General features: G+C 35.8%; 5 protein-coding genes and 1 pseudogene across 14 annotated transcripts; 1 reads left to right on the top strand and 5 right to left on the bottom strand.

Annotated features, from left to right (window-relative positions):
* Nucleotides 1–28,079: 28,079 nt before the first annotated feature.
* On the bottom strand, nt 28,080–41,715 carry micall2b (mical-like 2b). Of its 2 annotated transcripts, XM_026204589.1 has the most exons (18): nt 41,620–41,715; nt 41,349–41,522; nt 40,343–40,391; nt 38,313–38,454; nt 37,815–37,963; nt 37,451–37,578; nt 36,203–36,637; nt 34,983–35,306; nt 34,583–34,758; nt 34,168–34,216; nt 33,518–33,708; nt 32,937–33,004; nt 32,534–32,651; nt 32,098–32,200; nt 31,923–31,996; nt 31,560–31,674; nt 30,246–30,292; nt 29,025–29,119 (listed from the first exon to the last, which is right to left on the bottom strand). In XM_026204589.1, the coding sequence occupies exons 2-18, from the start codon at nt 41,489–41,491 to the stop codon at nt 29,031–29,033; spliced, it is 2,400 nt and encodes a 799-aa protein (XP_026060374.1). In that variant the 5' UTR covers nt 41,492–41,522; nt 41,620–41,715; the 3' UTR covers nt 29,025–29,030. The 2 variants fall into 2 exon arrangements, with proteins under 2 accessions (XP_026060373.1, XP_026060374.1); XM_026204588.1 differs by lacking the exon at nt 41,620–41,715 and having other exon boundaries at nt 28,080–29,119; nt 41,349–41,491.
* Nucleotides 41,716–45,358: 3,643 nt separating this feature from the next.
* LOC113044520 (lysosomal alpha-glucosidase-like) lies at nt 45,359–58,869 on the bottom strand. Of its 3 annotated transcripts, none has more exons than XM_026204587.1 (21): nt 58,551–58,869; nt 57,455–57,531; nt 55,902–56,528; nt 55,467–55,612; nt 55,187–55,352; nt 54,200–54,296; nt 53,368–53,487; nt 53,153–53,271; nt 52,565–52,696; nt 51,902–52,012; nt 51,186–51,299; nt 51,004–51,088; nt 50,804–50,921; nt 50,029–50,162; nt 49,780–49,931; nt 48,440–48,588; nt 48,123–48,264; nt 47,938–48,036; nt 47,495–47,659; nt 47,068–47,214; nt 45,359–46,618 (listed from the first exon to the last, which is right to left on the bottom strand). In XM_026204587.1, exons 3-21 carry the CDS (start codon nt 56,520–56,522, stop codon nt 46,556–46,558), a joined length of 2,880 nt encoding a protein of 959 aa, XP_026060372.1. In that variant the 5' UTR covers nt 56,523–56,528; nt 57,455–57,531; nt 58,551–58,869; the 3' UTR covers nt 45,359–46,555. The 3 variants fall into 3 exon arrangements, with proteins under 3 accessions (XP_026060372.1, XP_026060371.1, XP_026060370.1); XM_026204586.1 differs by having other exon boundaries at nt 57,455–57,518; XM_026204585.1 differs by lacking the exon at nt 57,455–57,531 and having other exon boundaries at nt 58,551–58,867.
* A 14,059-nt stretch (nt 58,870–72,928) lies between these two features.
* LOC113044515 (protein ELFN1-like) lies at nt 72,929–143,478 on the top strand. The gene is made up of 3 exons (XM_026204575.1): nt 72,929–73,241; nt 122,585–122,656; nt 138,568–143,478. The coding sequence occupies exon 3, from the start codon at nt 138,922–138,924 to the stop codon at nt 141,352–141,354; it is 2,433 nt and encodes an 810-aa protein (XP_026060360.1). The 5' UTR covers nt 72,929–73,241; nt 122,585–122,656; nt 138,568–138,921; the 3' UTR covers nt 141,355–143,478.
* On the bottom strand, nt 101,518–115,988 carry LOC113044518 (UDP-glucuronosyltransferase 2C1-like). Of its 3 annotated transcripts, none has more exons than XM_026204581.1 (3): nt 115,885–115,988; nt 108,816–108,846; nt 101,518–104,120 (listed from the first exon to the last, which is right to left on the bottom strand). In XM_026204581.1, exons 2-3 carry the CDS (start codon nt 108,838–108,840, stop codon nt 102,520–102,522), a joined length of 1,626 nt encoding a protein of 541 aa, XP_026060366.1. In that variant the 5' UTR covers nt 108,841–108,846; nt 115,885–115,988; the 3' UTR covers nt 101,518–102,519. The 3 variants fall into 3 exon arrangements, with proteins under 3 accessions (XP_026060366.1, XP_026060369.1, XP_026060368.1); XM_026204584.1 differs by lacking the exon at nt 108,816–108,846 and adding an exon at nt 108,440–108,470 and having other exon boundaries at nt 115,885–115,895; XM_026204583.1 differs by lacking the exon at nt 115,885–115,988 and adding an exon at nt 109,033–109,082.
* On the bottom strand, nt 106,024–115,984 carry LOC113044516 (UDP-glucuronosyltransferase 2C1-like). Of its 5 annotated transcripts, none has more exons than XM_026204579.1 (3): nt 115,885–115,982; nt 108,816–108,846; nt 106,024–107,708 (listed from the first exon to the last, which is right to left on the bottom strand). In XM_026204579.1, exons 2-3 carry the CDS (start codon nt 108,838–108,840, stop codon nt 106,105–106,107), a joined length of 1,629 nt encoding a protein of 542 aa, XP_026060364.1. In that variant the 5' UTR covers nt 108,841–108,846; nt 115,885–115,982; the 3' UTR covers nt 106,024–106,104. The 5 variants fall into 5 exon arrangements, with proteins under 5 accessions (XP_026060364.1, XP_026060363.1, XP_026060365.1 ...); XM_026204578.1 differs by lacking the exon at nt 108,816–108,846 and adding an exon at nt 108,440–108,470 and having other exon boundaries at nt 106,024–107,711; nt 115,885–115,895; XM_026204580.1 differs by lacking the exon at nt 115,885–115,982 and adding an exon at nt 109,033–109,072.
* LOC113044519 (UDP-glucuronosyltransferase 2A3 pseudogene) lies at nt 111,804–116,014 on the bottom strand (annotated as a pseudogene).
* Nucleotides 143,479–144,179: the final 701 nt, after the last annotated feature.

Below are 144,179 nucleotides of genomic sequence, written 5' to 3'. Positions count from 1 at the left end.
AAAAAATTCAGTGAATATATATATATATATATATATATATATATATATATATATATATATATATATACATACAATTTTGTATATAAATACAATTATTTTATAATAATAATGACATTCAAAATGATTATAGAATATATTGTTTTGGATATGTTCAGTATATAGTTCAGTATATTACACTGATGAAATTGCATGCCAGCTGCGCATAAAAAAATCAAATAAATAAATAAAAAATAAGCATGACGAAGTATTGCATTGACATTTTTGTAACACAGCCACCCTGAAATGAAGGATTTCTACAACCTCTTTGAAGAACTTTGACAACATCAGCACCATCATCAGTAATATGGCGACAAATGGCATAGTAATGTAGCATGACAAATGAGTGTGATAGTATAGCACTCTACTGTCAGTAAGAGTTAATATGAGATTGTCTGATAATGCCTGCAGCAGTGAATGAGCATATTAGGAGATGTAATTAACCATGAGACGGTGCGGTGCACAACTGGAAGCACAGAGACAGATGGACAGAGAGGTCATTTGCAATAAATAAAGATGGCCAGCAGAGCTAAAGAAAATGAGATGCAAGAAAAAAAAATTGGAGGAAAGAGAAAGAAACAAATAAGAGAAAAGAGAAATGAGAGAGAGAGAAAGAGAAAGAGGGAGGCACCAGCCAACACTTAATTAGCTGTCATCAGCTCAGCACCACAGAGAAAAGAGAGTGACTAATAATTAATGATAAAAATGAGAAGGGAATGGGAGGGAAACACACAAAAGAAGGGGGAGAGGGGTTAAAGTGTAGAGGAGAGATGGGGGGAGGGAGAAAGTGAGAGTAAGAAAGGGAGAACTGATTTGAAACGAGAACTAGCAAAGCCCCGGGGTCATTAAAGTCAATGAGACAAGCGTGCGTGTGAGAAACGAGAGACTGAGCCTTTAAAATCAAACGGTAGGTAATTGCCTGGCTTAACCTAGCCTGAAGCTCCAGGCCATATGATGTCATGAAGAGAAATGAAGGAGAGCGACGCAGGAACCAATCCTGAAGGGCCCCAAATTTGTGAAGTCATCTTCACAAACACAAAATATTAGTCTGCAAAAGCATACTTTTTTTTCATTGGCTATTGTCATAATTAACAAGAAAAAATATATATATTATGAGAACAAATTACCATTCAGATAAGAAGCATTATTTTTAGTTCAATACATTATTTTGGAATTTTTTATATAATTTAAATGATTTTTAATACAATTTTCCCAATGATGGAATTTCAAATAATTAAAATCATATTCAAATATGCAGTTCAATTCAAACTATTTAACTATGCATATTTGTATATTTCATTTACATATAGTAATATATATATATATATATATATATATATATATATATATATATATATATATATATATATATAGTAACAGGAAAGTGATTTTATAGTTTTGAAAAATTTGCTGTGTAAATCATAGATTATCTGATTTAAAAATACAACAGAACAACAATTTTAATTTAATTTATGTAAATGTACTTTTAAATTAAATTAAAAAGCTTTTTATATAGTTGTAATTCAATAGTTTTTAATTAGTTTTAATTATAATGTTTTTTTTAAGTATTTTATTTCTTGGGAAAAACAAACAGACAAATATTGCTTGTATGTCGTTTTAAACTATTACAGTTTTACCCTTCTCAATACTCAATAATTTTATGTAATAAAAAGTATTATTTACAAATGCAGCGATGGTAACTAGAGTGACTGGTTAATTGTTTTGCCGTGTAATTATTTTAATTAGCTACAGTATGTTTGCAGCATGCCAAAGGGTATAACGAGAAAAACATGACACGTTATGCATGAGGAAAAGATACACAGGATTTGACTATCCTACAGAGGAGAGACTGAAAGACCCTGTTTATTTAGCCGTATGTGTGTGTGTGTGTGTGTGTGTTCCTGTGAAGGAGAATATTATAAAATCAATGTGTTTGTCTATGGATGCAAGGCTAATTGGAGGTGTGTGGACTGCACTGAAGCACATATGCCACACAGAGCGGTGCTGAGCCAATAAATCAGCAGGAAATAGAACTGACAGATGAGCACAGAGAGAGAGAGAGAGAGAGAAACAAAAAGAGATTGAAATTTTAGATACCCTACATCTATTTCAGGATATAGACATTTACTTAATGAGTTACAAGATTAGTTATAACTGTGATACCAATAACAGAATTTCAGTTTGGTGATTTTCTAGAACGCATGACCCGAAGTCATACTTCATCATCTATAAAGATGCTATTTCGAAGACTCAATAAAATCAACTTTTTTGTTTTTCATGCCATATATTTGCTACAGAGTACTTCTAAAAGCTGACAAAATAATGTTTTAGCAGATATGGAAATTACAACAGTACTCTTTATCCTTTGGGACTGTGAAGCAAAACAAGTAAGGATCTTGCAGTGGCTCAAAGTGAATTTTCTGACAACAACACACTCTAGAATGTTAGTTATAAAACCTCACGGTCTCAGCTACATCTCCCAGTTCACTTCAGCTTTTCTCACAAAGAAGGCAATACAGTAGGCCTGCTACAGTATCAGATGTCAATACCAGACAAATGGTCCAAAACATTGTATAGCTGTCCACCGTACATGTACATTTAGCTAAAAATGTCTTTACCTGTAGTAGAATGTTTCAGAAGCTGAATACACCGTTGTTAAAGCTAAAAGACAATTTCTTCATCTCTGACGTAGGACGCGTTTGCAGATTTGTTTCAGTGAACTGTAGGTAAATGTCCACTTCGTCTAGAGCTCTTTTGATTTTCTATGCTGTGTGCACTACAATGTCGCGTTACTTTTGTTTAGTGAGTGAGAAACAGTTCCGAACGCTTCACTTCGCAAATGATTCAGACAATTACTAACTGTATGGAGAGGGAACCTACTGACAAATTCAATAAATAAACAAACAAACAAGCAAATGTACAAATCCGGATTTGAACCCAAGTACCAGCATGCTTGCATGCTTTACAATCAACTGAATTAATTATTTAATTACTCACTCACTTGTTAGTTCATGAAAGAGTCAATGTTTTGAACAAATCGGTTGAATGAATGATTCCGAGACTCACTTATGAAGACTGCCACCTACTGGCGAAACTATGTAACCTGCAATGTCACAATTTATTCCTCACCCCTAATGAACAAATTGTCAGTCTGTCCAGAATGTGAAAACAAATCAGTGAAAAAAAAACATAGTAATTAACTAAATACTTTATTATTACTGTGCAAATACTTCTAAAGTTCAAAGGTATAAGGTAGACCAAAAACCTCCAAAGACTGCCATTTGGTGGCCTATCAAAAAATAGATACACATTAATGTCCATACCTCTGTGTATCAAATTATCCCAATTAATGAATGTGAATGAACCCCAAAAATTCAGACTGTAATGTTCATGTCCATACCACAGTGTCCCATCAGTGTGACTGTGAATGAACTCATCTTTTAACAAATTTACAGAAGATATCCGCACTGCCAGAACATCTCAGCATGACATGGTACACTCATCTGTGAGAATGGGACGATCTGCTGATTTCAAATCGTGGGTAAAAGCTCGTAGAGTAATAGAACAGACATGCTTGAGGATTCCGCTCTGCATTTTGGCAGTAGCCATCAGTGGTTCATTTGGGTTGGCATGAATCTAACAGGGATATTTCAGTCTGAGGTCTCCCCACACATCCATCTCCATTTCTCGCTCTCTCTCTTTCTGGCCAGTGTTTATTTTCATTTGGCTTTCCACTATGCAATATGGAAATCAGACAAAATTAGCAACACTGGAAACCCACAACTTATGATGTATGTGTTTTTAGTGAAGCATGGAGTGATTGGGCTTGTTTTATCTAAAAAAAAAAAAAAAAACAGTTGTCTATATTTCAAATGTAGCAGATAATACACTGGAAAGCTGTGAAGGATAATATGCTAATATATCACAAAGCCAGTGTCACATACATAAAAGAGTGTAATTATAATTCCAAACAGAAGGAGCTCTGATATGACTGATGATATGGTTTTATGGTCACTTTAGGAGTATTTCAAAACAAATTGCTTATGGTTTTGAGGGGTTTGCACCCAAGTTTTTCAATTACGTAGTGTCTATTCAGCAATAAAACGATTGTAAGGATGAGTGTTTTAAACAAGGTATTTTCTAATGATCATGCTTCCCATAAGCACACCTCTAGACATCACAATCTGCTATGACCCCTGTGCCGCTACCATGGAAGCCGTGTGTGGTAACATTATTACCCATGGGCCTTTGAGTCAAAGGTTTGCCAGTGGGATTTAGAGCAATCTCACAAAACAGCTCATGTACAAATGCAAAACAAAAACGGCAGCGCTTTGCTTGTCACATACACACAAGCAAATAAAAAATATGAACATAAATGGAACATGTATATATATATATTCAACCCATTCAAAGTCTTACTTTTCTGCACATTATTCACATACATTATTTAAAACAGATATGAAAAGGTTTAATATGCAAAATATGTGAAGACAAATAATTCTGCAATATATTTTTCAGTATGGTTTCATTTAATAATTCATGGCTACACTTTAGTGAAATAATTTGAATAGTTTTATATATTTTCAATTCACTAACATTTATGATTTATATTTAGACCTAGATGATTTTGTGTAGACATTAAATTCATTGTGCCTGGCATTCATAAACTTACATGAACAATACATAAATGCATTTCAGTAGGTGCATCCCCTCTTTTAAATATATATTAAGCAGCACAACAGCTTTTAGCATTAGTAATAATAAGAAATGTTTCTTGAGCAGCAAATCAGTATTTTAGAATGATTTCTAAAGGATCGCGTGACACTGAAGACTGAATAATGATGCTGAATATTCAGCATTTCATCACAGGAATAATTTATATTCAAAAACATTAAAATAGAAAACACTTCTTTTCAGATTTCAATATTTTTACTGTATTTTTCATCAAATAAATGAAGTCTAGGTGCGCATATAAGACATAACATAAAAAAATCTTACTGACCCAAACTTTTGAGCTGAAGTGTATATGGTCAGTGTATATTAATCATGTTCGCTGTATTATGTTGGTGACACATCCAACTCACCACAATGTTTCAGACATATGCAGGAATATGCATCAAGCCCTGTGTTCATAATAAAGTATGCACACACATTTCATCTCATATCACACGCTAGGAAGAAATCAAAGAGAATTAAACTACTGTAATAAAGTAAATGTATTTATGTCAGTGCATTCATTTCAAACCAATGACTTAAATAAAAACATAAAGTTTATAAATAGCTTAGAACAGTCTTGAAAAGTAGTCTTATGCATTTACTATAAAATAATCACTTAAGACTTTATTTCTTTGCTGTAACTTTTCACACATATGTTATTTAGTTCAATTATTTCTGAAAAAGAATCAAGAAGTGTCATAAAAGTGCTCAGAGACAGATCAAGACCATTTCCTTGGAGAAATTCTAATCATGAAAACATTTACAGGTTCCTCCAGATGCAGCGGTGAGCGGAGTTTGTTAGATTTGTTGCTGTTTGTATCCAGGCACCCAAATACACAAGTGAAAACAAGCTCATTAGTCTAAATGGTTTTCTGAGTCTCAGAGCGCCGTTTTGGACTTCAAATCCTCTCTGTGGATCAGACCTGTATTTTAAACCACATTTAATTGCTTAATACCTGGGAAAAGAAATTATTCAAATTGCCAATGTTTTCTTTGCACATCATTTGCGCCCCTTTGAGTATTTGTCAGCACTCCAAGTTGACTTACCATAATAGATACAGCACTGGTATACAATTTGCTGAAAGGTTTTAAAATGCAAAAATGGACCTGAAAAGTTAAAAAAGCTAAGATCTAGCTGTATTTGATTGCTGGGCCAAATTCTTGAATATTAGACTGAAATTACTGAAATCCTCTCAGTGGGTTTCTGGAATAATTTTGACCCTCTTGTGTGGTAACTGGGTTACTTTTTATCTAATCATAATTAAGATCCTGACATTAATAACAGCCACAAAGTACAGATATTTGGAATTAGATAATTGGAGTTAAACGTGTAACACTCTTTAACCAGATATTGTGTGTCTTGGCTTTTTATTCGTCTCCTCATTTTAGATGCTAAAAGGATCACAACCACGACCGGCCTCTAATGAAACAGAGGGAGAAACTATGGAACACAAATCAGATCAGTGAGCATCAAAGTGGGAATTTCCAAACCCGTCACGACATTTGCTTGGATAAGGCAGAGAGACAGACAGAGATGTTGATTCAGTGTATGTCTGATTTAATTGCTGCCATATGCAGCTTTAACAGGAGCTTCTTTCCACTAATGAGACCCAAGAGGGAGAGGGGTTAATTACTACAGCTGCAGTGTGTGAGAGACAACGAGAGAGTGAGTGAAAGAGAGAGAGAGAGAGATGTTCCCCGGAGTCTTCATGTCTCTTTGAAGGAGATGTTTAATGAAGTGCTAAACAGGCAGAACAGTCTGAACATACACATACTGTATTATATATACACACACACTAGCGTTCACACCTTTTTTGTTCATTATTATTTGTTCTTTGGTCACGGCACCACCGAAACCACAGATCAAGGGTCTGTTTTTCAGCCGCTGTTTGTTTACACTAGCTGAAGCTGTACTATACATTTGCATTTATACTAATACAGTAGACAAAATTAGATGCATGGTCAACATTGGATTTTACTGTCACATTCACAAATTGTAGAGTGAACATGGTGCTCTCAATGAATCTATATTCATGCACAATTATATTTAGATTGTAGTGTACTGTACTTCAAAGATGACAATGATATGCTTTTTACTTTTGTTGTTAGTGTAACTCCATCTGCAGATATTTAGTAACATAGAAAGAATGGAATAGCATTTTTGTGAAACATCCTCCAAGCAATAAGCTCTACTTACAACTTTGAAAAATAATTTTTACTGTGTAAAAGTAGGCAGTTCTTGGCCAAAATAGATAATTCAAGACATTATTGTGAAAATCAAAGTCTGCCTAGGTGCATATAAATATAAAAATATGACCTATTTAAGTATAAAATGCAAAGATAAATATTGTGAATGTAAGTTGTGGTGTTGCGTTCAGATATGAAAGGAAGTCAAACATTTAAAAAGAGTGCTGAAAACTTACTTTGTGGAGTCTAAACATACACTGGAACAATAAGCTTGGGTGGTGTTTTGTCAATTTGCACATTTTACTTTGTGTTCAACACACCCAATTTACATAATTGACACATCTCGGCCCAGATATGTTTAATAAAACATTTGGAAAGTTGATTTGCAGTTTTTTATTGCATGTTTAAAAACAATTTGGCACCTATTAGTCAAAGCTTTGTTTTTGAGGATTCAGACAGATGTTTGAGAAACGCACGGTGTTGAAAATCCCGTCTTGCAAACAGCTAAAGCTGGTACGAGTGAGAGCTGAGAATGAGATGAGGTGAATGTGAGAACACATCCACGAATCGCACGAGACATTATTAATGTCTTATCAGGATGATGTCATTATCATGCTAATATCAAATTATATGATAGATGACACAGAGCCAAATTATGCCGTTATCACACAAAGCAATTAACAGATGATATTTACACAATATGCATAAATAAATCAGATAATTATCTATGAAATAAAGTAACAGGAAAGAAAAGGCAGATCTCCAATGTTTTTCCTAGATAGCAATGAAATTAAATGCAGACAAACAGACCTTTTTTGTGGCTAAAAACATACTCTAAACAAGCACATACTGGAAATGTTTCTGGCTAGTCAAGATTGATTATGCATTTTCATTTGGATTTTTGTACTTGAGTAAACCTACAAAAGTGCTAAAAGTGCTACATTTGCTACTTAAATATTATAAACACATATCATATATTTTTTAACTTTGTTACTTGAAATAAAATACTTACAACAAAAAATCAGATAAGGCAATAATTCTCTTTTTTGTTTAACTTGATGTACTAACACTAAAACAAAAATTAATAAAACATTACAACAACAAAAAAGTAAATTTTGAACTAAAATGTAAATAAAAAGGGAAAATACCAATAAAACTAATTTAGAATATTAATAAAAACAAAGGCAGAATCTCAGTGACACTAAAACAAAACTGACACATCAACAATACACACACACACACACACACACACAAACACACACACACACACACACAATATTTATATTAACCAGAATTTTGGATCAAATACATGTTCTAATGCTTTTAATGTTCAATGTTTTAAAGAAGTCTCTTATTCTCACCAATACTTATTTGATAAAAAATATATATATATATATATAAATAAAAATACAGTAGGCTAAACACTGTAATAATAGGAAGTTTTATTAAAATGTACAATACATTTTCTGTAATTTATATATCTGTTACGTTTCTGTAATTCTGTCATAAGTCACATGAAGCTTCAGAAATCATTCTAAAATGCTGATTTGCTGCTTAAGAAACATTTCTCCTTATTATGAATGAAGAAAACACCTAATTTGCCGCTTAATATTTTGGTGAAAACAGTGAAAAAGTCACTGTTTTTTCTCAAAGGAATATTTGCAGAAACTCAAATGAAACATATATCAATGCTGAGCCTCCTGAGCTGAGAAAGACCTTCATAAAAAACTGAAAACACAGCTGCACCCAGTAAGATTTTGGCACTCACACACACAGGGCAGAACGGTATCACAGTCACACTGAACAAGGACACGGTAGCTATAGTGATGTGCACTGATATCGCCATGGTGACATCCTGCTATCACTATGGTAGATACCCACGGTGCCAGAGAGCAGCAGATACACACACACACACACACATTCACTTCCTACAGATGCTTCTCTGTGAGTGACACCTGTTCCCCAAGTGTGTGAGCTTCCTGCCAGTACAGGAAGTTAATCCAGTTAAACATGGTTCTCGGTGTGTGAACTGTGTAGTGATGCAAATGTCCACCAATAACAAACTGACGTGTATACAGTGAGGAAAAAAATCTAATTACTAAACAAATAGACATGAAATATTGTTATTATTAGTAAGTGTTTCTACTTCATATTAATGACAGAAAATTAGATTCATCAATGACATTTTTCATCTCCTCCTCACTCTCCATATTTTGCCACCTGATCTGTCATTTTAACCTCTTCTGCCAAGCGTCAGGCAGACACACACACACACACACACACACACACAGTACACAGACGAACACACCAGATGCCAATTTCAAAAGAGACATCTTAATAGTGCTGTCAATGAATTAATTAGACGTGTTAATGAGCTAATGGCAGCTCACTCTAAATTAAATTAATGCCGTAATGGGTTCAGACAGAGAGAATTAGCTTCAACTTCTCAAAATGATTCTTGAGTGTGTGTGTATGTGTGTGTGTCATCTGCTGTAAATGGATCTAAAATATACACAAAACCCAGGGATGTCTCCATCCCCCAAAGCTAATCAAGAGGCACTTTGCAATTAAAAGCTTAATTATTGAAAGAGAGAGAGAGAGAGAGAGTGAATGAGTAAGTGAGAGAGAGAGAGAGAGAGAGAGAGAGAGAGAGAGAGAGAGAGATCAAAAAGATGTTGCTGTGAATATAAGAAATCTCTATCTCTGCATCCCAGTATACACTGCCACTATTCAAAGTATGTACTTCCTAGCGAATGGACAAATACTACTACTTGGGCATGTAGTAAGACAATCCCAAACTGCATACGTCCCTACTATCAGGCCAAAATGAGTATATGAACAGAGTTCACACAGTCAAAATAAAGTACTGTACAGGCAAAGTGACATTATGAATGTAGTACACTACATCTGGACTACATTCATATTACATAACTTCTTTTTCCTATTTTTAATCGTCAATAAGTAATTACTTATAAAAAAAAAGTACCTACACAGAGAGTAGGTGATTTTCATGTGTATATCAGTGCAAAAATTATGGGACCTAACTAGGGGTCAACGTTTAGCTGGTTAGCATGTTTGCTAACAGCAGTGAGTAGATGAGTTCACCTGTTTGGCGTGATGAGATTTAATGTCCCTGACAACCTCTGACATCCATGAGAGCCTGTTTCTGCTACAGGATAAAAAATAAAAAAGAATTTTGTGAAAAAAGTAAAAAAAATGTAAGATATATTTGCAATTTTTTATCCCATAGTGAAAATGCTTTCATATGTTCCAGATGTAAAAGAGGAATCAACTGTCTGCGCTGTCATACGCTGTCTGAAACACGTCTTTGTGCATGGGAGCACTTTTGTGGTGTTATTATTGTTTACTTTGCGCACAAAAAGTATTCTCATAGCTTTGTAAAATTATGGTGGAACCACTGATAAATATCAATGTCATAGCAATACACATTTTTCCTAGAATGTTCTTTCGACCCAGTAGCAACTCTTCCATTTCCCAGGCTGTGATCGTTGGTTGGGGACCTCTGCCATAAAAATCACATATGGGGTATTACATATGCATTTAATGTCATAGAATAAGATATGAAAATATCTTGAGCTTATGTAAACCACAGACTGTGTTTCAGGCATTTTACTAAAAAGCCCATTGATTTTGGAACGATGGAACCAGAAGAACTTATTTCCAGTATTTAGCACTCATTCCTTCTGTACTCTAATCGAATCCTGCATAATATTTTAAACAAATTAAATGTGAACACAGCCAATGAATTAGAAAAAAATAAATAAATAAAAAAACTTGGACTGAGATGGAGGGTAAAGGAGGATAGAATAAAAATGTATCTTTGCAGAGATTGCTTTGGGATACAGGCAAATTATTTTTATGCTTTCCATCATTCCAAAGTGTTCTTTCCCATTGAATTGACTTCATTGTTTTTCCATTTTAATCATAAAATCTGCCAGCCACTTCTGTTGCACATCTCTTTTACCTTCTCAATTCATGGAGGGACAAAGTCACGGACTAATTGTGTGTGTGTTCGTGGTGTCTCTCTCTGTTGGGAGCTAGCATTAGTTACAAACACCATCTGCTTACTACAGGATCACCTGCTAGCAAACATTTAACCAAAACACACACACACAATACCTGCCTGTCATTGAGTACCAAAGTCGTAACTGTAAGAACAAAGTTTAAGAGAAGAAATGTCAAAAAACTTCCACTAATAATGTTGACAAATAATGTTTTATTACCTAATGCTTAATTAGAAATGTCATTCAAATTTGATTAATTACTTTACTTAAAGATGGGGTGTGTAGTCTGTAGTAGTCTAGTAATTCTTTAAGCTGTGGTTGTTTGTACTGTATACTGTAAAACCAACTTTCTATAGTCATGAAAGTTGGTATGGAAAAAGGAAGCTGGACTTATCTAATGAAAGTGATGAATGTGAAGTATAATGGTATAAACATAAAAAAAATGTTGTCTTGTGAAATGTTTTTGCCAATGTAATCAGCTGCTATTTACGTTATCAACTACAAACTGTCTTGTAAGTTGTCTAGTTTGTTTGATACCTGTTCTGTGGCTCTTCATCTTTACTAGCATCATTCAGCGACATTTATTCAACACAAACACTTTAACGCTGTGAAAGGCTTGACTGCATGAAAATTTGTTTAAATACAAAAAGCTTTTTGAACGGCTGCTATAAAACTGGAACGTTTAGAAGAACAATGCGAAGAACATGGAAATTTAACTCACGCTCATCTTGCAATATTCATACAGAAAATCCCCGTAAATAGCCAACCTACAATAGCAAGCTTACGCTTCTCCCTGGCCAGGAGTTTGTCTCTTATTGCTTGTTAATTACTTCATCCTGTTTTTTGGCCAAGAAAGAAATAAATCATGCTAATCTTCTGAAAAACTAAATAACACTCCCTTGTGGATCCTATAAAAGAACCTCTCAAAGTGCAAAAGAAAGAACTGCGAGTCACATGGCCCTCCATTTCCAAGCCGAAGCAAGGATTTCCAAACAATTGCGCTTTGTTTCTGTGCAACAGGAGTGATATAGGCACCCTAATTCTGATGCTTTTGAATCCAGAATGCATTGAGAGGATGTATTAAACAGATATAATGAGGTTATTCAACAAGATGTTTCATGTTCAACAAAAGTGTCTTGTGCAAACACGCACACAAGAGCAACAGCCAAGAAGCTCATCATTAGCATACAATTGCTGTACTGGGAGCATTGTTTCTGAATCTCTTTAAAAGGGGACTTAAATTAAATCAGTCTGATGACAGCTTTTCTTTTCATTCTTCACGTCTTCAAGCACTCTTTTGTCGTCCTGTAATCCCCTCGGCCCAAACTTTAATCCGTTTCAGAAAGATACAAACACAGCGTAAAACTTTCAGATACATAAAATGCCTTCCAGGGCCTGAAAATCTCCTTTATGGATATAATTTGCTCCATTGAATTTTGCTGTAAAACATTTTGCACAAAAAAAGTACCTGCACATTTCCGCCACTCTGGTGTAGCACCCTTATCAAATCGAGGATGTCCGAGTCTGATCCGCTTGTAAACACACAGAAAATGTGTTTGGTGGAAAGCGTGAAAAGCTTTGTGCGTGTCAAACCTAAAACGAGTAAAAGTCATTTTTCTGTTGCTTTGAGATCCAGTGTGTGTATGAATACACAAACTCACTCACACACATAGCATAATTGTAAATAAAATCGACACAGTTGCATTTTAGGATCACAAGAAAACCAGACACACCAGATTATTTTGCACATGCGACAAACACACACAATTGATTCTCTCCGAACATACGCTCAGGATTTTTTGGAGCAGGCCTTACCCATAAAGGATGTTTGAATGGTGTGTTTCACACATTTCCCCTGCAGTGAAAGGCATGGAATAGAAAGAACTTGGGATGATTGGCTTACAGGCCCCTCACTGCGGGACCCGATTCCTCTGCAGACTGTGACAGACAGAAAAGTGGAGGGTGAAACTCTTTCAGATAGACACGGTGCAGCTTCAGATTAGGTCCTGAAGGACTATAAAGGAGCACTGACTGATAGAAATGGTTAGCAATGGTGTTTTAACAACCAAAATGTACTACATAAAAAGTACCATGTTGCCATTATCTTTTATAGAATTAATTTTTACCATTATTCATTTTTTCATGGTAATAATGTTTTTTTTTTGACAACACTATGATTACATTATACTAGTATACCATGACATTCTTTGAATTAATGTGGCTTATTCATCATATATACTACCATTTTAAAAGTTAAAATATATATATTTTTATATTATATAAAATAATAATATAATATAATTTTAAATCTTAGGATTTTTTATGCTTATAAGAAGTATCTTATGCTAATCAAGGCTGAATTTATTTGATTAAAATAGCTAATGACAAATGACAAATGTCATTTTTTGGAGTCACTTTTGCATCTTAATGCATCATTGCTGAATACAACTCTTAATGTCTTAAAAAACTAATTCTCACTGAACCCAAATTTTTAAACCGTAGTGTAAATACCACTGTATATGTAAATTCTGTTATTAAAAAAGTATTGGGACCCACTTTATATTAAGTGGCCTTAACTACTATGTACTTACATTTTAATTAATAATTTAGTACAATGTACTTATTCTGTACATACATGTTTTTACATTGTACTTATATATATAAAAAAACTACATGTAATTACATCTGTATTTAATTTCTGTAATTACATTTATAATTACACTTTTGACCCATACTTTACACCTTAACCCACCCTTAAACTTACCCAGACCTCCAACCCTCTCCCTAACCTTACCCCATCCCACCTCAATAGCAGCAAAAGTTTTTACAATACAATATGAACACAATAAGTACATTGTACTTATTTTTTTATGTAAGTACATAGTAGTTAAGGCCACCTAATATAAAGTGGGACCAAGTATTGTAATGGCAGTACCATTGTATGGTGAAGGTTTACCATTATATTTGTTCTCTTTTTACTTTTTTTGCACTCTAATGTACTTACAAGAATACCATGGTACTACCATGTAGCACTTTATTTTACAGTCCTGTTCCTCATGTACATACTATGTACTTATTATAGTAATTACAATAACTAGGTAATAACTAGGTACTAACCCTGAACCTACCCCTAAACCTAACCCTACCCCATGTAGTTACCTTGTGTCACCAGAACTTTTTTAGATAAATACTATGTAAGTACACTATAAGTACATGTTAGTACACGTACTGTAAAATAAAGTGCAACCAAAATATATATATATATATATATATATTACCTATACAATATGGCCTGTGGTAATACCCTTTTATATACCATATAATATGGTACTAAAATTCATGGTATTCCATTTACTAACATTACAGCACCAAGGTACAGCACTATGTAGACCTCAGTATTACCATCAGATGCCATGACTGCACCATGGTACTGCCAATTGAAATGGTACAAAACAACCATGGTAGTACTATGGTACCATTATATTATTTTTTCTACTTTATCATAAACCAAGTACTGTGGTTGTAACATGGTAAATTATGTTTGGATATCACTTTTGTTTTAATAATACATTTATTGCATGAAGTGAAATGTTAAAGTGAGACCCTTGAGGTAAGATGCCCCAGCTCCTAGCTCAGCTGGTCTTGTGATCTTAACCATGAGCCCCATGAGACGACCATTCCCATGCTTATTTTAAAAAAAGAAAGAAAAAAAAAACAAAACACTTCCTTTATCAGGCTATGAACACAAAAACAACACACTGAAGCAAACTGAGTGATAAGAATGCAAACCACAGACTTGCATGCAGCAGTGCAAATGCGTACACACATGTGCACATGCATACTCAAAATGCTAATTACGGCGAAGAGTGTGAAAGCTCATTCGCCGGCCAGACTAATTAAACAGCATCATCTCATCTATATTCGTAATTAAACACTTGAGCATAATCACACAACGCGCCAGGACTCCAAACGAATCAATTAAAAGCGTCTGATTAATTAATTTATTCTGACTACATTTGTCCCACTTTCTAATAAATGGATACTTTGTAGTCATTTCACTTTAGCCTCATTTATCTTTTTTTTTCTAACCTCTTTGTTGTTCTTCATAAGGTTGACCACAGGGCAAATCCATGTCATTTCCATTTTTCGCTGTTGCACTATTTTCTCTTTTAAGTTGCGTTAAATTGAGCCTGCTTGAGGCAAGTGCTTTAAAGAGAAAGAGAGAGAGGCTGCAAATACATACCCATGCTTTGATACCATTTAACATGCTTAACATACACAGAATAAAAAGGTCACCCAAAACAAACAACAATAAATCAATCAAATCTGTTATTATTTATGCATGATTTTCTTTCTTATGTGGAAGACAAATGAGAAATTTTAAACTACAGTTATTGGCAAGTAAAGCTTTCATGCCTTAAAGAGAGGGAATAACACATTTCTGATGATCTATCTATTCAGTGAGCTATTCCAACAGAAAGGTTGATCTGATCCAGTTCTTCATTTCATGAGTGAACTATTCAGACTGGTTTCACATGATTCTTTGAAAAGATCTGACTAAAAAAAATCATGAATCACTTACTTCGTAAACTCTCATGAATGCACCAACTTAAATGTCAATTTGTTTCTTACAGATTATTACACATTATTATAGTAACTGTATGACTTTAAAAAAAAGCCTGAAATATAGTTATATGGACAACTTTTATGATGCTTTTTTTTCTGTCTTTTCTTGTCAGTAAAACTGGATAATCAAATGTATAAAAGCAATCAGTGTCAAATATCTCCTTTTGTGTTCCACAGAACAATGAAGGGTGAACTATACCTTTAAAACACAAGCATTGCATTCATAATGTCAGACACACAGAAATCAACAAAGCCTTTTAAGTTGATCAGCTTTATCGTTTCTATGTACTGTGCAGGGAAAGAATGAAAAATGTATGTTGACAGACAAGTGTGTGTGTGTGTGTGTGTGTGTGTGTGTGTGTGTGCTCCATCGACGGCTCACCGCCCCAGCGGTCCCATTTACCTAGTACAGTGTTCAGGTCTGCGATATTAATTAAGATAAATTCGCCTCCATATTCTGCTGCTGTGCTATCACCCCATTTATCAAAATTAGGTTCATTATTTCTGTGCGCCGGCAGAATTATTACCTTTTTCATGTCTGATTTTTATTAATATTCATAATTTAATAACACAGCATTTGAAGCTGTCCGCAGAGGGAGCATTTATGAGATAAAGAACTGTGACATTCACAGACAGGGCAGGCAGAAACACACACACACAGACACACGCGCGGTCTGTTCACACAAGGCCTGTGTTGATAATTTATTTCAAAAATCATGCATTATATTTACATAAAACTGTTGTTTACATTTTAAGTGGCAAAGTATATTCATAAGTGTGCCTACCCTTATGAAACATGCATAAAATTATGATTTACTGTAGCAAGACCATTTAAAGGTGCAATAAAGATACTGTGACATAGACTTGGACATATGTTTTTGCACTTAAAGATTACCATATATTTATGTACAGATATTAATTGTAATATCTTGGTATATTTTAAAGTACCATAATATTACAATGTGATACTATCATTATAACATGGCACTGCCACAGTATATGATTTGGTAAGGGTTTTAAATGTACTGAAAACCCTTACAAAGAAATATATGGTAATCATTTCCATATGAACGTACCTTGGGGTTCCTGAATGCCTGAATTATCCTGTTCCATCGATGTACCATGTTGTTTGGTTCTGAAATTTGTATGGTACGTTTCGGTGCATGTCTCTTTAAATGATAATGAGCTACTGCTCATCTAACCCCTCTTTTCAAATTTTTTTTTTTTTTTTTTTTTTGGTATTCTGTGGCACATTACCATCATAAAACAAAACTAATGTACATGTCAAAATTACCATAGTACAAATAAATAAATACATGAATAAATAAACAAGACAGATTATGTCTTTTAAGTGTAACTGTAGCACAAAAAAACAAAAAAAAAAGATAATACCATAGTACTGTTTTAGATTTGACTATTTTTAATAGAGAATATCAGGATTAAATTACATATATTTTTAAATCAGCTCCACCCGCCATATTGGATACAATTTTTCACAATGCATTCTAGTGATGTGATAGAGTGATAGAGTGATGCTGCCAAAAAAAAAAGGCAAATTATATTAAAATAAATATTTATGTGCTGAAGGTAAGTGTGTAACGAGGGGAAAATGTACAACCGTGACGTATTTGAGAAAAGATGAAATTTTTGAGTTTTTTAAGTTTTGAAATTTTGCAATATCTGTTCCTGTATTTAAAATCACGTTACTATGCCAACATTTCCTTTCCTCACACTCGCCTCCCCTCACCTCCCATCCATCTCACGTTCACCCTGCAGGTGAGCTGAGCTGAATTGACATTTTCCTCCCTCGTTTTCTCTCACCCTCCACCTCTCCAGTGCTGTAATTTGGCATAATTAATGCTAACATTACTGCTGATAATTTAGCTACTTAATTAAACTCAGAGGACTTCATTAAGGCCGGGATGGCACTGTGACTTGTCTGTGTGTGTGTGTGTGTGTGTACACATCATCAGTGTCAGCAAATGTGTGTCAGAGACTGGGTGTGTGTGTGACATAATTTGCTTGTGAACAGCGACTTGGTGGGTAATTGTTTTTGTCATTAGATCTGTGGCGGCGATAAAGATGGGCACAGATAAGGGGCTTACTATGCATGCGTTGATATTGTCATGTTTTTGTGACGCAAAATAAAAAACCTTTGACCGCATGGTGTGAACCAAGAGGGCACTTTCTGCTAAGATTGCATTTTTAACATTCTTTATTTGATCTTCAACTAAGCTTTTGATTAAACTATTAATTAGAAGTCAGTATGTATACTCAGCATATTAATTCCATTTTTCTGTATACTGTCAAAATGTACAAACACTGTGTGCAATACTGTATACCATAATGCAATAGGCTCAACTTGTTTTCTATATAGGCAGCATCTTGTAATGCAGAATTCAAACAGAAACACATCTGATTTCAAGTGTTTTGCATAGCATATTGCTAACCACACACACACACACACACACACACATATACACACACACACTGTGTGTTTGCGTGTGTGTGTGTGTGTGTGTGTGTGTGTGTGTGATCAAATAAATGCAACCTCTGTGAGCCTAAGAGACTTCTTTCAAAAACATTACAAAATGAAGTGAACATGTCAGGGTAATTTTGTTTACGGTAGCATGCCTAAAAATACTGCCTAGGCAGCTCACTACATTTTGGAACACACGACACAGCTACAGTCTGTGCTCAATGAAAACTCTAACAGTGAGAGAGGACTAAAAGATCCATTTAAAAGAGGATGCTGTTTTAGCTAAAACAGTTAAGTCTATCTGCTATAATAATCACTGTCCAAACAGTGGAATGAATTATGCCTCATTCATTCATTATGCATGCGAATCACTGTGTGTAACTTGGCCAGTGAGTTTGAAAGGTCCTATAATTCACTGCTGTTTTCTTATTCTGCTCTGACCTCTCTCTGCTCACTCTCTACCATCCTGCCACGTCTTATTAAAGTCATCATGAAGACAAAATTGACCCAATGTACTCTCTCAATACATCCTGGTCTTATTGTGCATGATTCATCTGTATCTGTATATCTGTATATATATATATATATATATATATATATATATATATATATATATATATATATATATATAAAACTGTTGTCTTGTAAGCTAAATACAATGACTCTCTCTGCCTCTAAATACCAAATATACTGTTAACCAATAGACAAATAGCTATCCAGGCATACTTTTAGGTTGCTGTTGAAAGTAATGCTGCTTTTATATAAAGTCTGTGTGAACTGGCATATTGTGTGTACATGTGTGTTTAAGGTGTGTACCTGTGTGTATTTGTGTGCTTGTAGTGACAGGCTCCAAATCAGTCTGTTCACATGCTGAGTGGGTTTTGGATTATCTGTGTACTAATTAACACCCGGCCCGAGGCGAGGACAGAGGGTCTGTCTCAACCCCATGAAATACACACATGCATGCACATGCAGGTACACGCAAAATTCACACCACATTACACACCCCGGTCACTGATGAGTTCATGACCATACATACACACACATGAAGGTAAAGCCTTCCAAAAGCGATGAACTAGATTTTCACATTTTCTGGAGAAAAAGTGAATGTTTTACCAATGCAAAGCAGTGCTAAATGCTAGGTATGATGCTATTCATTTGCTAGGGTGTTCTAGGCGGTATGTAATAAACTAAAGTCAAAAAGCCCTCAAAGGTTTGTCCGTCAATGAAAGTCTATGTGATTTTTATTGTATTTTTGTTGCTGTTGTTGTTGTTGTTGTTGTTCATTTTATCTTCAGTCAGGTAAAACTCCTAAATTTGATTGTATAGAAAAAGAATAAAATATCTATTCTCAGTACCTTTGCACCAATATTTCAGCAACCTAAAATATCCAACCTTTTTTTAGCAAACAAAAATGGATTTTCAGTTGCTGAAAGTTTGGTGCATAATTGCCTCATATTGTGAGACTTATTGAGGAAAGCATTAGAAAATGTGTCATTTTTCGAAATTTGAAAAAATATAAAATTTCTGCTGAGGCATATGTTGCCAAAGGAGTTCTGACTGAGCCTTTCAGATATAAAGAGTAGAATATTAATGGAAGGCCAAAACTATCGACTAAAACAGTGATGTTCACTCTTAAAAACCATTTCATTTATTTTCCTTATTGTGAAGAACATTTGAATAAACAGAAGAACCTCTTTCCACTTCCTCCACTTATAAAGAACCAATGCAACGGTGAGGTTACGCGGATGTTAGAAGTTCTTCATGGAACCACAAGCTTAGTTTTTTGGAGGATAAAAAAAAAAGATGGTGAATTGATTTTTACCATTGTAGGGTGGTTGTGTCCACACACTGCTAAGACACAAATGCAAACACCTACTAAAAGGGAATTTTGCTTCCGATGTCCCTTTTAACTGTTTCTATTCCTGTGGGGCATGGTGGGGTTCATTACTGAAGAACTTTATTACAGTATGAGGAGTTCTAATACCCAGTTATCCCCAAATGTATTTTCAGTTTTAGGGAAAACTACATTTTCGGTGCATCACTAATATCATGTCCTGCCATATCCTGTAGCCAAAACCATGCAGTACAAGTTATGCACTTATGTTTTATATTGTTTAATAATTCTAAGCTAGCTTTACCAATGTATGAAACTCTCATTATCAAATAATCAACATGACTATCCGAGAGTTGTTAGAAAGTGGTCCTACATGAGATATGCAGTATCTTAAGATTCAATCTCCAATCATAACTATAGCCAATTCATAACTCTCGGTTACAAGGTAACTCTTTTAGACGAGAGGATACAAGCTATCCATTGCTATCAGAGTCTCTCGCACAGACCATGAAAAATAGGTCCGAAACACGCCTGGAAGGCATTAAAAAGATGCGAAATTACTTGTGAAGAAAGGGGAGAGAGTGTGAGACGTATGGAGAGCAGGCCTATCAAACGACTCCAGGCAAGATGATACGATAAGGGCATAATCAATCAGGAGCGTGCAGAAATCCTTAAGTGGTTGGTGTAGCCTCCCTCAAATTCAATCAGCCAGCCTTAGAGGAAGCTTACATGCCATGAAGACATGCTGGAATGGGAAGCTCAGATATCAGCTAATTCTATCATAGGGCCATGATGAAGTTCTACACGCCCGTTGGAAAGGCAAAACTAAAAGGTCGGGGGCTTTTTTAATATTGAAAACTGAGGAATATTATATCATTCAATTTGTAATAGAGGGAGGGGAGATCTGATTAGGCCGTCTAATGTGCTTTGGCTGAGAGAGGTGTCTCTTCTTCAATGGCAAGCCAACAGAGAGATTGTAATATACTGTGATTAACTATATAATCCACTAAACGGAGTAGGATCTGTCTTTATCTGTGCAGACTACATGAGCTGAAATCAGGTTAGCTAAAAAACAAGACGACTGAACGCAAGAGGAGAAAGAGGAGAGGATGTGTAATGAGAGGAGAAAAATAAAGGGGAAGAAATGAGAGAGGAGATAATGGGGGAAATAGTGTAATGAAGAGGATAAATGGGACATACGAGAAATGAATGGGCAGATGTCGGTATGTGTAGCCTATGTCTGTAAATCTTTTTCTGGCCCACTTTTATTGACAACAGTATCAAAGGTGTAGTTCACTTAGAATCAATCACTCCATTAATTCGAAATCTTTTAACATATAGGCCGATTCACACAGTGTTTTTGTGGTACACTGCAGTGCTTTTCAATTGTTTATGTGAACAATCGTAAGACGGATTGACTTTTACTCAGCGTTAGGCTACTCGCGACGTTTTGTCCCTAAGGGTAAACTGCCATCTGCGACTCCCAAATGTTTCCCAAAATAAAACGTCCTATAACATATACAAATTAAAAGAAGGCCAGTGTATTATATCATAAAATAAAATTCAACTCACATTGGTCAATATGGAGTAAGGCGTCGCTCCTACCATCATGAACACTGACTTGATCGATATGTCAGAACATATCTTGTTGCAATTTTCAAGCGATCTGCTCGTGAGACCAGTTAAATAATTTGACCTCGGTTCACCCTAAATGGAGCGTCTGTAGCATTTAATGTCCAAAAAGTGAATTGGTTTATTGGGACGTTTCTTGTAAATTAAGAGGATACAAAAAGATTTACAGATTTGATTGCCTACATATCATAATGTCTTCTTAATAGCTAAATGTTTAGTTCATTACTGAGTTTTGGACTCATTTATAAATGTATGTCGCAAGGGTGCAAATTTCATTGTATAGTTGGGGGAACGTTCGGTATAGGTTCACTACACATGCTGTTGAAAAAAAAACAGCATAGGCTGGTTAGGTATGTTTTGAAGCTGGGATGCTAATCTGGTTTAAGATGGTCCTTAGCTGGTTTAAACTGGACCCGCATAAACCAGTAAAGGACCAGCTTAAACCAGCTCAAACCAGCATCCCTGCTTCAAAACATACCTAACCAGCATATGCTGTTTTTTTTAACAGGCATAACCTATTATAATTATTAGCCTAAATTTTTTTGTCCTCCACATTTTAGGTTTCTTCTGGGAATGAAGACGTCTCTTATTTAGATATTCAACCGCAGGAAGCTCACTGATCTGCCACTTAAATCGTATTGAGCAAAACCCAACACATAGTTAGGTCAATATTAGCATAATATCAGTTCACACCCAGACTTATCGCCATGTTTGTTGTAGTGGGTGACTTACTATCCAACAAGCTACGGTATTAAACAAACTAAGCTAGTATGCTTATAATCGCTCATTGAAAAATACATCGGAAATCATTATTTTTTGTCATGACTAATTTATTAATGATAGAGCATCATCTGTATTAAAGAGAAAGAATCACTAAATACGATGTTTAAAGTGAATGCAATAGCCAGCCTACTTACACATAACTATTGAAGAAATGTGTTATCTCCCAGAAGTCTTGTATGTGTGTATTGGTGAGGTAAAGAGGGAAATTTAAATTTGCCTTTACATTTGTCCAAATCAAGTTCTTAGCAATGCATATTACTAAGCAAAAATTAAGTTTTGATATATTTACAGTGGGATGAGCCATACAATTATATTTTTTTAGGGCCTTAGACAGCGGGGTTGTGCCCCTAATACAAACCCCCAGGATATGTTTGTTTGTTAGCTTATTTATTTTGGTTTTAATGTTTTTGTTTATGTTTGTTCAAAATATTGCATTTTTATGTTTCGCATAGAAAGTCATGGAGGTTTAGAATGAGAGGGTGAGTTTTTATTTTTGTTTGAATGATCTCTTCAGTGTAGCTACTTTTTCAAGCTTGTAGTGTAGAGTAAAAAAAGTAACTTTCTTCCATTCATTGACATACACTGCTGTGAATTTTAAATCTTCCACCAACAAGACAATCGACTTCATTTTGCTGAATTAATATGCCTGCTGGAAAAACCCTGACGCACATTTTCATTTCTTTTTAATATTTAGCAGACATATGGGACAATACATCATAAACTGGAATAATACAGGATGGAATAACTCTTGAATACGTTGTCACATTTTGGGCCAGGCCTTGTTGGTGTGGTGACGCCAATGTGTGTTTTTGGGAGATGTTTAGTCATAAAGTAATAAACGTCAACAGAGAATGATAGTCACGATGATGGACAGGGCCAAAATCAGACCTGGCTTCACATGTCAGCAGCATTTTCCTGTGTTCAGACAGACAGACTGCAAAGTGCTGGATGAAACCGCACATGAACCATAACATTCAATCACACACACAACAAAAATACCAAGAGAGAAACTTCACTTGCTACTGACGTCAGTTTGCGCTGAAACACACACGTCTTTTAAGCGATAATTATGCCAGCGCCATGTTAGGCTTGGCAACCGGTCCTTTTTCACTGTGATTTTGAGTTATCGCTTTGGAGAGTCTATATACGTGTGAGCGACACAGAGAGACAAATGACAAATTGTTCATGCACTCTGACACTCGCGTCAATGGGGGTGATTCACAACCTTTTAGAGCGAAAACGCAGAAACGTTTTGAATTAGACAACAGAGTCTACACACACACACGTCTAATAAGAGTGGAAAGTGAGTATCATAGAGCAAGAAAACATGAAAGCAAGAGAAAAGGTGAGAATTTAACTTGTCTCGCTCTCTCTTATATCCTACAGTGATGTCAGCTGCCTCAGAGAGGTCAAGTGAAGGTGAGGGATATGCTGTGCTCTTGCCCACACATACACTCACAAATCTCCGTCTCTCAAGATAATGGCTTTAATCAAGAGAGGTAACACAGAGAATAAATGACAGTTTACTGTATGCTTTTAGTACTTGAGACAAATTAGACAAGTTCAGGTATTATAAGAAGAGTTAACAAGAATACTGTAATGGGTGTTTTCTACTAACTTGAATGAAACATTAAAATAGGGCTGCACATTTTGGTGGAAAATCCATTACAATTACAGATTTTAGGTAATATAATTAAAGTACCTCTCCTTTTTTAGGTTTTAGATTATAAGTTTTTTAAAATGTAATTAATCTAATTTCAAGAACTTAATTTTTGGAAACTGATTACGTAATACAGATGACATGTAATCAGTCATTACCCCCCCCCAAAATATTATATATTTTATTTTTCTTCAGAAAATGTAGTTTTTATTAGTACTTTTTGGAATTTGACCACTTAAGAGTGGTGAGAATGACAAGAAAGATAAGTGGGAAAATTGGAAATGAAAAGGGTTCAACAAGTCAAAGCTTGTGCACTGACCGCTGGGCCACATCTCTGGCAAGACAGTTCTAGTTTTTCTAGTTTTTTACTTTTATGATTTGTTCAAGACACACTGGTATGATGCTTCTTCAAAATATTCTCCAAGCCAGTGGTCTGTTTGGTTACTGTCACTTAGTCTGCAAAATAAATTAGCATGGCTATAAATGCAACATTGAATAAAAAAGTTATAAACAAAGTTTTTAAATATTTGTATTGAACTTTTATCAGTATGGCATAATTAAGCAGTATGAGAGGCCATGTATAAAAATTATTTTAACATAAATACAGAATTCTGGCATGAAGCTCTAGATGGCACAGTCTGATAATGTAACTCAGTCTGACCTAATGACATCAGTATCACACGGCACACTGATTAGTTCTTTCCTATGTTGGTAGCCAATGAGCTTGCTGCTCAACATTCTAATTATGACTGGAGCTTGCCATAGCAGTTGCAGCTTGCTTCAGAAACCCTCCACCTTCCCCAGCTCCACCTGTATAGATCTGCTGCGAGGTGATTCATGTATGCTATGGGGTTATTTCATGCATGTTATATTTGCAGCAGGAAAACATTTCCTACATGCTCACAGCAGCATGTTGTGGATGTATGGACAGTAGCAAGTCTCGGTACTTGCTCTGCCACAGCAGTGTAGCAGATCTATTGCTCCAAGACCATATATATATTAACATTGTCATGTACATCACCATGCCAATCCCCCCGAGAGTTGTCATGACAGAAAGAAGTGTGTAAAACATCAAATAAATGAAGAAAAATATTAATATTTAATTTAAATTTATTTACTGCAAAGGATTTATTGGTTAGCAAGTGATGTAATGCTAATTTAAGCTATGGAAAACATCAATTATCCCTGGTCATTTCCCTTATTTCTGTTTCTAATCTTAAAGTTTTTTTTTTTGCATATTGAAATTTTACATATTCACATCAAATAGGGAACTATCTTTAAAGAATGCTCATGACCCTTCTTGGGCATTAACTCTTCTATTGAGCCATCAAATACAATGTGTATTTGTGTAATTGATAGTTTTGAGCTCAAATACATCTGTGTGCAGTCATGAAGCTCTCTCTCTGCGTGTGTGTGTATTTGTGCAGAGCTCTGCACATGGTGGTGGAGTCTGACACGGGCTATCTCTCCAGGTCAGTGTAGATAGCTTTTCCATCTCTAATGTCTTTCCCAGAAATCTCCCCACACACAATGAAGAGCTTATATTCTGCCTTACGTGCATATGTGTGTGTGCTTAAATTCATTTAACCTAGGGCATTTATGACGATAAATTACATGGTGCACACAGTAAAACTACTGAAAGAAAACAATTACACATATTCATTCAGCATTTTGAAATTAAGCACCTGCAGAGAAATTATTTATTTTACAAATATAACCTCCAAAATAAAAGTGTTTATAAAATTACAAGCCACAGTAAGCTTTTACCTTTCAATAAATCATATTATCATACACTAATTTCTTTCACAAATCACATGATTTTCCTGGAATACAGAAGATCTTCATCTTACCATAAAAGTAGTGACTAAGGACTTTCAAGCTTTAAAGAAAAAAAAAAATGGCATAAAAGTGACAATAAACAAAAAATTATCTCCACTCTGTTACAGCTCTAAAAGCTCAACCCTTTCAAAAATTTAAGTTACTTTTCCGTTTTAGCAGAATTCAAATTTTTAGATCCATGATCCATGTCATAATATAAAATCATAGTATTAGCATCCACACCAGCGGAGAATAAGATCCTGTTTTTATGAGCACGTGCCACAGTTTTGGCTACTGATTCGCTTTTAATGGTCTAGTTTATTAAAGGAATAGTTTACCCAAAAATGAAAATTCTGTCATTAATTACTCACCCGTAAGTCTTTGGAACACAAATTAAGATGAAGTTCAAGAACTCTCTACCACCACGATCAAGGCACAGAAATGTATTAAGGACATCGTTAAAATAGTCCATGTGACATCAGTAGTCCAATTGAAATTGAAGCTACGAGAATACTCTACTAACAAAAGGAACGACTTTATTCAACAATTCCTCTCCTCTGCGACACATTATAGCACCATTTTAGGTGCTATCATAAAGCATTGCATGCTTTTCCTGAATGTAAACAACACTTGCATGTGATGCTGCTTTTGTAGAACATGAATGTGCTGCACCTTGTTTACATTCAGAGGAGATTGCACGCATGTGATGAATAAAGGCTTTCTTTTAGTTTTCTTGTGCGCGACAAGTATTCTAGTAGCTTCATAAAAATCACAGTTGAATGATGTCAGTTGAACCACTGATGTCACATGGACTATTTTAACATTGTCCTTATGTATGTGCCTGGATCGTGTATACCCTTGCTTTCTATGAAGGGTCAGACAGCTCTCGGAATTCATCAAAAATATCTTAATTTGTGTTCTGAAGATGAAACAATTTACAATTTTGGAACGGTATGAGGGCGAGTAATTAACAGAATTTTTATTTTTGGGTGAGCTATCCCTTTAAGGTAAATTGAATTCTGATTGGCTGTCAGTGTTTTTGTTCATCAGCTGAAAACAAACAAAAAATATATATCATTTTTACCTCTGCATCGTTGAAGGATTTCTCTATTCTTGCAAAATTTGCTAAATTATAACATCTTTTTAATTATGGTCATTGGTGTAAGTAGGCCTTACACTATAGAGGATCACTTGAGCAAATCTATATTCATCACTCGATTCAAGCAGCAGCAAACAAACACTCTTAGCATAAATGCATATCAAAGGCAGCGGCGCATGTAAAGCTCAATGGGGTGTCCTCGGCTGTAGACGCTTTCAGTGGATCAGATATAAGGGAACACAGGTAATCCACTCGCCATATCAGCGCTGACAGAGTCAACACATACATTAGCATATGTTAGCATTCCTATTCTTGTGGTCTCACATGCTCTATAATCTGTCGCAGCAGATTTTTTTCACTGAACGACAAAGCCAAACAGATAAAGAACCGGAATAACTCTATATGCATTAGAAGCCAGCAAACATGCTGCAAGACACAGAAATGCTAAAATGCATTAAGAAGGATCTTGGTCAGGTATGGGTTTACATAGACACACTGTGTACCTAGTCAGTTTCATAGGGAATCCCCAAAAGTAGTCCAAGCATTTAGTTTATTATAAAATTCTGCACTGTGGGTTTTCCAAAAGTGTTCACTTCCAGTTGTTCAGGAATTTTTAGTGTCTAAGTGTCAATATAGTTGGGTCATTGACACATGAGACAAGAACAGTTATAAAGTATGTTATTTTACATAAGAAAAGTTAAGCTTTTAAATAATAATTAAAAAAAAAAAATCTAAAATATCTTAAGTAATAATGGTGAAAATTCGGCTTTAGCATCACAGGGCTAACATTTTAAAATCTATTTATATAGAAAAGTTATTTTAAATTAATATAGTATTTTACAAAATTACTGTATTTTTTTATCAGAAATTTTTTTACGACTTCAAGAAAAAAAAAATAACTAACATGTAAAAACTTTGCATAATGCAGAAAACATTTTATATAGAAAAAAATGTTACTGAAAGTTACTATTAAAACACATTTTACAACTATATGAAGATAATAAAAGGTGACATTTTAGCACAACTACATTTCCAAGTTAAAGGTAAATTTTTGCATTCGTTACATAGTAATTTGTGCGAAAAATGTAGGCAAACAAATTTGTGCTTTGCTAATGGAAGAGAGAAACAACTAGGTGTAATCATTTAATAACTGCAGATGGACTAAAAATATAAAGAAGGCATTCATGTTGACGATTAAAATTTATTGTACAGAATATAGAGGTTTGAAATTAAATGCTGGGCACTGGGTAAAAAAATAGAGACCTTTCAGCTTAAATCACAAACAGTTAGGCAACTACTTTGGTACAAACAGCTAAACAGTTTGTTACACACATTGTAGCTTTGATAAAATACAGTTTAAAGAGAGCAAGAACATTTAAAACAAAAAGTGCAGATCATATGAAAACAATTCGTATTTATGGTAAACCCAGGAAAAAAAAAACCCTCAATAAAAAACTACCTGGACAGTGGTTAAAAGTATGATCCTAGTGACTGATGAAACAAAATGATGAATCCTAACAGTCTTAAACAGAGACCCTATTAAATCAGTTCTTTCAAAGGTTGTTGAGAGATCATGGCATACAGTGTCCTGTAGCTGAAATCAGTCACTGTCTGCCCCCTGCTGTTGAGACAGTAGAAATGTGCCAGGATAATACACCATTAAAATGATTTAACAGGATAGTTTCCAGCGAAAATTAGTGATATTCTCAATTTAAAATACATTGTAAAAAGTTAATTCAGTTGGAGTCGGACCTTAACCTGTCCCTTTTTAACTTTGATCCAATATGAATCAGTATGACTTCATTTCTCTCAAAACTGTCCAATTCCCTAATGAAACACTAAGAGACACAGTCAACAGTATACAAAGGGTTCAAGTGCAAAATGTTTGTTAACAAATGCACAAATCACACCCACAATGACAAGAGACGAGGAGACATAAAAAGGTGCAAAAGTATGTTAAAAAAAAGTGTGAGAAAATATATAATGATGTAATTTCACACACACACACACACAAAACATTTGTTGAAGCCTGTTTAACTGCACTTAAGATTTAGTGGCCTGACCTCAAGCTGCAGCGGAAACATTCGATCTGGGACAAAACACACACACACACACACCCCTTTTCATGAGGATCAGTCCTCTGTGGACGGCCGTTTACTTCTCAGACTAAACCACCGCGTTATGGATTTTCTCTTGCCTTTTACCTTTTCTTTCTTCATATCTGCAAATGGCAAAGCATAACCCACAGTTAACTGCCAGGTACAGAAAGTTCATTTCAAGAAACCAAGGGGTCATTTACTAATGGTGACCACAGAACATCAGTAACAGCTTTCAGGTCCATCCGGCAGTTTTTATGTCACGAATTGCAAATGGTTATGACTTTTGCCCACATTTATGCATTGGTTTAATTGGGTGGGTAAATTATATATTTTATTATAAGTAATTTTAGCTTCGAAAAGGCAGACGGATCATCAGCCAAGGCTAGATACCTATGGTTTCCATTAGTGATCATTAATTCAAAATGGGTTGCATTACTTTTCCTGTTTGGCCTTTCAAATCGTGGAATATTTAAACATGCAAGGAGCAATTACTCCAAAGATTCAAAGCACTTTGAGTCGGTGGGTGGAGAGTTGCACAGGTGGCAGTTATTTTTCAAAAAGAAAAACTTTAGTTTTAACATCAGGGATAGAAATACTTTGCTCAACCTCTGAACTGCTTTGTTAAAAGTGCAAATAGTATTGTGCAATTAATACAATTTTTTTATTAGAAAACTTCAAGTTTTCTGTATTTAGCACATTAGATTGCAGTGGCTTATTTACAATGTTGGTCTTGAGTAGAAATCTCATGTGCAACCAGTTTTACCATATTAAACTAAATATTAATTTATATTATGTTGACTAGAAACAGACACTAAACATTACCAATAATGATTCTCTCTGCCATCAGTGAACAAATGGTGACAATAAACAATTGTCTCTTGCCTGCCAGCCTCTTATTATTTGCAAACAGGAAGGGATGTTCATTTTGAATCATCCCACAGACATTCAATGGACCATAATAAATAGAGTTGGCTGCAAATTTCTGTCTCTTTAAAATCAGAGCCAGCTGGTGCAGAGTAATCCATTTCTAGCTAGAGAAAAATGTAATGTAATTCCTTGTAAAATAAGAAATTGTCATGTTTTTGAGAAACTTTAAATGTTGGATTCATGAAAATATTATTTATTAAGCTTAAATATTTATTTTGAAGAATTTCCTCTTCCTTTTTCAAAAGCTAAAGGGAAAATGTATTTTTAATCTCAGGTTTTAATGCTACATAACAGTCATAATATATACATAATTATACCTACCAAGATTCTCCATCATCTTATTCAGCTGCTCATCCTCCTCTTCCTCCCTGTAGATAGAAGCATAAGATGATTCACAAATGTCACATTAAGTAAGTTTAGATATGCAATAGCACTCTGGGAAAAAAAAAAGATTGGAATGTAGTAGGTCGGTCGGTCAATAAATAAATAAATAAAAAGCGAGAGAGGGAGAGAGAAATTATACAAATGTTAATTATTAATTAGATAAATTAGAATGATGTGGAAAATTTCATTTATTTCAGTAATTCAACTCAAATTGTGAAACTCATGTATTAAATAAATTCAGTGCACACAGACTGAAGTAGTTTAAGTCTTTGGTTCTTTTAATTGTGATGGTTTTGGCTCACTTTTAACAAAAACCCACCAATTCACCTCAACAAATAAAAATACTTCATAAGACCAATAAAAAAAAAAAAAAAAAAAAAAAAAAAAAAAAAACCTTTTAGTGAATTGCAGGCCTTCTGGAAAGTATGTTCATTTAACCAACTTTTGTTGCTTTTGGCAGTGTGGTCAGGTGCCAAATCCTGCTGGAAAATTAAATCAGCATCTTCAAAAAGCTGGTCAGCAGAAGTAAGTATGAAGTGCTCTAGAATTTCATGGTAAACCGTTGGTTGTGCCTCTTTTTATTCCACACTTTTTCCTTCCCCTTAATGTTAACATGCTTGGATACAGCACTCTGTGAACAGCCAGCTTCTTTGGCAATGAATGTTTGTGTCTTACCCTACTTGTGAAGGGCGTCAATGATTGTCTTATGGTCAACTGTCAGACCAGCAGTCTTCCCCATGATTGAGTAGCGTAGTGAACCAAACTGAGAGACCATCTTGAAGGCTCAGGAAACCTTTGCAGGTGTTTTGAGTTGATCAGCTGATTGGCATGTCACCATATTCTAGATTGTTGAGATCGTGAATTGGTGGGTTTTTGTTAAAAGTGAGCCAAAATCCTCACAATTAACAGGACTAAAGACTTAAACTACTTCAGTCTGTGTGCACTGAATTTATTTAACACACAAGTTTCACAATTTGAGTTGAATTACTGAAATAAAATTTTCCATGACATTTTGATTTATTGAGATGAACCTGTGCATACATATACACATATGCGCGTGTGTGTGTGTAATAATAATAAATAAAAAAAACAAAGATATATACATAGCTAGCCTATTTACTTTAATGAATGTATTTAGTCATACTGTGCATATTATTATAAATCTTCAAGTTTTTTTTTTCATCAATATTTCGTAACTTCTATCTTCTGCTGAAGTAACCAGGGAAAGTGGATATGATGCGTGTTGCACACCTCAGTCTGTCTTCATCCAGTCCCTCCACTATAGCGTTCCTGTCGTTCACAATCCCCACAAGTTTCTCCATCAGCTCTTCTTCTCGTTTACGATCCCAAGATGTCTTCAGATGGTCTACAGGATAGAAACATCATTAAATAGCTAGATTAGATTACACAAGTGATATGAAGCTTTAAAGAAAAGTAGATTAAATTACCCAAATCACACAATCAGTTTACAACTGTCTACACAAAACGTCATCATCCTCCTGTGATACAGTAACCCCAAAAAGTACGAGTGCCATTGCACTACACAAACAAAGTGTTTGATCAAGTGGCATCTGCAAACAAATGATGTTTGACTTTTTCCAGTGTTGGACAAACCTGGCTTGTCCAGCAGTTTCCTGAGTTCGGCCTCAACACTGGGTTGCTCTTCCTCTAGATCCTGTGTCTTGGCACTATCAGAACACAGTCACAGATAATTTAAGCGTTTAATGCATATTCAGAAATAAAAGATATTCACTATCAGCATTCCAGTAAGTCAATGTTTTACACATACATGTACACAAGCTCGGATTCGCGTCTCATGTAGACCTGTTTGTTTCTGATGAGGGTAAACCAGTCCACCATTAAGTCATTCATTAATGTGTCCTCTTGTCCTTCTGAAGAAACAAACAAAATACAAGATTTCTTTAAACATAATTGCATTTGTTTAGTCTAACACGTGTTAAGAGTTGAAAATCCACATTTGCAAGATTTGTCTCCACCTGCTGGAGCACCATAGGACAACATCTAGACTTTGAATTTTATATATATATATATTAAAAGTTGCTAAATTTTCAAATTCATAAAATCCATTTGTTTTGCAAGATAAATGGACACAGTAAAATAATTCTTCCTTTATAATGTGATTGTCTGAGAAGTGGATCTGACAAGGCTATTCATTCTTTTATTATTTGTAAAAGAGCCGCTTTTAAGAGTGTGTGTGTACAGACCCTCATCACATTGTCGAAGTTGTTTTTCCAGCTCTACTCCTCTTTTCTCCAGCTCGTTCATATTCATCTCGATTTCCTTCAGTTCTTTTTGAATGTCTTCCTTCGGAATGTAACCCGGCTAAAGCAAACAGACACACAATACATCAAACATTGACTTTCTGCACAAACGACTTTGTACAGATCATTAATGGTTTATTTATTAATTTCAATGCTCTTCTATTCTATCAGAGGAGTGAAAAGACTTGCTTACTATGAAGTCACTTTATTTTGATTCTAACAGTCTATTCAAAGATAACGGTGCCCCAATGGTCCTTTTGACCCTCCAAAATAGTCTAAATGGGCCCCTTGAAAAAGTATCTCCTCAACACTCACACACATCAGTGCAGACAGAAATGCCACACACCTTTTGCAATTTGTGAGTTTCAGTGTCTGAAGGACTACCAGGAGATATGATGCTGCCACTGCTGGAGTCTAGTAGACAGACAGAGATGAAAACACACAGATGAACAGAGAACTATAGAAACTAAGAATCAAATATACAACATGCAGTGCTCCTTTATTCATTTAAATGCAATTAATTGCTCATACTAGTATATAATGCATGTTTGGCTGTACGTGGGATCCTTACAGAAAGTATAACTTTATTTGCATAGTTTTTGGACATGGTACCATACGAAAAAAACAAAAAAACATGTATGTGTGACACTGAAGGACTATGTTCATAACCTGATGTGTAAAAATGGTTCTCATACACTGCAAAAATAAAATCAGTATCTTGATTTTGTTTCACAGTAATAATGACAACATTTTAACATCATTAAAACAAGATACATTCACACACAAAACAAACTTGAGTGTTTTTGTTATTGTTGTTATTGTTAACTAAAACTTAATCGTTTTTCAGTAAGTAAAATAAAGCTGAAATGAAATAACATTAGACTAAAAACAAACTTATAGCTGAAACCAATTTTCCTAAGATCTTACCACTAGCTTTAGTCCCGTTTTTCATCGGGCTAGGTGAGGGAGCTTTGGGCGAGTTGATGCTAATGGTGATGGTTGTGGTAGATGGTGCAGGAACCGATGTCTGGGAGATTCCCAGACCAGATGCCCGTGGAGAGGAAGCTGCTTCTGGCTTCTTGGAGGGTGAGCCAGTGTTTTCTGTGGAACCGACAGTTCTATAAAAAGGAAAAGAGATGAGAAGATATGAAACTTTTCCGTTTTGTTTCTCAGAAACTAAATGTTCAGTATGGCTTCTCTCACCTCTGACAGGTGAAAGTTTGGGAGGGTGAGGCATGTTAAAGGGGCAGTTACAGGTGAAAGATCTTCATGGGGGGGGGTGCTTGTGTACTGAGCTCTATTGCTCTGGGGACTTTCAGATACGACCCACTGCCGGTCTTATTGGGCGCAGCAGGTTTACGCGCCAATCAAAACCAATCACAAGAGAGCGTGAAGGAATGGGAGGGACAGACTGTCTGGAGAACCAATCAGTTAATCAATGAAGAGCAGGATGATTTGGTTAAAGATGTTATTAAATGATTTAAAAGGAGAAAGAAAAAGATATTAAAGAACAAGACAGTATTAGTAAAGATCAAAAGCACATTTCATTTAGAGAGAAACAAGCACTTTAAACTTACTTTACAGGTTTGAGCCTGGACCTCCAATCAGACGGAGCTGTATCGTTTTCTGAAAGGACATTTAAAAAAAAATTCATTTAGAAATGGACATAGTAGACATTTTAAAAAATGAGAAAATTTTGGTTATCGTTCTTAGACGGTTTAGGAAGAAACCGTTCCTACATCAACTTCTTTGTTGGTCTTACAATAAAATTTGTATTAATAAATTAAATCTGAATTTTGGCTTACAACTACACTACTGTCCTAAAATGTGGCACAAGTAAGATTTTCAACTTCTATTTAGGATGCACATAATCAGATTTGACAGTAATGACATTTGTAATGTCTAACAATTAAAAATGTTAAAAATCCATCAAGCAAAATGCCCAAGATCAATGTCTGTATGTTATCAGTGCAGCAGGTGTGTCTTCCTCACCCTTGCTGTTAAACGACACCGTGCTCGCAGGCCTGGAGGTTTTATTTAAGGTATTATCTTTGATCCAGGACGGCGCTGCAGCAGCCGGGGCAGTAGGTTCCACGCTGGTATCCAGTGCTTTGAGACGCACCCTACCTGAGGGGCCTTTAGCACCAGACTCCACAGGGGAAACATTACTATAGAAACCAAAGTGAGGAGAGATTGTGTTAATGATGGACATACCTTTTTATACAAACATGTCCACAAAACATGAATTTAAACAATCCTCGACATGCTTGAGTACATAAAGGCTATAATTCGGTTTCATTAATGACCCTTGTACACCACACCCTGTGAAAACAAGTCATAAAATATATGCCAGCTATGTAATGTGTGAATGATAAAGGTGAATCTAGCTCACCTGTTGTTTGCTTTCAGCCCAGCTTGACTCTGATGAGAGTTGTTGTTATTCTTTTCCACGGTCACCATCTTGCCGATCACAGTTTTGGCTTTCTCCTTTTCATTCTCCTTCTCTTTTTCGGTGTCCTGTGTTTTTGGCCCGTCTCCCACACGCAGCAGGACTCTACCTCTACCAGCTGCGGCTCCTGCAGTGGCTCTAGGTGCAGTGCTCTCTGGTGTAGGAGTTTGAACATTTGCTGGACTCACAGATATAGTTGAGGTGTATGATGGGGTGCTCTTACTGGCAGGCACATTACTGCTGGGACTGCTGCTGGACTCAAAGAACCTAGCCAAAGAAAGAAAGAAAAAAACAATATTAAGGTTCTAGTCATTTCAACAAGCCTGCCATTTTCATGTGGCCATTATGGTTATTGAACATAACCATTAAAACTAAATTTTGTCTAAATAAGTGTATAAATATTATGATTTTATTATTATTGATACTACTACTACTACTACTACTAATAGTAAAATACATTTTAATAATAATCTGAAAAAAAATGAATGGTATAAATGCAAAGTGATTTAGCCTTCACAACATTATAAAGTACAGTATGAAAATGGATATTGATTTTGAGAATTGCAGTGTTATTAGATTTTTAAAAGGGAGTGTTAGATGATGGTAAAGGGAATTAAATATTTAAAAAAAGTAATAATAATTATTATTCAATTCTGGATGTTATGTTCCGTTTTGACCATTTCCAATAAAATATGGAATGTAATATGTAATATGTACTGACATGGCACCAATATATCTTGCAACATGAATAAAAATAATATTTTAAACACTCTCCAATGATCAGCGATAAAACATGAAATTCTTAGAAACCATATTTTATGTAATTTAGCCTGCTGGAACATTACCCCTTCACCAGTCTAATACAGACCCTTTTCCTGATCCAAAGTAAAAAATAAATACAATTATTTATATACCATAATTTTATTTATTAATAGTTTGAATTAGCATATTTTTTTTTATTTTAGCTTTATTTAAAAAAAAAAAAAAATGGGGCATTATATATATATATATATATATATATATATATATATATATATATATATATATATATATATATATATATATATATATATATATATATATATATATATATATATATATATATAGTTTTACTTAACAGTGATCCAATAAAATATCAGAATAGTAAACTGAAAGACATTCACCTCTTTCTGGCTTCTTGGTTCTTCTCTACACTGTTGCCTGCTGGTTTAAGAGACTCTGTGGGCGTTCGGGGGCTAAAGGAGGTCTTCACAGTTGTAGTCTCTGGTGCTGGAGTTGTTTTTGGCGCTGGTGTGAGCCGAACCGCTGGAGTAGGTGTGGCAGTTAACTCACGAGCGGGTACACGGTCACTTTTATTGGCCAACCAGCTTGGTTTAGATGTGTTAGGTGTTAAACCAGTTTTTCCAGTATCTCCTGATGCATTCTGGTCAGTCTTGCTTATAAATGTGGATGGTGTTTTTGGTGGAGTCACGGTGATGTGTGTAGTCGGGACGGTTACAGGCTTCTCTATGCTTGTGTGTGTCTTGCAGATGAAAGTTCCCGCTGCTTTTCCAGGCTTGTACGTGCCAGAGAGAAGAATAGTGGAACACTCTTTGCATCTGTTGAATAGAGAGTTCATCATTAACAAAACAGAAAAAAATATTCTATACTTAGATCTGATAATGAAAAGACTTTCTAAAAACATCAGGAGATGATCTTCACTCCCTTTTTGACATGACAAAAAAAAAGTGTCACTGCTATTATTCACTGGTATTCTGCTAAATGATCAGCTGACTGAACACAAAACAATGAACCCTATAATAGCTGCCATGCAGCAAACAATTAAAGGAATATATAAAACTATTTCAACTGAAAGTCAGCCATTACAAAAACGTTCCCAAATTACACTACTCAAATTAAATCATTATGATGGAAATTTAAGCATTATATACATGATTCACTAGTCATGTGTGGTGGATGCATTTACATACACAACCTGTCAAAAGATTGGAATAAAAAAAAAAAATCCCTTTATCTTATGTTACCAAGGCTGCATTTATTTGATCAAAAATATGCAATATTGGGAAGTATAAACAACTGTTTTTTTGATACGTTTTAAATGTCATTTATTCCTATGATGCAAAGCTAATTTTTTATCATCATTACACCAGTCTTCAGCATCTGATCCTTCAGAAATCATTCTAATAAGCTGATGTGGTGCTCAGATATGAGCAGTTATTATTGGTGCTCAATTACTAACAATGGTTCTTAGTAGTATCAATGTTGAAATCCTTTTTGCTGCTTAATACTTTTCTGGAAACATGATCAGTTTTGATGAATACAAAATTCATTTTGAATAGAAATCTGTAACATTTTAAAGTATTTAAAGTATCACTTTTGATAATATAATGAAATAACTTAATAGAACTGACTTAAAGCAGTTCCTGTGGTACAGTTTCCCATCTACTAGGTGGCGCTGCACAAGGTGAACGTGCTGGTGGCACACGTTACAACTGCTGCTCAGAGTCGTTTTATTGGCACGTTCTGCCAAAACTTCTCTCTGGAAATTATGAAAAAAAATAATTAGTCATGAAGCACTGTGCAAACAATACCTCAATATAAGATTTGTTTATACCAATATTTGACATAAGTTATCATATCAGAAGTATGTAACCCAAGACAAGGTTTGTTATGTACCCATGAATTTGCATTACACACACTCGCACACACACCAGAAATACAGAACTACCGAAGTTCCCATGTGAGCTGACAGGTGTCAGGAGTTACGTAGTGTACCTTGTTTTCGTTTTCTGGTTTAGGCGTCTTGTTCTCTGTGGCTGGTTTAGGGGAGGGAAACACTTTAGCTGTGACAGGTGGGTTCTTCTTCTCAGATGGCGCTTCATTAGACTCTTCAGCTGGTCTTTTAATTCCTGCCATACCTCCAACTGCACATCCACAAAGTGAAATTATTTTAGCAATGCTAAAAATTGACAGGGTCCTAATTAGGTTTAAAAGTGAAGGCTGTCATTTCTGAATCACTGGAGGCACTAAATGGAATTGCAAAAATCTGGTTTACTTCAGTCTGCAGGGTTATAAAACTCCTAAGGTTTCACATTATGCTACCATTTATATTATCCTTTCTTTACACTGAACTTTTTTGAACATAGCTTGTATCTCAAGATTAAGTTTTATGGCTTCTGGATATCTGTATGTCTGAACACAATCTTAACTTTTGTAAACTGGGTGGATAACAGTTATACAGTTACAGTACTATTTGTCATGTATATGTCTTACTAGGAGAGCGTCCATGGAAATAATTGTAGTACTGGGACACATAGGTCAGGATGCTGAGGCGATCAGGCACTCGTAAAGCCACCATGTCTTCGGCATCCAGCAAGGCAGGAATACCCAACTCATTCTCTGCCACCTCGAAAGCCTGGTCAATAAATTCATAAAATGACAAAAAAAGAAAAAAAAAAAATTATTTACACAAGAGGGAAACATCTGCGTGGCAGAAGAATTTGAGGATTTCATACTGAACGAGTTCAAATGTATTCACCCCGATCATCAATTGCTAAGGACTGCAAAAAAAAAATATAATAATTCCGGATTTTAAGAGATGTTTGATATCTACAGGCTGCAAAAGAGGAAGAACTCGAGTAAAACCAAACATTAACTGGGAATAGACAAGGAATTTGACAATTTAAGAGCTTTTTACACATTAAACAACTGTATTTCTGCTTTGTATTAGCTCTTACACAGAAAATATTGCTTGACCTTATATACCAAAACAGGGACTTTTTATTTTCTTTGTCTGGTCACTATTACTCATAATAGTGTGACTATGTCAGCAGATCAGCTTTTAGCTCATGTATAATTCACAATGCTACAATGATGAATGGTTGAGCAAGTTTGTAATTTGTGGTGATTTTCCATCTAGAGGCACTAAGTGGTTAAACTACGATTCCTCCGTGCCCATTATACACACACAAAAATGTCAACTTGGCCCGGATTTCTTTAGGAGAAAAAAAAGCTTCCATCAAAAATAAACAAGCGCAGACATGAACAAGGAAAGAGAGAATGAGAAAACCATCTAGATTAAAATCAAGAGCAATAAAAGGGGAGGTATTTCTCAGTAAAGATTCATTAAAAACTTCTCACACAACATGTAATGTGATTCAAAGACCATAAATCTAAATGTAAAAGCTGGAAACCACTACAGATCATTACTAAAATTCTCACGCCAAAGTTACTGTTAGCTAATAACGAAGAATGTTAAGACTTATTTTTTGTATCAGACATGTTTTCTCACATAACAGAGCATTGCAATGAGAGGGAACAAAACATTTCATTGCCTTTGCACCACTGCATAGTTTGACAAACGAAACGTTGAACACTCGGTCTTGTGCAAGCTTTCTCTTTTACCTGATACTGAATCTCCACCCTGTTAACCATGCGTTACCTTATCTTAACGGTTAACACTTTCATTTTCACTGTCTTTGTCACACTAGCTCCATTTACAAAAAAAAAAAAAAAAAAAAAAAGAGAGAGAGTGACATCCTTACATACTCACAAAGCTGTTTATTAGCATTTCCTTTGCAGTACTTTTCATTATGTGCTTTTGTATTGTCTCTTTCACAACAATGACCTTTTTGGATCCCATTCCTTTTCCGTGGAAACAGGAACATAAGAGTCTGCAGATGATGATTTATTATGGCCTACAACAACTCCACATGTGATTCAGCTGTTGCGAAAACAGAAGAAACCACAGAAATAGGCCTTAAATATGCGGCTGTTTCAGATCTTGATCCTGGTCAACCACACATAGGACCAATAGCTCTACGAGAGGTCTAGGAAACTTGCTAACTGTTAACATGATAGGGTTGTGACCTTTATGGAATGAAGGCATTTCCCAGAACACTTCAAGCTGATTCAGTTGTTTTGCTCTACTGCTCTGACAAAAAAACATACATGCTAAGGCCTAGGGGAGCATTTAACTTGAAAAAAAAAAAATAACTTTTCATCTTTAGAAAAAAAAAGTATAAATGCTTTAAACCACTCATAAACCAAAATAGTACTCTATAGAACCTATATATTTTTTTTATCCTCCAAGAACAGTCATATGAGGAAAAGTTTGTGGTTAACTATTGTTGTGACAGTTATGATAATCGAAAGATACCAAAGGCAGGTATTCAAAATGAATAAAAAAAAATATTTTCAACAATGAAATGGATAAACGGAATGTAAAATGTTATGGTAACTGCAACAATAGTAAGAAGTGATAAACGTTAGAAGAGACCATTTTATAAAGTGAGCAATCTTACCTGTTTATTGTTTTCATAGACATTTTCCTTGCTCAAAGAGTTAAAGTCTCTGCAAGAGAGCAGACAATTTGAGACAAGAGTACATGAGTAAACAAATGGTATTTTCCCCATGCCAATATTAACAATATAAATCTGACATTAATACAAACACAACCACAAGCATGCAGTCTGTCAAGTTTAAACAAGTCGAATGTTAAGATTAATGGTGCTATTAGTTTTTCAAAAACAAAATCAGTTGCATTAAACCTAAAATAAGTATTTATGATTTTGTATATAGTCCTAAAAGCTCCAATATCCTCATTGTAACTTCTAGTCCGAGTTTTTAAAAGTTCATATATTCTTATGTTCAAATTAAGTTTTAATATAACATAACTGCTAATGTTCTGGGGCCAGTTTCATAAAACAAGTTTACCAAATAAGCCAGGCTTATTTCAGTTAGACTGAATTTTGAACCAAATAAAAATGAACCAACTGAAATAAACCTGGCTTATTTGGTAAACTTGTTTCATGAAACAGGCCCCAGGTCCTGAATTCAAAAAGTTGTTTTGTTCTTATCTTAAAAGTATTTCAGTAGCCTACTAAACATTTCCAAGCTCAGATTCAGTTCTAAGGTATCAGTTTCTACTTCGTTCTAAAGTTTTTATTAAGGTCTAAAAGTTCTAATGTTCTTTTCCCCCTAAGTTATACATTCCCTAAGTTTAAATTAAAACATTTTGAGTGTTCTTATTTTTCCAAGTACTGAAACTTTTACTGATGCCGTCACGTTCTCGACGTTCTGAATTACTAAAATATGTTTATGTCCTCGTCTTAAGTTCAAAGGCGTCTTTTGTTTTGAACCACAGTTCTAAATGTTCTAAAGTCTTAAACGAACTATAAACTGTTAACAAACTCTACGTTTGAATGATAAGCGTTTCAATTTTCGTCCAAAGTTCATATGTTGTCGTTTTCGGAGGACAATGCAGCGCTAAACCGCGCTCTCGTTCGCTGTGGGGAGGCTGTTACTTACATCAAGTCCGGTCTGTGTTTGTGAATTAGAGCGCAGAAAGCCAGACCGTCCCGGAAAGATGTTGTCATGTTGGTAATCGACACGTCCCGATAGCCTTCACACTGGATTTTGCACCACTGTTGAAGCGCCTTCACAGCAGCCATGGTTCGAATGCGACTGAACTCGAGAGCAGCACTTTAAACCGAACACTGAATCTGAAATTGCTCTCTTCCAATGTGCCACACACACAAACGGAACGCTGAACTGTGGGACGCTTTTGATTTTCACTTACCCACTCAAGTGATCTCACCGTCAGCTGTCCCAATGGAGAAACCCCTGAAACTCCTGAAAACTTATGACGTACTCATGGGTGGAGTCATAGGTAAACGTTTAATAAATGACTTCCCTTAAATTGCACCACATGGCACCTATATAGTCTACCATATACTGATGATTCGTGTACAAAGACTAAACACATAAATAGCCTACCAAACAAAACAACAACAAAAAACTTATTTATGGCAGTATGATGGTAATCTTGGAAAATTATTTTCATTTCAGTGGTTACTAATGTTACAAATGTAATTTCAGTAGTTTCAGTACAAAATATCAAAACTCATCTATCTATCTATCTATCTATCTATCTATCTATCTATCTATCTATCTATCTATCTATCTATCTATCTATCTATCTATCTATCTATCTATCTATCTATCTAAAATATTATTGATAAATGGATAACCTTAATGGTCTCCATTGATTTCTACAGTATGGAAAAAATTACTGTGGAAGTCAAAGGGGACCAGCAACTGCTTGTTTACCCAAATTCTTTAAAATACTAAATTTGTCTTCAGCGGAAGAATGAAATTCATACAGGTTTGGTACAACTTCAGTAAATTACTTTCAATTTTATTTATTCATTTTGGCAAACTATATGCTACCTTTTAAAGCAGGTTAGGCCATTTCTAAGAGGCAATAGCAAGGTAATTTGGAAAGGATAAGATCCCACCCTCCCTGCAAATCACTCTCCAAAGCCACACCTCCTCCAAAACACATGAATGCACACGGGCGAATGCACCAGTGACACTGACACAAAGATGGCATTGGTGGAGAGATGAATGCAGTGTTGTCAAATTGCCTCATGCACCAGTGAGAAAACATTACAGTACAAAGCTCATAATATTACAATAACAACGCCTTCCATTCTCGCTGTGTCTGCAACAGCATAATGGAACGCGCTGATGACGTATCCAGTGTGTGCAACAAGGTGCACAGAGGTTTTGCAAATATAGAAATTGACAGGTAGGTAGGACAGCCTATCATAATCTGTGGACTGAGGAATATGATTGGATTAACATTTTATGGTCCTACACCTTCAACCGTTGATATACATACATTTAGACCAGAAAAAATAAATTCCTTACAAATACAATTTCTTTTTTGTCAGTTTAAGTGTCCGACAATGCACAACGCAAGGCTTAAATCCAATGGTATGCATACTCCATATTTTCATATAATCCTGTTACAGCCCTGTTTTGCAGCCAGCGGTGAAATATCATTTGCATAATGGCAGGTCAGTGTTCCTGCAGGTGGTTTTCTTTAAATGTTCTTATGGGTGTGTCTGTGTTGCTCCAGGTGTAGTTGGACTTGTCTAATCTCGCTGAGTCACTGAAGGAAACACAAATTCAGGCATGTGCTTTAGATATGATTGACCTATTTAAATACATAAACATAGCCTATAAGTTTTAAGGAATAAACTAACTTGAAACCAGTTTTCCCCCCTACTGATTTGTTCATATTTAGTTATCAACATGTGGCTATGAGTAGTAGTCTTTGGTTGCAGTACATACATTATCAATAAACTTGTCAAAATAATCAATAAACAATGCAGACTATAGAATATTTATGTGAAAATACAGTACAATGCGTCAAACATTTGGACAGGACTTGGTCATATAAACTGATTAACTATAGTTGTCATTCTTTATATGACACATAGATGTCAGTAATAGACCACTTATTAGTTAGGTGACAAATAACCTTGACGTTTAAATGAATGCAAAACCAAGGTTCTATGATATAAGTTAGGTTACAAATTCACATTGCACCACGTGCCCCATATTCACGTGCACTGGACAATAACTGATAGCGCACGTTTGAGGGGAAATGTCGAACGGTGATTAAAAACACATGAACTGATAAAAGAGCTGCAGTTTAGGAATGTAGCTAGTGTGAAACGTCAGTTTATGAACAGCCAGTATGTGCAGTGTAAAGTGCAGCAAGATAAGTTTAGAATTAACCAGAGTTAACTAATTAAAGCCCTATTGGTATTGGAATGTTCCATATTCACATGGCATGTTATTAAAATCTACTTGGTGAACAGTGGGCTGCTACAGAACACAAAAAGTCCTAGTAAAACCATTGTACAGTGATGGATAAGTAAAGAAATCTATGGCCACATTCTGTACTAAAATGTATGAAAATGTGGTCTGGTGTAAAACAGTCCTGATTAATTGCTTGCTGCAACCCACATATACTTTTATCTTAATTGGGACTTAAAGGGGAAACAAGAAATCAATTTAGTTTAGAAATGCTGATATAGCCTGCCAAAAGATGTTTAAAACTCATCATGGTGCGTCTCGACCATTTCCCGGAAACCCTTGCACTGAATTTGTGTGTGAAAATGTTCCCGATTTCCCAAAACCCTCTTGAGTTACCTAAGCATGGTGACAGAAACTGACGTAAAGAGAACAATCCATGGTGTTATGTCACATCTTTGGCAGCTAGAAGTAAAGCAAGGCAACGATGGAGTGAGAATGTGAAACATCTGGAACCCGTTACCTCTGAAAGCCCTCAAAATGCAGAGAGAGGGGGAGTGTGTGATACTGTGCTGTTTTCTTCTAGGCCAATTTTTCTGAAGTAAATTATGCAACATTCCAGAATCCGAGGACACTTTTCTCTATTGCACATGGTTACATCTGACAGTAATAGTGCAGTGAATCAGATGTTTTCTCACTGTTATAAGATGAATTGAGTGGATAATGACAGGAGCTAGCTTTGACATGTTTCATATTTGTTAACTGTAGTAATTATAACATGTCTAGGTTTGCTGTATTATGTGATCTTTTAAAGGTAATAATTATGATGGCTTAATAAACAAAATCTCTTGGCAGGGGCAGCTTATGTAATTCATAAATGTTTTAAAAAGCATTGCTTTTCTACAAGCAGGATGCTCTGAAAGTTAAATCATTTTTAATTGCTCAGTTAATAACCAATCAAGAAAATCAAAGCCCTGTCCCATACTTCATTCCATCTTTGTCCCTCTCTTTCCTTGATTCTTTTCGTCTTCATGTCTTTCCGCTTGCATCGGCCCGTACAGAAGCAAGGCTTTAATCTCGCTGTCATATCATACTGGATGTGGAAGCACAAGTCTGGCTTTGATCATCAAACAGGTCTCGTGTCAGTGTGAGATGAAAGCTGAAGGTTCAGACGAGCAGATACACTCTCAGAAGAAGCCGGTTTACAATGCTTCTTATAACGACAAGAAAAGGTTTATTACATTTTCTTCAAGACGGAAACACATCTTGCTCAAAATGACAGTGTCAGGCATGCTCAAGGTCGAAACAAAATCTTGTAGGTAATTGTTTTCAAGTTCTGATTTTTTTTTGTGCTCTTTAAAATGCCCAACACTGAACTCTGTCCAGAATGTCTGACTTTTTAAATGTATTTTATAACAGCATATAACTTTAGAATTGTAGAAAATGGGTTTAGTTTAAAACTTTTAAATATGGTTAGGTTCGAGGTATAATATTTTCCTCCGAGCAAATGCTGTGGTTTAAAAGTTCATATTTTACTGGACACTTAAGAGGACAAATGGAGTTACATAATAGAATGAAACACAAATGACATTTTCCTCAAAACATTTGCTAAGGTTTTCAGAGTTGTTCAGTTCAGTTGCTAGGGTATCTGAGTGGTTTCTATGTGATTGCTAGTGTGTGTATTAAGTAAAAAACAAAAACAAACACAAGAACAAAGATAAACATTGAATTTTTATTGCACACTACCCTGTAAGTCTTGTGGAAGGCTGTACAGCAGTTTGTTCAGGGTCATTTAAAGGAAAGATGCCTTAAACAGGCTCGTACTCTCATAGATATATTGTCCAGCTTCAGTTTTAGGAGCACAGGTCTATACATTTACGGTTACATTTGATAAAAGTTGTAAAGCAGCCCAGTGTTTTGAACAGAGTTTTTTATACATTCACAGTAAAGCCACTGAATGTTGAATCACAGCTTTGATGTAATATAAGGCACAATGTTATGTTTTAAATGGTAATATATCAACAGCATGTGGTAGCAATTTACAAAATACTGCACAATTATGCCTCTTGAAGCCTTGATGAATACTGTACAGTGATTTACTTCAGAAATATTTTCATGGTTATGCATTTAAAAAAAGACTTGCTTTGGGAATTTAAACAAAGAAACAGTTTTTGTTCTTATGATTCAATCACATTTGGAATGGCTGAACATACTGGATCATTTTAATTACATGCCTGCTCATGCATGGAAAAAAAGTAAAGCTCAAACATGCATTTCTCCAGCATCAAAATGTCCTGAACTGTGCAAACACGCCTGTAAACAATATATACACATATGCAAATCGAAATCAACTTAATTTGTAAGAATATGAAAGGTCACGAGTTCAGCAGGATCACTTTTGAACTTGTAGTTGTTCTTGTTTTTTTCTGTATCACTATCAAGTTTGCTTTAACTCAAAATCATCTTGAACTTGCCTAGTGTTTGATGGCATGGCAAGGTGTAAACCTACTTTAAGATGAGAAGCTTTATTCACCACTAAACTGCTTGAAACATGCGTGACAGAAGAATATTTCTGCCCTAGAAACAATTTCAGCAATAACAGGCAGTAATATAACAGCAGAGGTAAAAATATCTATTCAACAGATCAAACAAATACATTTAATCAAAGTTAAACACAGTTCTTCCCTTCGGTTTTGCTCCCTCTGAGTGCAACTGACCGGCGCTGGGTCAATAATACAGACATTCAACAGCATACAATCAATAATCTGTCATATCATTTCTGGTTTAGATTTGATTTCATGTTGAAACCAGAATGTGAGATATATACTGAGATAAATTCATTTGAGATAATACGGTCATGATTTCTGCAGCAACTTGCAATTTTGAAATATCACTGATGATTTTCATATTTACGTCCAACTGATCGTGAAGTTATGACTGAGGTTCAGACCCAAGTCTGTTACTGTCAGCACCTACACAGACATAAGACAAAAAATACATTTCTTTAAGTCTTATTTTTAAGATGTTTTTTTTCTTTCTTTTTTTTTTACTTGCATTACTCTTTTTTTTTTTACCTATTAAAAAAAATGAAATCACTATTGACATCAACTGCTAACAGTTTTATACTTTTCTCAACCTATATATTTTGAGCTAGATATTTTATGCATTTTGATATTTTTAAATGCATTACAGAAATGGCAACATCCCCCAAAAATATATATTTTAAAACACAGTAAACCACAAACTATAGGCAAATACTCACAATTATTTATTTCCAATACAGCCTAATGAAAGTAGTTTGACTATCATAGGACTGCTAATAAACTTTTTTATCCTTACTGGGAACATTTAACTTAAATATACAAATCGTTACGGTTTTATATAAGCAGCAGCTTCCTAAAACAATAGTAAATTCTATTACCTGGTTTTTACGGTAAGTGAACGCTGCCTCTTGTGAATTCACCGTTACGTTGTCTGGTTCTGTCTTCACTCCATAAAACGAAACTGTTTCCACTGTGATGTAAGTAGCCTCCTCATGATTATGCAGCACCTCTGATTTCATTGTGTTCTGAAGATCATTAATAAAGAAGATAGTTCCATTTATCATCCCTGATATTAGGCAGGATAACAACTAAAGCAAATTATGCAAAGCAGAAGACAGCAAGACCATTTACATTTAGAAACAAGCAAGTGATGTGTTGTTAAAAACTAATCCTGGATACAAATGGGAATAATTAATGAGACATTTTTTATAATGTACCCAGTCTATGAGAACTGAATTAATGCTTATTCAAAACTAAAAGCATGCTGGTTTACTTTAATAAAAGTGAATTGTCCTTTTTCTGTACCTGTTCTACTGTGAAATAGATATAAGCGTATTGATCTTTCTCATATGTGTCAAGGGTCTCTCCATCATCCCAAAACAGATCACCCTTGGCCAGGCCGTCCTCACTCAGACTCACAATCAGATTGAGGGGCTGACCGCTGCTCACCCACAGGGTGGTGTTAGGTCTCTGAAACACAACCAATTCAAATGAATATGGACACAGATAGATATGATCCATCTATCTTTTAATGATCACTAAATTGAAACTTTTTGAAGAAAGTGTTAAAACATATAACTGTGGCTTCGAACACACACACACACACACTAAATTATAGAAATTACCTATAAAATCATTACTTTGAGAATTTATGCATTTATGTCTTTTTAAGCATAAAAATACATTTATTATAATAAATAAATTGCCCGTTACACAATGTCTGAGTACATAATGTGCTTCTCTGTCACCTGTGTAGGTATGACTGAACCCTCTCTGAGATGCAGGTTGATTTTGTCTTGTGGCGCCTGAAGATTGATCTCTTCTCCACTGCTTACCAACGAGTCTCCCTGCATGTGACACAAACATTCAGGATGAATACTGTATGAAACTCCAAAGTAAGAGAATTATGCATTTCTAGAGAGGTGTGACTTACAGTGTGGAAATCGTACCAGAGACCTTTAGGGAAATATCCCACAACATAATCTCGCCCTGCCTCCAAAACTGGTGTGACCAGGAAACTCTTTCCCCAGAGGAACTGTTTATCTATCCCATATGTCTTCTCATCGTTCGGGAACCTAAAAGGAGCAGCAAAAACATAATTAAATAAGATTAAGTGTATATCTCCCTTAATTTAGAGATAGTATGTGCATGGATATAGGATAATTCTAAAAAATAAAAAAACAATCGATGTTAATATTGGATTCCTTTAAGAATTAATTAACATACAATCAGGTTTTGTGTGTATCTTACTGAAAGAGCAGTGGTGTGGCGACTGTGTGTCCACTGATGTGCGCGTGATGGAAGAGTGTGTAGAGATGTGGGAACAGGGAATAACGCAGGAGAATGGCTTCTTTCATTGCTGTACGAGCTGCTGGGCTGAATGCTGTTGGTTCCTGATCCTGTTGTGAAATGACAAATCTGTTAATCCAGAGAAGTGGAGGGCCAAAAAAATAATAATAATTGTACTGCCAAAACAAGTGACAGATGGGATACTAATCAAATAAACACAAACAGACTGCAGAAGAACAATAAGATAAAAACTCTTTAAAAATACTTGAGCATTATGAGCTACAGAATTTCACGGAGCAGCTTTAGGCCCAATCCCAATTCTACCCCTTAGCCCTTCCCCCTCCGTTTCGCGCGTTCACGTGAAGGGGTAGGGGTGTCTCGATTCTCTTTTGGTTGGAGGGGTAGGGGTAAGGGGAAGGGCCAGATAGCCCTTCAAACGAAGATTTTTCGGGACCACACTTCAAACGAAGGGGTATGAATTATCTCGGCAACATGGCTGCTACAGCGAACAAAAAGACTCATAAATGTACTTTTTGTTGGCATAAATAAAGATTTTAACGAAAAGTAATCATTTGTTTTATGTTACATTCAATTGTGAGTTCATTTTAATGGTCATGTTACTCAAAGAAATGTTTGCAAAAAATCGCTAATATTTGCTAATGTCATATCATTACAGACTGCATGATAGTGGCACAGCATGTCTGATCAGGGCGATAACTGTCGTAGACACTGATGGGTGCTAATCCCCCCAATAATTAGAAATTGCTAAACCATTGTCTCAAATATTGCCTATTCAAGAGGGAGAGAGAGAGAGAGAGAGAGAAATGGAAGTTGCGTGTATTCGTGTCTGTGCGTTTCTCTTTTTAGAGTGAGTGTAAAACAGTGATTGTATCCTCTCGTCGCTGGAAAATATGTAGCGATTCAGTATTAAACTGTATTTATTAAAAGTCATGGGGCAGTGTTGACCAGTTTATTTTCTCCTGGATGTGTGAGCGCAGTTTCCGATATGTGTGTGTGTGTGTCAGTAAGCAGCTCATTTATACAGAACGATAATTAAAGGCTCTAATGCACACCAGCACACCAGTATGTGTGTGTATTATAAGAGCTAGACGACGAATGATGTGACGGCATAGTAGTGGTGTCCCAATCCTTATTTTCTAATATAAGGGGAAGGGGTAGGCGGAGGGGTAGGGAAAGGGGTATAAAATAGAATTGGGATTGGGCCTTAGTTGCAGACTTTGCTGTGGTGTAAAACTAAAGTAATCTGTCATTACTGTTTAGACAGATGGAAGAAAGTTCACCTGTTCATCTATGGAGTTGTGATTTCTTGAAAAGGGGTAGAAAGCTCCAAGCTGGGTCCATCGGACACACAGTTCTTCTGTAGTGCTGCCACCAAAGCCACAGATGTCAGCCCCAATAAGAGGGATGCCCAGGATGTTAAATGTCAGCATACCTGGGAAAGAGGGAGAAAATGGTTAGAGTAGCTGTAGTAAATAGAAAACTCTATGGGACTAACTCTGGCCTCGGCAGAGCAGTGTGTGTTTTTATACCTGGTATGGATGTGGCCAGGTCTTTCCATTGACTCCTGTTGTCTCCGAGCCAGTGGCCTGAATACTTGCCCTGACTGGGAAACGTAGAGCGGGAAATGACGAAGGGACGCTTATTTGTGATCTTCCTCAAAGCACTGAAAGAGACAGACAGACATGATCCAATCAGAAAGTGTTCAAACACGTTTATCATTTAAAATCTAATAATCTAGTTTTGGTCAAATGTTTTGCTTGAAAAATTCTTCTTAAAAAAAAAAAAACACTTGGCATAGAGATATATATCTACATTTATGTTTAAAAGTTTCAGGTCAGTAACATTTTTAATACTTTAGAAAGAAGTCTCTTATGCTCAGCAAAGCTGCATTTTGATCAAACACAGTACAAACAGTAATATGTCAAACTGTTATTACTATTTAAAAAAACAGTTTTCTATTTTATTATACTTTAAAACTTAATTTATTTCTGTGATGCAAAGCTGAGTTTTCAGCATCATTACTCCAGTCGTCAGAGTCACATGCTCCTTCAGAAATAATTATAATATGCTGATTTTTTGTTCATAAACATTTCTTATTATTTATATTATAACAGTTATTTTTACTTATCTTTTTTTATAAAATGATTCATTTATTTGATGATTCTTTGATCAATTGAATGCATCCATGCCAAATAAAAGTATTAATTTTTAACGAATTAAAAAAGAAATACTGACAAGACCCAAACTTTTTAACAGTAGTATATTTATATAGATTTATGTATTTTTTTGTATGACTGTGCATACCTTTCAGTAGCCTTAGCTTCCATGAGTCCATACAGACTGTGTATGTTGTAGTGAGTGGAGATCTTCTGTCTTGCTGATGCACACACAGTCTTGGCCTTTAATGTACCGCCCAGAATCCCTACAGCAGACAACACCATGCCTTATTGTTGGAACAAAATGGCAGCATGCGTAATGTAGATCTGCATATAATAGACCAATACCTGGTGTGTAGGGAGGATTTTCCAGTTCATTGTCTGGGCAACCATTCAGTGATCCATCAAAGAAATTAGATGGCTCATTCATGTCCTTGAAGAAAAGATATAAAGAAGAGAACATGATCAGTGTTTGAGTAAATGCAAATAATGATCCACCTAATAGTCAGTAATACAAATGTACAACATACAATCCACACGCCATCAAAAGACACGTTTTCATGGAAACGCTTCAGATTCTGGTACCACCATTCATGTGTGTCTGGATTGGAGAAATCTGGAAAAGCTGTGAGTCCTGGCCAGACCTAGGAAACAAAATAAATCCCATAACGAATATTATTTAATATGAATTATTTCTAAACTAAATTTCAGTTTAAATTTTTGCCCAGACTTGGACTTCATACTGACATCTATCGGTTTCAATGAAGCATTACTGAAGTTTATTATTGGCTACAAATGAAGTAGTTTACCTTTTATGATTTATCAGTACAATTTATAGATATTTCATTAATTACGGTAAAACTTTTAATTTCACAAGGTGACATTCAATTGCTCAAAGACATAAAACATTTATAATGTCACATTTTATTTCAAATAAATGTTTAACTATTAATTTAAGTTAAAAAAAAATCAATATATTTTATCAATAATAAAATATCACCATTTATTTTCAATGATAATAAGAAATATTTCTTATTGAGCAGCAAGTCAGCATATTAGAATGATTTCTGAAGAATCATGTGTCATACAAGTTAAAATATATTCAAATAAAAATAATTTTTACATTACACTTTTTACTTTATTTATCCAATAAATGCAGCCTTGGTAAGCATGGAGAGACTTCTTTAAAAAAAAAAAAAAAATACGCCACACTTTAAACAACTTAAAGAGTATATATTCAGTGTACCTTCCCGATTAGGACATCTCCATTCGAATCATTGATGAAGATGCCCCTCTTCATCCCCTCATCAAATGGCCAGTAGGAGCCGGGCAGCTGAGAGTTACTGATACCGGGATCCTGATGAGGAAGTGCAAAAGAGACCCACGCACAAGCTGCAGTTTACATCAAGCACACTTCAGCTAAATCCACACTGACACATCCAAACGCTTTAGTGAGGGATTGAACTGCGGTCATGTGAAACATTCAGCTGCCAAACAAGCCTCATGACTGTCAGTGTGATTCTACTGCTCCACAAAAGAGACGAGAGCCAAATGAGGAAGTGTGTCATATGGAGGTTTTTGCAGGAGCAGCATATTAAACCCACAGAACACAGACGTTCCTCTCATTTAGATTTGGAGTTGTACTGCTTTCTGCAAAGACAGTCTCCAAAAATTATTTAAGCCACACTGAATCTGAATAAACGTCATTGCATATCAAACCAAGTGACATCTTTAAACAAAAGAAACATTTGTGCAATGGTATTTTACCAATTGGTTTGAAGGTGATTTTTATTGAATGTGTGAAGTCATTTCCCCTTCAAGAACATTTAGGTGTTCTAGCAGAGTAACCAGGTGTAGAGCATTGAATTCACAAACGGCTACGTTTTTGTCAATCCAAGTGTGTGTGTACCAGGATCATGACGTAGTGTTGATCATGTCTATGAAGGTCTTTCACAAGGTCAGGTAGGCCGGAAAAGTTCTCGGTGTCATAAGTGAAGTCTAAGGCATGATTCATGTAGTCAATGTCATTCCACTGAACATCCTGAAAGATAGAAAAATGTTGTGATTTGCACAATTTGGAATTAGTGCAAACATGATTTCTCACATTTCTATTCCCTATGCTAAACGCATAATGCATTTATTAAATACAATTACATTTATTATATAAAATGTAAGTTTATTTATTTGTATACAGCAAAAAACATTTCTTTTTTATTATTTACTTTAATTTTATTTCAGCTATAGCTTTATTAATTGTTGCTTTTGTTTCGCTTTTTTTAGTTGGTCCCTTTGGATAAAAGCATATGCTAAATGCATATATTTTTAATTTTATTACTTAAACTTATTTATTTTTATTTAAATTATCAAAAACTAAACTCAATACTGAATGAGACAGACGGTAAGTTCTATTTTTTGATCATTTTTTTATATGTCTATCAATAGTGTAAATCTTTTGGAGCAGAACTGAAATTAACTAAAACTAAAAAAACTACAGTACCTGAGGTATCCCATAATTCCGCATTTCTTTTACAACATTCCAGGTTTTGTCACTTGACTTGTAGCCCCATCGGCAAAGATGATAACCCAGAGCCCAGAAGATGGGCATTGCAGGCTTCCCTAATGTGAAAAAGAGAAGTTTAAATGATTAGTTCTTGAACTTCTGATTCTTCATGTGAAAATGCTTATCAAATACTGCTAATGATGCTTGCTGACCTATAACATCCAAGTACTGTGCAGTCACAGAGCTGGGAACGGGGCCTAGGAAAATGTAAAAGTCGAGGATCCCACCAATCATACGCCAGGTGATGGCAGGAGCAGGCTGCAGAGCCACATCTACATCAGAGATTATTTACACATGTTATTACAAAGATCTGACAGCATTTAACACCATTATTAGCATTTTAATACCTTTTTTTGGCCATGCACCACTATAGGTACCATGTAAATGATTTATAAATGTGAAAAAAAAATGTAGGTAGAAACAATCTGCATTTATCTATTCTGTCAGTTCTACAAGCCGTTTCACTCAGACATACGTCACAATAAATAAGAAATTTTTTTGGCAATTTGCGCTACATGCTGACTTTAATCTGCACAACCGATGGCTGTATACGCAACAACAAAGATTCACAGGAAAATGCATGCATGTTATAATGGTTTACAAATGAACAAGTGGTAATGCAAAGTATTGTTTAAGAAGCTGATATGTTTGTCTTTTTTAACTTTTTTCTCATGTATGAACTTTACTTATCTTATGACTTATTATAGTCATAATGATCTCTGACGACACTGTGTTCAAAAATCAAAAACCAGGCTTATCATGAACATGACAATCAAACAAGAGTCAGTGCCAAAACAACATGGTGTTCTGCACTCTGAGGAGGAGCAATCTTGCTCATTGCTCTATAGTATTTGATCCATAGCTTATAAAGTGGTATGTGGTTTGCATTGTGTTCGGAATTTGAAATGTAGATGTTGATTACTGCTTAAACACTTAACTCAATGTCAGTTTCAAATTAAGCATGCATGTGTGTGATGAGCCCACCCATTGCATTGCTGTTGAGCATGAAAAACCCATGCGCCTTTCCATCAGATTCCACAGAAAGATAAAAGGGATGGACGCCATAGAGGTTGGTCAGCTCCTGAAAGAACCGCCAGTCAAGAAAAGCAGAGCAGTTAGTGCAAACTGGAACATTTATTAATCTGGATTGATGTTTTGTAGTGATGTTAAATGGGTCATGTTATAATGTACAATGTAATATGCTGCTCATGGATTCCTTTGCAGTAAATGGGTGCCGTCAGTCCAAACAGAGGCTAAAAACATCACAATAGTTAAAAGGGAATCCATTTGACTCCACTCCAAATGTAATGTCTTTTAAATGGAAAAGCTGTATGTTTGTATTTGAACTAATTTATCATCAAGGCTTTTTTACTTCACATCTTTGCTTATGGCTAAAATACAAGTCCTCTATCTATAATATAGCTTTCTCCAGTGAAAAAGTTGTCACTTGTCACGTCTGAATCAGCAGAGAAATATGCACAGAACAAGCACCTTTTATAAGCAAAAACAGTTTTAAATAAATATGCGTGCAGGTTTTTGATGCGAGAGGACGACAGGGGGTGGACTTTATCCCTGGAGGAGGAGCTATTATGGCCTTAAGGACTCATATTTTAGCCAAATTACAATGGTCTTTTTGTTTTATTGTTTCTTATAAACATGCAGCTTTTATCTTCACAAGATGCTAATTTAGCGACTGTAGTCATGTGGATTAGTTCTGGATTATTGTGATGTTTTAATCAGCTGTTTGGATTCTCATTCTGACGGCACCCATTCACTGCAGAGGATCCATTGGTGAAGTGATGTAATGCTAAATTCCTCAAATCTGTTCTGATGAAGGAACAAACAACTTGGATGGTCTGGGTGGGGGGGGGGGATGGGGGGGTGGGTAACATCTTCAGGAAATTTGCCTAGTTATTAGTTTTTGCAACAGACCTGACAGATTCTTATGTCAGAAGATGAATGTTAAGTTACCATTGGCGGGACATCCCGAGCCCACATAGTGAGTGTGTTCCACTGGACGTCATGCAGAAAGTTGGAGCGATGTTCTCCCAGTCCATATATGAAACGTGAAGGTAATGATGTAGACATCTGCAGGAACTGATCCGCATAGAAGAGAGGAGCTATAGATGTATTCAACCTGATGGGAGGTGAATGAGACGGACAATATTACAGACCTCCTTCCTGAAGAGTTTTCTCCTAATCACTTCTAATGGTAATAGGTCTATATTGGTTGAGAGTAAATAGTACTTACAATACAGTTCCTGTTTGTGTTCTCTTGACAATCAGCCCGAAAGGTTCTTTGATGAAATCTACGGTGTAAGAGGGATTTGATGCTTTTTTCTGAACCACAGGAACATCTATAGGCACCTCATACCTCTTTTGAGCCGGGTCTGTTATCTGTATTTGCCACAGGAATATTATGAAACAACAAAAAATATTGTAGGTTACAAACTCTGAAAATGTTTTCCATTTAGGATGTATCTATATTGATAATGAAAAACATCAATAAGCTGAATCAATAATCAAGTTTCAAGTTTGTATTTATGTGTGTAGCACATTTAAAAACAGCAAGCAGGGCTGACCAAAGTGACCTGATTTTTTAAAACAGAAAAAAAAAAAGTCTGTTTCATAAAGAGAGCTCACAAACATAACCATGCAGTAACATGGAGACCAGAAGTGCTCTCACCTTCACACGCAGTCTGTTGTCTTCCTCATACAGCACCTCCAGCTGCAGCGCATCTATGTCTTTAGGATAATACGTCTTTTTGTTCCGGAGCAGTTTTCCCACCTTCCCCATCTCTGTGTCAGTAATGGACACCAACTCGTAGGATGGATAGTCAGGTGTGTAGAAACACCACGGCACTCCATTCCGTCGCGATGTCTTAGCCTGTGAGCGCTGTATGAAGCAGCAGTTTCGAGCGTGGCACATCTCCTCCGTGACCACCACACCTCTCTCTGGATAACAGTCAATCCTCCAAGCTTCTGGGATCTGTGAACAGGACTCCGGCTGCAGCCACGTCCCATTTGAGCTTTTAGCCACAGCAGGTGGAGGGGGTCTATGGGGTTCTGTGGAGGGTGGCGTGTGTAACCAAAATATGGTTCCAAGCAGCCAGATGCCAAAGAGGACCACAATAAGTCCCCCGAGGGTCAGCAGGGCAACGGTGATGGAGCAGCGACGGCTGTGGGGCAGAAGAGGCAGCTCTGGGTTTACTTCCTTTAGATCCGTGTCTGTCGTCTCTTCAGGATCCAGTAAAGCAGCCCCTGCGAAATGAACCTCCTCTGGAGTGAGCCTCTTGTACGACACCATTTCAAACTTCCGAGAATAAAGATGAAGATACAAAAACAAGAGAAGTTAATTAACACATATCCTCTAAATGTGAGATTTTAATTTGTTTCATAACTCATCCCTCACTACTTCAATCAGACTAATCTGCCATTGCATTTTATTATACTCTATAAGACTTTCCTGTAAAAATTAACCAAAAACTTTCTTCTGTGGAGCTAGTATTTTTTTTTATGATGCTCTAAAGACATTTCCTATTAGGGATGTACAGACATTAATATTCTGGCCAATATTCTGGCTTCTATTCACCTATTTTAAAATCTATGCTATGTCTAATTTAATTCAAAATAAAACAAAAAAATTTAATCAATGATTTTAAATGATAGAAGTGAAGGCATTATAATAATAATCCACAGTTATAATTTACAGTAGGAAAAATTTAGATATAACTTTTGACATTTGCTACATACAAAACTACAGTATTAGTGTTTGCTAAAGATTAAAAGGTTTAATCATATTAGATATACAGTATGATAACAGCTGATTATATATAAATTTAAGATCACAGTAGATTTTTTATTTTAAATAATTTATACTTTTTAATTTGCAAGAATGCATTAAATTGATCAAAAGTGACTTTAAAGATGTTTATAATTTTTCAAAAGATTTATTTTACAATGTAATGCTGTTCTTATAAATAAATTATAAATCACAGGAATAAATTATATATTTTTTAAAGATATTCAAATAGAAAACTGTTTTTTATTTTATTTATAATATTTCACAATATTACAGTTTTTACTGTATTTTACATGCAACTTTCACTTGGTGAGCATAAAAGATTCTTTCAAAAACATGTTGAAAATCTTAGAGACTCCAAACGTTTGAATGATGGGTTACATATTGAGTTTTATATTCCAAATCTTCTGAAGCCATATGCTTTGTTGTGAACTGACCTAAACGTAAGCCTTTGGTTCTTTGAAAGTTGGTTTTAGGTATCTTGAGGTCGTCTTAATTAAACTGGAATAAAAGTCTATAGGATTAAAATTGTTTATAGAGATAAGAACATTCCAGTTATCAGCAAGTGTTTCAGCAGTTTTCAGCCTCTGTAAGACACAGATATAATGACGCTATGTATTTGCCAATATCATGTGACAAATGTCACACAGATGAGAAAACTAAAATACATAAAACTGCAGATATGGGGAAGTACTAGGAAGGGAAGTGGCTATAGGAGAAAGGATCATAGCGAAAAAGAAGTGAGACCAATTTTCATACTGTACCTCTTCTGCTGAAAGACTCATGATTTGTTTTTTATCTTTTTCCAAAATGAAAAAGCAAGCATATAAAACAAAGTTATGTTTTGAATTCCTAAAACATGTTTTAATCAAGAACACCTTAGGGAAAATGGCCATGGTATATTCAGATCTCCTTACATTTGCAAATGCACAGCTGTCCATAATAGCTTTCTACGTAGGGAGCTCACACATTTTTAAGTAAAGCCCAAATGTTCTGTAATTGCATGGAGCAGCTGAGCATTAGAATGGAGTCTGTACTCTTACACAATAGAGGTAGAGGTCAGAGTTCAAGAAAACACTTTAGCCCCCTCCACTGTTTTAAAACGAACTAAAACAGACACAAACCTTTATAAAGTACGTTAGACTGATCATGGGTAAATGTGACCTTAATTGAGTGATACAAGCTGCAGAGAAACTTTTGGCTGCAATAAAATTAACAACACAGTACAGTGCAGTGCAGTTTGTGGAATACTGCTTTCATGTGACGTGAAAATGGTATATCAACATGTTTTTTTTAAATATATAATATGTGCATATCTCTTGACCTTAAAGGGCATAAAAATACCGTTTATCGACATTCTGAATGCATAATAAATAAAATAGGTTTAAATTTTGCAGCCAGATCGCTTCAATAACAGAAAACAACATCGTATATGTGACATTGTAACATATTATACAAAGAAGACGTAGCTCACTTGAAACATCAAACAAACAGCACACAAAAGAAACAAACTGCACATTTAAATTCACTTACTTTTTACGCGGTTGGTAAATGCTGGATTTAAGCGGTTGCAGTGTTTCACACACTACATTTCATCAGTGAAGATCTGTGTGTTTTGGTGAATATCTGTGAGGTCTGATGTGTTGTGAAGTTGGCGTTGTTGTGTGTGTCCTACAGTTGCAATTGGAATCTGATTCGTTTTGCAATTCGGCTCCTTTAGACGGATCGTTACAGCGAACGAGCTCAAAAATGATTCATTTAAAAGTAACGACTTGACTTTAAAAAAAAACTCCCCATGTCCCCTTATTTTCAGCGTGTGTTACACGATTTTCATGTCAAATGGTGTTTCTGCCGTTTTCCAAACTGTTCACTTCCTACTCGGTTGTACTCTCACAGATCTCATCACTTGGCGAATCGGTTCAAATGAAACATCGAAAAGAGCCAGTTCAAAAAAAAGAAAAAGATTCGTTCATGATTTTATTCTACTGTGTAACACTCGCACCTATGTAACTACATTACTGCCATCTACTGGCCTGGAAGCTAGTGGGCATTTATTAAAAAATACATTTCAGCAGCAATTAAAACCTGACCAAAAACTGAGAGAGAATGACACATTTCAGAAATTAGCTATAACTTATATAATCAAGAAAATTATTAGCTTCTTTAAAGTTGAAAACATATGCTTTTTTCCTCAGGCCATCGTGATATCAGTCCAGCAGATGGCAGCTCAGTCTAATATGTAGACTAAAAATTATTCCACATCAAATGTAACCAATAAGATATTTATTTACCATATAGTCTAACACTGGAGTAATATTATAATCTAATAATATAGCCTAATATATTGATAGTGAACAAATTCCAACATCTACTAATAGACTACAGACATTATTGAGGCATTGAAAATGAGAAGCCCAAGAAAAGTGGTGTCTTCTTTTGATTTGAATTGCACTGTCTTTGATCTATGTTGATTTAATTCAGTTTGATTCAACAAAGGAAAGACAGGTCTGTCTTTGTTCTGAGCTATACTATTATTAAATTCGTGAAAAAGTAAAAAAAAAAAAAAAAAAAAAGCATTTTTACTCTCAAAATCTTGAAGCAGATGATTCTTTAGAATCAAGCTGAAGACACATAGAAATAGATTGTAAAATGTCAATATTATGATAGCCTCTCTTATGATAGAGATTTGCTCTAAGCCACATGTTGGTATTAGACAGTTTGACACAATAATCTTCCTCTCCCAAGTTCTCCCACGCTACAAATGATTCCACAAGAGAAATGAAAAAATCAAAGTCGGATTTGCTCCGCAAGCCTCCTAATTGTCAGAATACCGTCTTGTTTGCCCACGCATTACCTCTAATGCTAGATGATAATCTCTGTGTTATGAGGCCCTATTACTGCTGGTATAATAAAGGTGAAACAAATTATTCACAGTTCTCAACCCTAATTTACATGAATTTTAAAAAGCAGCAAATTTCATCATTTGCTTCTTTTCTCCCGCTTGAATAATTATAATCCCATAAATCCTAGAGCAGGCCTCTGACCATGGCAGTCATTAAATGCTTATACAGTAGCTTGAGGTCAAGATGACAAGTGCCACAACAGAGTACAACCGGCACTATGCGATGAGATACACCTATAGTGCTTATAGAAATCTGTTCCTATCATAAATACAGCATGATCATCTTTAGCTAGAATAGTTTCCCCCAGGCATGCACAAGGTGATCTCAAGGGCCTAGTGTGATGTGACATACACCGAGGCCTCATTATATATATATATATGCTGTGCTCCAAACCTCGTAGTGTGACACCAAGAACATTGGTGCCAGTAGCCCTTTGGGTGTCCCAAGTTTGAATCCTGTCTCGTGGAGCTTTCCCGATCCCGTTCCCTCTCTCGCATTGCTTCCTGTCATCCACTACACTGTCCAATCTAAATAAAAGACAAAAATGCAACATTTGTTGATCAGACAACCTTTCGAGATTGTTAGCTAAAGTTCTGAGAAGATTCCTTGTTAGCTGGGATATCTTGATCTATTCTGGTCTTGCATCCCTCCTTCAACGTATATTTTATCATCAGAAATGCAAGATTAAAAGCAAACCTCTACTCGACCAGCAGCATTTGAGCTTAATGGTCCATTCAAGTCATGTTGGAAAGATTGTGTTTATGAGTTGAATGGAAACAAATGTCACCACAAAATCACAAAATCTGAATTTTCTTGAAGCCCAGAGTTTCTGAGTTCAGTCAGTGAGAAATCATGTTGAACACAATGGATGCAACATCTGTATTAATGATACATTTGCTCAATTTTTTTTTTTCTTTTTCATTTACAACAAAACTACTTATATGTACAAAACTGAATATTTACACAACCCTCATGAATTGAATAAAACATAATGGAAAAACACACCTGATGTGCATTATTTTTTATTACTTTGTAATTCCCAAGAGGACTTGAATGCACCATTAATTCACATTCTAGCACAGAGGTAGATTTGAATTCTTAGGCCTATAGGACTGTTCAAATCTCTCTTATAAAGACATGATTTAAGAGCCTCCTTCATATTCTCTCATTGTTCTCTTTGCTCTTAATGTTGTACACACACGCACATGGTTGGTCTCAGATGGGACATCTGCTTCCCAGTGGGAATAATCAGTTTGACCTTGGCCGATAGTGGCTGCAAACGTGCTACAGTGCTGAGACATGAACATTCACAGCATTGGGCACTGAGCTGGAAAAATGCTATCCACCCTAAGACAAAAAAATGTGCTCATACAGCAGGACCCACTCTATAAGAGATAGAAAAACTGCATCTATCAATGTGTGTGTGTGGAGAGAAAGTAGCATGAGTTATTGCCAAAAGGCAAAGCATGCCATAATACTTTGAAATGTACAATGATGTTTAAAGTTAGGGGTTTGTTATTAAGTGTTCTTTTTCTAAATGATCTAGGTGTCACTGACAATCCAACACACCGATGAACTCTGGCACAGGTCAGATATGAAAGAGCGCGTGTGTGTTCTCGCGAAGTAACCTCAAGTCACATTTATTCATTCTCTACCCAAGAATGAAATTAAACATTTATTCATTAAAGTCACTGTCAGTCTGCCAGAAAAATAACTTTCTGGAGCACTAAACACGTACTATGTGGCATTGGATGAAAACTGGAAGAGTGAAGGAAATTAATTAACTGCAGTTTGGGAACATTTCATCCATGCTTCCTTTCATTGGCTCATATCACTCCAAATGTCTTTCTCTCTCTCTTTATTAACAGTTTGAGATACATTTGTGCAACTTTAATTTATTACGGTCTCAAATAACCCTAAAGCCTCTGTCGTTAAGAGCCATGGGTGGCCAGCTTAAAATATATTAACGGAGTAAACCTTTTTGATTTTAAAGTTCACATGTCAGGGTGACATCAAGGACGGATTATGTTTCTGCAAGGCCTTAAGCACCAGATTCTTTGGCTCTTGTCAAAACTGTGAAATGTCCAAATGATAGGACATTACATTGCAAATATGAGAAATAAAATCACAACTGTGTGATAAAAAAACGCAATTACACGAATGAGCACACTATGCATGTGTTTAATATATAAAGTGTTGAGAGAGCACTGTCAGTGCTGAGGAAGGGCCAGGAACAGATAACGTTTCTCATTTCTTAGCTCATTTCACATTGTGACAATAGTCAAGGCACACAAATTTCAAACTTTATTTGTCTAACTATATCAAATGTAAATCTGTAGTTGCTTGTTTCAGTGTTTCAGGCTTCCACTCCCAGATGGAGACCCTGACACTCAGAGTTCAATTATGTAATATTATATAAGTGTTAATTATTCAAAAATGTGATTTTTAATAGTTTAATAATTTACAATACCATTCAAGTTTTTTTATGCTAACCAAGGCTGAATATATTTGATCAAAAATACAGTAAAAATAGTAATCTGTGAAATATTATTACACTTTAAAGCAACCGTCTTCGATTTTAAAAGATTTAAAAATGTAATGTATTCCTGTAATGGCAAAGCTGCTCATTCAGAAATCTTTCAGAAATCATTTTAATATGCTGATTCACTGCTCAAGAAACATTTTTTTACTATTATCACGTTGAAAACAGCTTAATATTTTTTTTGTGGAAACCACAATACTTTTTCTGACCCCAAACATTTGAATGGTAATGTATTGTTTATTCTTATATAATTATAATTCATGCAGTTTTATAATAATTGGGAGAGACATGGACTATTGATCTATTTATGTGAACTACTATAAAAACAGCTGGAAATGGTGACATCTTTTAGCTTTTACTTTTTTCTCTATATTTTAATGTACTATAGCTAACTTTGCAGATTTGCAAACAATATCAGCACATGTATATGTGGAGTCACTGTTGGGATATGAAGATGGCAACCCACCAGTGACCATGAAAGAAAGCGTATGAAAGAATTAAAAATAAAAATGTGAATATGCATGAATGCGTATGGTTTATGGACTGGCCAGCCGGTGTCCTGCATAAATGTCCTTTGAAATGCAGTGAAAGCTTTGTAACATAGCCATATGGCCCAAGATCAGAGAAGAGACCAGACACAGGGAAATAACCAGCAGCAGCACACACAAACATCTTTGTTCATTCATATTTAGCTGAGACTGTGTGCATGTGTGGATATGAATAGATGACCACTTACCCAGTCTTATTCGAGAAGTAATATAAAAAGAGATATTAACGGCAAAAATTGTGACATTAAAAGTTGAAACCACGGGGAAATCCAGAGAAAAAAAAATCTGAATTGCGAGATGTAAAATCAGAATCAGTCAATTGCCAATTGAGACTTTTTCGTTCCAGAATTTTTTTGTCTCACAACTCAGATGTTTTTCCCCCTAAGAAATCCGAGTTTATTTTACAATCCTGTGATGGAAATCGGCTTCCATAGATTAGTTTTTGTTTTGGGAGAATTTGATGAGAAATGTTTGAGTTCATATTGAAATCTCAGATCTTGGCATCTTGAAAAAGCACCGTTTGGAACATTGTCGAGATTTCTAGAGAATATTTTATTTATCAGAAGTAAAATTAGACAAACACTTACACACCTATGAAAAATCTCCATTTGCTCTCCATTTAATCTTATTGACTTCCATGAGAAACATCTGCAATATTACAAAGAACTCTTTAGTTATTTTTCCTTCCTATGGAATTGTACCCAAATCAATTGAAATTAAAACCAACACATTTATATTTTGCATTTACAATCTACAATGAACCTTCCAGTGTCTAACACACAGTGTGTGTGTGTGTGTGTGTGTGTGTGTGTGTGTGTGTGTGTGTGTGTGTGCGCTCTTGTTATTGTGACACAACTCTGTATAATGACATGGGTATGACACAGGTATTACAAGGAGAGGGTGACTTATGAGGACATAACCTATGTCCCCATTTTTCAAAACACTTATAAATCAAACAGAATGAGTTTTTTTGAGAAAGTAAAAATGCACAAAGTTTCCTGTGAGGGTTAGGTTTAGGGGTAGGGTTGGTGAAGGGTGATAGAATATACAGTTTCTACAGTATAAAAACCATTACGCCTATGGGATGTCCCCACTTTTCACAAAAACAAACGTGTGTGTGTGTGTGTGTGTGTGTGTGTGTGTGTGTGTTATCAGAGAGATGGAGTTAGAATCTGTACTGCAGCTTAACTTAAATAGCATATTATTGTAGCCTAGAGCAAAAGAGAGCTTATTGTAAATCAATACATAATACATTTAGCATTTTAACATTACATGAAAAGATCTAGACACATGGACAAAAAGCAATGTCTAACAACCATCTCATAGCCATTCTCTCTCTCTCTCTCTCTCTCTTTTAGTTTCTTATGTTCTTTGTATTTAGTTTTACTCTATGACTGTAAAGCACCCCGGACAAAGCACATTATAATTATATAGTGCGATATAAATAAAATGACAGAAAATGCCATCTCAAATTCCATGTCTGTTCAGTGCTTTCTAAATCACTGTGTAGCTTCATAACTTTTAAGGCCAGAAACATTTTATATCCGTCAAGGGCATGAAATGAGAGCTGGGGCTGTCAAGCTCCAAAAGAAAATAAATAAATAATTAATTAAAAAAGCACCATAAGGTATCATAAACAAAGCCCATATGACTCATGCTCCATATTCCAAGTGTTGTAAAGCTGTAAAACAGCTCTGTGTGATGAACAGACTGATATTTAAGTTCTTCTTTTGCTGAAAATAGCCCCCTCAGCTCTCAAATATCATCACTGATGTCAAACATTGACTTCTGCATCACACTGAAGAGAGTTTATCCGAAATGGAAGGAAAAATACAGATTTAAGTATTTTTTTTTTTAAACTTTACTTTAAAAAAGATTTTTTTTTTCCACAATGTTGAGTTTTTCCTTCGCAACTGTGAGATGTAAACTCAGATTTGTTAGGTGTAAAGTGAGAATATAAACTTGTAATTGCTAAAAATATCCAAATTCTGAGATAAAAAGTCAATTTTTAACAGTATATGGTTTTAACAATTATTGTGAAACAAACAAAAAACAGAATTGTGAAACTCAGAATCCAGAGGGAAAATAAAACCAATTGTGAGGTATATACTCAAAATTGTAAGATTTAAGATTTCTTATTCAGAATTCTGAGAAAATTTTGAGTTTTTGTCTCACAATAGACTTGTTTCTCACAATTGTGAGACATAAACTCAGAACAGTGAGAGAAAAAGTGAGAATTGTGAGATAAAAAGTTGCAATGTTATGTTAAATTTTTTTATAACATGGTTACAAAAGCTTTGTATGCTATGTGTTTATATATATATATATATATATATATATATATATATATATATATATATATATATATATGAAGATACATATAATGAAGCTTGTTTTCACCAGGTGATAACAAAAAATAATATTAAAACATTGTTGTTGTTTTATTTGTCATGGTGAAAACAAGCTATGTATGAATATACATACATGGACTTTGAAACTTGTTTTTTTTTATTACTTTTATTCAGATTCAAATATATATAAAAATCTAAAGAAATGAAATGAATAAAAATTCTTACTGACCCCTAACTTTAATGTCTCTCTGAGTTGGTTACTCACTTTTTGTCTGTACATCAGTTTTCCCACCAGTCTGTCGATCCATTGCTCCCCATCCTTAATTCTTTCACTCCTTCCTTTTCTTCTTCCTCCCACCCTCACAGCACTTTCTTGATGTGAGTTGGTTGGTTTAACCCTTAATCTACAGTCACACATTCTCCTGGGAAAGGCACTTTGAAGATTCTCATGGCATCAAGCCTTTCATATCCAGCTCTCAGAAGTCCTGATGTCTTTGTAAAATGTCCTGTTTTTCCTCCTCAAATCTAGCTGTATACACACTTAAAACCTGTCATGGCCAAGAAGTTCTTCTGCTGATCAAGGAAGCGTACTGAGCAAGTACATCAAACTCTCTTCCCCCTCTCTTTCCCTCGGTTCCTGCTCCCTCAGAACGGTGCCAAGTGTGCAAACGAGTAAGCAGATCATTTAAACGAGTCTTCAGGTAAGACGTGAGCATGTCTCAGCGTGCCTGGGCTAAACGCCAAGCTCGAAAAAGACCAATGAGTGGTGCTCAAAGATGACACAGAGAGCATGTCCCTCTAGTTCCTCTTCTTTCTCCTCTCACTTCCTGCCTGTCCATCTGCTTGTCCTACAAACCATGTTTTTATGAACCACTTTATAGTCCCAATATCTGTTTTTGTAACCGTATATAATAATTACATCACCCTCTGAGACCGAACCTGGCGCCATACTGGGCTTCTGCCCACTGAGTGATGCTGTTTAGCATTTTCAGCGGTCGTCCTCATAGAAGGTTTTCTGCTTGGCTGCATTAGATGACAGGCGCTGGTGCAGGTGACTGGCCCAAAGATGCGTTTGAAGGTGATGGATTACTTAATCATTGGAGCTTTAAAGTTAGATCATTATGACTCATACAGTATTCATGCCTGGGAATTTGAACAAATCCCTTAATGAACAATTCACCCAAATTTTTTTTAATCATTTAGTTGTTCCAAACCTGTATCCCAGAGATTCTATTATAGTTTCTATTCATATTTTACATTTATTATTATTATTATATATATTTTTTATTAATATTAAAATATTTCATTTAGATTTTATTTTTATTTTTAAATGATTAATTGCACCCAAAAAAGTTTTTGTTTACATAATATATTTTTTACTGTGTATATTTATTATGTATATATAAATACAAACACATGCATGTATATATTTATGAATTTTCTTTTATATATAACAATATGAATATATAAATGTATAAATACACAAATATTTTCAAAATATATAGCTACTGTATGCATGTGCATTTATATATATATATATATTGTAAACAAAATTTTATTTTAGATGCAATCTTATTTCAGGATTAATTGTTTGACAGCACACATTTTTTAGATTTTCAATTTTCATGTAATTGTTATTTTGATGTGTTTTGAATATATATGTGTGTGTGTGTAGTTTTTGTTTTATGTAATATAGACTGTTCATCATATAAAACTGCATGAAATACATGAAAATGAGAAATGTTGATATTTCATATTTTAAACGTTTTAAAATATTTCATATTTCAGTTAATTGTTTTAGGTTTTTTTTATTATTTCCACTTCTGCAGAACGTAAAATATGATGTCTTCATATATGTATGCATTTGTCTTTTTAAAAAAATCCAATAGAATTGTGTTCAAGGAGGAACCTACGCCACATCTAGGGACCAAAATATTGTAGAGATTTAGAAGTTGGCTATTTTAGCATCCGATCTTAATACCAAAGCAACCACCTCCCATGGTAACTCATTAAAAGAAAGATACCATATAAGACTTTAAAAAGGTTATTTTGTGGTTTCACGAAGAACCTTTAACATTCAAAGTTTTCCATAGCATAACAGTTCTTTATAGAGGAAAAATGGTTATTAAGACCATAAAAAAAATGGTTGTTTACTATACATTTTAGTTGTTTTATTTAATTTTAATTAAATGTAATTTTAATAACCATGCTGTATATATATATATATATATATATATATATATATATATATATATATATATATATATATATATACATACATACATACATACATACATATATAAATATATATATATATATATATATATATATATATATATATTAGGGGTGTAACGGTTCACAAAATTCACGGTTCGGTTCGATACGATACACTGATGTCACGGTTCGGTTCGGTTCGGTTCGATACGTTTTAGATACAGCAAAATGTAAAAACATCTCAACTTTTCAGAATGCCGCAAGCGCACCGCGGGTCATGTGACAAGAACCAACCAATCAGCTTCATCCTTTCCCGTAACAACGTTGAGAGCTCAGCCAAGATGAAGGAACAGCTGATCATAGTTGTATATGGATTGCAATTTTGAAATAAATTCAGTAGCAGAGCTACTGCAAGCGATTTTTAGAGCTGCAAATCCATTTATCCTTCGCTGAAATTTCCGCGTCTCATGGAGAGAGCACGTCATTGTTGCTTAGCAAAGACAGACGCCTCATGAGCGCTTCTGCCCGAGCGCTTTGGAAAGGAGGAGAAAGACGCGCTTAGCGTTTTCCATGCGTTTTTAGGAGCGATATGTGAACGGCCCCTAAGGCGCTCGCTCACTCAGCACGCGCTGAAGGCTCGTTGCAAAATGTCTAATGCATTTAACAGACCAGAAATATAAGATCCTAAAATAACCAACAGGTCTGGTGTTTGGGTTGGATTCCCTGTAAGCTATAGTGTCTAAATGCTGCAGGGATAGTTTGCTGCGTGCATGTTTCTCCTTTTTTTCGTCTTTTCCCAGATAGTACTGACGCATATATCCCAGATATTCCCGCTGTTTTTTTTTTTTTTTTTTTTTTGTAATCCCGCTGGTGTACCCTGTCATGTTGCAGATGCGACATACCGTTGTTTTTTTATCCACCACTCTCTTGCCATCACCATTATAGCTTAAAGGGAATCCAAAGTGCACCCAAACACCAGACCTGTTGGTTATTGGAGGATCTTCTCATTTCTAGTCTGTTAAACGCATTGGCTATTTTGCAACGAGCCTTCAGCGCGTACTGAGTGAGCGAGCGCCTGCTGAGTAGCCTAACATAAACATATAAGATGGTGTTTTTTTCTTCTTCGGGAGTGTCAGGGGCGTTGCCTGTTACGTTGTTTGGGTTATTGGGCTACCTTGTTGAACGCATATCATTATATTTCTTTCTCTGTCTTTTTTTTTTTGTCAAATATAATTAATTACTCCAACGAACCGTTCGGTATACATAATGCGTACCGCGTACCGAACCGAAAGCGTCGTACCGAACGGTTCAATACGAATACGCGTATCGTTACACCCCTAATATATATATATATATATATATATATATATATATATATATATATATATATTTTTTTTTTTTTTTTTTTTTCTGCATAACAGAATAATAAAAAACAAACAAAACAAAATCCAATACTATACACATTCTTAAAAATAAAGTTCCGCATTGGCATTGATGGTTCCATGAAGACCCTTTAACATCCCAAGAACCTCCCATTGCACAAAAGCTTCTCTGCAGTGGAAAAAGGTTTCGTTAGGTTATTAATGCTGATTTAAAAATTCCTTTTAAGAACTGTTCACTGAAATTTTCATGGGGTAGACCAAAAGTGCCACCCTTTTGTAACCTTTGGCAACTACCCGAAACGACAAGTTGATATAATTCTAGTGTAAATACATTTCACCGTCTAGTTTTTGACTATTATTTTCATCATCTATTGAGCTTTGGCATAGCACTTTAATAACTTTCATGAAATAGTCTAAAACAAAATATCTGTGTGTTACCCTGATGTCAGTGCGTCTCTTCTGGAGCTAGTCAGCAGAGATAAACAAGTTCTAAAAGTCCCAGGGATCTTGAACATGCCTATTGATTTCCTGGGAAATGCACTGATATTTTTAGAGCACCGTAAACATCACCTCCTGTGATTGGACTACGTGTTTGGGTGAGGGAATTGGGAAACATGCACACAGCTGCTCTAGGGTTATACATTTCTCCAGTTGTTCTTCAGAAGTAGACATTTATGACTCGAATTGATAAACTATCAGATTCGCCGTTTTGAACCGAACACATTTTAAGGACTTTGTGTTCCTGACTGAACGAGTTCCAAGTGGGAGTCATCACTCATTTTGATGTATGAATATGTTAGTTTAAAAATAGGTAAGCAATTGTGAGTTTAAGTCTATAATTCAACAGATGTTTGAACATGAGCCAAACACACATTTCGGGAAATTCTCTTACAGCCAACAGCCGCATTTGAAACTCCTCTCACCTTTTATGACCTTTCAAAGTAATTATTTGATAGTGAGGTCTGGTCTGAATTTGATCTACAATCGCAAAAAAATGTGAAAACTAATGCCCTTGGGGACAATATAAAAATAGAGTTTAAAACATTTTATAGATTACAATGAGAAGGCTCTGTAAAACTCCAACTTTTATTGGTTTGTTAAAACATTTATTAGCCTTGGCTTGAGGTGAAGGGTAATGCAGCAAGAAATTACATTTCTTAAAATGAAGTTCTTTGCTTCACATTCAGATGCTCGAAACCTCCATAAACTGCAACACATAGCACCAGACGGACACTACTGTTTCTTTCGAGGTGTTGAAGAGGGTGTTACAGAGGGCACAACTCATCATTTACAGTTAAGAGAAGTACAATGTCACTATCAAAGACACCACGCTGTAAGAAAAAAGGGTACAAAGGTGTTATTTACCCCTAAAAGTACATTTTAGTACCGTAAAATTATAGAGTATATGGTACATTTTAGTATTTTTTAAAAGATACTACTTCGGTGACAACTTTTGTACCTTTTTCTCTGAAACTAGGGCTTTTCACACTGTGCATAATTCTGGGTTTAGCTCATTTTTTTTTTTAACCCTGAGTAAAAGCAACTTGAGTTAGGAAGCGTGTAATTTTGAAAGGGGCTGAGCTGACCCTGAATTGCTGTCAGTACAGTCAAAAACAATGTGACAATGTTCTAGTGAGTTGTTTTGTAAGAGAAAAACCAAACAATACTCTGTAAAATATTCATGAACTTTGTACAGTCACAGAAACTGTTTCAGCATCTGACCAAAAGGTTATGACAAAACATAAGGCGGAACTTATTGATGATTGCAGGGAAAGAATTGTAAAGATTACAAACAATGTTTTTTTTCTCTCTCTCTGAATAATGTATACCAGTGAATATGTAATTCAAAATAAGATTATTCAAAAGGATCAATTTTAATTTTCATGTTGACTTTAAAAATGTCATACTCTGACAGCATATGAGTTGAGGAAGATAAGTAATAAACACATATACACACACACATTAGTTTTTATGGTTTATGGGGACTCTCCATAGACGTAATATTTTTTATATTGTACAAACCATATTTTCAATTGCCCTACTACACTAACCCTAAAGCTAACCTACCCCTCACAGGACACTTTTTGCTGTTTAAGTTCTTTCAGGATCACTATCGTCAAAGATGATTGACAGTTAGCATAAAGTTTGAACTGGTGGTATGATTTTGTTCCGGGCTGCATTTCCCAAAACATTGTAAGCTCTATTTGGTCTCAGTGGGTCTATGATGTACTTAAGCTTACGATGCTTGCGAAGCCCAGGACACGAACTCCCTGCTGATAACCCATATGGAAAAACAGAACAGAACCAACATAAATGTCCTGCAGCTATTATTAACCTTTAATAATTTAATGTATACATTTTAGAAATTAGTCTGATTCAAATGAGAATCAGAAGGCAGAATCCTGACTGGATGATAGGAGGAGCTGGGGATGGAGGAGGAAAATTAGCTATTGAGCTAAATTTTTTATTTAAAAAATTACAAATAATTACTGGGACATAGGCAGTGTCCTCATAAACCACCTTCACATTGTAATACCTATGCCATACCTATATACTGTATGTAATATTACTTTTAATTAATATATTAATAGTATGAAGCCTAATATGTACATGTAATATAATGTAATATGACACATACTCACACTTTACAATCATTTCCACATTCCTATACTCTTGCAATGCAGATTATCTTGAAACATGCAAATATGTAAAACCAAAATAACAAAATAAAAAAAAATATCAATACCACAAAGACTGGATTAGTTGCTAACAGTTTGCAAGTTATACAATGACTTTGGGGGCAATTTCTAATGGTATTTATTGGAGTTTAAGTCCTTTCAATGCAATTTTTTTTCATTATTACTTTTTTCATATCTGAATCTCTAATAAAGTGATACATAATGGCAATAGCCTATAAGTTTTGTCAACGTACCACTCGATACTGATCCTAAACGAATGTGCGAGCAGCATACTTTTGCCAGATACGAGTGTGAAAAACACGGGTGTTTCTGGATGTTTCATGGATGTTTCTGCAGGAAAGTATGATTGTTTCTTTTATTTTTATTTTTTGGTAGAAAACCTATTTAAAAGTACATAATATAATATAATATAATATAATATAATATAATATAATATAAATTTTATTAATAATGACAAAAATCAGACTCAATCAGAGTGCAACTGCTCAATAATACAACTCATCATATAGACCTTTTCTTAATTACAGATTATAAAATAAATTACAAACACATTAATAATGAAAAGTTATATTTCTGATCATATGTTTGTTTTGTTTTTTGCTCTATTATATATCAAATTAAGATCATTGGTGCTCACATACCTATGTAATGGTGCTACACTTCTGCAAGATGATGACAGAACAACAATTACCCATAATACACTGCAAAATCCTCAGCCAATGAGATGCCAGTCTGTATTGGTTTTATTAATGTTACTTTTATGCAACAATGTTATGTTGGATGAACAAATAATTTTTAAGTAAAGCTGAAAATACACGCTTTTTTTGTTGAATGAACTAGATTAAATGTTCACATTGTTAAATTATATTTTAAGTAATCACAACATGAACGTATTAATTAAAATTGGCAAAAAGTTTTTTGAGTGTAATATAATATAATATAATATAATATAATATAATATAATATAATATAATATAATATAATATAATATAATATAATATGTGTCAAATTAAACTAATAGCTACGTGAAAAGACGCCCCAACAATTTGTCAGAGCCTCGTTCCTTCAGAAACCCCATCTTTCGCACCCTGGATAAATGATTTGAGTTAACGATTTCTAATCTGAAAACCGCCAAATAATGCCAAAATAATCTCATTCCCCAGCATTGAGAAATAATAACAACCTGTCAATCACCCCACCTATTTTTTTTTTTTAAATCACCCCCACTTCCCCACACACACAACTGGCTGTATAATGTGTGTGTGTCTGACAGCATCTGACTGGTTGCTGCTCAGTCCACCGCTTGGTGGTGAGAAGTATAGGTACTCTGGCTCAGAGCGGGATAAACACGGGACGGAAGGTGGAAAAAATAAGAACTCTCCATCAAGCTTTAGACTCGAATTAATCACCGCGTGCTCCTCCGGAGCAGGAGATTTGTAGCTGCCGCAGTGGCTTGTTCCAGCAGCGGGCATTTGCTGCTTGATGCGTCCGCACTGCTGGATTTTGCCGTTCTGAAGTAAATGAGATCTACAGACCATCACTCTCTCATCACAACACCTTGACTGAAGGCTTGTCATCTTAAAAGGTAAGGCTTCAAGTTGCATTAAATAAGAGGCGAATAACATTCTCTCTAGTCTGTAGTCAACTCTATGTGTCAATAGCGCAATGGTGTTTCGTAGGCTATCGATATCCATTCATCGATTACACATCTGCTTGGAATCGGAGCACCGGTCATAGGCAGCTCGTGTGAGGGTCTGTGTTCCCCTGTTCTGTGGGAAACATTTTGGCTTTCTACCTGTACCAAGGCCGTCTTATACCGAAGGGCATGAGGAATTAGTATTCGGAGTTGGGCTACTCCTTTGCGACTGCTTCCGTTCCATGTGAAACCAGACCACCGAGCCTATCGGTACAGCGCTGTCTCATGCGATACGAATGAGATTTAAGCAAGCGACAAATGTAGGACACAGACGGAAACGAGTGGAATGAAAAAAGTAAAAGCTGTTGTTCAGTAAAAGGGTCGTTCAGACTGGACACGTTCCTACGTATAAAAACGCCAAGACAGAATGCAACGCACTGGAACGGATCGCAGGTGTTTAGAAGTTAAACTGATTTTTTTTTTTTACTTGACAACAACAAGGTCTTAAGACGCAGCGCTTATGGCGCGAGGCAATGAGACGCGACGTTACGGCCAAAGATGTTCGTCTGACGCACGTGTTCAAGACAGGTTGCGAATTATGGGTTAGGGGTTCTTCTAAACGAGGCTTTAACTCTCCTCCCCAGGGCTGTCAATCAAAACAAACTGTTGAAGATTCTTCTAGTAGCTATATTCAATTGGTTTAACTGAATGCATTACATTAGGGATTTTATTAACGCTCTCAAACTTTTCCGACACCAAAATTCTCGCAGTTTCACCTGCTCAAAAAAAAAAAAAAAAAAAAAAATAGACAAGCATAGCAACAACAAGCCGCTAGAATTTCGTTTCGTTGTTTGACTGAAGGCTATAAATTGGCGAAATATAATTGAAGGTATAATAATCACTTCAACTCAAGATTAACATATCACACGTACAGTAGCCTATATATATATAGCCTAACGTTAAAACGTGAAAAATAGTTTTGAAGGGTACGTCTGTCACCTTGAAACACCGAAGCCCATGAATTAAAAATTCCATAAAAGTAGTTCATTTGTAGTCGCCAAAACTGCATTTATTCGCACACTGTATAATTAGCACACTGCATAAATCAACAATTAAAATCAATATGAAATCAATAATAGCCTACATCAGAGGTTTTCAGAACGCTGGACAGAGTTCAGTGTTGCTCGGTTTATCAAGTACGCTTCATGATTTACTGAATGCGACTCAAAACTTGCAATGGTATTACGGTTTGTAAAAGCATTACATGATAAAAAAAAATATTATTTTATAGCTGACCTGGAGAGTTTTTAAATGAAGGTAAGTGATCACAATCTGAAAACTGCCACTGCCGTGGATTCTTTGTCATTTGGGTGTGTGTGTGTGTGTATATATATATATAGGCTATATATATGTATGTATATATGTATGTATGTATGTATGTATGTATGTATAAATCGATACCTTGCAAAGGCACTCTGTTTAGTGTTTAATTTTCCAATGGAGTCATTGGAGGCTGAACAACTGAATCCTATTCAGTCTCATTGTAAGAAACAGGCATTTTTTTTATGAGATATTCAGTACGGGTTTGTTAGGCACAGATGAATTAACAAATTTAATGTATAAATACCTAGGCTACATCCAGATTACAGCATCCTCAGATGTTTGGCTGTTCATTTCATAAAGTCATGCAGGCCACTTTAAAAACATACAAAGATTTTGTTGTCTGTACAGAAAAGTCTAGAATTCTGTGGCAGATATCTGAGCTACTGTATTAACCAGTGTACATATATCATGGTTGGCTCATATAGCATGGTTGATTTGTCCAAAAGCAGACAGCTTTATTTAGTATCCAGCATGTTCCAAATTTTCATTCAATCCAATGAATTTTAATAAATCAATATAATGGATGGAATGGAATGGAATGCACAGATGTAATGCATAAATTTGGGAACCTCAGAGAGATCAAAGTTTCTGTTTCTAAGCAAAGACTCTCTCTCCCTCATGCACTTTATAGCACTTTTTTGCCCGTTCTCATCAGATTCGGTAGGCTGCCCTACTTGCATTCATGAGAGATGATTTTTGGGAGAAGGGCTTAAACTAGTAGCCTGAGTGTCTGACAATACAAATTCTCTTTGATGGTCAGAAGAACAGCAAAATGGAAGGCTTAGTCAGTTTAGCTCCCAGACAGTTTGAACTAGCACCATAATGATGACTAGTATCTCCTATCCTCTCTAAATGTGATTAGAGCATTTAAAAAAGGCAAGGTGGCATGCTATCGGAAATGTAGCGTTGCCATGGTTGCCTTGACTTTGATCGACGTCGTGGTGTGTGACACTGGACGCGTGCTCATTACTGGCTCCGCGCATCAAACGGCACCTTGCGTCTCGCTAGGCTCCGAGCTCATAAAAGTGTATTCCCCAGCTCACTGCTGAGCTTGTTAGAGTCACTTTCAAATTGTGATGACAGACGCGCTATGTAATCAAGGAGTTATTGCTCAGCGTCAACGTGGCCTTCACTTATCATACATACTGATAACAGAAATCAAACCCCTCTCGGCAATCTCCAGGTAACTGGGCATTGACCTCAGCAATTACACTGAAAGGATACCAACAGTTGAAGATGTATTCATTGTACAGCTGTAACATTATGACCTCTTATGTCTCATTACGTATTGGGTCAATATCTCCTGACATTTCCTTGGATTAATGTGCAACAAATCAACACAGAACAGAGGTCTTCCACACTCACGCCACACATGCACAGGCCGAGGACACAAGAATGGGGAAGGCGATTAATACTGTGTCCACCTTTTGACCTACTTACATAGTTATGAATATTTTAGACATTTTTATGCATGCAAATTGGCTGTAAGTGAAAAAAGAATCTGTGTTATATTTTAACAGAGACTTGACTTGTTAAGCACACTTTGCTTGTCAAAGACAAATTATGTGGCTTTCAAAAGTATATATATATTTTTAAACATAACAGCTTTGTTAAAGTCTTGGTCATACAGGAGCATGAAAAGGATACATTATAAGAAATAAAGAAGAGCAACGCAATTTGACAACATAAGTTGATTGATTACCTACAATCATTCAAAAACTAGAGCTTAAAATCTCAAGAATTTTAGGATTTGAGGAATAATTTTAGCCAAACAGCCACTGTTGCATAGTAGGTTCAAAATGTTTCATGTAAAAGCCAAAACACACAAAAAAGTCTAGGCTCATTGTAGAGACATCCCTGCTAAATGACTTTATGTTGCTTCTTGCACGTTTTGCAACACTTTCTGTATGGAAAATGTAGGCACATTCAGTCTGCAATTAAAATGCAATAATAACAGGAATTAAATGTTGTGTTTTCCTGCCCTTAGTGTTCTTTTCAGATTTTTTAATTTACTCACTCTCATGTTTTTCCAATGTTCCAAACATGTATGATTTTCTTCTGTGGAGCATAAAATATATTTTGAAGCAGTTTTAGTTACTTTTAACTAGGGGTGTGCAATATGACATTTTTTGATCGTGGATGATAAAAATGTCTCCACAATCCTCTTTTGAAGAAGTATCATAGTATCGTGCTATAGCGCACATTTTATCAGGTGCAGTTCTGTGCGCCTCTGTCATATGATGTACAATGCCACATGCATTCACAGCAGTGTTATCTCAGTGGTAAAGTTACTCTCTCATTATTTGCATGTGCTTTTTAATGTTTCATGCGTGTATACACCCGAAGCGCAGCTACAGTCTGTCTTACAGCGCCTGATTATTGCACTAAGTTATCTTTTGCACTAATACTGTCAAAACACACAATGTTTACATGCAAACTCAAATTGGTTATGTCTAAAATGAAAGTAAACAGTTGAGAGAAAAATATGTGTACGTATACGTGCATGTATATTAGATGCTTGCAGGTCTTAAAGGGACAGTAGGCCTATTAAACATGCAGACATAAAAATAAGAAGCTTCTTTTTTTTTCTTACCTTGAAGGTCTTTCTCTTTATAATAGGGAAATTAGTTTGGCTGTAATGCTAAGACAACTTGCAAAATAGTAAACCAACATGACAAAGAATTGTGATAAAATCGTGATATAAAAAAATTGTGATTTGGTATTTTTTCCATATCACCCAACCCTAATTTTAACCTAACTTAAAAAAAAAATCGCAAAATATCTCCTTTTCTGTTTCACATTAGAGTGAATAAATTATGACTATTTTTCAAAAAATCTAAATATTAAGGAAAGGAGACAATAAAAGTGCATTAAAATCATATCGATATTGATCAATTATGCATTTCTGAAGAAAAAGCAATGAATGTTTTGCAAATAATCCAAAAATATTCCCCAGTAGCAAAGAAAACAGTTCATATTTCTGTCAAATCTCAAGACAGACATGGAAAACAACAAAAAAAATTGTCAAGGGTTCTCTAAATAAATAAATGAATATTGTGTGTGCTTTGCAAAACCAGTATTTAGTTGGGTCAGGGGTTAAGTTGGGTTGGATGCAATATGCTTTTGCTCGAATGATGTAGTAACAGTGTCCACCAGCAGGGGCTACCTGCCTAAGTTCATCAGGCAAACCTTGATCTCCTGGGTCAGACGGTGTAGTTTTGAAATGTCACAGCATACATTCTGAGTCATCTTATCCCACTCCCTTCTCTCCATGGTCTTTTGACTGCTTATAATGTTGGATAAAGAGCACTCTGCAGGACTATGAGCCATTGATGTGTGCCACCAGGACCGTGTGGTTCATGTCAGCTGTGAAGTCAATGATGAAGTATGATCTCATTAAGGTTGTAACGCTATTGGATGCAGTCCATTCTCCTCCTTCACCTTGAGGTCCTAATCTACACACTAACAATTATGTGTCTCTCCCTCTCTCTACGTGAGGGTCTTTTCAAAGTCATAACGGATAACATACAGAGAAGATAGAGAGTCAGAAAGTCATCCATTAATCAGACAAAACTGTCATTCGGACCCCTAAGGTTTTGCAAAAGCTGGTGGGAATCCACATTCGCTCAGCTCTGATGTCAAGAAGACCCTTTTTTCTGAGTTCTCCTTTAATGATGAAAGTGTGTGTACGTGTCAAGGCCAGGGCTTTCAGGTTCCTTTGCCCGTTTCCTCTCTTTGTTCTGACTTCCGCACGTCTAAAGCCTGTTTTTTTGTTCCGCACCAGTTCTTTAACCCAGGAGATCCGCCACTGAGTGTCTAATTGAGGATCTTTCGGCTCCAGTCTTTGCCAATTAAAGCTAGTGCAGTTAGCGCCGAGTGCAGAAATGCAGTGGGGCAAATCTGCGTAAGATGAATGGCTCTTACTCTTAATCCTGTCATTAGTGGAGATCTATTCTTCGCCTTTGGGTTTTTAATAACCTAGGGCATAGAACCTCTTCGCTCGGGCTGCCAGCATCTACCACACTTCCCCTCCAGCACATCCTCAATGCTGCCACTCCACTTGTTTTAACCTCCAGAAATTCTGTCATGAATTTAATTAAAGAAACTGTTATAGACTTAAAGTGTTGCCAATGGCCTGCCCACTTTAGTTTCGCATGATTAGAACTTCCAATTGCTGTGCTTCTCAGGGTTTGATGCCTAGAATAGAATAGCTTGTTTATTTTAGCTACTTGTCCTGGCAATTGTCATTAAAGGGACAGTTCACCCCCCCCAAAAAAATAATTATGGCAATGCGTTCTCACCTTCATGCTGTCCCAAACATACATGTTGTTTTTATATAGTGGAGTTCAATGTACTTTGAAAGCTAACATTCTTTAAAATATCTTCTTTTGTGTTCCACTTAAACCCTAAAATGTTGAATTATCCCTTTAAAGGGGGGGTGAAATGCTCGTTTCACTCAATATCCTGTTAATCTTGAGTACATATAGAGTAGTACTGCATCCTTCATAACTCCAAAAAGTCTTTAGTTTTATTATATTCATAAGAGAAAGATAGTCTGTACCGATTTTTCCCGGAAAAACACGACCGGCTGGAGGCGTGACGTGTGGGCGGAGCTAAAGAATCACGAGCACCAGTAGGCTTTTGAGTTGAGAGCATGTGGAAGCTGTGACATTACCGTGAGGGAAAACCCATCATCCAAAACAAACCATGGCTTACAGTCAGATTCAGCCGTTTATTTATGATCCAGAATCAGATCCAGAGGCTGAAACTGAACGAAAGCAACAGCAGCAATGACTCGCTCCGAGCGGGGCTCGAACCCGGGTCTCCGGCATGGGAGGGGACGCACTAACAAGGAGGCAGAGATATTTGAAGCAGTTTTACTCACCGCCTGCGGTTCCAACACATGATCGTGACCCTTTTTCCTTGGGATTGCATCATCCTTAAGAAATAAACGATACGCAAATCCGTCGTCAAACTGGGCCTTGTGAACAAGCATCTTCGAAATGCAGGGAACAAACAAAAACACTTGCACAACTCCGTTGATGCTCTGTAAAAATAAACTCCATCCACTGGTCCCTTAATGCTGTTTTTTTTTGGTAATCTGTGCAGGGTTGTCTTGCCCTGGCAACCAAAAACACACTCCTTTTGTGACTTTTCGCGACGCTCTCGCTCTGATCAGTGAATCGCTCTGATCAGTGAATGTCTGTGCTCTCTCAGTGCTCTGCTATACGGGAGCGCGCGCTCTTCCGGCAGAAGTGCCTCAGGACCCATATAAGGAAATTCCGCTCCATCTAACGTCACACAGAGCCATACTCGAAAAAAACTTTCCGAAACTTGTGACAAACCGGAAGGAGTATTTTGGGAACAAAAATACTCCTTCAAACGTACAACTTAATTTTTGAAACTTTGTCCATCTTTAGCATGGGAATCCAACTCTTTAACAGTGTAAAAAACTCAGTATGCATGAAATAGCATTTCACCCCCCCTTTAACATTTTTTTGATCTAAGTCTAAGTCACTTGGCAAAGTGCATGCTAAATGTAATTAGTGGTGCTTGCTATTACTATTGCTCATACATACTATTGCTTACATTTCTGTGCAGAGCTCATCTACCAATTATGCTACGGACATTTAATAGTATCTCAAATTGTGTGGTAGTAAAAATGTGTGTGGTCAGAAAATATACTTACACGTAGATAATAAAGAGCAGGGATAGGCTCAGAATCATTTGGTAACTGCATAGCAACACCCTGGCAAAGACCAGAAAATAAAAGACGTAGTTGTAAATGCAAATGTAAATGTGAAAATGGGCCGTAATTGGGCCAAACTGAATAACAACATCTGAATAAATAGAAAAATAAAATTAATAGAATAATACAAAAAAAAGTTGTACAAGAAAAGTTGTAAAGTTACAGCTTACTGTAACTTAGATTAAAAGAGGGGAAAAAACGTTCCTTCAACCCAGCTGTGTGGACCAGCTTGGAAAATTGGATACACCTGAATGCTTTAGGTCTCAAGAGAAGTCCAGTCTGCCCATCTTCCTTGACTTCTCTGACTTTGTACAGCTCCTCTAACTCAAGAATAAAAAAAAAGCAGCAGTTTTTAACTTCAAATAGCTCATTAGCATATGCTTGCGTTTTATTGCAAGTTTAACAAAGTATTAATCACAGGAGCTTCAATAAAGGTCTTTTATGAGGGTTTAGGTTATGACCAAAGATTAGCAGGTTGCATATTGAAAGTTTGCTGATATAAACAGGAAATTTCGCGTTGAGCGTTGCTCTTGGCACAAGCTGGGATGTTCTCAGACCAGCTGTTCCTGCCACCAATCTAGCTGTAGTCATTATAAAAGAAAATTATGAAACCTGGAGACAGATCAGCAGGAAGTTGCAATATCTGCCACGACCCGCACATTAACACCATGGCCTGTTAAGCACAGATAAGACAGAAGCACTCAGCAAACTTCCTCCAGTAGCGCTCTGCCATCAGTGTTTTGTTTCCCTTGAACACTTCAATTTAATAGAGTAAAGATGGGGCTGTGAGTGCTGAGATTATATCACACGGAAAGCACACAAACTAGGATGGTGCCTAATAGCAATTTTCACAGTGGCATGTATGGGAGACCAGCATCAACGCTGTATTCTAATTGGAGGAAAGTTTACTGCCGCCAAACCTTTTCGGGAAGCATTATCTCATTCTCATGACAGAGATCTGTGAGCCTGGAGGCTCTTTTCAAGGCTGTTTTCAGGGGCGCTGTTTGTGATGTCTAGCATGATGAAAAGGAGAAATCATTAAAAATGTATACTGTAAAACATGTTTCGTATTCATGTTTGATACATTTTGAAAAATATATAAATAAAATAATCTAAATTCTCTCTCTTTCTCTCTCTCTCTGTTTATATATATATATATATATATATATATATGTGTGTGTGTGTGTGTGTGTGTGTATGTTCCTTAAAGGAGAATGCACCTGATCATTTCAAGTACTCAAAATCAACCAGATGCATTGACTTTTTTTTTTCTTTTTTGTCAATAGTACACTCTGATTTCTATTAGTCTTTGATGACCTTGTTAAAAGCCTTATACTGTACCAAAAGCTTACCAAAGACTTCCAGTAATTTGTAGCTTCCAGTAACGACTTAATGAAAATCTGTGTAACTTTTATGATTTCATTTACCTCATGAAAATGAACCTTCGGTGATCTCGTTCATTTGCTTTTTTTCTTTCCTCTTTTTGTATGTTTCACAGCATGAGGTCGGAGAGGTGTGCCTTAGCCTCCGGCTCTGGCTAATTAAAAAATACGTGTGGTAATGACTCATCATGCTCAGAGAGCGTAGTCTCCTGAGTCTCATTTCTCTCCGATGTCTTATTCAGGGCAATGACAGCAGGACTCATTCTGAATATTAATAACCAATAGGAAAATAAGTGATGTAATGCTTTAAGTGGAACATGTTTGGATTGTGCAATCTTCTAAGAGACGTATTATTACCTGTAAAGTAGATTTAGAAAACTTTCTCAATATACTGTAATTAAGCATCTTCATTGAATATAGCACTTAAAATCTCATTTAAATTACAAGACCATTCAGACCCTTCAGAGAAAAAAAAGTATAATTTTACTGAATTAAAAGTTCTGAGACTTAAAATAAAATTACTTCAAACACTTTTATAATTTAAATTGAATGCTAAAAATACGCTAAATTTCCCCACAGCAGAATCTTAAATGAAAAATTGTCTTACAAATGGCAACTGTAGTTAATTCAAATAACTACATAATTTTTTCGAAAACAACTTCCCAAAATCTGTGGCAGTTGGCAGATTTGAAGTGATCTGGCTCAGAGGACCTGACAACTTTGTTAAATAAACATTAAAACAGCTTCTTGTTGGAGCTGTGACACAAGATGCAATGCTCATGATATACACAGGATATAAAGAGCAGCTCAGAAAGCTCTTGGTTTGAATCTAACCTGGGTCATGATGTCCTGATCCCATTCTCTCGCTCCCTCCCTCCATCTTCCTGTCAGTTCTCCACTGACCTGTATGATAAAAGCAGAAATGTCAATGTATTGTTTATCTGTTTGGAGCTAAAGAACAGTTGTGCAAGTGAAATCTGCAATAGGGTCAAAGACAAGATGTCCCACTTTGGTGTCCACATCAAATTAAATTCACAAAGAGATTTTATATGCATATGAAATGCAAGTAAAGTGTTTAAAGTTTCACTTACATTAAACCCCAAAGGCAGTGCTATAGTTACTTTAAAAGTGCTAAAGCTCAGTAACTTTACAACAAAGTTGAATCAAACTGTTAACCATTAGCAAGAGCTTTATGCAAAATTTATGCAAATATGCTATTATTCCATAGACAGTAAAGAGGAAAATGAAAGGGAGAAATTCCAACAAGAAGATTGTGCACAAGAACCAATCCACTTAAGAATAGTATTGCTTCATACAAAAATACGCAAATAATAAAGTTTTGTTTCAGCATGATTTTATCTAATGTTGAATCATTTTGCCAGTTTGGGCGTATTTTATTGAGACAAAATGTTTTGAAGATTTCAAGAACATAGGAGTTATACTTGTGCAATTGTGCAAGTGCACAAAGCCATTGTTTGGCAATGGTTGCGTCATGTTTTTCATCTGGAAGAAAGAAAAATGAATGGTGCAAAATACAAATAACTTCTGCAAAAGGACCTGTTTCAGTCTGCTATAAACAGAAGGTCAGTGTGAAAGTTCTTTTATTGTGATACATTAAGTTTGAACGAATGAATGAATGTGTTACAATGGTTTACTCGAAGCTGTGATCTCAGTCCAGCTGACAATCTGTGCCATGTGAAGCTGGTACCTGCGCCAGAACAGTATAAAAATAGCATAAGCAAACTTTTCATGCAAAAAATGCCATGCAGAAAAGCCTTTTAAATTATAAAACATACATACTAAACAACACTAACTTGTCAGATGTTAGCAGAACATCAGCACAAAGATCTGTGTGAACTTCAGAAATATCTTTTTGAACACTTGAGTTCAAACACTTTTTGGGAGCACTGTAGTCTTACATATATCTGTATCATATATATCTATATTTAGCTGTAGCTTTACATATTTGTATATGTATATCTAAGTACACTTTGAAATAAAAATATCAGAGTCAAATATCCCAGGCAACAAAATCTTAACAGATTTTTTTTTCATTTCATCAGCTATTTTTTTCTGCTCTGGAATAAATATAAAGAAGGTATAATTTAACTTTTCATCTTTCTAACAATTCTGAGAAAAAAAGTTTAAATTGCAAGATATAAACGAAGAGCTGCAAGACAAAAAATCCCTATTGCGAGTTTATACTATATAAACTATAACTGTAACTATAACTTTACAATTACTTTTCTTCTCGTAATTGTTTAAAAAGTTTATATTTCACAATTCAGACTCTTTTCATACAATTATTGGGTAAAATGTCTAAATGGCCTTTTTATCATTTCTTTATTCAGTGGTGGAAATAAGCTTCCGTGGTGTTAAAACTTTGAAACGCTTTAAAACTTTGCAAGTACTTTTCAATAACAACAACAAAAAAAAAAAAAACGCAATTATTCCACTGTATGCAGTGTTATGATGTCATTGCCTGTTCTGATGATATTTATTGTTTTATTTTCTCCACTTACGTAAGATATTTGAGTAGAAAGTAGTGCTGTCTAATGATTAATCGTGATTAATCACATCCAAAAGAAAAGTATTTGTGTACTGTTTATATTTCTAATGAATGTATACCCTATGTATGTGTATTTATATATACATAATAAATATTCACAGTACACATACATATATTATGTAAACCAACAATTTTATTTTGGATGTGATTAATTACGATTAATCGTTTGAAAGCAATAGTAGAAAGTAAGTGCTTCCTCATGAACACTCACTTTCTAAAGGATGTGGAGCCGTCACTAGACCACGTCTGAGCATAATGAAAAAAAAAAAATCAATTACTTTTAAAAACCATTCATGGCAAGTTAGTCAAATTGAGGATAAATATAGAACATCAGATGGGGTGAACACGAGCATCTCTTAGACTGTTAGAGCAGGTAAATGTAATTAAGATAAATGCAGGCTTTGTAGCGGCAGATATTTCCCCTGTGGCCACTGAGAAAGGGAGCGAGTTCGTGACTGAGAGAGAGTTTGCTTTTCAAAGACGCAACTGGGAAAACTCTGAAAAGGATTGGCAAGGACACAAAGTTTTGATGCATTACTGTATACGTGTTTGCACAGTGAAACTCATAAAGCAATAATGAAACCATTACTGAAGGGATCAGTTACGTATAACAATGGAGACACCATTAGTGCTTTGTATCGACTTTGCTTTAATGTTTTCTGACAGCTGTATAACTGGTCATTACTGTAACTGACAGTATTTGCTTTCAATAGCCCCGGTTTGCTGTTTCAGACTGTATTAAGTAGGTGTTTGAGTGTGTGTGAATCTGTGTGCGCCTGTCTGCATTTCAACAAATATAATTACTGTGAATATAATCTTTCTCTCATGCTCTACAGCTTTTGTTCTTGAACTGTCACTCCAAGAACAACAGACGTATGAAATATGTACACTAATGCTCAGAGGTTTGGGTTTTCTATCTTTTGTTTCTAAAAAGTTTTGAAAGCCCTGAAATTATTTGTTAAAGTAAAAATAGTAACATTGTGGAAAAATTATTCAAATTGAAAACAACTGTTGGCAACTGATGGCATGCATTAATATTTACGTGGAACCTGTGATTAATCTGTTTCCAGTATTCTTTGATGAACAGCCAGTTCAAAATAACAGCATTTCTTATAATATAAATATTTTGTTGCTTAACTTTTCATGTCACTTTTGGTCATTTAAACTCATCCCTGCCAAATAAAAGTATTTATTTCTTAAGAAAAAGAAAGAAAAAAAAGAAGAAAAATAAATCTGAATAATCTCAAGCTTTAAAACAATAATATATATTAGTGAGGTTATTGTGCAAATGCTGCTTATAGGTCTAAATGGAAAAGATCAAATTTAGAGCTAAATAAAAGAGCGGCAAAAGAGATACTGAGTGTACGTAAATGCACTCAGTGGATTTAAATAAAACATTTAAAAGAATATCCATGTCTTCAAAGTCATAATTTCTTCAAGTTCATAAAAAGAATGCTGAGCTAAATCAAGAAATGTTACATTCAAGCAAATGCAGCACAGAACACTCTATTTTCTCCAAAAGATCCTAAAAATGTGGTAACATCCAAATCAACTGATTATCTAATCAAAAATATAGTTTGGTATAAATCAATCGAAGCTGTCCATTTGAACCAATCACCTGAGCTTTAAGGGATGCGATTGTTGATGCTTTTTGGGCCAAATGGAGTATAGTTACAGCCTCTAGCAGAGGCTAACTAGGCCATGCTAACCAGCTAAACCTTATACAAATACAAGCCATATGTAAGGATCAGGTCAGGCAGAAATAGCTACAAAGACAATGGCAGATTTTCTCATTGTACAACGTATACTGTACCTTCTATAGAACTGAAGCAGGAAGTAAGGCGAAGAAACCACAAAGTCCGCTTGGCAAAAATCTACACTTTAGAACACAATTGCAATTAAAGTTCAGCACATATATTTAGATGCATATGAAAAGCCTGCCTTAACACAGTACATAATCCAAATAGGTTTTTTTTTGTCCAATAAATTGGGCAAGCTGGTGCAGAAAATGTAGCTTTTCAGTTAGTGTGTTATGTAATGTTTTAATGAACATAATTCACAGAAAAACATAATTGCGGTTTTGTCAGGCCTTTCCATTGCTCTGTCCCTTCCTGTTTTTTTCCTAAATAGGAGTAAACGAGTCAAGAATACAAGATTTAAATCATTCATTCGGCATCTGTCTGTATCTGTCTCTGAATATCAAACCCCTCCATTCATAATTAAAGGCATAAAAACTTCAAGTAGTCGACCGCAGGGAAACAAGGCCTCCTGTTGCCATAGAAACAAACTGCATCTGAAAACTTCAGAGGGCGTGCTAGCGTTCGGGCGAGTGTGTGTGTCAATGATGGTGAGAAAGAAAAGATAGGGCAAGAAAAGGAGAGAGAGAGAGAGAGAGAGATAAACCCCTGGGAGAGAGTGCTGATTAAGTTTTCCCTTCTAGTATGTGTGTATATGCTGGCAAGTGCATGTGTGAGCAGAAGTGACACAGTTTTTGAAGTTCTGTGAAATGTGGTTGAAGGTTTTGCCTTTAGGGACACTTTTATGGTACTTTTGCAAAAATTCAGCTTTTTATAAGTTTAACAGACCAAGGACTAGTATACTGAAGATACATAAAGATGCTTTACTCACTACTACCTATGTCACGTAGACTGCGCGAAACACATTTTTCTTCTCTTAACACTGCATTTTTAGAACGCCAGTATGCCAGGTTCTAAAATCTTCAAACAAAACTCATTAAAAATCCTTGGACAAGCTGGTGATGGTGTTTGGATGAACACCAAAATTACTTGTTGTCTCTTTTCATTTGTACAGAGATTTTAATAAAATTTTGTTTGAACAACTGAAATATGTTCAGTGTCTCAACCGTTCATCCTAGACTTCAACGCGGTGCAGTGGAGAGCCTTTTGGTTAAATCTTTGAGAAATCTCACGCGGGTCTCCAAAGGCTTGCCAAGTCTGCAATCGAAAAGAGATTAGAATATGAACCCAAACATTTCTCATGAAATTCTCCCAAAACCAAATTATCTGAGTTATTCTATACACTCATTTTATACTGTAGCTTTTGTCACTGTATATGCCAACAATGATCTCAGTTTTATAAAAAAAAAATTTCACCTAAGAAATTTTAGGAGAATCAGTGGAGGTGAAAGAGCAACATGCTGAGCCATGTGTCATATAGTAAACCAGTTGTATTTTATTATCTTTATGTACTATTATATTATATTATATTTCCCTCATTCAGGAAGTCAATTCACTTGGATGTACAGTACATCACAATAGAGAAGAAAAGGCAATTGCAAATTCCATTTTATGCCAACTTGAACAATAACAAGACTAGCCTAACCTAGCCAGTAACTACTACAACTAAAGCATTTATCTCCAAATGAGATGTAAAACTGTGAAGAGGAACTGATATAACTTGGCACTTAAACTTTAAAGTGCATTGTCACAGAGAAAAGTTATGACTAAATCTCTGCAACTTTGCTGATGGGAATAGAGTAGCTGCATCAGTTTTCAAGCTGTTGCTGCTCAGCTCTCTTGCTTTAACGCTTAATTCCATTTATAGACAAAGAAAATCTCTCAAATGACGAAAGTCCATCATCTGACATTGCATGAGTCACTCAGACACTTTTATTGCACAGCTGTCCACTATATTTAATTGGCATCCCCCACCAGCCAATAGGTGTAGAGTGCTGTATAGATTGTGGGTGGTATTCTCCAATCAGATTATGTGTTTGAAGCAGATAGTGTCAGCAGCATCAGGCCATTACAGAAGTACATGGATGTGTGCAATACTAATGATGTCTTACTGTACAACCTCAAAGTCATTGCTTCAAGGAGAGACAGTGCAATCTCAGTGCAAGCCCAAACCTTTTTAATTTTTAATGGCATGGTTGGTTATATTTGCAGTCGTTCATCTAGTGTTGTCTATAGGTACTGAATACTGGCATTCAGTAGCTCTAATGTGCCCAGAATGGGAATGAGTACTGCAGTGCAGGCGTGCAATGATCAGATATTATGGGGTGCTTGGAACATTACTATTAGCAATTCAAACAAACCCGTAACCTTTTGTTCTGCGTGTTGAGGAGCGGTGTGCTGTTACACCGTGCTAAGCAATCAGAATTATGATTTTTATTTTGTGTGTTGTACAAGAACAAAAAAATAAAATAAAAACTCCCATAAATGTAGATTGAAGAAGGAACTCGAGCCAGGATCCATAGAGACTTGGGCTTGAACCAAGCATCCAACCAGACCTTGGCAAATACCTGCAACAACACAGCAATGCATAGTTCTGACTCGAGATTCTCGATCGCACATACTCTGTTTATACTATGAAGCGGTGTACTCGCCACACATTTTAAACGATTATGTTTGTCAGTGGTACAAACATATAGTTGTGGCCTAGTGGCTAGAGAGTTTGACTCCTAACCGTAGGGTTGTGGGTTTGAGTCTTGGGCTGGCATTACCATGACTGAGGTACCCTTGAGCAAGGCACTGAACCCCCAACTGCTGCACGGGGGCCGCAACATAAATGGCTGCCCACTGCTCCGGGTGTGTGTGTGTGTGTGTGTGCTCTTGTTTTTGTGACATATCAGGACACAACTTTGTATAATGACATGGGTATGACACAGGTATTACAAGGAGAGGATGACTTATGAGGACATAACCCATGTCCCCATTTTTCAAAGTAAAAATGTACAAGGTTTCCTGTGAGGGTTAGGGTTAGGTGTAGGGCCATATAATATATAGTTTGTACAGTATAAAAACCATTACGTCTATGGGATGTTAACAAACGTGTGTGTGTGTGTGTGTGTGTGTGTGTTTGTTCACTGCTGTGTGTGTGCACTTTGGATGGGTTAAATGCAGAGCACGAATTCCGAGGTGTGGGTCACCATACTTTGCTGAATGTCATGTCACTTTCTACTGAGGATCTGCAAATCCTTCACCCTTTTCCTATCAGTCATCTCTCCTTACACCGTGTCTATGCCACGCTGTATCAGCTAAAGACTTCTAAACTGGACGTGACAAAGTGAATGTTGAAAACCATTAGAATTTTCTGTCAGCACATCATAAATAGCATGCAGATAGTAGTTTTCTGTCAGGGATGTGTGGTGTCGCACCACTCCACATCCAGTGTAGTCATCATCACTGATCATAATGAGTTCTATTGACTTCACTATTATAGATCAGTGGTATCTTTAGTATTTTGTTACGCCATGCTGTTCGCATCTGGTGTACACACGGTGTTAAGAATCATTAGTTGCTTTCCTTTAAGGATTCACACTTCAGGCACACCTCCTAACTACAACCCCGATATCAACGTCCATCGCAATGTTTCACTGTAGACATCATCCGATGCCAAATTTGTAGACATCGCCCAACCCTAATCACAACCGTGACATATGCAGTTTACGGATTATTATGATGTTTTTAATCAGTTGTTTGGACTCTTATTCTGACGGCACCCATTCACTGCAGAGAGAGCAAGTGATGTAATAAAATAATACATTTCACCAAATCTGTTCTGATTAAGAAAAACTCATATTTAATATTCCTGTAAGCACAAATGTTAAGCACATGAAGAAGAGTGAAATGTGTTTGTTTTTGAGTGTGCATCCTGTCGTGCATCAATATTTTGCTTGCAGGGCGTTTTTATGAATACCTCCCCCTTATGAAATGCGATTTACATATTTCCACTGGAGAGAATGTTAATGAGGGCCTGGGCTGTCAAAACGTTTTGTCAGCGTTTGCATTTATTTCCGACACTGGATGGATGTGTGTCCAAACATAGTTTTATTCTTTTTAGTGCATGACACATCTTTTTTATGAGGCCATTAATATTGTAATAGAAAATAATTTCTTAATGCAAGAGTAAAGGCTCCTTGCGGAGACTGTTGTACATGGAACTCTTGGTCAGAGCGGCTCTCCTTAACCCACATTATCTGAAAAACTGGCGAGTGTCTCACATTTCATTTTTTTGCCTTCTATTTTTTGTCTTCCTTCCCAGGTAAAGCAAACATATGACTGTTTCTGCGCAGAATATTCTTCTCCTTAACAAATAATCTACTAAAGCTTTCCTCAAAAAACAAAACAAAAAGAAGATACAGATACAGATACAGAAGCCAAAAACATCACACACTCAGCTTACTGCACTAGACAGGAACACTGTCATTCTTAAGGGTGATGTGTAATTTTTTAGATGTTAAAATAGCTTATATATCCCAATTTATCCATGTACAGCATGAAAAAAAAATTCTGATGAAAGGTTGTTGAACCTTTAGACAATATTAAAAAAATGTTTGCATGTGTGCTTTCTGTTTTGTATCATTTGATACATCAGCCTTCTATGGCTCATAAATTATGATATATGAGAATATGAGATATGAGAATATGAAGCTCACATTTGAGGAGGACAAATTTTATTTTATTTACAGGCCCTAACTAAAATATGCAATTTAGTGCAGTTGTTGTTATTTTTATGTCAAAACAGTAAGATAAAATTCTACTTACATTAAATGCAAAACATATAATGCAATATTTGAGAGATATTTGATATTTGATATTTGAGAGATAAATGTTCCTCAAAAAGCCTATTGTATCATATTTGATACATTTTAACATGATTTTCTGTAATAAATAAATAAATAAATAAATAAAAGGATATTTCTTCAGGGTACTACATTTTATCTTGAAATATTATACACAATATAAAAGTTCTTCTTACGTTTACTTTATAAAAATCATAAAAACTTCAACCCAAAGGTCGAAATTTGAATCATATTAACTGGACTTTTACTTAATGTATAAACTTTAACATCAGAGGGCACAGGGCATCTTATTTACAACAGGTTTTTCAGTTACATTTTGATCATATTGATAAACTAGGCTTTGAATGTTCATGTTTCAAATATGATACAGTAGAGCAAGCTTTATGCGGTAAATATGTAAAGACAACTATAAGTAGGCTGAAGTGTAGTGTAAACGTTGATTTGGTGGCATTTTCGAAAACGCAGGTAGACATAATCACAGCCATCACAATATGCTTTAGAGTGACAAGGAAGCACGTGAGGCTGTTATGTTTTACAAAAACAGTTCATGTTCAATAACTTACATATTAAGTACTGTGTGTTTGCTCCTCTGACAAAAACAGTTCCAAAACCCAGAGCGAAACCGTCAACAAACAGCTGTTATACGTTTCTTAATGATTCAGTGTTTTGAACAAATGATTTTGAGTGAACGATTCAATGACTCAAACATAAAATCAGTTTGGTTCCTCAATTAATCAGCAATTTGATTTACACTGACTCGTTTCTCCCTCGAATGAATCAGCATTATAGAACGAATCGGCTGATTAGTAATTAGTTATTACAAATTCATAAACAGTCACTTTGCTGCCACCTACTGGTGTAACGATGTTACCAGCAGAAATAGTCGTAGAAAACTATTTCTAATGCACAGACTGAATTCAGTCAAAAGTAGCCTATATCGATTTGCACTGAAATAACTCACTTTGTAACAATCAGAATTTGTGCTCAATTTGTTCATTAAAGTAATTTTCCCTCCTGAAGCCTTGAAATAGTTTTACAAAAAACTCTGTCAATCTAAGTTTTGCCGCATTTTAAGCTTATGGATGAAAATGTTTTGCACTTTTCTCTGTAAGTGGCACTCGCTCCACAGCTCTTTGAAGTAGTGAAGTTTGTGATCACGAAGGGAGATTTTTCTTTGAGGCCATGACTTTTTTCCCTCACTGTCTTAATCTGATTCTTAAGGAAGATAATTGCTTTGATCTCATTTCATGGGGAGAGGGTCCTTTTCAAATAAAAAATACATTAAAAAAACTGAAAAACAACATGAAAAAGTAGGGAAGAGTTTTAATTTATTACGGTGATTGATACTTACATATATATATTTTGGACACTTTTATTTGAACATTTTGATTTCGATTGAAAATACATAGACTACTAAAATATTTCATTTTTTTTTGGTGTGATTTCATGTTTTTTATTTGTCTGCAGAGAAAGTCTTATGAAGCCGTTATATATAGTTAAGATGTGAAAGATCAAAGGAAAAATGTATTTGTCTCACTATCTGTCTTCAAAAATCACTTACTTATTCTGTTTATACTCTTCTTTTTCTCTTATGACCATGAAAGCTCATTGGAGCTCTAACAGCTATTGCATTTGAAATGCAAGCCCGATTGGAAGCTTTAGGACGTGCGCATGGACAGCTATAAAAAGGTCATAAATCTGATGAATGTGAACCATTCGAATAGTTGTTTTTAGGATAACGTCAAGGCACATTTCATTCTGTTTGAAATGAAGTGTTGATCCTGTGGTCTTTAGCCATTAAACCAGAACAATCAAAGCATTGGAGATAACCACAGCTCAAAAGCCTTTATTTAATGGGAGATCTCGCACTCCTCTCGCTGTTTCTCTGTTTCTCTAATCCTCTTTTCTCTCATCCGCTTCTTTTGTATGGTTCTCACTGACACACTCGAAATCCTTTGTTTCATCTTGAGAGAGTGACACAGTAACACAGGGTCTGGTGCACATGGACAAGTTTGTGTATCTGTGCTGTCTCTCATTCACATAAACACACATGTGTACATCTGAATTTAGTAGAGAATATATCAGCTTACTCAAGCATTCAGATTCACACCCTACGCAGCATGTATATGTGCTCGTGAAAGTCCTGTGAGTGTGATAATTCATGCTTGAGGCCTCATTAGCGCTATATTTGCATATTCTTATGGAATTTTATCTTAAATCAAAGCATTATGGTCATGTGAAATGCATATTTCATATCATACGAGGCATATGAATTTTATCTGTATAAGCACACTTTTGTTTTTCGCCCGCTCTGGGCAGGAATCCTCCAGAGACAGAGAACTCTTCATGATGAACCTCATTTCTGCAAGGTGTCCTCATTCAGAAAGGCACAGAAGAGAGAGGATAGGTCCAGGAGAATGGAAGAGATACAGAGGGTGAAAAAATACCTGAAAAAAGGCAGTCATTTCTCTCACAATACAGGTTTGGGGTGCAAATCTTCTTTTTCCTGGGATGGGCAAAAAGGAAGAGAGGCACACAGAGAAAGAGAAAAGAGCTGAAACATTTTCCACGTAATGATGGTGTAGCTTCAGACGTTTTGAAAGGTGTCAGACCTGCACTTCAGACCCTATTTTCTGTGGCACGTATCTGTGTCTGCGTGTGTGTGTGTGTGTGAGTTTACTAGAATCTTACTCTTTCCAAATAAAATGTGTTTTTGTGATTTCAGTTCATTGCAGGCAACACATGCACATTTTTTAGAACATCACAGCTGGTCTGTGAGCAGGATCGGACTGCAATATCTTCAAAGGTTTAATGAAATTTTGAGTCAGTAAAATACATATAACTGTTTTGGTGTTCAGGCATACAAACTAATAAAAGTTCATTTCTGTGCTACTAGCTTCACCAGACCGAATCACAAAAATGCGGCTATATACCAACATTTTGTCACACATACTAGTAAAAAGCTGAGCTACTGTCTCACTACTGGAAAAACTAGTTATTGCCATTGCCAACCCTGGTAACATATTTAATTATATTCTCTAATTGTACTTCAAAACCTGAGGCTGCTATCGCACCGGGACCTTTTATTGCTGAACAAAAACACTCACACAGAAATATTCATACTGAGCATTTACACAGTATACTGTTACAGCAATAATGGTATCATCAGGGAAATAAAGTGAAAAAATTAAGAAAAATCGCAGGAATTAGTACTGAATTAATCTCTTGCATCATTTAATGCATCAGAAGCCTATGTTGGATCAGTTCAGTTTTAAATGGTTTTGCTTGCACAGTGTTAACAGAATATAGTGAAGGCATGTGGACCATCTTTAATTAAAATTAAAATACTATATCAACCATAAAACAAGAAAATATAATTTATTTGCGTGGTTGCTTCAAATAATTTAAGACTTGAACACTTTTTCCAACATATAGACCAGATTTTGGAGTCAATGTGGAGTCAAACAGTATTGACATCAAGTTGATTGACCTCTTGGCAGTCATCAGCCGGCACAAGAACCTTTAACAGTCAGAGGTGCTAGACAAAAATGCATATCTGAGGTACCTGCGGTGACAAAGCGTGGTAAGCACTGCTTTGATGAACTGTGGGAGTGAGCTGTTACAACTGGCAAAATATTCAAGAATTTCTCATCTCAGTTTGAGCACAGATCGAACGGTTTCCCCAGTGTGACACAGCTTACTTTGAACATCAGTTTTTAGTCTTTTATTTACCATTTCTGCGTTTTATTGAACCAGCATGCTATGAGAGACTGCTGACATTACACTCTTTTAAATCGTTTTCTTTTAGGACACACATTTCGACATCAGAATAAAATAGTATAAACCGACTAATGGTTTGATCTGTAACAGATGGTGAGAGAGAATAATGGTAGGCTAAGAGGATGTGTCGTAAAAACAGGAAAAGTGAAACAGCTGGAATGAAAACGAGGAAGGGTACAATCTTCTTGGCACAATAAATAAATACAATTAATGGATGTGTTCATTTTGTTCTTTACGCATGGTAACATTTAAAGTAACCTTCAGAAGTTTTTTTTTTTAATGTTAAATGTAGATTAGATAAATGTAGACTAGATAAGAATGTAGACTAGAAATGGCTGCCCACTGCTCCAGGTGTGTGTTCACGGTGTGTGTGTGTGTGTTCACTGCTGTGTGTGTGTGTTCACTGCTGTGTGTGTGCATACTTTGGATGGGTTAAATGCAGAGCACAAATTCCGAGTATGGGTCACCACACTTGGCTGTATGTCACGTCACTTTATCAAATGTTGAAATGTAAAAAAAAAAAAAAAATTGAAATTAAATTAACTAAGATTCTTGTTAACTAATGTAGTTATCTATTATCAACAAATGGACCATTATTGTAAAGTGTTACCAGTTACACACCACAGTGTTTTAAAGAGATTATTCACTTAAAAAAAAAAGGAGATATTATGAAGAATGTCAGATTCACTGAACCCAACTGACTTTCACTGTATTGACAAAACAAAGAAGTCTAAGTTTAAGTCTCACTGTCGCACAGGTTTGGTACAAAGAGAGCACGATGGGCATTTTGATGAATTCTATTCATGAATGGATTGACTTACGGAGTTGACTTAAAAATGACATTCCTGATGCTTTTGGGAACATCACATTCGGAATGTGTTTTCTACACTTATAGAATCTTCACCTCCCACGCACACTTTTAATTAGGTCATAATGGAATGAGATATGTAATTAAGGAGCACCATCCTGTGACCTTTAGTCGCTTCTGTACCTGCCAATAAGAGCAGTGCCTTCAGCGCAGAGACAACAGATGGAGACCAGGTGTGTGTGTGTGTGTTTAAGTGAGAGAGTGTGAGAAAGGTGGGCAAGTGTTAAATGGACAGGTGTTCAGACGGACAGAGGGCATGTCAGACGCTGTGCCCAAACCCCAGGATTTGTAGAGGATGCGTGATATTCACTTCTCTTTTAGTCAAAAATAGTCATTCTATGAGTTGCATCTTTTAAAAATGATTCACAATGCACAACACACAAGCCAAACAGTAGAATTAATCGCTATTATACTACCAAATGTTTAAAGTCATTGGCTGAGGCGCATCAGTATTACATGGTTCATTCTTTATGGTGATTCATCATGAACAAATTACTCCTGTGAACCAGTTCCTTGCGTGAATCATAAAACATGTTATATAATACATTTAAAAGACGTTGTTGTTTTTTTCCAACAGACTTTTTAATGACTTTTCAGAGGCAACATTAATGCAATCCAGTAATTAGCCTTGTATTGACAAGCTATATTAACAAAACTAAACACAAAAACAATGCATTCATTCATTTACTTATGCTAATACAGAAAAAACTAATAGTTTATCATAACTAAAGGCTGTCAATCAGAATCTTGAATAAATACCTCCTATGAACAAGTTATTTTTAGTGAATCAAAAACATACAGTACAATACCAGGGTAGAACAGATTCAGAATAAATAACTCCTGTGATTCAGTTCTTTTTAGTGAATCAAACACCTGCAGCTACAACTGAATGCTTATGTTGTGTTGTGAGAGTGAGATCAGTTAATGACTGGTTGTTAATTTGATGATGTGTAGCTATAGATGTAAAAAGAAATGTTTGAAGAAGCAAATTATCAAAATAACTGTTTGCTTAGTATTGTTGATTAATATCTAAGTCCAGTTTTTGGATTTATGCTCTCTAACGAGCATGTGAAAAGTCATTAAAAAGTATCTATTTATTATTGAAACATAATTATTTGGCAATGTGCACATACACACATTAAATTAGACGGTAGCCAGAATGCAGTAAAAATTTCTTTAGCAAAATGTGAAAATCTTCTGTAATCTACTGTACTTTGCTCAAACGTTCATGACCTTCTTCTGATAAATGAACACAGCTAAAGGTGTTTACAAGACCTTTAAACATTGTCAGGTCATCAAGTGTAATCAGAGTCAGATTATGCATACAAACACACTCACAATTTTCCACTATCACATATGTATTCACCCAAATATTTATAATAATTGTCCAAATGCTTTCAAATATGCATGATTGCGTAAGGTTTTTATGCACTATTCAAATCCATAATTAGAATTACAATCTGCCTTCATCTGTTCTTGTCTTAGAATGTACATTTTAAATATTTGAACATTTATAATATCACTGACACGCATGCAATCAGAGATTATGATTGCTAGGAGAGTATTGAGAGTATGAGTGGAGAGAGAATGTTTCTGCTCAATATACACTGTAAACGGTCTACATTTTTTACAATTTGGATCTGAAGTGATAAATGCAATATCATAAATGTTTAAAAATGACATAAAATGTATCAAACAGCAGTATGCAACATTGTCACACAACCACATTATGTTACGTTGTATGTTTAAAGGACTAGTTCACCCCCAAAAATGTATCTACTGATATTATACAGTAAGTCTCCCTCAGGCATACATCCACACTATAGTTGAGTTTGTCTTTTCAATCAGAGCAGATTACGAAAGATTTAGCATTACATTACTCACTCACAAGTGGATGCTGTGCAGTAAATGGGTGCCATCAGAATGAGAGTTCAAACAGCTGTTTTTTGATGGCACCCATTCTGATGGCACCCATTCACGGCAGGGTATCTATTGGTAAGTGAGTGATGTAATGCAAAATTTCTCCAAATCTGACCCAGTGAAGAAACAAAGTCATCTACATCTTGGATAACCTGAGGGTAAGGGAATTTTGAGAAAATGTTTCATTTTTGGGTGAAGTATTCACCCATCCAGTTATCACCTTGAAAATGGAGCGACTGCTTTGCATTTTTAATCCACTTTTGTGTAATGACTCAGGATGGAAATGTTAAAATAGCAGCTAATATCATTTCTGGTTCATTCGCTAGAATCGCTGCATTTCCATTTCATTCCCACACTGCATTGTGGGATTCAGTACTCTGTACATACTGTATATTCAGGCATATCTAGCTAGTCATCTGGGTATTTCATGATAGTATACACTGCATAGCACACATACTGCACACTGTAGAAATAGCATACCACCACACTTCTCGCACTATTACAAACATATCCTGAGGAAAGAGACGTGATAGTAGTGTTAAAACGAGTATAAGAGTAAGAAACACTCCTTAAATATGTGCAATGGTTAGTAAGAGGCCAGATAAGACAGAGATAGAACGAGAGCTGATGGGAATAAAGGAAGACACCTTGACCTTGGTGGTCTTCTCTTCAGCTGGATCAGCAAGTCTGTATGGTTTGTGAATCTAAATTGGATGCAGGAAGCTACCTGTCTGCCTGTGCATGCGTGTGTACGTGCGTGCGTGGATGGCTCCCTAAATGAACTGTTTAGAAGTTGGTTAATGGCCAGATGGCATAAAGCAAATGAGTTGGAGTAAGAATTGAGTTTGCATATTTATGAAGTTTTTGTGAATAATTAATGGAACTGAAGTTTCTGGTGAGGTCAGTGAGATGTGTAATGCATACAATATGTGTGTGTTTGTTACATGCAGAAAGCCATCAACGTTCTTCAACACTCTTGAGTTCATGAGCAAACAAAAGGTTCAAGAGGGAGCTGATGTCTTATCTCATCTCCACGTTCAAGCGATTTCACGCTCTCTCGCTCTCCTACAGTGCACACATTTATTTAGCTAATAAACGTCACACCATAAGCATGATTCAGACGGGATACGACTTCTAAATGACGTTTGAGTTGCAAAAAAAATGGTTATTGTTTTTTTGTTTTTTTTTTCATTTAAATTTAAGTTAAAGTTTGAATCTGTTTTTTGTTGTCTGTTTTTGTATTTTTTTTTGTTTGTTTTATAAGTCTGTATAGTTTTTACTCATTTTTATTTCAGTTTTGGTTATACAGTATAGAAATAAATGAAAACGATAAAAGTTGATGAAAACTAGATGAAATAAAAGTGTTTTTTTAATGACTTTAATTTTAGTTAATTATATTAACCCTAGATTTGACATCCTGATTCAAATCTCTGTAATTGTTAAAGTGGGAGCGTCTTTTTGGTTAAATATAAACAAAAAGCTATTTTTAGTTAAATAGAAACAATTAATTAATGATTTGAAACTCAATATATCTATTTAGACCGCAGTCGAAGTACCAAACGACCCTGGCCCAGAATTATTTCAAAGAGAGAAAAACATTATTTTTTCAATAAGCATCAAACCTTTGTAAAAACTGTCGCTAATGTGTCTGTCCATTGTAATGTCCATTCATGTTTTGTTTGCCACAATAATGTTTTATTTTTTAATTATTTTATATAAATATTGATATATGTGATTAAATGTAACTAATCCATTTAATTAAGCTATATATCTTATAATGAATTAACTTTTTAATCACAATAAAAGCATAATGTTGAACCATTTTTCTCGAGAAACACCATTTTCTGTCTATTTTTAAAGCTTGACATAACATCCCATTTCATATGTTTACTGTGGTCAATGGTCCCTCACTGAATCGGTTTCAATTTGTCTGAAAAGCATGACGAACGACTGAAGGACATTTCCAGCATCTGAGGGGGATGGGGAACAGCTGTAATTGCTTGCGTCAATGTACTTAAACATTTACCAAAATCCCTGCTACATTATGCTGTGTATCCATATTCTGACAGACTCTGTTGTTGAGAGTAATACTCTAGTCTACTCTAGCATGCACACATATGCAGAAACAGCTCTGGGACTGAACAGAAACAAATGCACGCCGTCCTTTGGGGGGCAGCATTTCACCCTGTGCAGCAGTTTTGTTTCTGAAAATAGATGCACATATGAGCAATGGGGAAAGTTGAATGTGTCCGGATTTTTTAGCCCAGTTTTCACACATCTCACATCCTCATTTTTTAGAATGACTAATGGGGTGAAAGTGCTGCCCCTCAAGGAAGGAGAGTGAGAGTGAGAGAGAAAAGGAAGTTTGTCCTATTTAAGTGGACAGAGCACCCTTTGAAGGACATTGAGATACCCGCACACACACACACACACAGAAGGAGCTGCTACCCCCAGGCTGTCATGGTAACCTGGATAAATGATGAAAAGCTTTCTGTTATCTTGCTTTATTGTGCTCTAGATTGCTTTAGTATTTTGGTCATATTACCATCAAATTAGAATGTTAAATATTGCATATAAGATGATGTTCTTTAAAATAACTTCAGATCATAAAAAAATCTGATCATCAAATGAGCTTATTTGACATCATGCAACACTAAAATATATATGTAAACTACAATAAATATCATGGTAACACAGTTCATGTCTAAACAATTTTGCCCCCAAAAAGGAAAATTATTATAGGAAATATAATAATAATAATAACAATATATATATTGTATGTATATATATATAATGTCCGAAAGCTTTGATAGCTAATATATATTTATTCTTTTAAGTCGTTGAAACTATAATTGTTTTTTGTGTGTGTGTGTGTTTTTTAAGCTTTTTTGAAGAGATTTGAGATTATTAAGATAAAAAAAATAATATTCTTTGAAGTAAACTTAGTGTATATGAGTCTATATTGAATTAGGCAAAAACACTATCACTAGGTTTGTCATAGGATCCCTTTATGTTACAGGGAGCATAATAAAAATGTGTGAACATCACCATCATGACATCTAAACATGTATACTGCACCTGCTGAGACTGCTGATGTTCAGACATTGTCGTTTCGTTTCTGATGTTTGCCAGAAATATCCTGCATGTTGTCTAGGTGAAAGATAATGGGGATGATGCCAAAGAGTCCTTAAAATAAATAGAAAACAACAACACACAGAAAATATGCTTCACATACAACTACTGTATTAGACTGGTGTCCTATAAAACCCTAGTTAAACTATAAGCATGTCAAAAAAAAAAAAGAAGAAATGCTTTTTATATCTGCTTGGATAAAAGCTTTCAATTACACTTATATTTTTAGCATCTTGGCAGCATATTAAAGTACCAAAGCAGCAGAAAGTTCCGCTGTTTGTTTTGAGCGTGAAGTCAGGAACATTTCAAACACGCGTACAGATTATGTGTGTTCCAGATTTTCTATGTAAATGTGTGAGTGTGTAGTATATTTCGCAGCAGAAATGCATGTAGTTGCAGCCCAGTGGTTAGTGTGATGAGTAAGGGAGTCTGTAAAACTACTAATAAACCTGCCTATACAGTAAACTGCATGAACACTGTACTCTTTGGTGTTCCAATACTTTGAGGAGGAGAGAACCAGTGATGTAGTGACTGTTTAAATTTTATTGAATCCCCTATAACATTTATTTATATAAATAAACAGTTTTTGTCAAAGTTGTCAATGCATTTGATGTATTTTAAAGAAGCATTTATTTGACCAACATTCTGCAATCATCAAGGGTAGAAGGGATACAGTTATGGCCGGAAGTATGTTAAATAAATAGCATTATATAGCATAAATATATTTGTTGCTATTACATTGTGTTGTATTAATGTCTACACCCCAACCCTAAACCTACCCTTACAATAATGCAAAAACAGTACTTGTTGTTCAGTGTGACAAAAATATCGATGTGCGCATGCCCAGTAAACCCTGGTGGCATTAGCTTTATCCCTTCTCCACCCAACCATTAAAAGTCCTTTTAATTCTTTCTTAAAACATTTGGCATTTTGAACAAATTGCTTGAATGTTGATTCAACAGTTAACTCATAAAAGTGGTCACTGTTACCCACCTACTGGCATATCAATAACCTGCTCATCCTCAATCCCTTAGCCTCATTTTCAGGGGATTATATTTTGGGTTTATTTAGGTTATATTATCTTCTATTTTTCAATGTTTTGTTCCTAGTTTTCAAAGATGAGGACAAGTCACACATTCCATTCTGGCATCTGCCTTATTCTGTCTACCTATATAAGTTATAGGCAAATTATAATCTCAAAAATGTATCTATAGCATTTTTTTAAGGCAGTGGTTTTCAGCTCCTGGGGACCCACATATAAGTATTTTTATCCTTAATATGCCCTTACTTACAGTATATACTTGATTTAAATCTTCAGCATGAGAGCTGCATGAACTAAACTATCCTTTAAGGCAGACATACAAAATGTGCAATGTTGTGGGTCCCGAGGACTGGAAATAAGAGCCTCTGCTTTAGGTGATGAAAGATTACATCCTGATCTAGGCTGCTAACTTTGCGAAGTCAAAGATGTGAATCATAAGCAGGAGACATCTACTTCCATTGTGCTCTTGAGCAATACATAATCCCAGTAAACAGGCTGCCCCAGTGGAACTGTGTCATTCAGAATAAAACATGTCTGCTGAATGTCAAGTAATACGTTTATTGTTTTCCATTGATGAAAAATTCCTTTTGGTAAGAAAACGTGTGACATTTGTAAAAAGAAATGCACATTATACTGCTAACTGGGAAGGTTATAAAACAATACTATTTCCCCAAGTATTCTTCTTTTTAGGTACAACAAAGTATATTTGGAGATCAGCTGAGATAGATAGAAAGATGTTTACATAACACAGGATAAGATAAAATATTTATTTTAAACGTAATTTTACTGTATTTCCATACAAAGTAGGAAAGTTATGCAAGAAATGCAAATCACACAAGTGCATATTCATCCTCATTATTTTAGTTTGTTTTTTGTTTTTCTCATGCATATTCTGCAGCAGAAATATCTGATTACTGCATATATAGTCAAGATTATGAGTGACACAGCAGAAAGCAGGAACAGTATGACATCAACAGAGTGATAAGAGTACCAGGGCATTTTGTAAGACTCTGTGCGCAAGTGAGCAGCACCTTTGTGCCTCATAACAAACTCAATCCAGAAGATGGCGTTGTCCAGAGGTTTCACTGGAACGTCCTTGTGAAGCCTTGAGAGCCTCTGCATGTTCTCCCGATAAGAGGGATCATAAAGCACCTCTTTCACAGTTTTAAGGAAGGAGTCCTTATCCACTGTGGCAAAGTCTACAGTCTTAGCTACACCTCGTACTCTCATTTTTGCAAGATTATCAGGCTGGTCAAAAATCAGCCCAAATCCAATGATTGGGACCCCGTGGTAAATGGCTTCTTGAATCCCATTGGTTCCTCCATGTGCCACAAAGGCTCTGGTCTTAGGATGCCCCAGAAGATCATTCTGAGGCATCCAGTCCATCATTAAGGTGTTGTTTCCTAGAGCAGATGGTCTCTTTCCTTTGTACCTCCAGATGATCTTCTGTGGAAGTTCTGCAAAAGCTTCAGCAATCGCCTCAGCCACATCATCGGGAAGCTGACCAATGAGAGTGCCCAGAGACATGATGATGACACCATGATCACCAGAGCTCTGCACAAAGTCCTCCAGATCCCGGGGAAGAGGTTTTGATGGCTTGCATTGAAAACCTCCCATGTAGACAATGTTTGGCATGGTGGGACGGGGGAATTCAAAAATAAAATCAACTCTGTGGAGCCACAGATCAGCACTCTGAGTTAAAGAAAAGTAGGATGTTCCTTGGCCGATGAACTGTTCGCAAAGTGCATTACTAATTGGAGTAAACAAGATAGCAACCAGTGTTTCAGTTATGGCGTACATCACTACATTCTTCACTCTTTCAAAGAAACTCATGCGGTCTGATAATTCCAGCATTGGAAAAGGTACATATGAAAGAGGAGAAGGAGCTATAAAAAAATGAGCCTCACTGAACAATGTCCAACGGACATTGTAGACAATGGGCAGTTTGAGATAGTGACCCAGTAAGATCCCTCCAAACATGGCCGGATCAGTCAGAATCAAATCATACTTGGCGTCTTTTAATGACTGCATTAGTTGCTGGTCTTCTATCATGTTGACTATCATCTCACTTTCTATTTCAATCATCTTAATAGAACTTTGCCACATCTCTATCTCCAGCTTCAGACGAGCCCAGGTGGAACCTTCCCTCATAATTCCTAAAAGTCTCGATACAAACTTCTCAAGGAATTCTTCACCAAATCCTCCTTCAGACCTCAGAGTGATTGATGTGTAGTGAGGTGAGAATTCTTTAATGTACCAGCTGTCTGCCATCCGAATGACTGTAACATCGTGACCTTTGGCGTGAAGTGCCTCCACCAAGATGTTCATGTTGACCCAGTGACTGCCATCCACTGGAAACACAAGAACCTTCCCGCTTTGAACAACTGGGACAGTTGTCAGTAGAAGAGTTAGCACAAATGGCCCAAGCACTTGAAAAACCTGTCCGTTCATAGTTCCTGTTGCAAAGCAAGAGAACAAGCACATTTTAAAATGATATCCATATGTAAATCATCTTGCAGCACCACCCCTTTAAGCAGTAAAGTGCAGCAAAAGTTTAGCAGTATAACAAAAACAAAAATGAGTGAACTCAGTAATTCAGTAAGAGTAAGGAAGGGGATGTTGCATTCAGTAGATTTATTAAAATACAATGAGAACAATTGAAGAAAAGTCAAATCAGTCATTTGTTCTATAAAAAAAAAAAAAAAAAAAAATTCACATTGCAACAAAAATTAACAGCCACAAAACCCCAACCATTTAGATATAGCAGAATTTCAACATCACTTAGCACAGTTCAAGAAGGTCAAAATAATAAAATCACACAGTTCACCAATTACAGAGACATTTTTGCAGCAGCCGTGTCTGTTTTTAAGACAGCTAAACCCACAATAGATCGAGACTTGCCAGATAATACTTTCCTTCACTTTGATAGACTGGGTTGTAATATTCCCAGCACGCTCTTTTTTTATCCCTTAGTTAACTACAGTAACACTTGGTATTTTTAATGTGATACGGATAAAATAAGAACTCCTATGACAAGAGCTCTTTTAGTTCTATCAAGTGCTGGATTATGAGTACTTGGCCTTTCTTTTTATTCTGCTCTCACAAAGTGAAAGGGACAACAGGCACTGTGCTCTTCTGGCCACCCAGTTTAATGAACAATATACTATGAATTAAACCACTGCACTATAATAGGAATCTATACATTACCGTTCAAACATTTGGGGTTAGTAAGATTTTTTTTTTTTAGAAATTTATATTTTTATCCAGCAATGATGCATTAAAATAATCAAAAGTGTCAGTAATGACATATAATATTACGAAAGATTTTGATTTTAAATAAATTTACTTTTTTATATTCATCAAAGAATCACTGTTTTCAACACTGATAATAATAAGAAATGTTTCCTAGCAACAATCAGCATATTAGAATGATTTCTGAAGGATCATGTGACACTGAAGCCTGGAGAAATGAGTGCAGAAAATCACTATTTTGAATAGTATTTTACAGCTATATGAGGATTATTGTACATTCAGATGGTTTTTGTTGCAAAAATAATTGATGACAAGATGATCGAGTGCTGAGAAGAACACTAAGATATTATATATACAGTACAGACCAAACGTTTGGACACACCTTCTCATTCAAAGAGTTTTCTTTATTTTCATGACTATGAAAATTGTCGAGTCACACTGAAGGCATCAAGGGCTATTTGAGCAAGAAGGAGAGTGATGGGGTGCTGCGCCAGATGACCTGGCCTCCACAGTCACCGGACCTGAACCCAGTCGAGATGGTTTAGGGGTGAGCTGGACCGCAGACAGAAGACAAAAGGGCCAACAAGTGCTAAGCATCTCTCGGGGAACTCCTTCAAGACTGTTGGAAGACCATTTCAGGTGACTACCTCTTGAAGCTCATCAAGAGAATGCCAAGAGTGTGCAAAGCAGTAATCAAAGCAAAAGGTGGCTACTTTGAAGAACCTACAATATGACATAATTTCAGTTGTTTCACACTTTTTTGTTATGTATATAATTCCATATATAATTCCACATGTTAATTCATAGTTTTGATGCCTTCAGTGTGAATCTACAATTTTCATAGTCATGACAATAAAGAAAACTCTTTGAATGAGAAGGTGTGTCCAAACTTTTGGTCTGTACTGTATATGTATGAAAATATGTATACATGACACTGTATACATATGATACAATATATGATACAATAAATGGCATTTTTGTACAATATTTGTTCATATACAGTATATAAAGTAAATAGAGTCTAATATGGTTTGAATAAATCAACATTTATCAATCACTGTATGAAAATCATTTTAAATAAGAGATTGACCAGTTTACTTACTTAAACCAGAACTAAATATAGTTGAACACAAACATTAAAGTTGTAGAAACAGTACAACACAAATATTGTTGATTTAACAACTGAACTCATTTGCTTTTGTTTTTTGTTTTTCTCATGCATATTCTGCAGCAGAAATATCTGATTACTGCATATATAGTCAAGATTATGAGTGACACAGCAGAAAGCAGGAACAGTATGACATCAACAGAGTGATAAGAGTACCAGGGCATTTTGTAAGACTCTGTGCGCAAGTGAGCAGCACCTTTGTGCCTCATAACAAACTCAATCCAGAAGATGGCGTTGTCCAGAGGTTTCACTGGAACGTCCTTGTGAAGCCTTGAGAGCCTCTGCATGTTCTCCCGATAAGAGGGATCATAAAGCACCTCTTTCACAGTTTTAAGGAAGGAGTCCTTATCCACTGTGGCAAAGTCTACAGTCTTGGCTACACCTCGTACTCTCATTTTTGCAAGATTATCAGGCTGGTCAAAAATCAGCCCAAATCCAATGATTGGGACCCCGTGGTAAATGGCTTCTTGAATGCCATTGGTTCCTCCATGTGCCACAAAGGCTCTGGTCTTAGGATGCCCCAGAAGATCATTCTGAGGCATCCAGTCCATCATTAAGGTGTTGTTTCCTAGAGCAGATGGTCTCTTTCCTTTGTACCTCCAGATGATCTTCTGTGGAAGTTCTGCAAAAGCTTCAGCAATCGCCTCAGCCACATCATCGGGAAGCTGACCAATGAGAGTGCCCAGAGACATGATGATGACACCATGATCACCAGAGCTCTGCACAAAGTCCTCCAGATCCCGGGGAAGAGGTTTTGATGGCTTGCACTGAAAACCTCCCATGTAGACAATGTTTGGCATAGTGGGACGCGGGAATTCAAAAATAAAATCCACTCTATGTAGCCACAGATCAGCACTCTGAACTAGCGTAAGGAAGGACACTCCAGGGCCAATAAAACGTTCGCAAAGTGCATTATATGTTGGAGCAATCATAAAGGCAACTTGTGTTTCAGTTATGATGTACATTACAACATTCTTCACTCTCTCCAAGAAACTCATGCGATCTGATAACTCCAGCATTGGCAAAGGAACATAAGAAAGTGGAGAAGGAGCTATTACATAATGAGCCTCATTGCACACTGTCCAACGGACATTGTAGACAATGGGTAGTTTGAAATGGTGAGCCAATAAAATGCCTCCAAAATCAACTGGATCTGTAAGAACCAAATCATATTTGGTGTCTTTTAATGACTGCATTAGCTGTTGGTCTTCAAACATGTTGACTATCATCTCACTTTTTATTTTAAACATCTTTCCAACATTTTCCCACATCTCTATCTCCAGCTTCAGACGAGCCCAGGTGGTACCTTCTCTCAGGATTTTCATAAGTCTGAATGCAAACATCTCAAAAAATTCTTCTTCGAATCCTCCAGGAGAATTCAGAGTGATTGATGTGTAGTGAGGTGAGAATTCTTTAATGTACCAGCTGTCTGGCATCCGAATGACTGTAACATCGTGACCTTTGGCGTGAAGTGCCTCCACCAAGATGTTCATGTTGACCCAGTGACTGCCATCCACTGGAAACACAAGAACCTTCCCACTTTGAACAACTGGGACAGTCATCAGCAGCAGAACTGTTAATCTGATTTGGCCACACGACTGAAAACTCTGTCTGTTCATGGCACCTGCTGTAAACCAACAGAGTAAGAATAACCTACTGATAGAACCATTTGAGTATGTAAAGTTGTGATATTATTGAAGTATATATCATTTTAACATTGCATCTGTCTGTGACATCTTTGAAAAGATTGTAAACTGAAATGCTAGTGAGTGTTGGGGCAGGGCAGCAGCCCTAAGAGGAGCCAAAGCAAATAAGCAACATTACACATCTTTTGCCCAGAATTGCAGTCTGGATGCATTAATACTAATTGCTGAAAGTCAGAGCCAGTCTGCAGATATTGGCCTGTCAGAGTTGACAGATTTTGCTGAAAATCACATAGCATATGATGGGCCCCGACTCAGAATTTTTAGTTTCAAACTGTGATTCCATTCAGTAGTATATCAAACACATTTGCTGTTTTAATTCAATTTTACAACATGCCATTTTAATTTCTCATGCAATGTCTTAGCAATGAATAACATGTTCCTGCATGAGGTTGTTGTGAACAAACGTTTTGAAGGTATGGCAGTGTGTGCTTCTTGGTCATTTATAATATGTCACCCATTTTCATAACCATTTACAAAGTTGGCAATTGTATGATGACTAATGATCTGCTGTTCAAATTTTAATGTATTTTGTTTTTGCCTTAACGTGATTGTTCTTTTAGAATCATTGGGAAACAACCAAGTTGATTAAAAATCTTTTTTTTTAACAAGACACAGTACTTAATTGTAGTGACCAAGAGCATATACTCACCTGGTTTGTGTTTCCTAGATGGCATGCAAATCTGCGAAAAAGGAAAAACACCCATGTGAAGGCAAGGTAGATATCAAATAAAAATATAGATTTTTCAAATTTGTGAGGCAACAAACACATCTAGTAGTAATATCCAGTGATATCGTTCCTTTTGATCTCTGTGCTATTCAATCATAAAAATACTCTCCGTTGGTCTTGTTGTGCGTGCTTATTTAACCATTTTTAATGGGGCAAAGGGCATTTACCTGCAAAGCCCTAGTTAATGAGCTACCAGTTAGAATTTGATTGTGTAATTTTACCTGGATGCTGACAAGATAAGTGCACTGCAGCTACTTATATGGCTGGTACTTCATAGTGACCAAGAGCATATACTCACCTGGTTTGTGTTTCCTAGATGGCATGCAAATCTGCGAAAAAGGAAAAACACCCATGTGAAGGCAAGGTAGATATCAAATAAAAATATAGATTTTTCAAATTTGTGAGGCAACAAACACATCTAGTAGTAATATCCAGTGATATCGTTCCTTTTGATCTCTGTGCTATTCATATAAAAAAAACGAAATCTATATATATATAGCATGCAAAATCACTACCAGGTCAGGCTTGAATGTAGTGTAAATCACAAAATTACAAGCATTTACTCTCCGTTGGTCTTGTTGTGCGTGCTTATTTAACCATTTTTAATGGGGCAAAGGGCATTTACCTGCAAAGCCCTAGTTAATGAGCTACCAGTTAGAATTTGATTGTGTAATTTTACCTGGATGCTGACAAGATAAGTGCACTGCAGCTACTTATATGGCTGGTACTTCATATCAAAACTATGATATATAAGAATTAGACTACATATAACTAAGCATTTTACAGGAAAGACCAGAATGTCTTTGGCACAAACACATTCCAGGTTGGAAATAAAATGAAAAACAACAGCGCTTACTTTGACAAAATATGTAATTTTATTTTCAGTACATAAAAAAAATCATGTGAAATGCCTGATAGATCTTTAAATCAAACTAATTCTCTAAATGTAATTGATTGCCAGATACTGTACATGTTTTATATGATACATAGAAACATTAGAAATAAAAACGATTATCAAAATAAACAATATGGTGAAATATTTAATTAAATCATTTATACATTCTTACAAAATAGCTACTGATGACTAAATGTGTATTTTAAGGTAATACTGTCATACAAACAACAAACCTTAATCTATTAAAGCTTAACGAGGTTTGAGTACAACATAACGCAGTAAGTTGCAAGCTGTATGTGTGTAAGTCTTTAAAAAGAACCAGTTACAGGAAGTGGTTTGTTTGGGATTTGGTTAGAATACCCCGGTTGCAATGCATTGATTTACAAAAAAGTATCCTGACATAATTCATTGGGGAATCAGTTGAACTATGCTTGTGCCATTGTATTTATTTTGCTGAACTGTATATATATATTTTTTAAAGACCTTTGCTGACCAAATAAATGAAAGGCTAAGGCATTAAAACATATGCAGTTATTATTAGTTACAGTATTTCGGTTTCAATTCAGATTGGTCCAACACACGTTTGGGTCCTGTATGGAATGGTGAAATAATGGCATAAAAGAAAAAAGGAAAACCTCAAAGAGAACAAAATCTAATCAGTTAATATAAATAAAAACCATGAAAGAGCTGACAAAATTTATTAATAAAATACAGAATACCATTTTAAAACAAAGACACAAATTTAAATGTGCACAAACCAATATACAGTCAGGTCCATAAGTATTGGGACATCGACACAATTCTAATCTTTTTGGCTCTATACACCACCACAATGGATTTGAAATGAAACAAACAAGATGTGCTTTAACTGCAGACTTTCAGCTTTAATTTGAGGGTATTTACATCCAAACCAGGTGAACGGTGTAGGTATTACAACAGTTTGTATATGTACATCCCACTTTTTAAGGGACCAAAAGTAATGGGACAGATTAACAATCATAAATCAAACTTTCATTTTTTAATACTTGGTTGCAAATCCTTTGCAGTCAATTACAGCCTGAAGTCTGGAGATCAATTAGACATCAGCGTACGCTGGGTTTCATCCCCGGTGATGCTCTGCCAGGCCTCTACTGCAACTGTCTTCAGTTCCTGCTTGTTCTTGGGGCATTTTCCCTTCAGTTTTGTCTTCAGCAAGTGAAATGCATGCTCAATCGGATTTAGGTCAGGTGATTGACTTGGCCATTGCATAACATTCCACTTCTTTCCCTTAAAAATCTCTTTGGTTGCTTTCGCAGTATGCTTCGGGTCATTGTCCATCTGCACTGTGAAGCGCTGACCAATGATTTCTGAAGCATTTGGCTGAATATGAGCAGATAATATTGCCCGAAACACTTCAGAATTCATCCTAATGCTTTTGTCAGCAGCCACATCATCAATAAATACAAGATAACCAGTTCCATTGACAGCCATACATGCCCACGCCATGACACTACCACCACCATGCTTCACTGATGAGGTGATCATGAGCAGTTCCTTTCCTTCTCCATACTCTTCTCTTTCCATCACTCTGGTACAATTTGATTTTTGTCTCATCTGTCCATAGGATGTTGTTCCAGAACTGTGAAGGCTTATTTAGATGTTGTTTGGCAAACTCTAATCTGGCCTTCCTGTTTTAGAGACTCACCAGTGGTTTACATCTTGTGGTGAACCCTCTGTATTCACATGGTGAAGTCTTCTCTTGATTGTTGACTTTGAAACACACATACACCTACCTCCTGGAGAGTGTTCTTGATCTGGCCAACCGTTGTGAAGGGTTTCTTCACCAGGGAAAGAGTTCTTCGATCATCCACCACAGTTGTTTTCCATGGTCTTCCGGGTAGTTTGGTGTTTGGAAAGCAACCAAAGAGATTTTTAAGGGAAAGAAGTGGAATGTTATGCAATGGCCAAGTCAATCACCTGACCTAAATCCGATTGAGCATGCATTTCACTTGCTGAAGACAAAAATGAAGGGAAAATGCCCCAAGAACAAGCAGGAACTGAAGACAGTTGCAGTAGAGGCCTGGCAGAGCATCACCAGGGATGAAACCCAGCGTACGCTGATGTCTAATTGATCTCCAGACTTCAGGCTGTAATTGACTGCAAAGGATTTGCAACCAAGTATTAAAAAATGAAAGTTTGATTTATGATTGTTAATCTGTCCCATTACTTTTGGTCCCTTAAAAAGTGGGATGTACATATACAAACTGTTGTAATTCCTACACCGTTCACCTGATTTAGATGTAAATACCCTCAAATTAAAGCTGAATGTCTGCAGTTAAAGCACATCTTGTTCGTTTCATTTCAAATCCATTGTGGTGGTGTATAAAGCCAAAAAGATTAGAATTGTGTCGATGTCCCAATATTTATGGACCTGACTGTATCAACATCTATAGACCATAGTCCATATGAAATGAACATCATAATGATTCAAAGCTTTGGTCATTAATATACAGGAAATGCCTGACATAGATTAGCTCATTATCTAAATAATAATACAAAACTCATTCAAGTTTGTTTTTTGTTTTTCTCATGCATATTCTGCAGCAGAAATATCTGATTACTGCATATATAGTCAAGATTATGAGTGACACAGCAGAAAGCAGGAACAGTATGACATCAACAGAGTGATAAGAGTACCAGGGCATTTTGTAAGACTCTGTGCGCAAGTGAGCAGCACCTTTGTGCCTCATAACAAACTCAATCCAGAAGATGGCGTTGTCCAGAGGTTTCACTGGAACGTCCTTGTGAAGCCTTGAGAGCCTCTGCATGTTCTCCCGATAAGAGGGATCATAAAGCACCTCTTTCACAGTTTTAAGGAAGGAGTCCTTATCCACTGTGGCAAAGTCTACAGTCTTAGCTACACCTCTTACTCTCATTTTTGCAAGATTATCAGGCTGGTCAAAAATCAGCCCAAATCCAATGATTGGGACCCCGTGGTAAATGGCTTCTTGAATCCCATTGGTTCCTCCATGTGCCACAAAGGCTCTGGTCTTAGGATGCCCCAGAAGATCATTCTGAGGCATCCAGTCCATCATTAAGGTGTTGTTTCCTAGAGCAGATGGTCTCTTTCCTTTGTACCTCCAGATGATCTTCTGTGGAAGTTCTGCAAAGGCTTCAGCAATCGCCTCAGCCACATCATCGGGAAGCTGACCAATGAGAGTGCCCAGAGACATGATGATGACACCATGATCACCAGAGCTCTGCACAAAGTCCTCCAGATCCCGGGGAAGAGGTTTTGATGGCTTGCATTGAAAACCTCCCATGTAGACAATGTTCGGCATGGTGGGACGCGGGAATTCAAAAATAAAATCAACTCTGTGGAGCCACAGATCAGCACTCTGAACTAGCGTAAGGAAGGACACTCCAGGGCCAATGAACTGTTCACAAAGTGCATTATAATTTGGAGCAAACAGTAAAGCACCCATAGCTTCAGCTACAATGTACATGACTACATTTAACACTCTTTGAAAAAAGCTCATGCGGTCTGATAACTCCACCATCGGAAAAGGAATATAAGAAAGTGGAGAAGGAGCTATCACAAAATGCGCTTCACTATACATCGTCCAACGGATATTGTAGACAATGGGCAGCTTCAGGAAGTTGCCCAAAAGAACACCTCCAAACAAGAATGGATCTGTAAGAAGCAAATCATACTTGGCATCCCTAAAAGACTGTATTAGCTGCTGGTCTTCCATCATGCTCTTTATCATCTCACATTCTACTTTGGTCATCTCATAAGTACCTAGCCACGTCTCTATCTCCAGCTTCAGATGAGCCCAGGTGGAACCTTCTCTCAGGATTTTCATAAGTCTGAATGCAAATGTCTCAAAGAATTCTTCGTCGAATCCTCCAGGAGAATTCAGAGTGATTGATGTGTAGTGAGGTGAGAATTCTTTAATGTACCAGCTGTCTGCCATCCGAATGACTGTAACATCGTGACCTTTGGCGTGAAGTGCCTCCACCAAGATGTTCATATTGACCCAGTGACTGCCATCCACTGGAAACACAAGAACCTTCCCACTTTGAACAACTGGGACAGTTGTCAGTACAAGAGCTATAAAGATTTGACCACATGACTGTCCGTTCATGACACCTGTGGTAAAGCAAGGGAACAAGAGTGAACCAGTGAAAGAGCTCAAAATCATCTTCATTATTAAGCACACATTTGTAAGATTTACCTCATATATTTTATGTATATATTTTACCTTATACTATTGTTTTGTCAGGGCATTCAATTTAAAGACCGTCCAAGAACTTTTCAAGGTTGCTTTTGAAATGCACTTTATGGACAAAGTGATCTGAAAATGAAATGCTAATTTGGGGCAGGAAAGCTGCACTAATTGGAAGATCCAGGAGTGTTCATGTCATCTAAATAATCAATGAATAAAAGACTATGTTGATTTAAAGATAAAAATATATGCACAAAATTAAAATATACTGCATATTTTTTGAGACAGAGCTTAAATTCAGACTTTTTATATCTGACAGTCAAAAAAGTCTGATCAACATTAAGGTCTATTGCTCCTACAGTATCTATATGCTGTTCATATTCATACCAAGAAACATGTTCTTACCCATGAAAATGTAGACTGCAAAATGACTACCAGGTCAGCCTTTGTTGAGTGTAAGTACAGCTTACTATCCTTCAGACTCAATGTGCATGACTAGACACAAATACTATAGTATGTAATGTAAGTGAAGGGTCAGTCAGCGCTTAATAGGGAAAAGAGCATTTCCAAGTTGAGCTGTAGTTAATGAACTACTATTTAACGTTACAACTGTGGTAAAGAATCAGAACTGCCTAATAATGACATGCTTTTGGCAGATGCTTTTATCCAAAGTGACTTTGGACATTACTTTCAAGGCATAATTTGATCAGTTCATTCATTCGCAGGGAATAGACCCCATGGCTTAGATGTTGCTAGCACCATGCTCTACTGTAGCTCTACTCTACTGCTCTACTGTACTGCATACTAAACAGATATAAACATTAAATAAAAAATAATTAATAATAAAGCAGAATACAAATTTTTTATACTTTCACACAGTGATGTGAAAGTATTACCAAGCGGTAGTCAACTTTATTTCATATTTCATGAGTTTATTAAATTAGCTGCAATAAATTCATTAATGGATTCATTTTTGATGTTGAATGTAATGTAAAGGATTGGTACATTTAAGCCTGGAATATCGTCCATAAAAAACAAGTAGCCTAGTAGAACCACATAGATTTCAGTTATACAACCATTATTCACTGGGAATCAATTAGATTATCATAAGTGCTTTTACATGGGAAAATATATAATGAATTCATTAACTTTTTTGTGTTTTTTTTTTTTCTTTCTGGAAACCAGCCCAGTTTCATTATATAAACTCTGTAATGCACTGAATAGCTTGAAAACATGCTAAATCATGGTCAAGTGGTAACGTACTGTAAGTCACAGTTTACCCTTGCCCATAACATCACTATGCATGTGTATATGTGTGTTGTGTGTAAGTGAAAGTTCATGATCTCAGTGGAGCAAAGGGTATTTACCTCCAGAGCTGGAGATATATTTCAACTTTACTCATGCCTAGGTGGTTGGGGGGGGGATATATATATATATTCTAAAGTCACACATATATATATAAATACATAATTATGTTATGAAACAGAGCTTAGACATTTTAGTGACACTAAGGAAAATCTGAGAGACTGAAAATTTTACAAAATATAGTAGGCTAAATGTATTTATTTATTTTATGACCCGGACCTTAATTTTGGACGCAGTTTTGGTTTCTTTATTCTAATTAATAATAATTGCTGTTTGGTCTTGGTGTTCTATTAACAGTGCAACTTTATGTAACGTTGTGTGGTCATCAGTTACTTTTACACATCCCTCCCGTTTCCTCGCTGATGAACCGGATACGTGACGGACATGACGTTCGTTCAATAAAGCTGTAGTTCAGTGGAGAGAGCGCGTTCGTTCAGTAGATCAAATCTTACCATGCTCTGTGGTCCAATTCACACACTATCCCCTGATTAGTTTTTCTAGATTAGTAATAATTAGCGTGGATAGTATGCGAATTGGGACGGATGCATTAATTCATGATATGAGACAGGAAAGCATTCATGACGAGACCACGGCGAACGAACGATACGAGCCTGTGCTTAAAGAGACACGAGAATAATTCGTTCAGTTCAAAGATTCATTCAAAAACATCTATGGGTTCGCCGTTCGCGAACTTAACACCAAAGCACCCCAATTTAAAGTAGCGAAGTTAAAACCCTTGCACGACCCCATGCAAAGCAAACACATTGTTTCAGATTTCTAACACTGACCAGTTGCATTAGGCTATAACACAATTTCCCTATGTAAAGACGTTATAGGTAAAACACTTTCTTATTCTTATTTCTAACACTTGTTTGTTCAATTATAAATGCGGAACTCACCAATGCGCGAATGCAAGGATTTCACAAGAAAACTTCCACAACGTCCAAACAAACTCCGTCCTGGCAGCTTTTTACTTACTATATCAAGTAAAACATTCGTTCAGCTACACTATTTAAAACGTTTCCCTCTGATATCAAATTACAATCGCCTTATGCTTTTTGTTCTTCAGCCATGCAGTAACCTGATATTTTCTCTTTTTACTGAAGTCTGAATGATATGACTGATTTACAGGATATGGTTCTGGTTACATAAAGGGTTATGGGAGGGCCAGATGAAAGGACTAGTGCAGTGAGTCCAGTGACTATTTGTTTGTAGATATTAAATTCATGCAAGTTTCCAATGCATGCACTTACATGCATCATGCAAGTGTTATGAATTAAACTTTACATGAATAATATCTCTGATCTGAAGAACAAACATAGTAAGTTTGAACAGCTGCATTAGTCAGCTCAGTGTTGACTGATGCAGGTTCATAAAGTGAATGAGATTTCATGGGAAAGTTTGACTCATCTATTAATCATAAAAAGACAAAAATCCTGTAATCCACTGGATGCCGGGGCATTCCAGTTTACACCCAGCATCTCTGAACATTTTGTCATGTGTTGTAATGTTTGAGCTTGCACTTCAACATCATTTAGCAAATATCGTTTGCACCGAGTATGATCTTTGACATGACTACCATACTTTTTCGCTGAAGCAGTTTATTTGTTTTTGCCATGCTTGTCATTATTTTTAGACTTTGCCCCTTGACAGTTGAAATGATGTTGTGGTTTAGGTGACAGATGTTCTGGAAATTTGGACACTTACTATTCTGCCCATTTGGAGCTCATTCAATTTGCTGGTTGCTGCTTTGAAAACTCAGACCTCTGTTATCTGATGCAAAATACTTTATTTAAATGTGAATTATTTTGTCATATCATTTTCATTTTTGTTTGATCGGACCTCATGGTCTCATAAGTGTCGGTCAGCCTTATACTTATACAAGTTCAGGCTGTATTATTTATAATGACAAAAAAAAATGGATATTTTTTAAACACAATTTAGTTAACCTCTCTTTATTTTCACTCCCAGCTTCATACTGTTTAATGGAACTGCTATATGCCACACAAAGCAATTCAAATCAGTGCATTTAATTCAGAATACAATAAAGAAATTCTTTCCTGATGAATTCCTTGTGGAAGTTGTGAGTGCATGTGAAATCTCCAACATATTATTAATTCTCATTACTAATTGACTCCTAGCTATTATTTTCCTGAATTGAAGAGCCATTGAAACACCTTATGCCACAAAATCCGTTATTTGCTGCACAAATTATATAGTTATGATTTCTTGAACCCTGAGCATTGTAATAATTAATTAATTATTAATAATAATAATAACAACAACAAATACATCAGTATTTATATCTTGTATTAGAGTAAAACGACATCTGAACATTCTGGAAGAAAAAAGATACATTTACTTGAGTAGAAAAAACGCAAAAGATATTATGGCTTCATCTCATGCAATATATCTTGAACGTAGGCAAATTACCTTCCTGGCAATTGCTTTTCTAGCTTCAAGCATAAATATGACCAAGTTTATTGAAATTTATGTTTTAAGAAAGCTGTTTGATAGTGGAGTAGGATAAATAAACTTAATTCAAGATATATTTTTCGAAAACAAGTTTTAATATCTTATGCAGTTTTGTTTCTCATTTACATATACCCTGTTTTAAGGATATTTTAATAGGGAAACAAGCCAAAAATACTGATTAGAAAACTTGATTTTTGCAGTGAGTATATTATCTGTGTAATTCTCGTTGGGAGAACCCTCTGCATGCTGTCATTAATTTAGCATTTCATGTTAATCTCTTTTCTGTACTTCTTTCTCCTCCTGATATCTTGATATAATGAGGTATCACTCATTTCCTGTGATGTGATACTATCACCTACTAAGCTTGAAATTCACCTGGCATCCCTAGCTATCAATTAAAACGCCACGATCTGCAGTTACCTCTGCTGATTAAGATTCTGCTGGTGTGTGGAAGGTTCCAAGTGGCATAAAATTGGTTGGGGGCGGGTGGTTGATGCTTCATTTGAGTATTCAACAGATCTGATGCTTCTCCATGTGCTGTTTACCAGAACACCGTGTCATCTTTTTTGTGCCATGAAGTCAAAATGAGTGGGCTGATTTCAATGTTCATGTGAATGCATTTTCATATATATTTTCATATATATATATATGCAAATAAAAAATACACATACTGTACAATATCTAAGAATCTGATTTATTTTACGGTTTAAAGCACATGACAACTTGCTCCTCTTTCCTAGTATTTTCTTGCAGTATTTCCTCCCCTGCTTCCCCAGAGGATAGTGATCACTGTACTGAATGCCTGCTTCATCCTACTGTGCCTGGAATACAAATGAATATATATAAGTGTTTGGTTATTCACCCATTGATTTCTGAAATAGGTGATGCAACCAGGAGGTCCTTGAAAGAAACTGCAGAACACTCCGTGAAGTACCGCTCACACAAAACAAACATGCATGCCTGAAAACAAACTATACACACACTGTCGACACAATTATAGCACCTGTTCTACCAAACGTTCACTTTCCCTGTGTTCTGCTAGGTTACCGAAACAGGATTTGGTCATTTCTGGCTTACTGATGCAATTGTATGCTTTTCTGGGTCACTGTAATGTAATAGCCAAGAGATGAATGCATGGGAGTTTGTGTGTGAGAGAATAAAAAAAGCAAAAATACAGTAAGGAGCTTACACAGCTTACACAGACTGTATACCTCTCACACATGACCCACAAACGTGGAAAAACACACATGCACATTTTTACATTGATTCAGACATGCTGCTCTGCTTATAAATGCATCCAGTCCTGTCCTTGCCAGTATCTCATATCCTCATACTTCCTGCCATTCCCTATTCTTTCCTCTTTCCTCTTGCTATATCCAGAAAGAACAACAAGGTTCATTAAAGGGTTAGTATTTATTTACTCAAGGTTCAAAGCCATGTGACTTGCTTCATACACGGAATGTTCAACACAAAAGCCCAGACTTTTTGGATTGTGTCAGCGAAATTAAATTAAGTTGCTTGTTGCATGTTTTGCAGCACTTCCAAAATGAAATGTCCAGTGAATGACACTAAAAGTGCATTCAGTTTTATCTGCAACAAATGAAAGTGCATCTCGTGATGTTTTATCATGTTGGTTGTTGTATTTATCACAGCAGTTTGGAAATGAAACATCTGGTGAGTGGAGCAAATCTGAAAATAACATTCCACCTACACTTTACCTAACTGATAATGTCACATGTCAGATAAAATTGCATTTGCTAGCTTCTACAAGTCTCTGAGCACTTGTAGTGTTATATTTTACATGGGACTCATACGCGAGTGCTTTGGATTGCTAGTGCAGTGCTGTACCAGGTCAGCTACCAAGCAAGTTTACTATAGCTGATAAAAGCTCCTACATCAGTGTTTTGAGGTCATAACATAGTATTATTCCTGGAATCACACACAAATAAGACTTTATTATTTGATAACTTCCCCATAATCATACAATTGTGTTTTTGGAGTTTTGCAAAAATGTATGTTGAATTTTTCCAATGAGCCAACCTTCTAAACGTCAAGCTCCAAACAGAAGAAAAAAAACCCCACAAATAAATAACCATAAAAGTAGCTCTTAAGACTTGTGCACTATTTTCCACATCCCCTGAAGCCATATGATACATTTGTGTGATTCCTGGAAGGGATTTAAGTGACGATTCTTTAAAATGCAATAATGTAAAACTTATTAAGAATGAAAAACGTGAGCATTAAGGTAAAAAAAAAATATTTTTCTTTTTTTTGAGCAAACAGAGACTCTCTAAACCATTTGCCAAAATGCACAACCTGCTGTGAACTCATTAACCTGGCAATTAATTTGAAGAAAGTTTATCTACATTATTTAAGGTCACAGCAAAGATGGCAGTAATGTACCACAGTATGTCAAGTTAATTGTACTGAAAGACACCGCTCCGTAAGCACCCTGTTCATTTAATTAACACCAGTTAAAAGGACAAAAGAACAGTCAATGACTGGGGAAACACAGAGAGAGAGTGAGAGAGAGTAATGGGAAAGTGAGACGACTCACAATAATATGACACTACATCTTTGACTGATTTGAATCTGGCACCCAATAATCTCTCATTTCATTTGGATGAATAGATATCAGTATCAATCCTCTGTAACCAGTACACTGGAGTTCTATGATTTCTATGGCTGCCTCATTGTCAAAACCATTCCAGTGCACTAAAACGTTTGCTACCTTGATTTTCCCAGAATGCACCACCAAAAACAAAACAAAAACAAGATTAGTTTTTTCCTTCCACCTAAACTATAATTCCACTATCCATTACATTGCTTTCTCTATTGAAAGTCATCTTGTCTGAATCAGGAGAGAAATATGCACAGATAAAGAACAAGCATGTTTTGAAGCAAAAACTGTCTGAAACATTTCTTATCAAACTTGGGTGGATTTTGATGAGAGAAGACAACAAGGGATGGACTTTTTCAGTGGAAGTGTTATTATGGATTTTGTACTTATTTTGGCTTCCTTTAAAGCATGTTTTACTAATTATATACATGCATATATACATTTACAAACACTCTTAAACCCCTTAGCTACCACATCCATAGAGAACGAATGAAAGGAATACAAATGGTCTAGTTTTCCATGAACATATCTGTCGTGATACTGTCACAGATGATAGGGCTATTGAAATATGTCTAATGGTTGCCATCACAGATCTGTGATCTCTCATAGTGATGCCTGTTTTGTGTGCGTGTGACTGTTAAAGTGTCAGGTTGTGGAGACAGAGTGAGAGATTGCCACAGGGCATATTCCTTAGAGGCCTCACAATCCTGGGTCAGTGTGACTTTAATAGAGCAGATTTCAGGAACAGTAGGTAGTGTATGTAGGCCACACAGATGGGTGGATCAGAGCATGAGTTTTTCCTTGTCAAAAAGTGAATAAATTCATAAATTAATGTCAACTACTTCTTTCTTAGGAGATGCTACAGTAGGTTACAGCTTTAGTCAGTTGTTGCCTTATTATTCAAGATTTAACAGCAATTAGAAGAACAGGAATATTTAATTGTAACAGTGCTGCTATACAAGATCTAAATTGGAAAAGATGTTTCAGGATGGAATGCTGCCAGAACTTTGATGAATGAGGTGAAAAGTTTCTTGGCACGTTGTCTTTTTGATTTCATTGTAAAGGCAGTGTAATATTTAAACCCAGAGCCCATGAAAAACATTCTGATGCATGTACTGTAACCCTTCTTGAAATTGTTAAATCTCATCATCTCATGAAATGCGAACATAATGAACACACAGTGTCTGTACCATGGCTTGCAATAGATGTTCTTTTGTACAGGCAGCGGAGGAAATGATTTGGTTTGTATGGCTGCTCATTTCATTATAGATCCATAGTGATGGTAATAGACATTGCGGGTGTACTGTGGGATCTCTGGCCTCTACTTCAAATGAATCCATATGAAAGATAATTAGAATAAATAAAATGCAGGCATTATGATGGTATCCAATACTTACATACATACTTCATTCAATTCTATTACATTTTTTATGATTTCCGAAGAAAATAATACATAATTCAGTCAAACCTAAAAGAAACGGTTGAGATTTCTGCAATAGTTATAATAAGTTAATGAGTTTTAAAAACAAAACAAAACATATTTATCAATAAATTTATCAATAAATTTATCAATAAATCCTATTTGTATCCATCTCATACATTTTCACTGTAAAAAAAAAACTGTTATTTTACGGAATTTTACTGTTTTATTTTACAGTTTTTTCACGGAATTTTGAAATACAGTTTAAAATTGTAAAATTACTGAAATAGACTTTAAATTTACATAACGGAATAATGCTTGTTCAAACTGTATTTCAACCATCTTCAGACTTTTTGAAAAGAAATTGTTTTTCACAATTTAAATGTCAATTCTAAGCATTTTGAAAATATCATTATATAAATAATTTCTTATGTAATTATTAACTATATCATATACATGCAGTTAGTTAAAAAATAATACATCCCATGCCTTTTTCCTTACTGACAAATGTGCATCACATTAAGTTTGTTTTTGCTAAAACAGCAATGTAAATATATATATATATATATATATATATAGAGAGAGAGAGAGAGAGAGAGAGAGAGAGAGAGAGAGAGAGAGAGAGAGAGATTTCAATCTGAGCACAAGAAAATACTATTTCATTCTTTCTACTTAAAATGTTAAGTTTAATTCAATGTGTTACTTGTTTCTTTTGCAATTATTTATGAAATTTAATAGGAATTTCTTGATAGAATAAATAGTTTCTTCACCAAATTGATGTAATCCAAATGGACGGAAATTTATGTACTGTACAAATCAAAAACAAATCTTAAATGTAGTGGGGCAAAAAGTAAAAATATTCATCTTAGCAGATATTCTGGTCCATAGTTTAAAAAGTTTATAAAAAGTTTATATTATTTTATTCTGCTCTGTTTGTGGCTAAAAGAGCAGGGTTATCATTCATGTTAATTTATACATAAAGTTCTGAACATTAAAAATAGTGATGCTTTATGAATGAGACTGCCTGAATCATTTTAATGTATCAAATGAATGACTCAAGTCTTATATGTATCTGTGTTTGCAGATCTTCTCAAAGGACATCTGACTGGATACTTGAGCAACTGGGAGCACCAATCAGATCTCTGCAGCTGTGTGGGTAGGGCATTTACATCTACACAGATACACAATTTAGACCTCTAGTTATGGCCTAATGATAGTAAGCAAGTTTTATAAATGATGACCAAAGGAAAAATACAATAAATAGGGAGCAGAGGATATACTTATTATTCCGTTTCCATCTCATTTGCTGTAGATGCTCCAAATGAGGAATGCTACTGGAGGAAAATGAAATATATTTTCATATTTTATAGGCTGTTCTTGTTTCTTTGCTAACAAATATACATAAAACACTGGATTATGCCGAAATATGCTTCTGTAAACAGAAAAGGAAAGGAAAAGGAAACACACAGTCAGTAGTGTTGAGCAACTGTGGGCCAAGTCATTTCTCTTAGTTTTGCTGTGATGATAGAGCTGACATCAACAGTTTTTTTTTACTTTTGAATGGTACATCTGCTATGAGATATTTTATGCAATATATTATGCAATATTTTATACACCACTTTCTAATAGTACGACAATATCCACAATACATTTTCACGTTTAATTACGTCATTATCTCTCTTAAAATCCCTCATAAAGTGTATGTTTACACCTAAACCCTAAATCAGAATGCAAGCTATACTTCTCTCATACTAAACTATTGAAAGTTAAGGGCAAAAATCATGACATGTTATAAAAAAAAAAAAAAAAAAAAAAAAAAAAAAAAAAAAACACCTTCCTTGACATTGATCAAAGAGCGATATGGCCAATCACAATGGGCTTGGCAGGCTTTTGTAATTGTTGCGTCACTCTGTCTCAGATGACCTTGCTGCTTGCTCTTTTCTGGTCCCAGCTGAACAAAGTTAGATTGAGATTCATGGGCTTTCTCCTGCTCTCCCGTTCTCTGACTAATGCATATCTTCATCCATTCCTCTTTCCTCCTCCCCTCCAACCAGCCTGTTTCTCCTTCACCAATAAAAGTTTATTTTATTTTCCTCTTTTTGTAACAGAACAGCAGATTCATTTTGAGGTTGGGAAAGAAAAATGGACAGAGAAAGAAATAGAGCAAGAAAGCTGATTTCATTTCATTGTTCGCTTTCCCTCGTGTATAACGGAGAAACATGCTTATGCAAGGAACAAGCAGTCGGTCCAAACATCTGAGACCTATAGTGCAAATCAAACATAATTTGCAGAGTTTTAATTTAATAGTAATTGCAACAGATTTTTATGTGGTTTCAGGATGTTTTGGTGTCTATTAGAAAGTCTAATCATAGGGTATAGGTTATGGGCATTAGGTTTATCAAATTAAATTTGAAACATCAACTATAAACAAGAAAATATGGTACATTTAAACCAGATGCCTGAGGCTTTAACTTGTATGATGATATGGGAAATATTGAATAATGCAGGTAAATCAGCTTAATATTTGGGAAACTGGAGGTGTAATATGCAAGTGTGCAAGTACAGTGTATATTATTACATTTACCTTTATCTTTATTAAATTTTTATTATTAAATGGTAATGCCATGGTACAATATGATTACCATATACATAAACCTTGGTATTTACTTATTGCTCCAAAGTAGTTCAGAGAATACCATAGTATTGTTTGTGTGAGGAAAAAGACAACAAATCAAGTTCTTGAGCAATTATTTCTTTTCTGTCTGCAATTTTTGCAACTCATTGTATAGACAAAAATAATAACTATTTTTTAAAAAATCCAGCCTCATAAAAGGAAACTGTGCACATTTGTAAATTGATTAAAAGTAAAGCATTTATAATGTATAAAAAGATTTATATTTTAAATAAATGACAAACAATAAAAAAATCATGATTTTCACAAAATATTAAACAGTACAACTGTTTTTAACATTGATAATCATAAGAAATGTTTCTTAAACAGCAAATCAGCATATTAGCAGCATATTATTTCTGAAGCATCAAGTGACACTGAAGACTGGTGTAATTATGATGAAAATGCAGCTTTGCCATCATAAAAATAAATTTAAACAGTGATAAAATGATAAAATGTAAAACTTTCCGAGACTGATTTCACTCAGACAGACTGAAAGCAGAATATGCAAGGCCTGATAACATATTCAAGTGAACTTCAGAAATAACCAATCAAATATTATAGCGACTGGGACAATGCTGATTGTTTTATGATTCATAAGTAAAAAAAAAAAGAACAAAAAGAAACACACACAAAACCACCAACAGCAAAGGAAATATCTATTCTGCCTTCAAAAAGCAACTGATGAAGGCATCTAGACAGGATGTTATGCAATCACTGAATTCAGACGAGTCTTATACCTTCCTACCACCGTATATACAGTAAAGCTGGTGAAAACAGCATGTTTCACATTAGATTGGGATGGAGAAACCAAAAGGAAAATATAATTTAGGGTAACAAAACAGATATGTATCTGGTTTTTAGAGACCCTTACCATTTCTATTAGATTGGTGTGTGTTAATGTTGTGCTGAAAGTGAGAGGACAAACAGATGCAATAAAACACAACTGTGCGTCTGTCAGTCTTAAGGTTAAGCCATGGTTCTGTGTTCCCTCACCTCCGTATGCAGCTAATAGGATTTAGAGGTTTGGGATTCATTCGCTTACAAAGCTTTGACTCCCTCAAGACAACATAATCCCTCCTTAGCACAGCTAATAGAAACCAAGCAAGCATTTACTCACCTCCGTCGAGAGGTGTACAGTTTGTCTGTCAATTGTTTTCATTCTAAAGTAAACACAATCAGAATGCCTTGTTGATCACCATGGGACACAATAGGTTGGTTACGATGGCCGTGTGTTATTCAAGGGAATGACGGCTGCCCATATCAGTCCAGCTCAATAATGAGGGGGATCAGCGGCTGATAGATGTATAAGCTTAAGGCTTAAGGTTTGCTTTGGATCTATCCTAACTTAATTTATGCAGATCCGAGGGGAAAAACACACCAGATACATCTAATGAATTTATTTAGGCATAGGGCTTCATTTGTCTAAGAACCAGATCCAAAACCTCTGGATTCAGATCTGGAATCTATGCTATTGAATCATTTTCATTGCAGTGCAATTATGCTTGAAAGACATTAACTGTATGCTACTATATGATGCTACTATTTGCTAGAGTTTAAAGAAAAATCAGGGATAAATATAATAATGTTTGTCTATCATACAAATTTGATGTTTTACATTAATATTTACATTGTGCATCATGTGTTTTATATATAGATAGTGTTGACATGAGAGTTTGAAACCACAATTTTGCCATTTTGGTGTCAAAATGTGAATAGACACGGGCACAATGAATAAGCCAAAAAAAAAATTAATAATGGAGAGCTTAATCATGAGCAATCGTCAACATATTGTCAAGATATTAAGAATAATTGGTCTAAGCTCATGCATGAAATGATACTCATTGCTTTACATTTCATTAGCTGACAGAATTGAATGCATTTTGTTTTTGCAGAAATGCATATAATTTAAAATTAATTGTATACCATAATTTAAATGTGTATATATTTCAAATCTTTTACTCGCCAAGTCGGCATTCATTTGGTCAAAAATGCAGTAAAAAATGTTATTGAATTATAATTACAATATAAATTGTTTAATAATTTAAAGTAACATGGTCACTCCAGTCTGATCCTTCAGAAATCATTCTAATATGCTAATTTAGTGCTAAAGAAATAAATCGTATTATTATCAATGTTAAAAATTGTTGTTCTGTTTAATGTTTGTGGAAAACATTAGACATTTTTTCGGATCCTTTGAAGAGCAGTAAGTTCAAAAGGACAGCATTTATTTGAAGTAGAAAATGTATTTTCATTTGATTGAATTAATGGCTACATTAATTGCTCCTTTTCTGAATAAAAGTATTAATTTCTTTCTTTAAAATATATAAATAAATAACTACTGACCACCAACATTTTGAATGATAGTTTATATATCCAGCTGAATGAAATACATTTACTAAGTGTCTAGATGTAACAGTTATGAACTCTTTTGTGGCATTTTTACTTTGTTTAGTCATCTGGGGTCTCATTTATAAAACTCTCAGTAGATTTCACCCTAAAAGTGTACACAGGCACAAAAACCAGATTTTGCGTATGCACATGAAACCATGCGTACGCCAGAACCTGTGCAAAAATCCCTTTATAAATCCCAGTCTGGGAAGATTGTGTGTATGTGCATTTCCACCCCGACTCCTCCCCGAAATCACCATATATGGAGCTTACAACGCCTAGTTTTACTATGCATAACCTCATCTGCATATCATTTCTGTGCATATTCCCATCCACGTGACAACATATTTGACACAGTTAAAGGTTCAAGACATTAAGGAAATATGAGATATGGACTATAAGAGCTATTTGTGCCATACACAGTTTTTATTGCTAAAAATAATCCAGTATCCTTATTTTTTTAGCATAAATATATAAAAATAAAAATCCCTAAAAACAAAACTGTTTAATATAGTTCTCAGATAAATATTTTAGAATATAGTTTGTCTCATTCCTTTCCACAAAAACTATTTCAATTGTTTTAAACGATGAAAATAAAATTTAATTTATGCAGTTTTGCTGATAAGGAGAACAACTTTTAGTGATTTTTAGTCTATATTTATAACAGTGTAAATATAATTGTCTGACTCTGAAAAGTACTTTAAAAAGAAAACATGCAAATTACCATTTTCTTCAAGTTGTATGCTTCAAATAAAGTGGCATTTTTCATAATGTTGTAGAGATGACTTTACACGACACAGTAAGCTATTATCATTAAACCTATTCAAACCAGGCAATGGACCATTGGACCACTGAATCCAGCAGTGTCCCCCATAATATCGAAGTGCACATCATTGATTATTGTTCTCACTAAGATGAATTATTGTGCACCTATAGAACTCCTTGCTGTCATTAAAACAAAGCATACCACAGGAAAATTATGTAGCCTATTGTTAATAAAATCCTGCGAGGGATCTTCTTCCTGGATACTATTCAACTACTTTGTGTGCCTTCTTCAACATGACCATGACACTAGACTGGGCTTATTCAACCAAAACTGGCAATGTTTTTATTTTCTTGCATTTTCCAGCATTCTTCTCCACTCTCAAAGCTTAACCTTAGCACTTGACTTTTAGCCACTTAGAGTATGCACTTTCTTTGAGTGAATTGCAACACCAAAGACACTGATGACTTGCTTTTGTACTTGGCTGTGAGAGAGAGAGAGAGCTGAGGTGTGAGACCAGGAACCAGGGTCAAAAAAAGAGACCCTCTGTGTAGGAGGAGAAACAAGTATTAAACCGAGCTTATTCCCTGCTTTCCTAACAGGTGGCGGACGGTGTCTTCAGATCACGCTGTGCTGAATGAAAGCCTTGAGCACTGCACAGCAGACTGCATCGCTCCTGATCTATTCAGCGCATGTTTTTACTGTTGAATTTGCTGTAATTATGTCCTCACACTGTCTCCAGTGAGGTTGTGGGAATAGTTTGGATATAGCAGCATAAGGATTGGCAATATCACATTGAGATGAACACGAAGATTAACCCATGAGGTCTGTGCCCTGAGCACTATAACAATAAAAGTATACAAAGAAATAATAGCATTGTTATGGACTGTATTGAGGTTTCTCAAGCAGGCCATAATAATAAGAGAAGATAAAAAACAAAAACAAAAAACGCTAACAACAAAACCGCAACACCATGACAACCACAGAGGACTCAAATCACACTCAACAATAAAACAATATAAATCATTTTCTTCGTGTGATTCCAGACAGACTGATGATGATGGTGAGATCAGATCTCTGTGTGGAGCACTGGCTGTTGTCAGACTCTTTGAACAAAAAAAATCTAACTGGATTATTACAATTAACGTAATACTGTAATACAATTCCCTACTGACACAATACAGCAAAAGAGAGAAGTAACTGGCTTAAAACCTTTTATGTTATGTTGTTGTTGTTGAAAATACTAATTGTATAAGACTTTTCTTATGGCGCTGCAAGTGAATATCCCTTTAAAAATTCCCTTTTTTGCTCCACTAAAAATAATAAAAGGGATTGGATGGACATATGGGTGATTAAATAATGATTTTTAATTTTTGAATGAACTATACCTTTAAATGTCACCATTAGCTGCCTCTGCATCTATCTTTATTAAAACATATCCTCTTAAAACTTCTAAGCTTAAAAAAGTCTAACACAGCAGAGAGCCAAATGAAGGGCATTAAAGAGACAGAGCGTGCATGTGATCCTTTCATCTTGTCAGTTAGCCTCTCATCTTTTATACTGTGCACATTCTCATCTGGCTGATGATGCTGAACAGCTAAATGGAGAATGTCATGATGACCAGGTGTCAAGATCACTGCAGACCCCAGAGAAAGAGGAAGAAGGGAGGGGTGGCCGCCATCTGTGTCTTGAGCTGGTTGTTTTATTCCTCCTCTACGCTTATGTGAGAAATCCTTTAGTTTGCAGATTTTATTCATGTGTATTAAGAGAGACGCTGTCAGCTCTTATTCTTTAGATGTGTGTCTTGAGTAAAAACAGGAAAGAGGAGGAAGTGAATATTTGAAAGGAAGCTGGTCTTGAACCTTTCCTTTTAGACCATGTTCAGTCCTTGCTCCAAACAGCAGTATTTCTCAGTTTCACAGTGTATGGATTCATTAGCCAGCTGAGGATAAAAGACTGCTCTTTTTTATTATTATTAGGGCTCTTAAATGACATACATGTTCCTCCATCTTACTAAAAAGTGTAAATGCTGTGAAGATTTCATGCTGAGTTTAAATGGACTGTCTGAATAAAATGTGAGTCTCGCTTGTGCAAAATTGCTGCCAAGCCAAGCAATTATTAGCATGCAATTAGATTGTTATGGGTGCTTTCATGGCTGTTGTGTAAATTAAATTAGATTTAATTTAAGTCAGGTTTTAGAATATTAAGACTTAATTATTTTGGTCTGTTCAGCGCTATCTCATGACCAAGTCATATGTATTTTACGAGGTGGCTAATTCGTACGACCTCACTTGTACGATTTTGTACGATTTGTCTCGACCCCAGTGACAGGCTGGTTTAGGGGTGGGGTTAGGTGTAGGTCATTCTGACAAATTCCTAGGAATTGTGCAACTCATAAAATAAGTACGATTTAACACAAATCATATGGATTTGTATGAAAAAGGTCATACAAATTCATACGAATTAGCCACCTCTTAAAAATGTACGTATTGCCGTGAGATCAGGCTGGTCTGTTTGAATTAGGAATTTACCAATGATTTTATATATTCAAAAGAGTTATTTTGACTAATATTACCTTAAGTTATAATTTAAAATGATAGTTTTTGTTAATATTTTTTGTGCACATTTATATTCCTATTATATTTATATAAATGTATATATTCATACACACACACACACACACACATACATAAATATATATATCATTCATTTTTCATATTATATATATATATATCTTTAGTGTTTTTATACAGTGTTTTATAAAGTATCGTTTAAAAGTCTGGGGCAGTTAGATAAAAAAAAAAGATATTAGTACACTTGTTCAGCAACAATAAAAAATGACGTCAAAGACGTGTCATTCAACAGTGATAACACAAAATGTTTCTTGATCTTAAGCAGCAAATCAGCATATTAGAATGATTTCTGAAGGATCATGTGACACTGAAGACCAGAGCAATGATGTTGAAAATACAGCATTCAGCATGCATCTACAGTCCTTGTGTTTTTGTTTATTAAATACTTTAGGTATTTTGATGTTTTTAGCTACCAGTAAGTCTCGTCAACTGTTTGAGATTAGGTTTTGTGTTTAAAAAAAAGTATTTGGCCGAATTACACAGATTTTCTGCCCGAAACAGCAGAGTAAATATGAAGAAAATCCGTCTGGCTTTGACAATGCAGACAGCAAGAATACAGATAGTATTAACAGACAGCAAACACAGTCAGCTTGTAACAACTGTTGAGATTTACACAAAAGCTGAATTACAGCAAGCATTCATATCCTTCAGTAAATATATTCACACTGCCAAAATACTGAGTGGTAACCTACGCTACTCAGTTTAACTCTTTACCTGTGCAAGAGTTATTTTGTAAATATTTATTCTTCAATCACTAATACATTATGATGATTGTATTCTGGGACCGCATCCTTAGAGTCCATATATGTGGTGTAAAGTCTCAATGACAAAACAAACACACACATACACACACACACACGCACACACACACACACACACACACTTTCTTACTCATTATAGGTAATATATTCTGCTTTAATTAGAGAGGTGCCATCACTGTGAGGTCCAGCTGAGAAAGAGTCAGTGGGGAATCTAAGCAGCATCAGCATGCAATAACAACATGCAAGAAAACTTTACTTCAGGTATTACGCAGTAACCTAAACACACTCCACTCAACATTATAAAACGCATTGTTCCGGCTCTCAACTCTGATTAAATGCGCTGAGAGAAATAGAGGAAGCATTTGTGTGAAAGTATTACTTGCCATGCTTATTATAGTGACGTACAAAGTGCAACAAAGTTTTCTTTCAATTTCCCCCAAACCTATTTTTAAATAAAATCTGAAATAAAAACAAATTAAAGCCCTATAGAAATAATGATAAAAAAATACAAAAACTAATAAAAATGACAAAAGTGTACATACAAAAATGTGCACATACAAAAATGTAAATATAATCTCAAAGTATGAAAATAAAAACTAGTTCAAAATATCAATACATATTATAATAGTATATAAATAATAACTGTAACACTGCTAAAAATCTGTTTCAGACTTCACCAAATATTCATCAGACTCCCCTGCCTTGCAACTTTAGTTACAGCTTTGTAGCATGGTGTGTTTGAAATGTAATAATGCATATTAGGTTGTGCTTGTTTTCATGATCTGTGCTCTGCAAAGCAATAGAGCAGATTTCTAGAGTGTGAAGGAACGTCATTAAGCATCGAAATTTCCCAGGGCCAATTTCATATGCTTAAACACCCTCGCTCTCACACAGATAGACAAACACATTTACAATGAAGTGACGCTTTAATCAGTGCACTTCACATCACTAATCTTCAGGGCAGTACATGCTACATATTAATGAGTTAGACAGCATTCACACAATATTTGACTTCTCATGAAGTGAAAGAATCTGCCCTACGTAGTAAATCATCTGTTAATTAATGCAAATTTGTAAATAAAATACATATTGCACATTGCACAAACTGAAAACAAGAGAACCGCAAAAGACAGCATGCATTTATCACCAAAAAATAACAGCTTAGTGAGTAAGTGATGACAGAATCTTCTGTTTCAAGTGAGCTCTCTTTAATGTTATGTGACTAGGCTTAGGCTGTCTGTGCAGAGGGAATCCTTGGTGGTCTCATCAGGGAAGATCTTTGGTCTTGCACAATTTGCACTTTGTATGTCATGGCGTTGATGGAATGTTGTTCCAGGATAAACTCTATATCACTGGCTGCCAAGTTCAAAAATAGCTCCACTCTGTGGAAAGACGTGCAAATTTATGCAGCCTTCTCAAAGTTGGCAGTGAATAGATCTGACACTTTTACTCTGAGCCAATGTGCAGTCTAATCTTCTAGTATGAGTGCATAACCACACTCCGAAAAACACACACACACACCTAAATAATGATGGAATTTCTCTCAAGTAATTACATACTTAAAATGCATTTCCAACAAAGACATCTTCAGCATGCATCTTAAAGTCAACACTTTAAACTCAATGAATTAAACTCAATGGAACAAAGCATCAAGCTTGCGCCAGTGTTGTCTTGCGTGCATGTCAAGTTTTATAACAATTTCAGCAAATGAGTATCAGACAGCTAGCCACATGGTGTATCATCACATGGGAGGTGATGCAAAAGAAATCAAAAGAGAGACTGAGCTTGTGCTTTGGTAGTGACTGTAGTGAAATATTAACTGAAGCCCATCTTTTTGAAAAATTATTCTAAAAATGTAATTTTCTTTTTTTATCTTCCTTTTTTATTTTTGGATGCTGTTAGATTATATCATGCTCTCTGCCAGATGTTTTTCTGAAATCCCTCCTCTCTTCTGTGTTCTCTCTCTCTACTCTCTGTAGCCTTACCTCTCTCTATCACAATGTCTACACACATGTATATTTCCTCAGGAGGTGAAATGTTCAGAGGATGGGGGCTATAGGCCTGAAGGTTATTGAGTTTAGACTGACCGAACTGTAGTTCAGTTGAGAAAAGGTATCCTTGGCCAAATGTGTTCCTAATATCTCCAGAACTTTCTGGCAAAACTTCCATTTTATATAATGTATATTTCTTGGCTTGTGTACCACACATATGTAATCAGTGTCTCATTGGATGAATCACTGCACCACCCCTTACGATGTGACTTATGTGCTGAAGTAACAATAACATGGAAGAAGTTTTGTAAACAGAAAACTGGCTTAATTTTCATAATTCTTTCCATGGGCTTGTCAAGGACTGAGAATAGTCGGACGTCATTGAAAGATAAAGAGCTGAAAGTTATTATTTGAATAAATGGGAGTTGGATTTTTACTGTATTTCCTCAGACAGGTGAGAAATAATCTTTAATGAATTATTCTTACTGTCTGTTAAGCTATTGATCATATTTTCATGCCGTGAATTTGGACTCTGACATATTTGAGATGAAAATAAGTGCAGCTTACTGCTTAAAAAGGCGACCCTAAGACAAGCATAGCATTTATTTTTTATGAAATGTATTAAGGTAGTTTTTTTTAGGATTAAAAATGTCATTTTTTACCGTCGAAAATTTATAGTGACTTCGTCTCATACATAACCAACAGTAAATGAAATGTGATCGGCTATAATGTTCACATATTTCAAATATACCCCATTTTCTTTTAATTTGGGCAAGGTGGAGGTTTTCAGTCTTGTTTATTTCCATATTTCTATAGGTGTGCAGAAAAGTATTATCCAAAAGTTTAGGACTGGTAAGACATTTTGGAAAGTTTTTTAATGTTCTAGCATGTATTTGGTAGTAATGAAATATTACTGCAATATAAATAACTACTTAGTACCTTCGATTTTTTTATTTTTTTTATTTATTCTTGTGATCAAAGCTGAGTTTTCAGCATCATTTCTCCAGTCTTCAGTGTCATGTGATCCTTCAGAAATCATTCTAATATGCCGATTTGATACTCAAATAATGCTTTTAATTATCAATGTTGAAAACAGCTGTGCTGCTTAATATTTCTGTAGAAACTGCGACGCTGGATTTCTTTTGTAACATTAAAAATGATTTTACTGACAGTTTTGATTAATGTAATCCATCCTCACTGAATAAAAAAAAAAAATTACCCCAAACTTTTGAACAGTAGTGTACAACACGTGTCAGGAAATTAACAGAAAAGTAACTTGAATATTATTTTATATATTTATGTTTATGTTTAAATTTAACACGTAACATCGATTCCAAAATGATTTTTTCTGTCCTAAGCCACAAATTCTTACCTTTCATATATGCTTTTTAACTATTGTGTATAATTTCCACCTTCTCGCTACCAAACAACCTTGTAAAATTCGCCTTCTGTGACGCTTTTCATGTGGAGGGCAAAGATCGCTTGTATTGAGGTGTGAATGCACCTAAAATCTGCCACATCAGTCCATAAACCTCTTCTTCCTTCCCACAGTTCACACTACATACAAGACACTCAGTCACATCTACAGTATTCGCACCACTGCTTCAGGTTTGTCTCCTGTCTGTGTGGCATCGACTAGGTAGGAAGTTCCACACCATCTGTAGTTTGAGTCTAATCATAACTGTATATCAGATAGCCCTATGGGCAGCAGCGCCTGTCACCAGAAGCAGGGTAACCATGGAGACAGTCCCCAAAGACAATTAGGCCTCTACCATGTCTTGTTTTCAAAAGCATTTCCTGAGTCACCGAAACATTTGGATTTCTCTAGTTTTCTTAATCAAATGAAGACAGAGATGGATTGGCACACAAAAAGGCTTCCCCCGGGGTGTTTTGAGAACTGCAGCAGATGTGAACTGTACGCGTGTTTGCTGTGCTACCTGAACCCTGTTCAATTATGTGTCACTGAACACCCACTCACTAAACAATGGCCATTACACAATTATTTCAGCTTTACAATCACACTCCAATGCACATCTACACACCAACAAATGAGCCACTGCCCATTTATGGCGCACTCTGCAGTGTTTATCTGAACGTTTGGAGGCCCACAGAGGAAGTTGTTTTAAGTCATTTGCTGAGTGCTTATGTGTAATCGCCATTTGTTCGAGTCTTTTCGTCTTTTTTTTTTGTGTGTGTTGCTGTTTTGAAAGCCACAGTAAAATCTTGCCTAATCAAACATTACTAGATGTTATGTTCTTAATGTGATCAATTGGGACATGAAAATCTTGTTTTGTAGGAAATGTGTCGCGAAGACCAGCAAAAACAGTCTTGCTAAATATGTCTGCTAAATATGTTTTGGGTCCTCTTGCAATTACTAACTCTATAATTAAAAAACACAAATCACTTTTTAAATAAATTAAATAATCAGATCTATTTGAATCACTATTTATGTTCAAAGTAGTACTGAAATGTAACTGTAAAAATACATCCATAAATAGATTTTAAAATAGTTTTTCTTTATAGGCCATAGGATAGTTCACACATGGATCGACCAATGAACTTTAGACTTGAAAAATCAGTTAAAACGCATTCAATTTGTGAATGCTTTGTAGAACTTAAATTTTACATAGCTTTATTTATGAAGTTATTTATGTAATTAACTGCATTTAAAAAACAAATGTTTAATACATTCTGTAGTTATATTGACAATTTAAGTTCTAATTTAAGAGTTACATCATTTATTTAGTGTATTGTAAATTAATACATTAAATATTAATACACATTAAAGATTTTCAAACACCCTACCCTTGAGCATTAGTATGCATCTTATATATATATATATATATATATATATATATATATATATATATATATATATATAAACCTGAATAAACAGTGCATATTCTCGATAAGTAAATAAAGATTGAACTTATGATTTATGCGTTTATCATCTATTCTATATCTGATGCTGCAATTTATTAGTGAGTAAATGAATGTCATATTACATTAATCACTTCATATCACTTTAATTCGTCTTGACATGTCTACAGTCGGTTTACTTTCAGAAGACTAATGTCTCCAATATCACAAACTGCACCCAGAAATCTGAGATTTTGGGATTTCCACTTAGAAAACGAGAAGCTAGGGAGAGAGAAAGAAAATGTATGGGGATAACAGCTTCTCTTATGTTTGCCCAGAGCGGGTGGCTTAATCTAATGTCACAGAGTCACACAGTTGTTTATTGATCATAAAATGGGAGCGTGTTATTTTAAGCCACAAGCAACTACATTCAAGTCCACACACACAAACACACACACACACAATCAATCCCTTCCTCTCTGACACTTGAACAGACACAGAGTACTGAATGTTAGTCTGAATGCTTGAAAGCCTCTTGCTGTACAATAGTGTATCGAAGTCAGTTCATGGAAGCGAACACAATAAGCCATTTCCTTTGAAGTTTATGAATGGTTTGACATGCAGGTTAAGTGTTTTGGGGCGAATGACTAAGCCAAAGGCTTGTTCTCATGAAGACTGCACTGTTAAAACTGTCTATTGTGTTACTAACATGGTTTGTCAGTTATAAATCTGTCTGAAAAAATTCAGAAAAAGTACTTCATATAGAAGGCATGCATAATAAAATATCTCTCTGACTAGAGTGTAATAGTCTCCATGATTTCTTAATTATTCATCCTGAACTGCATTACACATTTGCCGAATGTCAAGTTTATCAAGAACAGATACATTTGTAGTACAAATGTCTCCCTGTGAATTGAAGTGTGTGTGTGTTTTGTCCTAGACACACAGCTGCAGTGCCCCCCAAAATATTTGGGCACCACAATACACTTACAAATTAATGAATGAACTAAACCAAGTGGCTTGTCTTTTTTATTTATTTATTTTTAATAGCATACAAATTTGTCAAGCCATAAATAAACGAATGAACGAATAAGTACAGTACATATTTAATGGTAGTTCTGGAAAAAGTAAAACAGTGATGTAACTGCTTCAGCTTTGATGTAGTCAATATGTTCATACAATAAGTGTGTTCACGCATGCATATATTATTAATATACCTACCAATGTAGAACACAGCATGTGAGAATTTCACCATTTACAGATGACAGCATATAAACAATAAATAAACAAATAAATGATAAATGAATATTTAAAATGCTGGTAATGATTTGAAGGGTACTTAGGGGAACAGCGATATGTTTGCAGTTGAGGCAGCGTACTGTGGTGTGTAACTCCTAGCACACTGTGAACTAAGGGCACATACAGTTTGAATGCTATGAAAGATTCACGTTACAGAACTCTCTTTTCATTCTGTCTCTGCTCCTGTCCGCCTCTTCTGTCTACAATGCTCTTGTGAAACAAGCCCTTTGTAAACCATCAAAAGTCAATCAGACAGCATTACCAATTTCCCATCCACAAGAAATGGGCCTGCAAACACACATAAACACACACTGGCCATAGAGAATATCAGGACTTTGAAGCCAGTCAATTTGAAGCCCGGTCAGATACATATACAATGTAATTATAGTAGGATTTAAAGGAAGAAATCCATCTGAAGTTCGCCATCATCAGACTGGTCCATTTGAGCAGCATAGAGTACACCGGCAATACAATGTACAATCTGTAGAGCAGCACTAGCCAAAGCACAGCTTATCCATCACATAATCACGGCAGTTTTACAAGATTGTTCTGTCCACCCCTTTCTTGAAAAGGAATAGTATTCTAGTGGTAACTTAGCTCTTTCCATAGCTACTGTATTTGCAGGAGTCCTCCCTCCTGTTTGAAACCAAAGCCAAAAATGTACAGGTCAAGTCTGTTAAAAATGCAATCAATTAAAATGTTTCTTTAATCAAGTGATTGTTTTAAATACTTACTGTTTATATATTGTTTCATATTAAATAATTGAGTTGTTCAATTTAAAACAGCCAAGACATATCAAAGTAGTGAAAAGCCAATTTATCATCATGAACTAGATAATAGCACCAGTATTATCTAATTGATGATGATATATTGTTTTTTTCACCCTACCTTTAATTACACTGTAGGTTATGCTGGGACAGCATATTTTTATTCCCTTACACACAATTGCAAACAAGCTCTGTTTGGATATGTAAGAAAAAATTCAGTACATTCTGAGCAATTATTGAAATGTTTGAGTACAAACAAAACCCAATTTCCTTTTAAGAGACGCACATGCAATATATTCTCCATATCTAAAACAGCAATTCAGTTACTATATGTTATTCTTTTTTTTAAGCAGTTGTTTGATTTAGGTCATGCTGTAATTAAAAAAGCAGTCTATTTTAAGGGTTTCTCTTCGTTATCCAAGAGGAGAGGATCTCATAAGTTAATAAGGTGGATAGACATAAAAGTAAACTCTTCTGTATAGAGTGTGTGTTTGCATTGTCAGGATGAGCTAAGCTGTTAGACGTTAATTGGTCTTGGAGAGCATGCGAGTGTGTCTGCATGATTGATCTGTGCTAAGTTTAGCTCTTGGTAGGTGAGCAACCGTAATTATTATATACACATGAAAAACATGACATCAGCTAAACAAAAATGTACTTTTTAAAAATACCTCCAAAATGCCACTAGACAATATTCTACACTGGGTACCACCATTAATAGTTGGAAATTAAGGTACAGTGGAAGTAGTGGGTGTTCATTTGGATTTAATTGTAAAGCGCCATGGCATTAAGTTTGGGTAAGTGGGTTATTTCATGTGCTGTGCAAAATATTCACATTTATATAATTCTGTTACTCTCTCTGAGGGAACATTGTTACAACTTGACCTAGTTTTTCCAAATATCAATAATCATGTTCTTTCTTCTTATTTCTGCAGGGTGCAATATGAAAATCTGGTCATGAGCGGGTATCTGATGAGAAATGATGTCCTCGGAAAACACAAGCACTTCCTGCCCTGTGGGAGGCTATGCGTGGGAATGCTCAGATACGCTATCTGAAAAGCTATTGCACACAAACAAGACTCTGGTCGTAAATAAAGCTTCCTTTCCAGTGTGACAAGACACCAAGCATTCACTGAACAGAGAAAAACAAAAATCTGTTTTCTCAAGCTGATGATCCTAACAGAACTGTTACATCCCATTAAAATCAAAGCCTTGTTGAATATCCAGTGGAATACTGCTAAAAAGATCATAACCTGTGTAAACAACAACAACAGAAATCTGTTGAAGCTATGGCTGAAGCACAGATGTCTATTTCACCTGGGTCCAAGGGAAATGGAGGAGGTATGATGAACAGTGCCTTACTTTGCTGGGCTATGGCTCTTGTGTTCCTCTCACTGACAAGGGTGCCTGTTGTTCAGGGTGACTGCTGGTTGATTGAAGGGGAAAAGGGATTTGTATGGTTGGCAATCTGCAGCCAGAACCAGCCATCATATGAAAATATCCCATTGCATATTAACAGCACAATTGTTGACCTGCGACTCAATGAGAACAAGATTCGAAGCATCCACTTTTCTTCCTTAAGTCGCTTCGGCAATCTCACATACCTGAACCTGACAAAGAATGACATCTCTTATATTGAAGATGGGGCTTTCTCAGCCCAGTTTAATCTTCAAGTGTTGCAGATTGGCTTTAACAAGTTGAGGAACTTGACTGAGGGAATGCTTAGAGGATTGGGACGCTTACAGTACCTATACCTTCAGGCTAACCAGATCGAAACCGTCTCAGCCAATGCCTTCTGGGAGTGTCCTGCGATAGAAAACATCGACCTTTCCATGAACAGGATTCAGCTTCTGGATGGTGCTACATTTCGTGGTCTGTCAAAGCTTACAACATGTGAGCTCTATGCAAACCCGTTCAGTTGCTCATGTGAGCTGTTGGGATTCCTGCGCTGGCTTGTTGCATTCCCAAACCGGACAAGTGAGCGGATGGCATGTGACATGCCCCCTGGCTTTTCAGGCTACAGTCTCTTGAGTCAGAACCCCAGGATGCCAAGATTTCGGAATGCCTTCTATGCACTCTCCTCTGTCTGCACCGATGACAACGTGACACCAAATCTTCAAGGGTCTTCAGACGAGTGCACTCCAACAATGTTAAGTCCTTGCGGACTGGATGACTGTTCCTCAGGAACATTACCAGAGGAGACCATAAGCATCAGCCCTACCTTTGTGGATCCAGATTCACATCCTCTAATGAAACTAAAAGACGTTACCCACACAAGTGCGACGATCTCGATTCAGATTCCAAATCCGTTTAGAAAAATGTACATCCTTGTCTTGTATAATAACAGCTTCTTCACTGATATCCAAAACCTGAAAAGCCAGAGAGAAGACATTGAGTTACAGAACCTTAAATCTCACACTAACTACACTTATTGTGTGGCATCCATTCGTAATTCATTGAGGTTTAACCACACCTGCCTGACCATCTCAACAGGACCAAGGACATTGCAAGAACATGTGGTAAATGGTTCAGCCACTCATTACATTATGACCATCCTCGGTTGTCTCTTTGGGATGCTAATCGTTCTGGGTGTAGTGTTCCACTGCTTAAGAAAGCGCAAAAAGCAAGACGAGCCAAAGAGCAAGAAGCTGGAAAAGATGAAAAGAAACTTGATTGAGATGAAATATGGAACTGAACTGGAACAAGGGACTATATCACAGCTTTCCCAGAAACAAATTCTGTCCGCTGGTGAGACTGTACAAAGGATGCCATACTTGCCAACTGCCAGTGACTCAGATCAGTATAAGATGCAAGAGATCTCTGGGACACCAAAGACCACAAAAGGGAATTACATGGAAGTGAGATCAGAGCAACCAGAGCGCAGTGTTAGGGAATGCAGTGTTCCTCCATCAGAAACCAGCCAGGGATCTGTTGCAGAGATATCCACTATTGCAAAAGAAGTGGACAAAGTAAACCAGATCATCAACAACTGCATCGATGCACTCAAATCCGATTCAACATCATTCCAGGCTGCAAAATCTGGTGCCGTGTCCACAGCGGAGCCGCAGTTGGTCCTTCTATCAGAACACCCACCGGGCAAGTCTGGGTTTCTGTCTCCAGTATACAAAGGAGGCTACCATCATCCTCTACAGAGACACCACAGTATTGATGCCCCGCAAAAGCGTGCAAGCACATCCTCGAGTGGTTCGTTGCGCAGTCCACGCTCTTTCCGTTCCGAAGGAGCTTACAGATCAGAGTCCAAATATATTGAAAAGGCATCTCCACTCCATGAATCAGGAATCATAACAGTCACTCCAGCTGCTGCGATCCTGAGGGCGGAGGCAGAGCGGATTCGACAATACAGCGAACACAGGCACTCCTACCCTGGTCCCCACCATATAGAGGAGTCGATAGAGGTGTCAGGGAGTCGGAAGTCATCCATTCTGGAGCCGCTGACACGCTCCAGACCACGGGAGCTGTCCTATTCACAGCTCTCACCGCAGTACCACAACCTGAGTGGCTACTCCAGTCCTGAGTACAGCTGTAGGCCTTCTCTTAACCTGTGGGAGCGTTTTAAACTCCACCGCAAACGCAATAGGGATGAGGAAGAGTACATTGCAGCAGGTCATGCATTAAGGAGGAAAGTACAGTTTGCCAAAGATGAGGACCTACACGACATTCTGGACTACTGGAAAGGAGTCTCTGCTCAGCAGAAATCATGATTGCCATTTTTATAGCTCATTCGATTAAAGAAGACGACACTAGTCTCTGGACCAAACCAGCCAGTATCAATGATTAAGTGACAAGTCAGCACTCACTTTTAGAGAAATAGCTTAGAAGTATTGCTAGCTCTTTTCAATCATTCTGTTTGAGAATGAAAACAAAATACGACATACTGTAGATCTTGCAGTGAGTGTACGTGCCAAGTGGTAAGAATAGAAAACTTTTAACAGTATTAACCTCAACTCAACATTTGATTTTTATATATTGGAAATAATAAACTACTATTATATTATCATCATCCTCATCAACATGACCATCATTGATTAGTAGTATTACTGTTAAGATTGATTCTTCTTCTTCTTATAATTAATCTTTGGTTATCGCATGGCCGTGTCCTGTGACAGTATTGACTGTTGTGTACTTGGAAAAACATACAACTCGAAATGTCTGCCGAACACTGTTCTCCCTAACCTTACATTTTTATACAGACTGTGCCACTTTGAAAACTTTCTTTTTTTTCTTCTTAGCAACTGTTCGACGGACGACTGCTGAGTTTGCTACAGAAGCACACCTCTACTGGATTTTAAAACAACAACTTTTCAGAAGAAAAGCTTCTCTTAATGTGTTCTCCATTCTTTTTTGTAAGGTTTACATTTTCAAACATACAATGAATGTTTCGAGTCCTTAAGAGTTACACCTGCAATGTGATCACATACAGACACAGCTGTGCAGGTAGAACTGTTTTTGGCTTTCTATTGTATTTCATTAACAGATCTTCGAGCAGTGCTACTGAGAAAACTGAGCCCACAAACTCAACACAAGTCCTGCATACTGGAGAATGAATGTACTGCGTGTGAACACTATTTTTCTCAAGGAGCAGTTTTACAATATTTGGGGCTAATTTCAGCTTAAACCCAGTTTAATTCTTGTTTGCAAGACCTTCAGAAATATCTCTGTCTCAGTCAAAGATATTACTACTACATGCCTACTTTAAACCACTGTGAACCCCAAGACCTTGCTAAATCAGTCCTGGGGTTTGTTTTTTACTGAGATTCAACAGAGCTATGTCATCTATGGCTTTTAAGCCAGGTCTAAAGTGCTGATCTAGGCCGTCCAAATTTTTCTCACCGCCATTAATGCTCATAGACAATTTAAATTCCACTATTTAGAAGAATGGAATTGGCCTCTAAATTTTGAGGAAACAAGTTTTAAGACCTGTACTGTGAAAACACATTACAATTACCCTGCTTCATTGAGTGAAATAACATGACATTTAAATTATATCTAAATCAAAGTGCATGTCAACTGTCTGACAGCAAAGTTGTCAACCAAAAATTATGCCCTAGAGTGCACATAGTGTTGTTTTTAAACCGTCATATCCACCGTCTCTAAACACGGGTAGATTGTTTGTAATTTTGTCTGGTTGTGTGCAATTTAGGGAGGAAATTTCATTTCACCAACTGATTTGATGAATGAAAATGGCGTTATCAAACTGATTGTTGAACTGATTTATTGCTTACTGTAGGATATTGTTAGCAGAATAGGAGATCTATTCTATTTCTCTGTGGCAGCCTGGTCCTGAACATTCAGTGTCATTTTATACCTAACGAAGATAGCTTGTTTTGTTACATAATTAAGTTTAAAACATTTAGGTGATTCTAGGTCATTTCTGAGCTAAATGAACGCCTACCAGAAAGGACTAATGCATGACAATAGGGACAAAATCATTATTTAATCCAAATGTCTGTATAATTAATGAAATGGGGGTCTTCTTTAAAGCACCAGAAGATTTCTCACATCTTTTCCTTAATTTATGAGTAAATAAATCTTAAATATTTGATGATTATACTCTTTTAAAAATAACATGTCCCTAGTGCAAATGTCCCATACTTTTTTAAGGTTCAACTTACATGCACTGTATCTCATTAACGGGTCTGTTGAGTTGATTGTCATCTCTTATATACTGCAAACTGTAGCACTCCAGATTTTCCATGGACACTGAAAGTAAGCTGAAAGAGAATGACTTGAGCATCCCGAAAACAGCCACGTGTATGGGCTGCTTGTAAGAGGGAAAGAATGGATCTTAAGGGCTTTCATGTCTGGTGGAAATGTCAAAGAGCACAATAAAAATGGTTTTATTTCTTAAAGAATAAATAGTTTTTTCTCAAAGACATTGTGCCTCAAGCCGTGTTCAGCTGTGGAGCTTAAGGTAAGTCCCTGATGTGTTTTTGTGAGAACAGCACAAACACTTTGAGGTGGGCTGAAATATAATTGCATGTCCTATAAGAAACCTACTGGACCTTAGAGAATTAAAGCATGCTAGAAGAAATGAGTGATGTCAATAAAATATGATACAAACAGTATAAACAATGGGGCTCAGAAGTGTGTACTGAAAATCTGGGATTCAAAATCCTGGAAATCGAAAACTGTAGAAACATTAAGACATCTCAAATTATGCTTGAGTACCTGATCAACAGTTTTTAAACTTGGTGCATTTTTTTAAAATTGCTTTTCACTCAATTTTTGATGATAATATCAAACAAGTGAAATAAACAGACACAAATAGAAGCATTTGGTTTCAGACTTCTGGGACACACTGCACATTGTTCTGATGTGCAGAAATCTTAAAAACAATACTGCAGAACCAAAACTACTCTTCAGACTTTATATACTGTAAACTTACCACTCATAATGTCAATAGTGTTGCACTCCTGATGTTTAATGACAATTTAAAAAGTTGCTATTACACACTGTAAGGAAAAATGTGCAAATCTAGCCAGCGGGGTAAGTTCTCAGATGTTTGGTTCAAACAACATTCTGTTAA

This window comes from Carassius auratus, chromosome 26 (assembly GCF_003368295.1).
Source record: "Carassius auratus strain Wakin chromosome 26, ASM336829v1, whole genome shotgun sequence".
Classification (NCBI taxonomy): Eukaryota; Metazoa; Chordata; class Actinopteri; order Cypriniformes; family Cyprinidae; genus Carassius; species Carassius auratus.
This window is presented reverse-complemented; position numbering and strand designations above follow the sequence as displayed.

Bases quoted from the DNA above. Each gene is read 5' to 3' on its own strand.
- micall2b (XM_026204589.1), bottom strand. From the start codon at position 41,491: ATGGCTGCTGTGAAGGCGCTTCAACAGTGGTGCAAAATCCAGTGTGAA. The intron at 36,638-37,450 runs GTCAGTTCTATT...TCTATTCAACAG, and splicing joins TACCACAGGAACTGCTTTAA to ATGCAAAGAGTGTTCCACTA. The intron at 29,120-30,245 runs GTAGGTATAATT...TGCCATTTGCAG, and splicing joins TAAGATGATGGAGAATCTTG to ATATGAAGAAAGAAAAGGTA.
- LOC113044520 (XM_026204587.1), bottom strand. From the start codon at position 56,522: ATGGTGTCGTACAAGAGGCTCACTCCAGAGGAGGTTCATTTCGCAGGG. The intron at 50,163-50,803 runs GTATGCACAGTC...TGTCTCTTTCAG, and splicing joins GAAGCTAAGGCTACTGAAAG to TGCTTTGAGGAAGATCACAA. The intron at 46,619-47,067 runs GTAATAGAATTT...ATGTCTGTGTAG, and splicing joins TCACTTACCGTAAAAACCAG to GTGCTGACAGTAACAGACTT.
- LOC113044516 (XM_026204577.1), bottom strand. From the start codon at position 108,840: ATGCCATCTAGGAAACACAAACCAG. The intron at 107,712-108,815 runs GTGAGTATATGC...GTTGGTTTACAG, and splicing joins ATCTAGGAAACACAAACCAG to CAGGTGCCATGAACAGACAG.
- LOC113044518 (XM_026204581.1), bottom strand. From the start codon at position 108,840: ATGCCATCTAGGAAACACAAACCAG. The intron at 104,121-108,815 runs GTGAGTATATGC...GCTTTGCAACAG, and splicing joins ATCTAGGAAACACAAACCAG to GAACTATGAACGGACAGGTT.
- LOC113044515 (XM_026204575.1), top strand. From the start codon at position 138,922: ATGGCTGAAGCACAGATGTCTATTTCACCTGGGTCCAAGGGAAATGGA.